At 40.5% G+C, this 144,179-nt stretch overlaps 2 protein-coding genes across 6 annotated transcripts in view; one reads left to right on the top strand and one right to left on the bottom strand.

Annotated features, from left to right (window-relative positions):
- LOC129173272 (NXPE family member 3-like) overlaps positions 1 to 2,179 on the top strand; it is a 5,198-nt gene extending 3,019 nt beyond the window's left edge. Inside the window, exons 2-5 of the mRNA XM_054764025.1 lie at positions 78 to 862; positions 993 to 1,063; positions 1,131 to 1,334; positions 1,410 to 2,179. Coding sequence (XP_054620000.1) covers positions 78 to 862; positions 993 to 1,063; positions 1,131 to 1,334; positions 1,410 to 1,969 — 1,620 coding nt within the window. The 3' untranslated portion in view covers positions 1,970 to 2,179. The remainder of the gene's footprint in view (positions 1 to 77; positions 863 to 992; positions 1,064 to 1,130; positions 1,335 to 1,409) is intronic.
- A 21,102-nt stretch (positions 2,180 to 23,281) lies between these two features.
- Positions 23,282 to 107,546, bottom strand: phf14 (PHD finger protein 14). Of its 5 annotated transcripts, none has more exons than XM_054763053.1 (18): positions 107,311 to 107,537; positions 105,479 to 105,589; positions 102,514 to 103,256; positions 99,429 to 99,561; positions 97,298 to 97,457; positions 95,210 to 95,321; positions 94,883 to 95,020; positions 93,987 to 94,133; positions 90,637 to 90,907; positions 90,237 to 90,343; positions 88,084 to 88,179; positions 85,570 to 85,676; positions 79,403 to 79,534; positions 75,736 to 75,898; positions 69,619 to 69,681; positions 66,197 to 66,318; positions 49,775 to 49,892; positions 23,282 to 23,317 (listed from the first exon to the last, which is right to left on the bottom strand). In XM_054763053.1, coding segments are annotated over exons 1-18 (2,745 nt in total). In that variant the 5' UTR covers positions 107,312 to 107,537; the 3' UTR covers positions 23,282 to 23,296. The 5 variants fall into 5 exon arrangements, with proteins under 5 accessions (XP_054619028.1, XP_054619027.1, XP_054619025.1 ...); XM_054763052.1 differs by lacking the exon at positions 23,282 to 23,317 and adding an exon at positions 31,475 to 32,697 and having other exon boundaries at positions 107,311 to 107,538; XM_054763050.1 differs by lacking the exon at positions 23,282 to 23,317 and adding an exon at positions 32,771 to 34,379 and having other exon boundaries at positions 75,748 to 75,898; positions 107,311 to 107,546.
- Positions 107,547 to 144,179: the final 36,633 nt, after the last annotated feature.

Raw genomic sequence — 144,179 nt, 5'->3', positions numbered from 1 at the left:
AAAAATATCCAATGAAAGAATAAATGATGTAAGTTGAAATGTTTTCTCCCATATCGCTTGTCATGGCATGTCTACAGAACTGGAACTGTCACTGTAATACAGTCACAGTGCCACCCCAACTCCAGAGCCACATCCATTCTACTTTGTCTGGACCCGTCCCAACGTTCCACACCAGTCGCACCTTCTATGCACATCAGGGCCACAAGGTCTCGCTGGAAGAAGAGCTCGAGGAGCGCGAGTTGTTGAATTCCATCGCCTGGCCCAGGCCGCCCTCTGGCTCGGCACCACTCGCCTTGCGCAATACAAGTGACCCGGTCCACAGCCTCTTCTCTGTCCCCCCCTCCAAGAATAAAGAACACTGGTACGTGGGCGACCAACTAGAAGTCAGCATCCAGATGTACGACTCCAAGGGCCAACCCAAGGGTTACGGTGGCGATTTTCTTCTGGCTCGGCTGCATTCTCCGAAGTACAGGGCGGGCGTTGCTGGGGTGGTGTTGGACCACAAGAATGGACTCTACTCCGCCCAATTTCCCCTTTTGTGGGAAGGCTCGGCTCAGGTGGAGGTGATCATGGTGCACTCAAGTGAGGCTGTTGCTGTGCTGCAACGGCTGAGGGAAGAGCGCCCTGATCGCTTGTACTACAAAAGCCTCTACAAGTTGGGCCTTCAATCTGAGACCACGACATGTAACATGTATCTGCCACCTGACCGGGGGTCATTGTGTGACTACACCGACCCTCTCACCGGGGAGCCGTGGTACTGCTACAAGCCTAAGACGCTCAACTGCAGTGCCAGAATCAACCACGACAATGGAGGCTTTGTCGAAGACATCATCACAAATGAGGAAGCGCTGCTCTTTCAGAGGTTTGCATATTCAATGACTAGCGACACCGACTGCTACTTTTATTTCTTCATTGAGACAGTGCACTGAATGTAATGTTTGTTAATTGGCTGACTCGCAGTTGTAATGCTGATCCTCCTTTTGTGGCATCAGTGGCATCAATGTCAAAGCTCCCATCCGGGCTTCTGGAAGTGATACAATCAGCGTGCTGCCTTCAAGGCCAGGTAGGTCCTCCAATGTAAGTAATCCAACTTGTTTTCAGATGGATTAAATTGAACTGTTTCCATGTAGAAAGAAACAGTGTGAAACCGGATGCTGTCAACCTAATGACGTCCGGGTACTACTACGAGGACTCGTGGAGACCCTTAGGCGCCGTTGCAATGCGACAGTTCAGCTCGTCTGCCATCACTCAGTGTTTGACCAATAAGGAGGTCCACATGTACGGCGACTCCACCATCCGCCAATGGTTTGAATACCTCATGAATGTGCTGCCAGGTCAGCGCTTTTGTCTTCTCAGCGTGACCGCTTCAGAGTCTCACCACCTGAAGCCTCATTCTTTTCCATCCACAGGCTTGAAGATACTCAACTTTCTCTCAGAAATGCCTAGAAAGAAAGGGCCCTTCATGGCGGTGGACAGCAAACACAATACTCTTGTGACTTTCCGCTGCCACGGACCACCCATCTCCTTCACCAGCATGATGGTCAGTCAGCTGCGCTACATCGCCAACGAGCTGGATGGCCTAAGCGGAGGTCCCAAGACGGTGGTGGCCATCAGCATCTGGGCTCACTTCACCACGTTCCCTGTGGAGGTGTACATCCGCCGCCTGCAGCACATCCGCAAGGCTGTGGTGCGACTTCTGAACCGGGCGCCAGGGACACTGGTTATAATCCGTTCTGCCAACCCCCGGGCCCTGAAAAACAGGATAAGCCTGTACCACAGTGACTGGTTCTCGCATCAGCTGGACGCCGTGCTGCGAGCCATGTTTAAAGGTTTAGACATTCTGCTGGTGGACGCCTGGCAGATGACCGTGGCTCACCGTCTCCCTCATGACATCCACCCGCCACCGGCCATCATCAAGAACACGGTAGACCTCATCTTGTCGTACGTTTGTCCAAGTCACATGCGGTGAGGTTCATGTGACTCCTTTATAGTTTGGTTTATGTTAATACGGGTTGCTCAGGATAACCAAAAGAGGAGAATAATTCACTTAAAATGTTGTTTTCAAGTACTTCTATGTCCATTTACTTTTTTTATTAACTGAAAAGCATTTATAGTCTTGCCTTTTATTTGAATATAAAGTACATGCGCCCTATCGTTCTTGAGGAAAAGCGCTGTTACATTGTTGTAAAAGTCGTCCTCATTTTCTTTTAGAATAAGTCTCTTAGCCAATTATTAGTTATTCCTTGGGATTTGATTTGCAGCACAAGAATGAGGCATCTTCTCCGCTTCGACTCTTGACACATCCAGTATGGCGGCGGTGAGCCACCCTGCTCACCATTAGCAGTGTTTTGACCACCCACCACGTCCTGCTACCCCTAAAAGAGTTAAGCAAAGCATCGATTCAAGTATATGGTGTGTGCTGACTGTTACGGCGACAGCAATGTTGCTTGTGTTTAACGGACCATATCGGTTTTCATCGTAGGGAAAAAAAACGATACCGATATTGACCGATATTACGTTTTTATGCCAATATCGGTGGGACGATATTATCGGACATCCCTGCTTGTTTGTGAAACATTAACACCTGCTTGGTAGAAGTTGTTTGTTCATGGGGTCCATTTTTGCAAGATAGTGTAAAAATAAATGTATTATGAATGAGATATATTATTAGATATGACACTAACGAGCTTTGTGGTGTATAACACAAAGCTAAGATGTTTTGTTCAGGTAGTTTAGCATCTCCTGGGTTGCTAAATGTACCAAACTGAATCATCCGAAAACGGGGGTGTAGGAAAACCAAGGTTTGATTGTACATACATTCACCTAAATCTTATAAGCGGTTCTGAAGGTTCCAGAATGTCTTTTAATCTGACAAGGCCAAGCGCTGTTCATTTCTCACTGGTAATCATGACTGACTGCAGCTGGTAGCTTCTCTTTGCTAGCAGAAAATCATGACTTTGGTGGACCAGCAGTCAGAAGAATGGGAAAGTCAAACGTCCTCAATGAAGGAGAATTATAGTTTGACACAAGTTGAGAGAGTCTTTTGGAAATATTCAGGATAATCATTTCCCACATTCCCCAAAATTCCCACTTTTCCCGTAATTCCACATTTTAGTTCTTCCACCAATCAAGACAACAGGAAAGTACAATATACTGTGTACTATGCATCAGCTAATAAATACTTCATGTTGCTGTTCCATATCCTTTTCCATGCACGAGTGTAAATGATGTACAACTTGAATAATCCATGTTGTGTTCATATCTTGTGTGCTTGCAATGCTTCTCCTATCATACTTTGGATATGGAATCTTGTATGACATTCCAGCACCTTATAAAGACTATATTTTACCCACACGTATGATTTGTAAAGGAACTTTGTGCAGTAAAAGGCCTGGGAGGAGTTGTGTTGATGTGTTATTCCAGTCATGGACACTACTTCAGTACAGTATAAACAACTACAGTAATAGTCTCAATTGACTTCACTGATTTCAGTCTGCAGTATGATCTGTTGCATCCATCCATCCATCCATTTTCTATACCGCTTCTCCTCTTTAGGGTGGCGGGGGCATGCTGGAGCCTATCCCAGCTGACTTCGGGCGACAGGCGGGGTACACCCTGGACTGGTCACCAGCCAATGATCAGTTGCATGTCTTATATTATTAAATAAACAAAAGAACAGATTTTTAATAGTAAATAATATAAATAAATATGATAGTAAACTATATTATTAATATGCAGTGGTGTTTGCCCCCTTCCTGATTTCATATTGTTTTGAATGTTTGTCACACTAGAATGTTTGAGATCATCAAACAAATGTAAATATTAGTCAATGACAACACAACTGAACACAAATTATTATTATGGGAGAAAATAATACTCTCAGAAAGTACTACTACTTTATAATACTATTACTATATAATAACACAAAAATGATGCACGTTCATAGTCATATTTCTAATAATAACCGTGTCCTGAATGCAATGTCTGCTGTAAATGACAAAAAAAAAAACAGTAATCAAAGATCCTCTATTCAACATGCATTATTTACTAAAAATGTAAGTTAGATTTACAAAAAAATGGACAAATGGATGCAAAAAGAAGACAAATGATGCAACAGACGTTTTTTTGTTTTATTTGTGGTTCACATCAATATTATCCAATGGGTTTATTTAATTTGTATGTTGTTTTGTATGTTTGCTCGAACACTGGAGCAGAAGCGCTACAGTAAGCTTGTTTAACCTTTCCAAAAGATCCAATAGTGTGCAGACTGGATTTGGACTTTTTTATTTCTTTTTCCAGACTGATGTCATCGCATGCGCTGTTCAGGTCAAATTGACACAAGTTTAGTGTCTTGGAAAACCTCAGAACAACATACTGTATTTGAGCTGCTGTTTGACACACGATTTATTGGTGCTATAAGAGACGTGTAAGAACATGTCCCTCCACAAGATGGCAGTATTTCACCACAATGCATCATCGCTGTATTGAGGGGCGCTTCTTCCGAGAACTGGATCTGGTTGTTTTTATTACTTTCAAGATGTTGCTGTCATCTCTTACAGTAAAAATTCATTTCAAATAATGTAACCATTGGACAGAACATACCGTTACGCTGATGTTGAGCTTTGTACACCCTCTGGCTAGAATTCACGTGCAAAAATGTGAACTCTTTTTAATCATAAAACACATTTGACACACGCTAACAATCGTGCAAAATCAAATCAAAACCACACGTCCATCATTATTGTAGAGTTCACCTCTGATTAGTGGTGGGGACATGATTCTGTGGTATCACACTCACAACTGCCGAATGAGTGTCAATTACTAATCGATACTAATTATGGTAATGGTTTAATTGATTTTTTAACATGCATACAAGTTACTTTGGAATATGTCACATAGTGAAGTTCACAGTTGCGCATGTCCAAAAAGGAGTAGGACGAAGCAGAGCTTATTTAATCCCCGTCCCTTTCATATCGATTGCAATACATTTGTTCACTTCCTGTATTCCAAATGCACTCTTGGCCAGATTCAAATACACAGGAAAATGATTAGGTAGCATACGTGATAAAATAGCGGTCAATGTTGAAGTCACTGTAAAGAAATTATATAACAGTCATGATGAATAACATATTATCGTGATAATGTTACAGGTCTCCGTGTGAGCTCCCATGAACGGATTATAGTTCAGGTAATTGTGGAGGGTGTCATGGCCTGTTAAAACGGGATTAAATAACTGACGGTGTCTTCTCCATTAAGCCGCCTCAGCAGAATTTATTTACATTCCATTGATAACCACTGACATGCAATACTATTACTTCTGAGTCATCACCACATATCAGATCAAATTACTCCAAAATAAACTCAATACTTCTCTTTTCAAAATTAGACAATTGCATGAATAAAGACATGTTCTTTCATAGTGCATATTCAACTATGTATTCAAGAGGCTAGCATATTGCAGCTAATGTATTGGCCACTGAGTGAATATCTATGTGCATGAAATGGTAGGCTTAGAAACAGACGTTTTTTTCCCCAAAGTGCACCTTAATGCATACAACAATTCACAAACATGTAATCATCAATGTCAGTTCAAAGTTATCTTATATACAAATACATATATGTGTGTGATCTGGAGCCAAAAGGATCATTCCTGTTCATTACCAACACCAATGAGCGGGATCCGCCATTTTACAAATAGAACAACAGACAGAAAAAAATGGTAATATTGGACTGTTCAAAGATGGCTACAAAACCACTTAACTCTTTCCCAAATGTCACAAAAATACACCTTAGTTGTCCCTAAGCATATTAATAATGTGTACATGTCGTTCGTAACACCCACCTGTTAAAACAGGGATAAATGAGACGTGCAAGTGGCGTCTTCCCCATTAAGCCTCCTCAGCGGAATGAGGAAGTCACGTCAGTCCTTCAGCGAGAGGGAATCGCCGCACTGCCCCCTAGTGGTGAAACTAGGAATGTCCCATTCATGATAAAGGTATTTGGCAAAAACAACTCGGTTCAATGAAAATGCAATTTTGCTTACAAGAACAATGTCCCAAAACAGTTACAATTTCTCTGTTGCATTCAGACAAAATAAAATACATCTCACAAAAGTGACCATACATTTTGTGTGCGTCACAATAACTAATGAAAGGGTTAATAGTTGACGGAAACATAGTTGGGTAGTGGGATTTTACACGACAACTTTTCATACACAAATCTTTTAATCAACTGCACTTTTTTTTAATCATAAATACCACGTATTTCATTGGTTTCACAATATTAACTGTTAAGATCAGGAATAACGTAGATCAAAACAGGTTGTAATTGGTATTGGTGTCGAAAAAAAAAAGATACACCAAAAGTAATTGGTATTGTAGCAGAAATAACAAACACAAAAAATGCTCAGGAAGTAATCGGTATTAAAAAATGACCAAAAATGTAATTGGTATCATTATGGGAACAAAATGTCCCAAAAGTAATTGGTATAATTATAAAAAAAAATACAAATCAGTATCAATGAGCATCAGTAATCTGCAGTAATTGATAACGGTAAAAAATTAACAAAGTAATCGGTATTGTTTTGGAAACAAAAAGCCCCAAAACATGACGGTATCGGTATTTCGAAAAAGCCAAAAAAGTCATCAATGTCGGTGTAGGAAAAAATGACACAAAAATGTTCAGTATTTACAGTATAAATGGATTTATTCCTTATTCATTTGTTTCAGTCCTTTTTTGTCAAATTTGGTCTTTTTGTGTAGTCCAACATACATATAGATGGCAAAAAACTACGATTAAATGACAAAAATACCAAAAAAGTAATCAGTATCGGTATAAATAAATGACCCAAACAATAATCAGTAAAAAAAACATGTTAATCGATAATTGGTATGCCTAAAAATTATTGATAAAAGTCATCATATGAATATATAACAAAAAGTAATCATTGTCGGTATGAAAAAAGAATGTAGCAGACAAAAAAGACAAAAAAGTCATCGGTATTAAAAAAAAAGATATAAATACTGAAAAAAATGCCCCCCCCAAAGAAGTAATATTGTATCGGTATCATCAAAAATGGCCAAAAAATGACCTGTATCAAGAAAAAGCCACAAAAAACAGTATTGGTACTGAAAATAATTGCCAAAAAAGTAATTGTGTCGAGGAAAACAATGCCCAAAAAGTAATCGGGATCTGTTTATAACATTTTTAAAAAGTAATTGGTATTGTCAAAAATGCCAAAAAGTTGTCGGTATCTGTATAAAAAAAAAAAGCCAAATAAAAAAATCAGTATTGGCATTGAAAAAAATTGTCAAACAAAGCAATTGGTATTTATAAAAAAAAAAAACATAGCCATTGCCAACTTAATCCATATTCTGTTTTGGAAAAAATGCCAAAAAAGTCATAAAGTCATCAGTATCATCAAAAATGCCAAAAAAAAATACAACTAATCGCTATCTGCATAAAAAAAAAAGCCCCCCAAAATATCAGCATTGGTATCAAAAAAAAGGCCCCAAAAAATTCAGTATTAGTTAGGGGTGACACGAGACACGACTGACAAAAGGGCTCACTCCATTCGTACCGTTACTCTATGGGACAAACACAGTAAGGTGCTGAAACCAACGCACGGACTTAAGAGTGTTCCCGACTGTTTGGAGGCGGGATACGAGGAAAACAGACACGCATGCACATGGCAATATATTGAGGCCGGCAAAATTGTTGAGTTCATTTTTATTTATGTCTGATGAATTTATTTATTTATTATCATCCTAGACGGTTTTTCCTGAATGAGAAATCTTGTCACGTTTTAATCTTGCAAGATCTTGTGACATCCCTCGTATTGGTATTGAAAAACAATGCCCAAAAGTAATTGGTATCGGTGTCGAAAGAAAAGATAGGTAATTGGTATTGTAGCAGTAAAAAATAGTCATTGATATCAGTTGGAATTACTATTACAAAAAATGCCCAAGAAGTAATCGGTATTAAAAAATGTAATTGGTATCGTTATGGAAAAAAAAAATGTCACCAGTCCCCAGTGTTCATAAAAAATGTTTTGGGCATTTTTTTAATGATACGGCACAAATTACCGGTATCTGTTTTGAAAATAAATGCAAAAAAAGTCGTCATTATCTAAAAAAACAATAACCCAAAAAACGACTAGTATAATGGCGTGTACACATTGCTGAATGACTGAACACCCCCCCGTTCCCCCCCAGAGTCATGCATCAAACATGTCAAACGCTGAAGGAGGCTTTTGTGGACGTGAAGGAGCCGCTGGCCAGCCCGCCGTCTCTGGAGATGTTGCCCCGTGGACTGGAGCGACTGTCAGCATCTTCGCTTTTGTCTCATCTCATGGGTCCTTTGTGGGGGGCTGGACAGGCTGAACTCACCTCCAGAATCCATCTGTCCTTCCTGCCTCGTATGCATGTCAAGCTTTCCCCGACTGCCTCCGAGGGATTTCATTGTCTTTTCACTACCAACCCCCCCATCCCCCCACCCCCATCCCCACCCCTCCACCTTCAATGCGACACTGATCAAGCGACCATAATCAACTGCCCTTTTGTTTTAGCAGCCGTTTGAATAGGAGGAAATCAACGTATGGAAATGAAGCCTTATCGTTGAGTTCAGACGGCGGGTGGGTTGTGATTTGCCTTCCAGTCATGTGTCACCGTCCAACTGGGGCTCCCTGCTGTGAGGCCTGCAGCCAGCTGACTGCGCTCCAGTACATTCTTCCGCTTAAGTGCTACTGCTGCTGCGCCTTCCGCTTTCCACCTGCTGACTATCAACAAGAAAACTGTCACAGAAAACAGCGTCTGGTGCAGTGAGGAAGTTCTATTCAGTCTCCTCCAATCTAAGGCCCTTCGGTCTACAGTACTTAGAGCCGCTCGGCCTTAACCTTTTTTTTTAAATTATTATTATTATAAGTTAACCTCAAACCCGAGGCTTGCTAAAAAAACCCAAAATACAGTGGAACCTCGGTTGCCAAAGACAGAATGGGGCAGCTTTCTGTTTTGCTATGAGTTATTTCTTGAAATTCAGCAGTGGTTCTCAAGACAAGTTTCTGCTTCTCTTTTGATCAGGGCTGCAAAATAAGCCAAAATGGAGCCAGATAAAGTTGCAAGTGCGAGCTTTTTGATAAAGAAGGTGAGAAACACTATTGAATTCAATCTCGCCAGGATGTTTAATCATTTATAATGATTTCACATTGTTTTCTGCATGTAAAACTTATTATTATTCCTCTTTTAATGTATTTTTTGTTCCTATTTTTAGACTTAGACTTTATTGATCCACAAGGGAAATTGCTTGGTTACAGTAGCTCACTCGCAGGAGAAAAAGATCCATCCATCCATCGCGGGGGCAGCAGTCTCAGTAGGGAAGCCCAGACTACCCAGTCCCCGACCAACTCCAAGGCGTTCCCAGGCCAGCTGTGGCACATAATCCCTCCAGCGTGTCCTAGGTCTGCCCCGGGGGCCTTCTCCCGGCTGGGCATGGCTGGAACACCTCACCAGGGGGCATTCGGACTAGATGCCCGAGCCACCTCAACTCAACAGAAGAAAAAGATAAATGAAATGTAGCGCAATATGAATAAAATATAATAAAATGAAAAGAATATATGATAAACAAGATATGCATATTTACAAATAGTGTGTAAAAATATAATTACAAGTAAATTTACACTTTAGGGCAGACAATACAGTGCAATAATGTCGTAAATGACCTTTTACAGGTGAGGTATCGTTGAGCTGGATGACGTGTGGAATGAATGAAGTCCTGCAGCGTTCACTGTGGGAACGGAACTGGAGCAGTCGGTTGGAAAATGAGCTCCGCTGCCCCTCCATTGTCCGATGGAGTAGGTGGGTGGGGTTGTCCATGATGGAGAGCAGTTTGTCTTCCTGGTTCTCACTGTTAAAAACGCCTGAAATTGTGTGTCTGGTGTCAGGATTGGTCTTAGCCAATGTGCTGGATCCCAATAAGCAGAGGAGAGACACAAGAAGGTAAAAGTACAACAGAAACTCCAGGCAAGCCACGGGAAAAAACACAGAAAAACGAAAAGCACTGCTTACACGGACTGGCAGGGAAAAATGGAAAACAAAAATGCACAGCGGTACTACCAAGCTGGCGGAACAAAAACGAAAAATCACTGTGACAACTAGCAGGACGTAGATAGCAAAAGGTACAACGGAAAACCACGCTGCTGAAATAGCCATGCAGGGAACAACACTGACAAATGACCAGAAAGTAGCACGAGCCGAGAACTAGACGAAGTTTTCATGTTTATTTTTTTGTCTGACCTAATGTTTTTTGCTTTTTTTCTGGACAGCGTACTTCCTGCAGTGGCTACTGTCTCATCTATGTAACAGTTACTGGTAGCACCTCAGTTAACATCCGCCCTGGTTAGCGTGTTTTTCGGTTGACATCCAACATTTCTGCTAAAATGCATGCCTTGGCTTGCGTTTGCCTGCTTGTTTTGCATCCAAAACACCGGTTGGTTTACACCGGAGTCAAACACAGCACAAGTCACCAGGCATCCTTACCGGAGCACTTCAGCGACATCACTGCCGCAAGCAGTTGTGTGTGTTTTTTGTTTTTTTTTTCCATTTTCAATATTAAAAGGCAAAGTACATGATTATATTTGATATATTTTTTACATTGTTGCAAATTGTGCTTGCAGCACAATCGTGTTTACTTTTTGTTATTTTATTAATTGATGGTTTTGTGAGTTTTTTTTCCCCAACAAAACCAGGTAAAAGTGATGTTAAATGTCGTCCATTCATTTGTCATTTGGAATTATTTTTGCATCATTTTCGGCATGTAAAACGTGTTAAACTGGAACGGACTTGCAGTATTTTCTATGGGAAATTTCTTTTGGTTAGTCTGTTTTGGTTTGAGTCGGACCTTTTGGAAGGCATTCATGTTAACCAAGGCACCACTGTGGTACATAGCTCGTCTTTGAATGCATCTTCTGAATGCCTTATATTTGCATTTTAGTTCATTTAGGCATTTTTATGCTTGAAAATGCTTCATTTAGACCACAGATATGTAAATTAGCTCAAATTTGCACATTTTTTACTAATAGGCCATAGGCATTTGAAAAAGCATGATAGCGTGAAGTCGTGAAATTCAAACCACAAATTGGCAAAGGACGACTGTAAATTCAGTTAAAGGTCATATCGCAGTCCCTCGCTGTTTCGCAGTTAACTGAGGTGTATTAGTAGTAAAAAAAAAAATGCATATTTAAGCAAACGTGACAGAATTTTGGCCTGAATTAAGGCTTAAACTGGCTTAAAACTGGCTTAATGGACTAAAATACAAAGACAAAGACAAGACATTCAAGACAAAGGTCTGGACACGTGTATTTGACGTAGTATCATCGTCATAAACAAGTTGCAGTATCGTCACAGGCTAGAGGTTGTGTGTTTCGAATGTACAAGTACAAAAGTATTAGTATATATAGGTGTGTAGTAAGCGCATCAAATGAAACAAACCATAGGATTTCAGTGTTGCTCCAACTATGAAAATATATCAGTTATAAATAAGGACTCCTACTTCGTGGAAATTCGCTTATCATGATCAGATCTGGAACCAATTAACTGTGATAAATGAGGGGTTACTGTATTACAAAATAGCGCATATAACCAAACACAAATGATACACATTTCAAAAATTTAAAAAAACGGTATGGAAAATATATTCCAAAAAGAGTTTTGGAATGTAAGCAATATTTCCGAAAATGTGTCCCCCAAAATTATGAGAACTTGAGAATTTGAATCACCGAATCACCTCTCTGTCGGCCTCGCTGCTCGCCTGAAGGTTCCAGAAGAGCTTGTGACTGCACCTGGATCAGAACCGGACTGTTACTCCTAATTCCGTGATGAATGGGAGCACTGGTGTATTTCCTGGAGGCTGGAATGAGCACTGAGGGAGGAACAAAAGACGGACAAGCCTTCTTTGACAGATCTGCAAATTCATGGTGGAAATGTGAAAATGCAAAACCACCAACGACCTTTAAGATATGTGCACCACAGGAGATATGGGCTCTGATTATCATATTTTCTCCTTTCAAGCGGCACATACTAGCCAGCACAAGTACGGTGAAAGTAGAGTATCGTCCTCCCTCGTTTATAGCGGAATTCTTTCCAAACACGCCCGCGACAAGTGAATTTCCGCGATATAGGATTCACTGTTTTTGTAGTTAGAGCATAGAAAGCCTTTTTATGACTTTCTAAAACGAAATAACACGCCTTTACACTCCTATTATTCTTTGTTTACATCACATTGCACAGCTCTAATGCTGCAGGGACTCAAGACAGCCGCTAGCTAGCAAGCTAGCAATCAAACAGGCTCGCCTCGAATGTATTTCTTCGAAACTTAAGAAGCCAAAAAAAACGTACCGCTTCCACATGGAATGGTAGGATAACCTTTTTTTTACTCTGTCATGTCGGACCTGCCACGGCTGTCTTCATGACTTCATGCGGTGTTAAGGTAATGTCAGGTAAGGTAATTGGTTCCAGACCTGTGAAGTCACAGTTTTGTGTCCTGCCGCCTCGTGACAAGAATACTAAATATCACTTGTATTTCAATATGTTTTGACTAATAACAGAGCATAGTCTACCATCAAACGGCGATCATTTGTTATCACTTTCGGAAAAACTGCGATAGAGTGAGGGCTTCAAATCGCGATATTGCAAGGAACGACTACAGTAATCCCCCGCGCTTCCATTTTCGTGGCGTCACTCTACCATCCATCCATCCATTTTCTCTACCGCTTCTCCTAATTAGGGTCGCATGGTTTTCATTAACATACTAATGAATGTCGTTGCTGTTTTGTGGTTGAACGCAGCCTATTAGTAAAACAAATATGCATATTTAAGCAAATTTTACATATTTTGTCGAAATAAACATTTTCAAGCCTAACAAATTAACTAAATGAACTGCTGCTGGAATGCTGACTAGAACTACAAACCTTTAGTAGGTTTGCCGCTAAAGTGCTGACTAGAACCACGACATTGTAGTAGTTTTGCTGTTCGAGTAACAACTAGAACTACAAACTTTTAGTAGCTCTGCTGCTAGAGTGCTGACTAGAATTATGACATTGTAGTAGTTTGGATGCTTAGAGCACTGACTACAACTACGGCATTGTAGTAGTTTTACGGATACAGTGCTGACTAGAACTGCATTCTTTTAGTAGTTTTGCTGCTACAGTGCTGACTAGAATTAGAAAACTCTAGTGGTTTTGCTCCTAGAGCGCAGACTAGAAGTACGGCATTGTAGTAGTTTTGCTGCTAGAGCACTGACTGAAACTTCAAACATTTAGTAGTTTTGCTGCCAAAGAGCTGACTAGAACTACGACACTGTAGTAGTTTTGCTGTGAGAGTACTGTCTACAACTACAAACTTTTGTAGTACTGCTGCTAGAGAGCTGACTAGAACTACGACATTGTGTAGTATGGCTGCTATAGTTCAGACTAGAACTACAAACTTTCAGTAGTTTTCCTGCTAGAATACTGACCGTAACCACAAACCTTTAGTAGTTTTGCAGCTGAAGTGCTGATGCTGACTACAACTACGGCATTGTTGTAGTTTTGTTGCTAGAGTACTGACTAGAACTACAAACTTTTAGCAGCTCTGCTGCTAGAGTGCTGACTAGAATTACGACATTATAGTATTTTTTTGTTAGAGTAATGCCTCGAACTACAAACTTTTAGTAGCTCTGCTGCTAGAATGGTGACTAGAATTATGACATTGTAGTAGTTTGGATGCTTAGAGCACTGACTACAACTACGGCATTGTAGTAGTTTTACGGATACAGTGCTGACTAGAACTGCATTCTTTTAGTAGTTTTGCTGCTACAGTGCTGACTAGAATTAGAAAACTCCAGTGGTTTTGCTCCTAGAGCACAGACTAGAAGTACGGCATTGTAGTAGTTTCGCTGCTAGAGCACTGACTGAAACTTCAAACATTTAGTAGTTTTGCTGCCAAAGAGCTGACTAGAACTACGACACTGTAGTAGTTTTGCTGTGAGAGTACTGTCTACAACTACAAACTTTTGTAGTACTGCTGCTAGAGAGCTGACTAGAACTACGACATTGTGTAGTATGGCTGCTATAGTTCAGACTAGAACTACAAACTTTCAGTAGTTTTCCTGCTAGAATACTGACCGTAACCACAAACCTTTAGTAGTTTTGCAGCTGAAGTGCTGATGCTGACTACAACTACGGCATTGTTGTAGTTTTGTTGCTAGAGTACTGACTAGAACTACAAACTTTTAGCAGCTCTGCTGCTAGAGTGCTGACTAGAATTACGACATTATAGTATTTTTTTGTTAGAGTAATGCCTCGAACTACAAACTTTTAGTAGCTCTGCTGCTAGAATGGTGACTAGAATTATGACATTGTAGTAGTTTGGATGCTTAGAGCACTGACTACAACTACGGCATTGTAGTAGTTTTACGGATACAGTGCTGACTAGAACTGCATTCTTTTAGTAGTTTTGCTGCTACAGTACTGACTAGAATTAGAAAACTCCAGTGGTTTTGCTCCTAGAGCACAGACTAGAAGTACGGCATTGTAGTAGTTTCGCTGCTAGAGCACTGACTGAAACTTCAAACATTTAGTAGTTTTGCTGCCAAAGAGCTGACTAGAACTACGACACTGTAGTAGTTTTGCTGTGAGAGTACTGTCTACAACTACAAACTTTTGTAGTACTGCTGCTAGAGAGCTGACTAGAACTACGACATTGTGTAGTATGGCTGCTATAGTTCAGACTAGAACTACAAACTTTCAGTAGTTTGCTGCTAGAATACTGACCGTAACCACAAACCTTTAGTAGTTTTGCAGCTAAAGTGCTGACTAGAACTACAGCATTGTTGTAGTTTTGTTGCTAGAGTACTGACTAGAACTACAAACTTTTAACAGCTCTGCTGCTAGAGTGCTGACTAGAATTACGATATTGTAGTAGTTTTTCTGTTAGAGTAATGCCTCGAACTACAAACTTTTAGTAGTTTTGCTGCTAGAATGCTGACTAGAATTATGACATTGTAGTAGTTTGGATGCTTAGAGTACTGACTACAACTATGGCATTGTAGTAGTTTTACGGATACAGTGCTGACTAGAACTGCATTCTTTTAGTAGTTTTGCTGCTACAGTGCTGACTAGAATTAGAAAACTCCAGTGGTTTTGCTCCTAGAGCACAGACTAGAAGTACGGCATTGTAGTAGTTTTGCTGCTAGAGTACTGACTGAAACTACAAACATTTAGTAGTTTTGCTGCCAAAGAGCTGACTAGAACTACGACACTGTAGTAGTTTTGCTGTGAGAGTACTGTCTACAACTACAAACTTTTGTAGTACTGCTGCTAGAGAGCTGACTAGAACTACGACATTGTGTAGTATGGCTGCTATAGTTCAGACTAGAACTACAAACTTTCAGTAGTTTGCTGCTAGAATACTGACCGTAACCACAAACCTTTAGTAGTTTTGCAGCTAAAGTGCTGACTAGAACTACAGCATTGTTGTAGTTTTGTTGCTAGAGTACTGACTAGAACTACAAACTTTTAACAGCTCTGCTGCTAGAGTGCTGACTAGAATTACGATATTGTAGTAGTTTTTCTGTTAGAGTAATGCCTCGAACTACAAACTTTTAGTAGTTTTGCTGCTAGAATGCTGACTAGAATTATGACATTGTAGTAGTTTGGATGCTTAGAGTACTGACTACAACTATGGCATTGTAGTAGTTTTACGGATACAGTGCTGACTAGAACTGCATTCTTTTAGTAGTTTTGCTGCTACAGTGCTGACTAGAATTAGAAAACTCCAGTGGTTTTGCTCCTAGAGCACAGACTAGAAGTACGGCATTGTAGTAGTTTTGCTGCTAGAGTACTGACTGAAACTACAAACATTTAGTAGTTTTGCTGCCAAAGAGCTGACTAGAACTACGACACTGTAGTAGTTTTGCTGTGAGAGTACTGTCTACAACTACAAACTTTTGTGGTATTGCTGCTAGAGAGCTGACTAGAACTACGACATTGTGTAGTATGGCTGCTATAGTTCAGACTAGAACTACAAACTTTCAGTAGTTTGCAGCTAGAATACTGACCGTAACCACAAACCTTTAGTAGTTTTGCAGCTGAAGTGCTGATGCTGACTACAACTACGGCATTGTTGTAGTTTTGTTGCTAGAGTACTGACTAGAACTACAAACTTTTAGCAGCTCTGCTGCTAGAGTGCTGACTAGAATTACGACATTATAGTATTTTTTTGTTAGAGTAATGCCTCGAACTACAAACTTTTAGTAGCTCTGCTGCTAGAATGGTGACTAGAATTATGACATTGTAGTAGTTTGGATGCTTAGAGCACTGACTACAACTACGGCATTGTAGTAGTTTTACGGCTACAGTGCTGACTAGAACTGCATTCTTTTAGTAGTTTTGCTGCTACAGTACTGACTAGAATTAGAAAACTCCAGTGGTTTTGCTCCTAGAGCGCAGACTAGAAGTACGGCATTGTAGTAGTTTTGCTGCTAGAGTACTGACTGAAACTACAAACATTTAGTAGTTTTGCTGCCAAAGAGCTGACTAGAACTACGACACTGTAGTAGTTTTGCTGCTAGAGTACTGAGTAGAAGGACACACTTTCAGGAGTTTTGCTCCTAGAGGGCTGACTAGAACTACGACATTGTAGTAGTTTTGCTGTGAGAGTACTGTCTACAACTACAAACTTTTGTAGTATTGCTGCTAGAGAGCTGACTAGAACTACGACATTGTAGTAGTTTTGCTGTGAGAGTACTGTCTACAACTACAAACTTTTGTGGTATTGCTGCTAGAGAGCTGACTAGAACTACGACATTGTAGTAGTTTTGCTGTGAGAGTACTGTCTACAACTACAAACTTTTGTAGTATTGCTGCTAGAGAGCTGACTAGAACTACAACATTGTGCAGTATGGCTGCTAGAGTGCTAACTAGAACTACAAACTTTCAGTAGTTTTCCTGCTAGAATACTGACCGTAACCACAAACCTTTAGTAGTTTTGCAGCTGAAGTGCTGACTAGAACTACGGCCTTGTCGTAGTTTTGTTGCTAGAGTACTGACTAGAACGACAAACTTTTTTAGTCCTTTTGCTGCTCGGGTACTGACTAGTAGTTTTGCTTCCAGGGTGGTGACTAGAACCACAAACTTTTAGTAGGTGTGCTGCTAGAGTGCTGACGAGAGTGCTGAGAGTTTCCACAAGGAATGACTTGTATTCATATTTTCTTGTAATACAAAGTCATTATGCATTTGAGAAAGTTGCCTACTGTGTAATATCTGTTTGCAGGAAATGAAAAGAGCAATAAGTCAAAAGCACGACCAGCAATGAGGCCTGTCAGGCTGATGCAGAATCCCGTCTCCTCAGGAGCCAATCAGGGGGAGGTCTATTTCCAGAGGTTGTGAGCACAGCACATTTGGGGCAGCAGATGGTATTTGAGAAGGAGTGGTGTGCAATTTACAGTAAACAGATTTTTTATTCATGGCAGGTCATGGAGACAAGAATACGGCAATTTAATAACAGCGCGCCAACAAAGTGGCAGCACACGACTAAAGTGAGACGGAGGAACCTCGGTGTGACTCTCTTAACAAGCCTGAAAGACATCAACTTGTTTGCTTGGGCGGAACGTGCGCGTCCCACTGCCATGAAATCAAAGGTACAAACACCAATGAAGTCAATCAGTCAACAAAACCACAAAAGCAGCTTTACTAAGAGTTCTATTGTGATACCACGAGCTTTAAACCATTTAAAATTGCTATGGAAAACCGGACGTGATGTGTTTTTCACCATAGCACAACCAAATGTCCTGTTTGCCCAGGCCTTGTTCTGTCCTGACCGTCCTGGGTTTTCTTTGTCTTGGTTTTGCATGGATTCGTGGAACAAGTAGCTGGGATAGGCTCCAGCATACCCGTGACCCTGGTGAGGATCAGCGACATAGAAAATGAATGGATGGAAATTGCTAGAAACGGTTGCTTAAAATGGGACTTTTTTACTTTCTTGTAATGTAGTTTTTCAGTGTACTACCTTATACTGGGGTAAAGTAATAAAGTAGTATTCTGAAACGAGTTAACAGATCTTGAAATGAGCCTGAATGCATCTGGAATGCAAAAAAGGGCTTGCCAAATATAAGCCAAACAGACTAGATAACAGGAAAAATACTACAAACTAGCGAAATGATCTGTCGATGCCGCTTGTCAATTGAAAATGAAACTAGCTGACAGATCTTGAAGCGAGCCTAAATCCATCTCAAATGCAAAAAAGGGCTTACCAAACATAAGATAAGCAGATGTATCAGATTTAATGTGAAATTATGTGAAGTTAATTTTACTTGCTAAAAAAATCCTAAATTAAGATTTCTATACCTAGAAATAAACAGAACCTTTAAGCTTAAAATGCTTATTTACAGAATAAAATACTTCATACAACCAATAAAAGGTGAAATATTCTTAAAATAAGTGAAAATGAAATGACATATTAGTGCAAAATGAATAAGCTGCATCCTGAAACTCGCCGATCTTGAAATAAGCCCAAATTAATCTTACAAGTAGGCCGAAAAGTCTTTTAACAAAAAGCCTACTTGTTCCACGGATATACAGTACATCTTAACTTCAACGTTAAAACGTTGTTGTTTAGCAGCTCTTAAATTAAACATCCTGTGGAGATTAAACCCGATTTGATTAGTTGGGAAAAGCAAAATAACTTATTTGAGAGTTATTTGCTCAATTTGAACATTTGTGAAACTGAACAAGACAAAAAGTAATCACTTATTCTAAAATTAAGTCAATGAGTAAATAGCCCTTAAAACTAGAGAAATGATCTAAGATGTCTAGAAATATGATACGTATAAATGATATATACAGGATAAATATAGATATATATGATATAGAAATATGATAAATCTTGGCAAGTGCCAAATAATTAGCCTCAGTACGGATTTGGGAGCACGCAGATACGCCGTAGAACAGGAGGAACTTCGGGCTGCGTCGGGCTACGGATTCACCTCCAGTACGGGTGACGCACGTTCCCTGCAGCCAATGAGCGCACAGCGCACTGACACAGTGAGCCAAAACTGTGCAATGAGCACGCAGAACTCACGTGGACCATACCGAGCAAGCACGTGATTCGCGCGCCGCACTGATCTCTGCAGTAAAGCCATGCTGACGGACAAGTGCCAACATTTGGTCTCCAAGATGCCGAAGACACAGAAGGGGTCAGCTGCGTCTGCAGCTCAAAAGGCAGCGGGCACGGCCAGAGAGGCCCAAAAGAAACGGGAGGAGAGGAGGAGCAAAGACCACTTGAAGCTGGTCTTGCAGCATCAAAACCCCGAGTCTCTGCGGTGGAATGGGTGGCATCTAGAAGCAGCAGCAGCAGGGACGTCTGGAGATCCGTCTTATATACCGTATCAATAACGTGGCTATCGCACCGACAACGTACGTGCGCAACGTACGATGCACGCAAACGCTCACGGCCAGGCGTGGGGGCCATGTACTTACACCTTGCGCAACCGTGCGTTGTGTGTCATTGCAGAATTATTGAGGATGTTTTGTTTTTTTGTCGTGTTTGTCGATTCCTAGCAACAACCTGGTGCCTTGGACGTGAGTCCATCAAGTGTGTCAGTGTCCTCCTGACTGGACTTGGAAGCTTTACAATACGAGAGAGAAAACATTCAGCGGAAAAGGGGGTAGGTGTCCTTGGTGGAGGTTGCCATGTTGTCTTTTGTGGGTGTTTTATGAGTGACTGGGACGTGGGTTTTCAACGAGATAGAACTCGCCACAAACAGCCCACACGGCAGCAGATAACAGGAGCTGCATTCACCTGTAATTCCCCGTCGTCATATCCACTCCTCTAAGAGCTCTTTTACTGGTTGAGATATTTCAGAGGGGCCGTGCATGATCATTTTCCAGAAGGGAGACAATTCCCGATTAGGGCCCAATAGTAGGTGATGTGTGTGTGAATGACATCTTCCATAAAGTTGTAATAGAAAGGACAATCAGCAGCTTGTATCTGTACAGCCTTTTTATGTGGGTGTAAATTTGACACCTGCCAAGGACAAGCATTTTTCCAGATATCTTTCCTTTTGGAATGAGCTCCGAGAAGCACTAGTGTCGCTACAAAACACAGTTTTTACAGTGTTTGCTTAGCAGTGTGAAAGGGGATACAGGAAGTCAGACCCAGCAATGTTTTACTCCACCAAAAGCACTGTAGTTATTACTATTTTAATATTACAGCGATCTCTCATTTGTTGTGGATAATTGGTTCCAGACCCGACAGTGATACGTTACTTTCCGTACAGTGGGATTCCTTATTTATAAATGTAATATTTGTAGTTGGAGCATAGAAAACCTGTTTATGACTTTCTAAATACGGTTTTTAACTTAATTAGAGCCCTCTAGACATGAAATAACACCCCTATAGTCACCTTTACACTACTATTACCCAATACATAGGCATAATAAGAGAAAATAAGACACATAAGACATGTTTGCATTGGGAGAGTGAAATGATCTTCCTGTAGTGGCTATTGTCTCAACAAAGTAACATTACTGACAGCCTATGGTTTGTTTCAGTTGATATGCTTACCGCATGCTTGCATAGTAATAATACTCGCATCCTCGTACATTAGAATTACGTACTCACACTCATTGACTGCCAGTCATGTTCAGAGCAGAGAGCTCCATACTGCCAGAGTTTTTGGGCATTTTTGCTGAACTTTTACGACCCACAGACTATTGAGTTTTAGGACTACATAAACATTGAAACTCAAAAAGAAACTTTAGACTCTCTTCTTTCATCAGAAAAAAAAGTTTGTTTCTAGCCTTTCTGGGTCTGTACATACTGGCGGTAGAACATAGGGTAGTTTCAGCAAAAACACCTGATTTTGACCAAAAAACAGAGAAAACTAGCTTTTTCTGCAGAGAAGCAAATTAAGCAGAGTGACGGTGGGGTCTGCTGGGTGTGGGGATGAATCCCTGCAGCTGACCGATCCAGACGGCAGCCACTCGCCAGACGAATCAGGACAGACGTCTTTGGCAGTCAACGTTACTTTTTGAAAAGACGTCAATAGACGCCTTTGGCAGTGAAAGAGTTAAAACTGGAGTCATGAACACTGACCTTAACTGAGGCAAGTGAGGCCTGCAGTTCTTTGGATGTTGTTGTGGGGTCTTTTGTGACCTCTCCGCTTTTGGGGTCATTTTGGTCGGCCGGCCACTCCTGGGAAGATTCGTCACTGTTCCATGTTTTCGCCATTTGTGGATAATGGCTCTCACTGTGGTTCGCTGGAGTCCCAAAGCTTCATGAATGGATTTCTAACCTTTTCCAGACTGGGGGGGGGGGTTACTGTTAAAAACCGTACTTAGAAGATCATAAACAGGTTTTCTGTGCTTTAACTAAGAAAATATTAAATTTATTGACATCAATCAGGAAGAAAAAAAAACCCATGATAGTTTCACAGAAGAGAGTTTGTGTGTGTGTGTGTGCTGATGATGATTATGCACGTGTGTCAAACAGCTCTGCCTTCAAGTGCGTTTGTCACATCTTCATATTTTCCATCAGCAGTCAGACCCAGGACGTCAACGCTCCCGCATTGTGACATTAAAGCATGGAGGGGTGTAATGACGATTTGTTTCAGAGGAACTATTAATTTGCCCATTTCAGGGCCAGGCAGGAGGGAAGCCCTGTAAGATTGTTGGACCATGAAAGACATTATCTAGATGCGTGTGTTTTGGCTGAGAAGACATGAAGGATTGATGGCGGGAGGGAGGCGTCTTCTTCCGCCTTCGTTCGAGGCTCCCTACAGTCGAGCTCCGAGCGCGCCATCTGAGAGCGATGTCATTAGGCGCGTGATAACAGCGACGGGCACGTTAATGACAAAGTGCCCCCGCTCTTCCACCCGGTGCCCCACCAGTCTCCCACTCACACCAGCAGAATATTAAAAAGCCCCGACTGATGATTCCGTGCAGTGCAAGAAGCAAGAACAATACGACTTACCATGCAGGAAATAAGTATTTGATCCCCCGCTGAGTTTGCAGCTTACAACGATATGAGCCGTCCGTCATTTTCATGACAGTTTTATTTGCACAGACGCACACAATGTAAGTAACAACATCAAATAAAGCTGAGCAATTCATTAAAATTAGACCAGGGGTGTCCAAAGTGCGGCCCGCAGACGTTTTTGATTGGCCCACAGCACATTCTAAAAATATCATTGAGCAATTTTTTTTTTTAATAAATAAATAAATAAAAATACCCAAGTTTACAAGAATTAAGTCAAAATATTAAGAGGAAAACGTTGGAATCTCATGAGAAAAACTCATAATTTTACAATGAGAACGAAGTCTAAAGATTAAGAGAAAAAAGGCACAGTTTTACTAGAATAAACTTTTAATATTATGAGGAAAAATAATGTCATTTTAGTAACGTAGCTTTGAAATGTTAAAGAAAAAAATTGTACTTTTTTAAAAGTCGCGATGTTATGACAAACAAACAAAACAAAACAAATTTTTGTAAAATTAGGTTGGGGAAAAAGACAAAAGTCATATTTCTAGAGGAACATTTACAAGACAAAATTGAACTATACAGAAAAGGTGAAAGAAAACCCAGCAAAAATGGGAAATCGAGCAAAGTTGACACTAATAATATGCTTTTTCACCGATATCACTATGATGCTTTTTTTTTTTTTTTTACTTCTTAGCATACCTACATTTCCTGCTTTACAAAATATCAACGTGGCAAAGTTGCATCCTTTCATTTTTCACTATGTCCCCTCGCTGGAAAAATGTTTGGACACCCCTGATTTAGATGACGCGGCATGAGGAAATGATGAATCTATAGTTTTCTGTTGTGACACAATTCTGACTGAATTTCCCAATTTTCATGAGCATTTTCGAGTTCCAAAAATATTTTTAACTTTTACATATTTCTTCTTGTTGTCAATCCAACTCCAGTGTGTTCATGCTCCACTTGACTTGTTCTCTGATGGACTGCCTTAATAACCATTTCCACACTAGTGTTTTAGCTCCGACATTCCCTGAAGGCACCGCCGTAGACTTCATTCATGATTCCACACGCCTCTCAGTTGATGACGCGCCCCCCCACGCAAAATCTGGGTCAAACGTCTGCAAGTGGAAAAATTAGAATCTAATAATGTAAAAGAAAAAAAATGTCACTGTAAAAAATAAGATTGCGATCTGAAAAAACCCCCAAAACAGAACGGTGAGCGCAGAGCGCTGGATACTTACCCACCATCTCGGCTGCGTAGCGGAAGGGGAGGGACTAACTTCAAATTATGACATCTGAGGAGCAACCTGTAGTGATGCAAAGTAGTGAACAGAGGAAGAAGAGTGAAATGCCGGATCCAAACAAATCGTACGATCCTTTGCCACGTCAGCAGTGAGTATGTGCAACTTCATACAGGCGTATGTCAGGGCTCCCTTTCGGCTTCTTTATAACCGCACAATCACCTTCATTCAAAAGTACTATATTGTGTTTAATACAGGAATCATGTGGCCAAAAGAATGTCGTGATTGTTTGTAGTTACGATTATATCGGCACTTGAAGCAGTGTTGCCAATCTCTTGGTGACATATTTTCTTGAAAGCGACTAGCGTCAAATCTACTGACTTTTTTGGCGTCGTTGGAGAGTTTTCTGGTATTTCTGGACTTAGGAGTGAAAGAATGCATTGATCTGCAGTTTCTGGTTGTCATTGAGCAGCAGGGGCTGCTGCTGAGAGGTCCGTCCCGGCTCAAAGCAGCCACAAGTGGTCAGTGCACTGTCAGCTTCCGCGGCATACTGAGAGCATAGTGGAGCTCTACACATCCATGAATCACGCATGCGAGAGGTGCGATGCAGCCGGGGTGGATCTCGCCCTGTTTTACAGAGTGGGATGTAAAACATAAATGTATATTAGTCTTCATTAAATGACCACTCATTACACTCACGCCTCATTCGGACTCGGTCACTTACCTGTCAGTGTGTCAGAGCGTGTGATGGGACAGCGTTGTGTGATAAATGAAACAAGTAGACCTAACTGTCAGGCGTGGTGGGAGCCACGACAGGAATCAGGATCCCAATGCAGACAACCAGAGTCAAAAATAGTAACAAAAATACTTTAATACGAAACAGAAAGAGTCCACAAGGTAAAAGTACAACTAAGGAAAATCCACTAACGGTTAACCAACGAAAAACACTGACAGCAAAAGGCTGTCAGGAACAAAAACCAAAGTACAAACAAAAAACACTGTAGGCAAACCTGACAGGAGATGTCTTGGATACAAGGCTGAATGAACAAGCAGGTAAGGGAGCCAGAATGCAGGGTAAGGAACAAGAAGCCGGGCTAAGCGGGAGCAAGGAACAGGAGGTCAGGGAGTCAAGGAGTACAATCTGGCACTGGTAGATTGTTTGGCTGCAGCTTAAGAAGGAAGGAGGTAATGAGCTGCAGGTGTGTGTGATTAGGTCTGGGTCATGTTCAGGGATGTGCTGCAACACAAAAACGGCAGAGGGCAGCAGAGCAGAATGCAGAACATGACAGTATGTCCCCCCCTCATAAGACGCCTCCTGGCGGCTTACCTGGCTTGTTAGGGTGGAGATGGTGGAAGTCGCTTATGAGTGACGGGTCCAAGATAAGGGAGCGGGAGACCCAAGAACGCTCCTCAGGGCCGTAACCCTCCCAGTCGACCAGGTACTGGAATCCTCTGCCCCTCCTTCGGGAGTCCAAGATAGCCTTCACCGTGTATGCTGGATGGCCATCGATCAGGCGCGGCGGAGGAGGCGACTCGGCCGGGGGGCACAGGTGACTGGAGGACACAGGTTTGAGGCAGGAGACGTGGAATACCGGGTGTACTTTGAGTGCTGGAGGTAGTTTAAGTCTGACGGCGGAGGGACTGATGATGGAGTCAATTAGGTATGGTCCCACAAATCTGGGTGCAAGCTTCCGACTGGTTCCGGCCAGTGGTAAGTCCCTGGATGACAACCAGACTTCCTGACCGACCTGGTAGACGAGTGCCGGAATTCTGATTCGTCGATTGCGCTCCGCCGTGCGGTTCAGTGCGGCTACCGTCTCTCGCCAAACTCTTCGGGCGCGGCAAAGGTGGATCTGGACCGATGGTACTGACACTTCCGCCTCCTGAGACGGAAAAAGAGGAGGCTGGTATCCATTGGCGACTTTAAAGGGTGACATACCTGTGGCCGAGCTGACAAGGGTGTTATGCGCATACTCCACCCAGGGGAGGTGGATGGACCAGGATGACGGGTGTCGGTGGCAGACGCAGCGTAAGGCGGCCTCGAGGTCCTGGTTGGCCCGCTCTGTCTGGCCGTTTGTCTGTGGATGGTGACCGGATGATAAGCTCACTGATGCCCCGAGCATCTTGCAGAAGGACTTCCAGACCTTGGAAGTGAATTGGGGCCCTCTGTCGGAAACAATGTTGATTGGAATTCCGTGGATGCGGAAGACATGTCTCACCAAGAGTCGCGCTGTGTCCAGTGAAGTAGGTAGTCCAGGTAACGCTATGAAATGTGCCATTTTGGAAAACCGGTCAACAATGTTCAGAATTGTGGTATTTCCTCTGGAAGCAGGTAGTCCAGTAACGAAGTCCAAAGCTATATGTGACCAGGGACGGGTCGGGATGGGCATCGGTTGTAACAGACCCGCCGGAGGTCGATTCGATGACTTATTTCTGGCGCAGACAGAGCAGGCTGCGACGAACTCCTTCACATCCGCCGCCATGGAAGGCCACCAAAACCTCTGCACCAATGCCAGTTGAGTTCGTCTGGTTCCTGGGTGACAGGTAACTCTGGAAGCGTGACCCCACTGCAATATGTCCGACCTCAGCGTCTCAGGAACAAACAATTTACCAGCAGGACAACCCTCTGGAGACTCCTCCCCTTTAGTTGCCTCCGACACCTTCTTCTCCACCTCCCACCGAAGAGCGCCCAACACTCGGGCCACAGGTATGATGGTTTCCGGCGCTGTTCCCTCCTCCGTGGGACTGAAGACTCTGGACAGGGCGTCAGGTTTAATATTGCGTGAACCGGGTCTGTAGGTGATGGAGAAATTGAAGCGTGTTAGGAACAGTGACCAACGGGCTTGTCTGGCATTGAGTCTCTGGGCGGTTCTGATGTAGGACAAGTTCTTGTGGTCGGTGATAACTATAAAAGGATGAACTGCGCCCTCCAGCCAATGCCGCCACTCCCGCAGCGCGAGAACGATGGCCAACAGCTCCCTGTTGCCCACATCGTAGTTCCCTTCAGCCTGTGTGAGGCGACGCGAGAAGAAGGCGCAGGGATGCAGCTTCTGGTTGACCGGGGACCGCTGGGACAGCACGGCTCCCACTCCCGTATCAGAAGCGTCAACCTCAACAGAAAATTGTAAATTAGGATCAGGATGTACCAGAACCGGAGCGGAAGTAAACAAGGTCTTGAGTGTGTTAAACGCAGAATTAGCCTCTGGGGTCCATACAAACGGAATTTTAGGTGATGTAAGCCTAGTCAGAGGTCCTGCTTTGCTGCTGAAATTACGTATGAATCGTCTGTAGAAGTTGGCGAACCCGAGAAACCTCTGCAAGTGCTTCCTTGATTTGGGAGTAGGCCACTCGACCACCGCCTGGATCTTGGCGGGATCGGCACGCAGTTGACCTTTCTCCACAATGTACCCCAGAAATGGCACCGAAGTGGCGTGAAAGTCGCACTTCTCTGCCTTAACGTAGAGCCTATTCTCCATTAAACGCTGGAGAACTAGTCGGACATGAGTGGTGTGGTCTTGAAGATTCCTGGAAAAGATAAGTATGTCATCCAAATATACAAAACAGAATTGATTTATCATATCGCTGAGAACATCGTTAATGAGGTTTTGGAACACCGCCGGGGCGTTCGTGAGACCGAAAGGCATCACCAGATATTCGAAATGCCCCAGCGGTGTGTTAAACGCGGTCTTCCACTCATCTCCATCCTTTATGCGTACCAGATGATAGGCGTTGCGGAGATCCAATTTTGAAAAAATGCGTGCAGAGTGTAAAGCGGAAAAGGCAGAATCCATAAGTGGCAAGGAGTAACTATTGCGGACCGTGATGCTATTGAGCCCCCGGTAATCGATACAGGGCCGTAGAGATTTGTCTTTCTTGGCAACAAAGAAAAAGCCCGCCCCAAGTAGCGAGGAAGAGGGTCGAATAAGACCGGCTGCTAGGGAAGAGGAAATGTACTCTTTGAGGGCTTTTTGTTCTGGAGCGGAGATGTTATACAATTTGGCGCTAGGAAATGTGGCGTTAGGGAGTAATTCTATGGCGCAGTCATACGGTCGATGAGGGGGAAGTGTTTGCGCACGGTCCTTGCTGAACACTTGCTTTAAGTCGTGGTATTCGCTAGGAATTCCTGTAAGATCTATAACTTCCTCTGGGGATATGGAAGAGGGAACATTGGATCGAGCCGAACGGAGACAGTTAGCGTGACAAAACGGGCTCCAACTGGAGACGTGCAATTTGTTCCAATCGAAGAGTGGGTTGTGAAGCTTAAGCCAGGTTAACCCCAGCACTAGTGGTGCGGACTGGGAGGGCATGACATAAAAACGGATGGTCTCGGAGTGGTTACCAGAGAGATGAAGGATAAGCGGTTCGGTTTGGTGTGTAATGGCCGCCAGGAAGCGCCTATCCAAAGACCAGACCTCCTTCTTAGCAGGTAACTTAATCATGCTGATATTATGTTTGAGAACAAACGTAGTGTCCAAGAAACAGTCATCGGCGCCCGAGTCAATAAGTGCGGTTATGTCAATACTTCTCTCTTTCTTTATAATTACTCCCTTAATTTGAAGTCTCTTGAAGGAAACCTCCTCCGCTGTAGTGGCTGAATCCTGGAGGTACTCACAGCTCCCCATGGCTGGATGGTCCTCCGTAGCCGGTTGGTTGCTCCTGGATCTTGGCTTTAACTCCGCTGCTGATCCAGAAGTCGATCCTTGGCGACGATGTGGTCGAATGGGGCATTGGAGGAGTCGATGCCCCGGATCTCCACAGTAGAGGCAGAGGTCCAGCTTGCGACGACGTGCTCTTTCCTCGGTGGCGAGGCGTCGTCCCCCAAGTTGCATGGGAACCTCTGGTAGTACGGCCACGGCGTCTCCGATCCCTGGTTCGAGCCTCTGTCCCTCAGGAGATGGTAATGGTATCCTGGTAGGAATCAACAACCTGCCGTCGTATCCCTCCTTGGTGTACTCTCTCACCCTCTCCCTTATGCGGTTCTCTAACTCTATGGCTAAATTGATAAGGCCGTTGAGGGAAGTAGTGTTGTCCTTAGCCACCAGCTCATCCTTAATGTGTACATCGAGTGCTTTGCGAAAAATACTTCGGAGAACGGTATCGGGATACCCACTCTCTACAGCAAGCACTCGGAAATCAATAGAAAAATCTGCCACAGAGCGTCCTTTCTGTTTCATGTCTAGTAGTCGGCTTGCTGCTTCCATTCCCCGAATGGGATGGTGAAAAACTCGTCTGATTTCTTCTAGGAACATAGGTAAGGAGGTGCGTATGGCAGGCATAGCTGTGCTCGCAACCATAGCCCACGTAGCGGCTCTACCCGAGAGTAAGCTCATTATGAATGCTACCTTGGATTGGTCCGATGTGTACGTGGTGGGCTGCTGGTCAAAAACGAGGGAACACTGGTGTAGAAACTGGTTGCAGGAGTCCGAATCTCCAGAGAAGCGAGCAGGGTGAGGGATATTAGGCTCTCGCAGCTGATGAGATACAGGTGCGTGTGCAGCTGCGCCATTAGGTGCGTCTAAGGCGTGTGGGGACGTACCGACCTCTGGTGGCGGGTGAGAGGAGGTGCTGGCGAGTCGTAGGTTTAGAGCATCCATGCCAGCAGATAGAACCGATATGGCCTCCATGATGCCTTGGAGGGTCTTCTCGTGGCCACCGACTAATTGGCCTTGATGTGCCAGGGCCGAGCGGAAGTGCTCCATGTCTGCGGGATCCATTTTGGCCAGATTGTTCTGTCAGGCGTGGTGGGAGCCACGACAGGAATCAGGATCCCAATGCAGACAACCAGAGTCAAAAATAGTAACAAAAATACTTTAATACGAAACAGAAAGAGTCCACAAGGTAAAAGTACAACTAAGGAAAATCCACTAACGGTTAACCAACGAAAAACACTGACAGCAAAAGGCTGTCAGGAACAAAAACCAAAGTACAAACAAAAAACACTGTAGGCAAACCTGACAGGAGATGTCTTGGATACAAGGCTGAATGAACAAGCAGGTAAGGGAGCCAGAATGCAGGGTAAGGAACAAGAAGCCGGGCTAAGCGGGAGCAAGGAACAGGAGGTCAGGGAGTCAAGGAGTACAATCTGGCACTGGTAGATTGTTTGGCTGCAGCTTAAGAAGGAAGGAGGTAATGAGCTGCAGGTGTGTGTGATTAGGTCTGGGTCATGTTCAGGGATGTGCTGCAACACAAAAACGGCAGAGGGCAGCAGAGCAGAATGCAGAACATGACACTAACTGCAAGATAAAAGATGGTGGCTGGATGTAATTATTGCACTGTCTAGACTTTGAGATACAAGGCCGAGATAAAATGTATATATAAAAAATTCTTTTGATGAAGTGATGCCCAATTTTGAAATTAACAAACTGAAAATCAAGTTTATTTGTAGTTCTAAACGTAATTAAGATGTTTTTACTCAGTTTTTGTCTCTCCGACGAGGTTGTACTTTTTTCCTACAGCATCTGTTACAACATTATATGCAAATGGCTCAATGACGTCATCTAGTGACTTCTAGGACCGCCATATCTACTTTTCTTACTGAGGAGTTGGCAACAGTGACTCGAAGGAATCATTAAATCATTCATTCTCTCTTGGTAAAACAACCTAGCTGTGGTAGAAACGAGGTCTGGAACACGCTATATTTGCTCTAAAACATTTATCCTTGGGAAACTTTCGTCTTTGTGACAAAACATTTAAACAGAGAACAAATGTTCCTGAAATATTACTTTGAAGACATTTGTAAACTAGATGGTGCGCTTTTATAAGTGTTTTGGCTAGCTACTTGTGTTTAGCGTATCGAATGTGTGTTTTTAGATCGCATCAAGACTGAGAACTATGGCATCGATACTATGAATGACAACACATGTAATGGCAGTATGCAAGGCACTATTGGAAGCACACATTAAGTGCTGAACGCAGAGTTGAACATCTGCTGCCTTGTTAATGTCCAAGTGGAAGCTGTAGTAATTCTACATTTGATCAAAGTTACTTAAGATTTGTCAGATCAAAACACGGACATTATCTGCACCCTTAATCACCAACCAGTTCCAACTCAACTTTACAAGCACCGGCGATCACCAGTTCCGCTTCAGAACACACCTCATACATAGAAGGCATCTGTGTTTTCAATTTAGCGGCATGGTTGCTATACTTAGAGAGTAGGGGTGAAGGTCAGGAAGAGTTTCTTGCATCATGCAATTTATTCAGTAATTAAATACAAGTGGTCAACAAAGGTGAAGTATCCGTCGCGCAGGCGAGCTGGAGTGGAGCTTCACCTCCAATTTTGCACAAGTATCGCCGTGCAATGCTGATCTGAAAGCTGCATAAAACCCTCCACAGTGCAAGCCAATTCATGACCAGTGAAGGAGCCACACCTCGCCTTGCTGGTGAAACACGATGGATGTCCAAAGTGTAGCCCAAGGTCCATCTGTGGAACGTGGCTCATTGGAGAAATAAAATAAACCCAGCGAAAGTGGAAAAATAGAGCAAAAAGGCACACTGTAACTAGAAAAAGCTCAAATATTAATTGATATAAATTGGTACGAGTAACTAATACAAACACAAGGATTTGTCTTTAAATTTATGTATTACAGTTTTTTTTTAATAAATTATTTTTTTAAATTATACATCAAAGGACAGCTAGACAGCCCTAAATAGCCACGTAGATAAGACAAAAACAAAAACAGTGAGCTGGCATTGTTCAACTACAAGCTGGAACTCTTAATACTGACACCCCTATTGAAAAGCCAGCATTTCAAGAAATGCTGCAAACGTTTGACAGTACAAATTGCCTGTCAGAAAATGCATCTCACAAACGCCAAATTTCACAACTTTACAGGGTGAAAGATGACAATTTGTGGGACAATAAACATTTTAAAAAGAGCCTGCATTGTCTTGTGACTAGGTTAAATAAAAGTTTGTTTGTCCACTCATATTTTTTTCATTGTACTTTTTCTTAAAATTAACGTAAAAATTTCATCTCGTCCTCGTGGACCCAGTCTCGTGCGTCGTCTCATCTCGTGAGCTAGGTGAGCTAGGCTTGCGACACCCCTAGCAATTGCATTTTTTTCTGCATGTTACGGTTACCGCACGCAAACAAGCATGTCTGAAGGAAGCTTCACAAGAAAAGTATTCAGTTTTCTTTATTGGTTCGCTGGCTGTCTAGCAACATACAGTCACAGAAACCTCCAGTCAAAGAGAAAAGCTTTTAAAAATCCTCCTACTTCACAAGGTACGTACCGTAAATATAATCTCTGCTTAGACATTTGTGGAAGGTGGCTTGTTTCATGACATATTCAATGAGAAAATATATTGTGTGTTAAGATACATACAATCAAAACAGGTCAAGTAGAATAGATATTTGAAATCGTAGCAGTGAGCTGATCAAATATGAAAATTTAGTCTTAAAAATCAAATAAAACCCAGGAAAATGCGAGTGTCCCTGATAGCTGAGGCGATGAACCCCCGATTCAGTAGCGGCCTTTTTAAATTTAGGAAAAAAATTTGCCCCCTGCCACCAGTTTCACAGATCATCACAAAAATTTGGTGGGGAGTTCTATCATTACAGGCCACATTAAAAAGTCTCAAGAACCCTTGCTGGCGCCATTTTGGGCTTGTCCTTTGACTCTTCTTAGGGACTTGGACCAAATGAGCCCAAATCAAAATCACTGATACTAAACAGATGGGTGATGATATATTGTGGTCGATTTTAGCCTACGCCATAGGATGTGGGCGGTGCCATAGGATGTGGGCGGTGCCATAGGATGTGGGCGGTGCGTGGCGACAAACTTTGAGGGTCAATCTGACGATTCCCCAAAAAAGAAACCCTAACTTGACTCCACAAGGTCAGATCGTCATCTTCACCCTGAAACTCACTGCAAAGGTCACTTTCTGATTTAGTCACAGCATCGAGTGATAACAGCAAATGATTACGAAAAAAAAAAGTTTGGCACATACATACATTAGCCTACTCTTCCTTGTGAGACAACATTCTCGCCTAAACTCCAATCATTCTCTGAAAAACTGGTGAATGAGACGCATTCCATTTGCGTGGATGTCATAATCTGTTGATCATTAGAATATGAAAATACATTGCATAAACCAAACACACATAAACCACACACAGGAAAGCTGTTCATTGTCATTGTGGCACCAATCTCAGCTGTGTGTGGTTGATGTGCTGTTTCAGAAAGAAACCTGAAATACAAACTTATCAATACTGGAGAGCCCAGTGGCTTCACTGCGATCCGATGTGAAAGCTACTGGTTCCAAGTCTGCAAACTTTGGGAGGCTAGTAAAATGTGCTTTGCTGTTGGCAAATAAAAGATGATCAAAATCAATCCAACCACTGGTGTTTTTTGTCCTACTTGTCATTTTCATTTGGGAATTTCCTGCTCTGTTATTCCCTCTTGAACCAAGTCTCCTTCTTCCAGTCCCTCCTCCTCTTCCTCCTGGAAACACATGGCGCATTTCCGTCATTGAAGGCGCTTTGAAACACATTAGCAGCACAGAGATGCCCCGCTGATGTCAGAGGTGTCCAAAGAGTGACCCGGGGCCATTTGCGGCCTGCGGCTATTTTTTCATTGGCCCGCAGCACATTCTAAAAATATAATTTAACAAGAAAACTTTAAAAAAATGGAAACGTCGGCAGTAATTTCACAAAAATAAAGTCAAAATATGAAGAGAAAAAAGCTGGAATCTAACAAGAAAAAGTAATAATGTTACGAACATAACGTGATATCATGAGGAAAAATAACGCCATTTTAGTAGCATAAATTTGAATAATTAAAAAAAACACGTTATTTAAGTCATACTATTATGACAAACAAAATAAAATTGGAATTTTTGAACGTTAGGTTGGGGAAAAAGTTCTAACATTATTGGAATAAAGTCAAGTTAAGTTTGGAGTACGGAGTCCCACCTGACTTTCTGCCTGGGCTGTCTATTTTTTTGGGGTTTTTTGATGGTAAAATAAATTGTCCTCTAAGCAAATCATGCTTTGTGTCTGCCTCTAATGGTATGCGTCTCTTTTCACCCTAGGCGACTGTAACTTGGACCGTAACACTGGGTCTTGAGGATAAGGGCTTGGTCTCTCTTGATATTGATATCTTGGGCTCATGTATCGCCTCCAGCCTCTCTTCCCAGGGTACAGGTACAGGTGCACCACCTGTTTGATACTTCTAGACCAGAGGACATGGTCCGTGTTAGCTCATTTTCCACATACCATGCAGTTGTATACCAGTGGTTGCCCTATTACTCCATGGATGCAGCCTTGACCAGCCGAATGCCCTCCTTTGCCTTGTGGACCTCCTCCTCCATCACGCCGTGCTGCATGTTTGGGTGAGGATCGTCGCAGCTCATTCTGATGTAGCCATCTTGCCCTGAGCTTCTGTCCTCATGTCATCTGCGTGATGCAGTCCAACCTCTTGTGGCCTGTCCTGACCGCTATGCCAGCCTGGCTGGGAAGTTCCTGCCGTCTCACATCACCGTGGCCTGATGTGTCTTTGTCGTTTTGTACTCCTTAGCTTCCTGGGACACCAAGATAGGGGTTTATCTTCTTTTCCATCCCCTTGACATGGATGCCTTATTGACTGGAGGAGGCCAGAGCATTTAGGAAGGCAGGCCCAGGGCTATTTCCTTGGCTGCTGTGATGATGGTAACCTATGTTTGATCTTGAAGGGGAACTGATTTTTTACATTTCCCTTCTGGATTTTACATGTGAGCTCAAACAAGTCCTCTAAAATGCATCTACCTTCAGGTACTGATCTGGCCGTGATGGTGATGTCACCCTTGAACGTGCTTCCAGGTATCTGAGGGATGCGGGCTGTCAGCACCGCAGCTGTTGTGCAGCCGTTCCAATTCCTATCTTCAGTCTCTGCCAATCAGTGGTGGTATAAAAACACCAGCTACTGTACTACTACAACAATTCAATATGGCGTCACCTCAAGTTTTACATCCAGCCACATTGCCATCATTGTTCACAATTTTTTTAACATCCTCTCCAGCAGCTTCGTCATTCAGTGTCGGGAATCCGTGTGCCTTAAAGTGCCAGACAGGATTTGCCATGCAACAGATGGGTCTGACATACCTGTATGACGACTGTTGCAGTTTGCATTGACATTGATTGGTGATGCTGCTGAACAGTCAGGCATTTAAAAGGGGACAAACAAAGAAAATGAAGAAATGGAGCGCAAAAAGCTACAATAAACAACCAAAGCAACAATAATGAGGATCATTCTTGGATTAAGGACTTGGTAGAAATGCATTAGCATTGCTAAAGTAACAAGTCTTATGTTACCCAAGAGCTTCGCATGATATGTCTAGTAGAAACAACAACAGCAACAAATGTAAAAGAATGACACTATTCAGAAATAGCAATGGTTAGAACACAAATGAGGTTTACAGACACTCATAATGGCAATGAATGTCATGCTCATTTGGGGCTTTTAATGGTATTTTAATGGTATGTGGAGGAGGAGGCCCCAGGGTGGAGCTAGGACACGCTGGAGGGATTATGTCTCACAGTTGGCCCGTGGATCCGGAGGATGTGGCTGGAGACCGAGCAGTTTGGACTTCGCCCCCGCGACCCGGACTCGGATGAGCGGAAGAAAATGTATGGATAGACTGAACTGTTGCTTTTCCAAGATGGAATGATTAACCTCGGTTTTCATCATTCATTCATTCCAAAAGGTCAGACGAAAGCTGGAACGTTCGAAAACCGAGTCAATTTTTTCCAATGGAAATATTGTAAATGCAATTACTCCATTCCAGACATCCAAAAATATGATCCAAAAATACATTTTACAGAGAATAATGATAGTTTAAACGCAGAAAATAAAGTGAAATACAGTTGTGCCTCGCCACTTCGCAGTTCCAATTCCATGGATTCACTCTATCATGGTTTTTCTAAATAAATTTAATAAAAATCAATAAATTATTTCTTTTTCGTTGTCTATGGACTATTGTTAGTCATGAAGTATGCACATTTAAGCAAATTTGACACATTCTTGGCCTAAATTAAGCATTTTCAAGCGCAAAAATGGCAAAATGAACGAAAATGCAAATCTGAGGCATTCAGAAGCTGCATTCAAAGACCTACTATTTAGTATTCTACGCTGGGCACTAGGTGTCAGTAGTGTTACACTGATGAAACAACAGCCACAGCAGGAATTACACTGTCCAGAATTATGAAGGAACTCTCCCAATGCTAACGTGTGAGTCTGTTATGTCTTATTTATTTCTAACGCCGTCCCTCGCTACATTGTGGTTCGAACATTGCGCCCTCACTCTATCACGTTTTTTTTCAAAAACTGATTAAATGTGTTTGAAAAACCACAATAGAGTGAGGGAGCGATTTTCAAACCGTGATGGAGTGAGAGACGACTGCACATTGATGAGACAGCCACCGCAGGAAGTACGATGTCCAGAAAAAAACACAGGGAACTGCTAACTTGTGAGTCTATGTTATCTTATTTAAGTCTAATATGTCTTATTTTCTGTTATTTTATCTACTATATTGGGTAATACGAGTGTAAAGGTGACTATAGGGATGTTATTGTATGTCTAGAGGGCTCTAATAATGTTAAAAAAAAGTGTATTTAGAAGGTCATAAACAGGTTTTCTATGCTGTAAGTACAAAAATATTTAATTTAGAATTTAGGAATCCTACTTCACGGAAATTCACTTATCATGGTCAGGTCTGGAACCCATTAACAGCGATAAACAAGGGGTTACCCTACAGTAATCATAAATGAGGATTGTATTAAATTTACTGGTGATGCACACTTCCTGTACATCCTGGCGAAATTGATACCTTCCTACTTAAATTGCGGGCACTTGCAAGTTTCATAGCAGCCGCGCTCAATAGAAAAAGCACGGTTAGTGAGACAGCCACGTGTAGCACTCCATTCTGCGATACCATACAGGACAAAAGGACTAGTTTTTTAACACAATGTCGTACAAAAAACGAAAGTGGACGGGAGAAAATTTGGGAAAAAATGTCCGCTTAAACCGAATCATACAAAAACCGGGGTTTGACTGCACAACAGGTAAATTACATACATTTTAAAGTCAACTCAATAGAACATCTAATCTAAGTGAGCCCAAAAAACAATTTTCCTGTTGTCACATCCTAAGGGGATGTGTAGAAATAGATTCCAGGCTTATTTTCGCTCAAGATGCAGCTCCCCTTGAAGCGTGTGCGGCAGCGTAAATTAAGTTTCGGAATAATGCAAAGAATCCAACATACATCATCTTTACTAACAGGATCCTTGAATGAGAGGCTGGCTTGATACGCAGCCTCCCCGGGAGGAAAACACATCCTCTACTTTCCTGATACTTTCTAACACTGTCCCTTATGGTGGCTATAAATCTATATAAAATGGAGTGACACCTCCTGAACTTTGTCCTCGCATACAGAAGTGCTATCCACCAAATCTCTCTGACAAGTCTGCCAATTTTCCAATTACCTGCGGTGCCATTTGTTATCAGAGGGCCAGGCAGCTCTTAAATGGGAAACAAGAAGAGAGGAAGAGCCAGTGAATGCAAACTATGTCATAAAGCCAGAGATGTGCTTCCCATGCCTCCCCGCTCACTGATTTAGTGTCTGTCCCTGGGGAGAGGGTGACGCCAGAACCTGGTGGACCCTTAAGCCTTCACACTATTTGGCAAGTGCTCTTTATCTTTCCCACTGCAACACTCAACACCCACCTATCACTCTTGCGTTTACCTGAAGTAAGGTAGATGACTGCGTTGTCCTGCTGTCTGCGGAGCACGGAAACAACATCTATTCTAATGTTACTGGGAATTTCAAACATCTTTTTCCGTACCGGCACAGACCTCGTTTCTACGCGCCGGTGGCGAGGCGTGTGGAATGAGTTAACGGGAACTGCATGTGCAGCGTTTCATGTCAGGTATCAGCGGGATGGGGTAAATGAATGAATGTTTGTCACTATCGAAATGCAAATATCAGCTGACTCATCTGTCAGGTTGTTAGGGGAGGGATGGAAATCACACATCAGACAAGCATGTGCCGATCAATTAATGTAGTTTGCGGTTTTTTGCGATTACACTTCAACATTGACGATGATAACGCATAACAATAACACCCAGAGCAGCGGTAATTACAGTTCTTTGACAGGAGATTTGATTGATTGGTTCTCCACTTTTCATTTGGCTTCACTTTTCACTTTCCTTTTCTTTGACGCACGACAGTCACGACAGAGCATGGCTCTCATTTGGGGGGGACATCATGTGGGGGGGGGAAAAAGACATGACGTTGTCCTTCCTCAGTGAGGTGACGCGCAACTACGTATTCTAGGAAACTAATTTCTTTTTCTGTTTGTACGGTATTAATCATTTATGGGAGTGCGTCGTAACCACGAAACACTGTAGCATGAAACACTGTAACGCAAAATACCATAACACAAAACGTTGTCAGACGAAACGTTAACACAAAATACCATAACATCATTAAAAACATAAAAATACAAGAATGACATGAAACGGTAATAGAAAGAAAACAATTCCCTGTGGTTGTCTTGCACACTGGAAGGGTCGCAAGGGAGGGGTAGGCAATAAAGAAAGCAGTACACTAACCAGTTATCACTGTCTGTTTCATAGGAGCAGATCGTTTCACATGTTCAAATGTAGAAGATCTTTATCCTTCATAACGGTCGCAACGTTTGAGCGGCTTGGACTGGGCGTGCAGCCAACGTCTCTACTTTCTGAACCTTTTACCGTGTCTAACCACACTTCACTTTTCACTTTCCTTTTCTTTGACGCACTGCCAGAAGAAGAGTCTGCTTCACTCTTGGGAGACATCATGGGGAGAAGTTTCTACAGTATTAATAATGATATCATGATTTGACGATATAATAATCATAATAACTATGAGAATGTGTCATAACCACATAACGTTGTAAGGCGAAACCTTGTAACACAAAATACCATAATGCCAATAAAATGATTAAAGACAAACACGAAATTAAACAGTAATACAAAGAGATCAATTCCCTGTGGTTGTCTTGCACACTGGAAAAGGCGTTACAAGGGAGGGAGAATCAATAATGAGCGCACTACAGTAACTAGTTATCACTGTCCATTTCATAGGAGGAGATCCTCTCACATGTTTAAAGGTATCATGTTTATCCTTGATGACGGTCGCCGTGTTTGAGCGCCTTGAACGGGCCATGCAGCCAACGTCTCTACTTTCTGAGGCCTTTTACCGTGTCTAACGACACGTCACCTTTTCTTTGACGCACTGCCAGAAGAAAAGTCTGCCTCACGGTGATGTTATAATAATAATGTCGTAACCCCGAAACATTGTAACATGAAACATTGTCACAAAAAACACCACGCCGCAACACAAAATGTTTGAAGACAAAAAGCCACAGCACGAAACGTACCGCGGAACACCGTAACACAAAAACAATGTAACAGGAAATACCAGAATGTGAATCATTGTGACAAAATGACATGACACCAAACATCGGAACGTGAGGACCACCTGTATTGGGATTAATGACAATACTGTATAGTGATGATCAGTTCTGCTACTAAACGTAAAACTGTCTTCTGTTGTGTATTTTCTTATGAAAGACTGGAAAAGTAGATTTTTGTACATTTTAGAAATCAGTGTGGCCCGCCAGTCAAAAAGGAAAACACCTCAGCCCCTCACACGGTCCAACTCTTTCAACTGAGCAGACTTTCAAGTTCCAACCTTCTCATCCCTCTGATAGCTGCGCATCATGCTATCTCTGAGCGTTCACGTATGATACAATCCTTGAGGGGATTGCAATCTGGAATATTTGGAAGCGATGTAAATGCATTTCTTAAAAAAAAAGACACCCCGACCCTTTGCTGTTCCTATGGGAGCTGATGGGTTTGGCCATTGTTGGGTATCACCATTGCGTCCCTCCGGGGAACGAGAGAGGGTAGAGAAAGGGTCAGGGTAGGCTTTTAAACAGGTCAGGAGCAGTGTGCTTCCTGCCATTTGACATACAAGTACATCAGACTAAATCCAAGGCAGCAAAAAGTCCAGCTTTAATGTCTGAAAAAATTCCAGTAAAATTTCTGCTTTGACTTGTCTTGACCTATTATTTTATTTAACTTTATGATTTTATTTATATACGTTATACATACATGTTTCTAAAATTTTGTTTATTTGTATTTCTATTATTTTATCATATATTTTAATCCATTTTTGCCAGTAATTTTTGCTTAAAAAAACAATTAAAACAACATTATTGTATATAATTATACAATGGAGCGCGCTGCAAAAGGCCTTGCCTATGCAGCTCAACAATTTGACCGCGTTCAAAGATAGAAAGCTTTTTTGCCTTTACCGTCAAGAGATCATGACGGTGTGAATACCTGATGGAAAATGACATTGAATCCACATTTTTGCTAAAAATTCCTCTTTTAATTGCTGTGGACTTAAACTTTTGATTAGCTGATGAACAGCCTAGTTCACGTTAATGATTGTTTTACAATAAATTGCTTACTCCAAAATGTTTTTGTCTCACTCCTATTTCTTCTTTTTGCATTTGGAAGCTCTACTTAGAACCTCAACAGTGGAACATGTAAATTCTTGCAATTTTTCACCTGCCCTTAACATTTTGATCAGGAAAATTGGAAAATTCATAATACATAATACATCCAGTGCCAGCGTATTGATATATTTCAATGTTCAGATTTACTTTCCAACATTTGAAATTCCACCGTTTTTTTTGTCAGCTCATTCAGGACATGCAGGCTATCAGCTTGGTGGTTGGTGGTCCGATTTCCAGTCGGTGAATTGATTTCAACATACTTCTTACATATTTCAACATTCTATATTTCGGCTCATACGCAATTTCCACTAAATTGTCTCCTCATCAGATTTTGTGGTGTCTGAAACGGATTCATTGGGTTTACATTATTTCCTATGGAAAAATGGTCTCGGTGTGCATACTTTCCGGGTTTTGTTGGACCTTTTGTATCAAATTAACAAAAACTGAGGTTCCATTGTATTTTCTAAATATATTCATGTATGCTGTCTGGTTAAGTTGTCATGGTAACATATTGACGCCCTAGTAAAAAGCTTTTAGGTGGTGCCCATGTTCTCTCCTAAATAGACGAGCAGCAGCAGGTAGCAGGTAGAAGTCAGAAACATTCTTGCGTATTTTGTGGATATTACGTGTCGCTGCTGCATGTGGTGCTTGTTCAGTGCGATGGCATCTTGTTACAATTCAATGGGTGACACAAACGCAGCGAGTCATAAACACGACGCTTCATTCATCCATTCAGGCGCTCCGTTACAGGCTACGTTTAGCCACCTTTTCTTACCGCAGCACCTCGGCAGCCACAAACCTGCCGTCACAGTGCATGTTACACTTCATAACTGCTCATATTTGCAATTCCCATTCATTTATGACTAAAGGCACTCGTTCGTGTTCATCTTCCACCCCGAGATGTGTATTTCCATTGTAGCGAGGCTTGGTGAGACCAAGGTGAACTGATCAGGCAGTAGGGTTGGGTATCGTTGACATTTTAACTGGCAAGAAGGTTTAAAAAGAGCGTTAGATTCTGTGTTCCTCATGTGGGGATGCTACATTACCTGCTGGTATAATATCACATCAAGCATTTGTTGCTGGTGGCTGATTCTGCATTCATTCAGCAACCAAAGTGTAAAGGCCATTGCTTTTCTTTAGCCTTTCTTAACGGTTCTGTGGACCACGATCGGAGAAGTAGTCAATGATCACACAACTTGAACACTTTCAATGCCAAGGACGTCTTTTGACGTCTTTTCGAAAAGTAACGTAGACTTTTTTCCGCGGGAGCTACAGATCAGTCTTATTCAGCTTGTGTGTGAATTTCTGACTTTGTAGGCAATGTATTTCTGTCCCAGTAGGGGGCAACAGTTCTCTTTTTCTCAAACCGGCAGCGATAGATTGTCCAGGAAGAAGACGGATTGTGGGTTGAGAGAGGAAAATAGCAAAACACATGCAGAAATCGAACGGAGACAAAAAATACAAGCAGCTAACACGGTCACGGAGCTTGTCTGGCGGTGGATCTGCCCTTCGTAGTGATGCGATTGCGAAAGATAGAGGTGACATAGGTGATGTAGGTGACGTGGACACAAACGCAGTTGACAATGGCAGCCAAAGCAACAAGCTAGTGGTTAGCGTTGCTGAGGCATGTGGCGCGACACCGGAGCCTGACACCGGAAGCAGTTCAGAGTCGGGTGACTCAGAACCCGACCCTGATTCTTCTGACCAGTAGCTGCCGTCTGGATCGGTCAGCAGCAGGGATTCATCCCCACACCCAGCAGACCCCACCGTCACTCTGCTTAATTTGCTTCTCTGCAGAAAAATCTTGTTTTTTCGTCAAAATCTGGTGTTTTTGCTGAAACTACCCTATGTTTTACCGCCAATATCTAAAGACCCAAAAAGGCTAGAAACAAACAATGAAGAGAGTCTAAAATTTCTTTAGATAGTTTAAATGTTAATGTAGTCTTAAAACTAAATATTATAGAATATAGAATAATCAGTAAGCGGCCAAAAAGTGGCCAATTTACGCAGAAGAAAATGCAGGTGATATGGTGTTTTTCTTAGAAATTAATCGAATTGTGAAAAGAAGAAATAAGTATTGGATGAATCAATAAGATTGCAACGGAAGTAGCATTGAAGCCCTACTCGAGGTGGCTACTCGCTAGCTTCGCTGCCGCATGCGAGCATACAGCATCAATCACTCGCTAGGTGTGCACCAACGTCAGGTTGAGCAATTACACTACACACCACAGAGAAATCGTGCACCAATTTTTTTTTTTTAGCAGAAGTACAAGGACGAGTATCACGGTGAATGGCCGTGTGTTGGTAAATCAATCCCAATTGAATATGATGCATTTTGTGCAATTTGCAGCGGCAATGTTTCTACTAAGTGCAGGGGCTGAAACCATCTTGTATGAATGTACAAATGTAATCGGCTAACATATCGTAATATATCGTTTATGGGAATTTTTTATTCCCAATTATCTGTATCGGTGTTGGCCTCATCGGTTGGGCCCTAGTACGGAACTGAGTTTCGGTACGTATCCCTATCAGGCAGTGGCTAATTAAATGACATTCCAACAAGCCGTGTAAAGGTACGCCATCATCACGGTTCCGTTCCTACCTCGGTTTGAAGGTCATGACTGGGTTCAGCGGTCCTTTCTATTAAGGGCGGGGGCCGAAACCATCTTGTATGCATGTAAAAATGTAACTGGCTGATATCGGTTATCGGAATTATTTATTCCCAATTATTGGTATCGGCCTCAAAAACTCCATCCCTATCAGGCAGTGTCTAATTAAATGACATTCCAACAAGCCGTGTAACGGTACGCCATCATCACGGTTCGGTTCGTACCTCAGTTTTAAGGTCATGGTAGGGTTCACTTTGGGTACACTAAGTGTACAAAATACAAAACATAAAACTTCTTAACTTTTATGTAAACAGCTTTAGTGATTTTTAAAATGAAAATGAGGGTACTGTTGAAGAAAATATGGGAATTTCCATTGGCTGACAGCAAACATGAGCACCTTGAATTATTGGAGCAAGTAGGTGTCGGTAAGAACCAATTACCATTCCACTTTAACTTAGAGGCAGCGCAACCAGAGATGATGTTTTCTTTTCAAGTTAAAAATGGTTAAAAATACGGGAAATTTACAAGAAACTATTTAAACAGGAGAGTAATGCAAAAATAGGGAGTTTCTGAGAGAAACGGGAGGTTTGAGGTATAAGTTAATGTTTTTATTTGACAGCAGTCATTACTCAACAAATTTGTTTTTTGGGGTATGTACATTGCCATCAGAATGAGGCATTGCTTTGTGCACATGCAGCTCCAAGCAGAGACCCATGGCTGTGATGAAGGCTGGTGCTCAGAGTTTATGCGCCCAAAATACGGGTGCGATCCCAAAAAAGGCTGGATGCACAGTTTCTGTTGAGAGGCTTATTAGACATGAGCTAGGACCAAAGAAATGGACCCTCAGAGGCAGCGGGGGACACCAACAGTAATCACAGACTCCTGTTTGCTCCACAAATTGGCTCCTGAGAGGCGAATGGGTGTCTGAAGCGCCTAGTTAAAGTGATTGAAGGGACTCCCAGCCATTGATTTTCCCTTCATCGTCAGCGTTGTGCCTGGCCACACTTGACCATGTTCCGCAGTCCCAGTGAGCTCGTTTAGCTGACCTTGCTGGCCGTTAAACCACATTAAACTGTGTTTAAACTTGGTTTAAAAGACAACCATCATTGATGAGGTCATCATGCTTAAAGGAGCTCATAGGGCTCCAGTCAAAGACGCACTGTTGAGAATATTGATCAAAAATCCTTCATGACATTGAAACACAGATAACAGTGTTGCAACCAACATATGTATCCTAATTCTAAATTAGACACTAACAGAGTAAGGCTATAAAGGTAAAAAAAACCTCAATCCAAAAACAAACCTCTCAATAGTAACGATGACCGCTTCAGCTTTTCAGCTATACAATAGTATAAAGAACATACCTGGGAGGCTGAATAGACTAAACTGACATAATAAGCCCGCGACTCCAACAAACAATCTACTTTTAAGCGAGTTCATCAAGCTCCCAATCTCATCCCACATCACTTAATGCACTGAATCAGTCTACAGCGCCCTCTCGTGGCTGTCGACGGTAAAGTTCACTCCTTGGTTCATGTCAGTCAGTGTGAATTAACATTTAAAAACATGCACAATTATGTTTAGATATATTTTCATGTATAAGTCGCACCTGACTATAAGTCTTTTTTCTTGCTGACTGTGCTCCCAACTCCCTTGACATCGTCAACCAGCTACTCCCTTGTCATTCTGGGCTGCTCCCGCATCTTTCTCGCAATCATTCGTGATGATTTGGACACCACGTGATTTTTAGATATCAAAACATAATTAATTGGAGAAGGTTTTCTTCACATGGAGTCATTTGGTCCCATATCTATAGCTTAGCTTCTTACTTTGCAGCTGGTGTGTGTTAGAAAACAACGTTCAAAGTGCTTCCCACGCTAATTACGCGCGTGATGGCGGTGGACACGACTGTTATTGGATTTCCTGTCTCTATTATCTGTGTCGCAGAAAATGTGTGTGTGTTTTGCAAACAGCAGATCAATAATGACTCCCGCTGCAAATCATTTTACTGGATGCAATTACACGTCATATCATAGCCGCGCAATAAAACCATGACATTCCTGTCAGGTTTTTGTGTCCTTTCCCCCCCGCCCCAAAATAACCAGGATTAAATAATCAAACAAGAAAACAACAAACATTTGAGATTCAGTTTATCATCACTGTACCTCCATACTGTAACAATGACAACCGTGGAACTTCCATTTCACCTTTCACTAACAACTTCTAAATATACACAGAATAGAACATCCTTGTAAATATCTCCGCAGATTCCGACAACGGATTATATACACAAACACTCGATCGGCTTCTGGCCTGGCCCCCGGGCCAAGTTGTAGAATCTACCACCATCTTAGCACTGTGCTCGAAAAGTAACAAACTAAATAAAGAAATACACTTTTTCTATGTAAACTGTGTTTGAAGTTTAGCAGTAAAGTATCCAACTCTAAGTGTTTACTTAGTAGAAGTGAGCCTATGGCTGTGAAGGACGGATGTTGTTTTTCCAGGACCAGCATTTCAGCAGCAATCCTTTTCATGATAACAAGCAGTGCATCCCACACAAGTTCACAGACGAACACTTTAAACATTGCCTGAACAACATTAAGAGCTTTTGGCAAATTCAAACCTTTTATCCACGTCTTCTGGTGTGATTCACCATGGCGCCCAGTGTGCCAGGCAGTGCAGCAAGAGTGTAAATAAAGCCTTAAACAAGCGCCCCTTTGGCACTGTAACAGCCGCAAATTAAAGGCCACCCGTATATTCCGGCAAGATTGTCACTTTATTACTGAAATCAATTCAGCAGGGGCCGGGGGCGACAGAGAAGGGATGTAGACTTGGACAGAGCAAGGTTTATCTTAGCCACGCAGGCAGAGAGAAACACTTTCTCTGTAATGAACTCAAGCATTTCTGATTAAAGCTTTTATTACCCCTATGCACACTAACAAACTCCTCCACAGTATGCAAAGCAACCACTTCTCTGTATTACCAAAGGCCTTACAACACCCCAACAATACAAGACAGGCACAGATTATCATCAAAAGTATATTTTGTTATCAATCAAGACCTGGCAGACAATTCAATTTGCTGTGACCTTTTGGCAAAAGAGAAATACCAACGGCTGCAAAAAGAGGCTCATCTTCTTTGACACGTGTGCAGTGTAGTACAGTCATCGTACTTCATCATTAGGGGTGCAACGCTATGTGTTTTTTTGGTATGGAATACTCGGTTCGGTACAGAGGCGTACCGATTTCCCAAACAGTATACACACACACACACACACACACACACACACACACACACACACACGCGGACACTTATCACAGTGATGATATTTAATTACAGTGGAATCTTGGTTTTCGTATGATTCGGTTTTCGTCAAAATTCCGGCAAAAATTTTGCCTCGGTTTCAACACTGTTTCGGTTATCGTACTGTACCGTACCGTTCTGTAAAATCGACATCCCAAACACTGCATTCGTTGTCCATTCATCCATCCATCTATCCATCAATTTTCTTCCATTTATCTGGGTCCAGGTTGCAGGGGCAGCAGTCTCAGAAGGGAATTGCAAACTTTGTACAGCTTTACATTTACTTTGGATCTGAATTTTTAGACATTTTAACCAAAAAAAAAAAACAAAACAGAATGTTGGGGGGGTTAATAAAAGATCAATGTTCTACGTGAAATTTACCCTTATATTACTTCTGTTGTCATCAGGCACTATATAGGAAATGCAATTAAATTACCTTCTTGTGGTGGTGCGGTGTGTGTGTGTGTGTGTGTGTGTGTGTGTGTGTGTGTGGGGGGGGGGGGGGGGGGGGGCGCACTTATAAAACGGTCGGGGAAACACTGGAATTGGTGCTCCAGCAATAAAATAGCAACATGTTATACATCATCTTATTCTGTAAGATCATCCATGCTGATTATTGCATAGCTCTTCTCCCTGATGCCAGTCATCCTTCTCCCAGATAAGAGCAGGGGCTGCAGGGAGGGCGCTTTGACAAATGACTTCCTATACAATTATTTGCAACCGGCTGTCAGGTGGAGCGTTTCACTGGCTGCTATCTTGGCCCGCAGCTGCATCTCTTTCCACAATGATCAGGCAATATTGTGCACTTAATGTTGGCATTTAAGAATCAGTCTCCCTTCCCAGGTAAAGGTGGCATACGGGTTGCCATTTAAGACGGATAATAAAAGTTTCCTTAAATACAGCTCTCCTCTCAGAGTGCTTTTTAGACACCCTTAGTGAAGTCCATTATCTCCCTCCACTTGCTATTATGGAGACACTCTGAAAACATTGTGTCTCAAAAAGGTCTTTACATCACGTGTTCTCAAAATGTCACATTCTTAACACACATCAAATACAGACCCCGCAACATCGGCAGTGACGTATACGCGTTGGCGTCTGCTCTAGTTTGGTACAAACAACGAGCTCGTAGAGTACTGTGTTGCTGCAGTATGCTGAGTTGCTACGACGGTCAGAGCCACTGCGACTGTTCTTCAGCTTCTTCTAATCTTGCTTTCTTCATTTTCATTCATTTTTGTATGTGCGTGCGTCCTAAATTGTTGGATATTCTTCCAAATCCTGCTGTTCCTCTGCAGATCCACTAAAGTAGAGTCGTGCGTCATTTCTCGTATCCATTTCCCAAATGGAAACATATATCTCGTAATCATTACAAAACATGTTACAAATTGTGTGTGTGTTTTCTACCAATCAGTGTTTTTCAAACGTTCCTAGGAAAGAATCCAACCACGCTACATCACACTTTTATCAAGGGAAGTTTGGGGTCATGGTGCAGTCAAACCTTGGTTTTTGTACGCCTCAGTTTTTGTCGAAAATGTTTGCTAAAATTTTACCATGGTTTTCGTACAATACATTCCCTTGTTTATCGCTGTTAATTGGTTCCAGACACGGCCGTGAAAAGGGAATTTCCGCGAAGTAGGATTTATAAATGGAATATTTTCGTAGTTCGAGCATACCTTCTAAATACAGTTTTTAACATTATAAGAGCCCTCTAGACATGAAATAACCCTATAGTCATCTTTACACTCCTATTACCCAATATAGTAGACATAATAAGAGAAAATAAGACATATAACACATAAATAAGACATAAGCTTCACATGCTAGCTTTGGGATAGTTACCTATTGTTGCTCCTTATTTACTTCCTGTTCTGTACAGGAAGTACAGTACTTTGTGCACTGGCTATTGTTTCATCAATGTAGCAATACCTAGTGACCAGTGTAGAATACTACAGACCATCACAACATCTCTGAATGCATTTTTAAAATGGATTATATTTTAGTTTATTTAGCCACTTTTATGATTACAAATGCTTAATTTTCACATTAAATACGTAAAATTAGCTTAATATGCATATTTTTGACTAATAGTAGACTGTATTAAACCACAAAACAGTGATGATTTATTAATCCATATATTTTTGAACAGCTGTAACAGAGTGAAGCCACAAAATTAGTCAGTCTGCCCTGTACTGTATCGTTCCGCGAAATCAAGTGTCCCAACAAAGCATCCTACGCAATGCTGAGTCACTGTCTGTGCAATCTTTTTATGAGTGCAACTGCTATTTGATGCAGAAAGTGAGAAACACTGTTGAATTCAATCTCGCCAGGATGACAGGGAAGTCCGCATCAACACTAAGTTCCTGCAATTCGTTATTTATAATTATTTCCCATTTTTTTCTGCATGTAAAACTATAAATAAAACTACAGCATAAAATCTTTTTTTTGTTCATATTTTTGGATGTATAGAACACATTAGTTGCCTCGGATTTCGTATGGTTCTAATTTCGTCTGACGTTTTGAAACGGATTAATGACAAAAACCCAGGTTCCACTGTAAGGCTACATGAGAGAAGTTTCTGCGGTGTTTAAGGGGGAGAAATGTAGTGTACAAGTTGGCTTTACCGTTAAAAAGGTTCTAAGATTGTTAAACGGCAGTTTGAACTTACCAATTCTTTTTCAAACCTTTTCTCTTAAAGGTTATCTTAGAAGACATCCAAACATACTTCATTACTTTATGGTCAAAGACTAGATAGGACAGCTCTACAGGTTCTCTGCAGGTTTCTACAAGTTAAATTTAAGACTTTTAAGAGCATAATGAAATCAATTTATGACCCATTTCACACACATACTGGCAAAAACAAGTACAAAAGACATGAAGGAAAATCAAATGCCCAGAATTACTTGCAAAGTACTTTCTTTCCGTTTTGTTGTTATGTTTTAGCATCCTCAAAAATCCCAACATTTTAAAGCGTGACTGAAGTTTATATATTTGTGCAAAAATAGAAGTGACTAATACATTTTTAAGACCTTTCAAAATCATATTTAAGACAGTTTATGAGATGCTCTCGTCAGATTTGGACAAGAAGGAGAGGCGAAGTGTCTCCGAAGACAATCTGAACAGTCCAGTTGCGATGGATTCAGTGCTCTTCAATGACAATATTCACAGGCATAAGAGAAAATTATTCCTAAATCCAAACAAATTGCCACTGACCAGCATCACATTGTATCTGAAGACATGGGTTTCGGTCTTTCACTTAGACAGTAATCCCTTGCAACTTTGTGCTTTGTCTTTTGCGGCTTCACTCGATCACAGCTTGTCAAAAAAATTTTTATTTATGCATCATCGCTGTTTCGTGGTTGAATATGGCCTATTATTAGTCAAAAAATGTGTAGATGATATGTGGTATTCTACATTGGTCACTTGGTGTCAGTAATGTTACGTTGATGAGTACTGTACAGTAAGTAAAAAAGGAACAAGAATGCTAACATGAGTCAATTTTTGTCTTATTTATGTCTCAAATGGCTTATTTTCCATCTTATATGTCTACTATATTGGGTAATAGGAGTGTAAAGGTGACTATGGGGTATTAAGTAAAAAAGAAACAAGGAACTCTCCCAATGCTAACATATGTGAGTCTACATTAGGTCGTATTTATGTCTTATTATGTCTAGTATATTGTGTAATAGAGTGTAAAGGTGCCTATAGGGGTGCTATTTTATGTCTAGAGGGCTCTAATAAAGGTAAAATTGTATTTAGAAGGTCATAAACAGGTTTTCTATGCTCTAACTGCAACAATATTCCATTTATAATTAGGAAATCCTACTTGGTGGAAATTCACTTGGTCTGAAACCAATTAACGAGGGATTACTGTATCACTGTCACCTCATTCACCAACTCGGCATCATGAGCGACATCAACGAGGGGCTGAGGATCAAAACCCACAAACGCTCCACCGCCAGGGCCGTGCAGCTGTACGAACTGTATGAAAGGCTGGGAGCCGGTCCAAGCCTCCAAAGGACTGTCTTTACAAACAGGCACACACGCATATTGTATTTACTGTCACACACCTTGGAGGAGGACGTGTCACATTCCTGGCAGATCCAGCCATAACCCGTCTGTTTGGGAGATTTCTTCAGTGGAGGGTCGAGGCACCCGAAGTGGTAGCAAAGCTGACACTCGTCACACCTGAGACACACACACACACACACACACACACACACACACACAGAGAAAGGCGGTGTTTTCAATCATGAGAGCAGTGATGATGGATGATGACAACAACGGAGGCAGCTGTCAGTCATGAGAATCTGCTTTCCATGAATCACCTCGTTGGCCTGACACAGCCACTGACTGGCCAATGCTTTGTCCAATTTGGACATTTTCACAAGGGGTTAGTATAAATTACTATCGTGTGGATAGTGTGGAACCCCTTGATGAGGGTGTTAACACGTTGCTTGTACATTTGCTTGTGACTTTGTCCAGAGACAAAGCAAAATTACAAATAAATGGGTGTACAGTCATCCCTCGTTTATCATGGTTAATTAGTTCCAGACGTGACCGTGATAAGTAGGATTCAATACTAATCAATGGAATATTTTCACCGTTTAACCTGTTTAGGACCTCATAGATATGGATAAGGGGTAGCAGTCTTCTGACTCATTTTCAGACATGTTTAATTGTCAGCTGGGGTAGACTATATAGAAAGAAATTAATGAAATTTTGCTAAGAATCCCTCACAACAGGCAAAGCAAACAGTGGTTTATGCGAGCTATGGGAGATACCAATGTCAAATTTAATTGGCACAAATACAAATTGGCACCTAGGTCCATAAACTGTCACATTAGTGTGAATATGCAGATGATTGTGTCTTTTTTATCACACAATTCTCACACTTACAACACACAAAGGAACAGTCAATCTTGATTGGGTGGAGAAGACATAACTGCCTCAGAAACTATAGGACTTGAAATTGCCCTCCGGCCACCCAGGGAATACATGACAAATGAGCAAAATGTGTGTGTATCACTAATGAGCACTCTTCTCCTATGGTTGCCCACAGCCCACCAATTGATTTCACTTGAACCTCTGACTCAGGGAAAAAAGAAAGAGAAAAGATTCAAGTTAGCTGCTTGAGGATACCCAGAAATCATATAAAGGCATCCCTCGATGGAGCACATGTATGTGTTTCATTTGCCTTTACAAACCAACACACACTATAATCACTTGTTCAAGCTAAAGGGAAGCATTTGAACGAATGTCCGATTCACCTCGCCTGTCGACAGAGCTCCTCACCCTATGTCGAAAGCCCCGTTTACACTTGCATGCACTTTGTCCCCGCAGTGGTATGCAATTTTGCGTGCCAATGAGTAAATTGGTCATTAACAGGAGTGAAGTATGTGTAAACTGTGCAACACATCATTTCCGTGAACTAGTCGTGAATGCAATGTGAATGCAACTTATATGCAAAAAATGCAGACGGTGCGTATCAACGCGTGCCTCTCAATTAACATGAATGGGTTAACTTTTCCACCACCTCTTGGAGCAATTTCGCGGGAATACTCAAGTAATTTCTGTATCGTCTTGGATCTTCCTTGTGAATTTCTGTTACTAATTAATCAAAATGACCAAAGCGATATCTTCTAGATAGCAGTTGCCTCTCCCACACTGTCTGTATCTCTTTTTTTTGTAGTTTATTCCCTCCTCCCTGCTCTTTGCACATTCTCTTCCTGCAGCTGTGAAAAAATCTAGCCGTACCTTTCTTCTTGCATGAGCTTCTTCTCTGGAGTTCAACATCTCGTAGGTCCCTTGCAAAAGGAATTAATCAGACTTGGGGTGATGCCTGCTATAGCGTGAAGTCACATGGAAGGAACGCAGTGGGACATAGCGGGACCAAATAATGCCACGACTGCTTCACAGATGTGGGAAGGGGTGGTGACAATACATATCCATGCAGGAACAATGCGTGTTGCTCGTCCTATTGTCGCGCACTAGATGTAAACAATACAATAATATTAATATTGAATCATACTTCACGGAAATTCACTCAATTAACCGTGATAAACGAGGGACAATTCTAACCCAATCCCCCTGTTGATCTAGTGGTCCGTCCTTCCCTCACTCGTGAACAAGACCCCAATGTACTTGAACTCCCCCACTTGGGGCAGGATCTCATCCCCGACCCAGAGATGGCATCCTTTTCCAAGCGAGAACCATGAACTTGGATTTGGAGGTGCTGATTCTCATTCCTGATTCTTAATCTCAGCTGCAAACCGATCCAGCAATAGCTGAAGATCACGGCCTGACGAAGCCAGCAGGACCACGTCATCTGCAAAAAGCAGAGACACGCCACGACAGTCCGGTACGGTGACTGCATTACTGCAGACGCTGCGTCAATCCGCCTGTCGAGCTCACACTCCAGCCAGCAACCCCTCGCTCGTGAACAAGATCCTGAGATACTGTAACTCCTCCACCTGAGAGAAGACCTCACTCCCAACCCGGTAGGTGCAATCCACCCTTTTCCAGGCGAGAACCATGGACTTGGATTTGGAGGTGCTGATTCTAATCCTTGATTCTCACACTTGGCTGCGAACCGATCCAGCAAGAGCTGAGGTTCACGGCCCGATAAAGCCAGCAGGACCACGTCATCCGCAAAAAGCAGAGACACACCACGACAGCCTGGTTCAATCCGCCTTGCGAGCTCACAGTTCCCTCGCTCGTTACCCAGGGCCCAAGATACTTCAACTCCTTGACCTGAGACAAGACCTCACACCCAAACCGGAAGGTGTAATCCACCGTTTATCGGACGGGAACCATGGACTCAGATTTGGAGGTGCTGATGCTCATCACAGCGGCTTCACACTCTGCTGCAAATCGATCATGGCCCATGAAGCCAGCAGGACCACGTCATCCGCAAACAGCAAAGACAGGCCACGAAAGTCCGGTGCAGCAACTGCATTACTGCACCCTTTCCCAGCTGAGAACCAGGGCCTCAGATTTGGAGGTGCTGAGTCCCATCCTAAAAGCTTCACATTCAGCTGAACCTTGTCCTTTACGTTACATTAATGCTTGTTCTGTAGTCTAGTGGAACCTCTGTTTTTGAAATGCCGCAGTTTTCCAGTCATTCGGTTTTTGACACATTTTGTGTCTCGGTTATTGCACAACAGCCGCCTCACAAACTAGTCCATTTGCCCTGTACTGTATCATTCCGAGGAATTGAGTCCCCAAACAAGATTCAAGAGAGTTTTATTGTCATGTGCGTAGTACAACAGCAGTTATACCATGCAATGAAAATCTTATTCTGTTCATTCTCCCAAGAAAAGAAAGAAAACAAATGAAAGAATAAGAACATAAGAAACATAAACACATAAACATATATACCAATAAATTAAGCAACAACAACAGAAGAGACATTAATAGAAACATAGAAACAAAGCACCCTATGCGTCGGCGACTCACGGTCTGTGCATTTTTTTTTTGAGTGAAACTGCTAAACAACCCACCACAGAGTGTCCAACTGAGAGGGCAGAGGACGCCAGAAAAATAGCGTTGGTTTTAGTATGTTGAGGAGTTTTGTCTGACCTTTCGGAACAAATTAACAACAAAAACTCAGGTACCACTGTATTGATGAATTTATAATAATAAAGGTATTTTTATGCCACCAAATCAACTGTGGTCAATTTTTTCAGGCTTCTTATTGACCAAACGAACATGACCAACCATGAATATGTTTTGTATGTTGAGAGACATTTATTCTGGTGTGGATGGACACCTATTTAACACAAGTGTTCCTTGTTGAGTTTGTGCTTTGTGTTTGCATGGCAACACGGCTTTATTCACCTACGAGCGCCAACCTCTATCTGCTCCAAACATTGCCCTTCCACACCGAGGCACAGCAAGGTCCTTGATGCTATCTAAGCAATTTGGCCTGCTTTAATCATTGGGAAAATTGAGCACCTCCCCCCTTCCCCCACGTCCCTTGTATACTGGAAGCAGACCAAATCCAATCACTCATAAGAGCGGTTATTGATTGATGTAATCTTATTAGAGTTAAGGTGGTTGAGGGGACATGATTGACTGCCTTTGTCAGCTACATGTGTTGCTCTTGGCTGATGATTCGTGTCTACTTTCATCTGCCATTTAATCTCTCTGTGAAGTTCTCAGATCACCCCCACCAGGGAGGTATATCCACTCAGCTGAAGGTTTATTGACTCACATCCAGCTCTTAAAAATTCCCGTCACATTTCTGACCCGGGGTCTGCTCCTCCTAGCATACAGTCAAACCTCGGCTTTCCAACGCCCCATTTTATCCGTATGATTTTGTTTTCAAATACACACTTTGGTTTCTGTACAATATTGCACGTTGCTGATTCCCAGTCTGTACATTTTTAAGCAGCTATGCGGCCAAAGAAAGTTGCCAATCCCAGCGCTTTGATAAATAAGGTGAGAAACACTACTGAATTCCAAAAAGAACCCATCGCAAAGGACGAAGATGGCTCCTTTATTGCGGTTAGTTGGTTACAATTGCTTTCTGCATGTAAAATTACAATCAATCTCTCCAAAATGTACGTTTTGTTTATATTTGTGAGTGTCTGAAACAGATTAATTGGATTTACATGATTTCTTATGGGAAAAATTGCCTTGTTTTTTTATACGTTTCGATTCTCAGCTGACTTCTTTGGAATTAACTAATGACAAAAACCGAGGTTCCAATGTATTCCAAGATAATAGTGATCCAAATATATAAAAAACCTGTTTATGACCCTCTAAATATGATTTTTAACATGATTGGAGCCCTCTAGACATGAAATAACACCCCTATAGTCACCTGTACCTAATATAGTAGACATAATAAGAGAAAATAAGACATAAATAACATAATATGGACTCACACATGTTAGCATTGGGAGAGTTCCTTCTTGTTGTTGTTTTTTTTTTTTTTTTACTTCCTGTTTCTGCAGTGGCTATTGCTATTGTCTCATCAATGTAACATTACTCATACCTAGTGGCCGACGTAGAATACTACATATCATCATAACATCTTTGAATGTGTCTTCTGAATGCCTTACATTTGTATTGTACTTCATTTAGCCCTTTTATGCTTGAAAATGCTTAATTTAGGCAAAAAATACTCAGAAATTGGCTTAAATATGAGTATTTTATGATGAATAATTGGCAGTAGTCAACCACAAAACAGTTTTATTAATTAATATATTTTTGGAAAAACCGTGATTGATACACAATTTGAAGAGGCAAGAGATTACTGTATCGCAGTTTTCTCCTTCAAGGCACTCAAAACGCTTCAATCAGGAGCAACTGGGTATTTAGCATCTTGCCGATGGACACTTCCACACGATTATGGGAGGATGGAGGATCAAACCAGCAACCTTTAGATTTAGAGACAACCACTCAACCACCTCTGCCAGAAAAATGTTACTCTCACTGTACTGCGGTTGAAAATGGCAATTCAGACTTTTCAGGATTTTCACTTCATTTGGAGCTGTTAATAAAACATACAGCAATCTGTCATGTATCTTTCTGTTTGTTTGTGAAATACAGTGAAAATGTTTTACACATTTCACACAGTTGCAAATGGAGTAATTGGTAAGTAATTGGTGAAGTTGAAAATGTTAATCATTTGATAGCCCTATTTATTTGTAATTGTGAATCACACAGATGAGAACTAATGCCCCTTTTAAGAGACAAAGAGCAGCAGTCTGTGAGGTCTCCAAGCCGCTGCTTTGTGTCGGCATTCATGAATCCATGTATTGACAGTGGGACTCGTGGCCTAAAAAACCTCTATCCTCTCCGTCAGCCCTGGTTTCTAAACCCAAAAGGCTGAAACAAGGCAGAGGATTTATCACAAGTGGGCAATGCAATTACCTGGGGAGTGCCCACATGACAGAAATCAATATGACACAAAGCGCTCAGCCGCTCAGTGGCGTCCATAACAAAGTGCACTGGTGTCTTTTCATTGTGAGAAGATCCTATTGAAGTTTGCAAAGCAGCTACTTTTTGATTTACTGTGGAATAGCGGGCTGCAAAGGAGCCATTGTTTTACAAGGGAAGGATGGAATGAATGGACTTTTCAAGTCACACCTATAGAGAAGAAGCCGAGTCAGAATCTTTATTAGCTCATCTGAATAAAAGTCATTCATTGCTGCCATAGAAACTACTCGCAATGAAGGTGGAGTACTCCAATGCTGTGACATTCAGCCATTTCATTTGTCCGTAAGGTGGCCCTGCTGGATAGGACAGGACGTTTTACTGCAGCAGAGCAACAGCGAGCTTGCTGAACAACACGTTTCACACTGTTAGACCTCTGAGGTCCAGGGTTGGATTTTTCCAGGTTTGCTTACTTTTTTGTTACCTTCATATTTCACCTTAAAAACTGTTTATCTTGCTTTGGTTGCTTTCCTTTTTCTCAGAACATTTTGACGTATTGGGCTTAAACTCACACACACACACAAAAAAAAAAATCTGAGTCTGTATTATGTCTTATATGTCTTATTAGGTCTACTTTATTGGGTAATAGGAGGGTAAAGGTGTAATGTGTAAAGACTGACTATAGTGTGCTATTTCATGTCTAGAGGGTTCTAATCATGTTAAAAACCATATTTAAAAGGTCATAAATAGGTTTTCTTTGCTCTATCTATGAAAATATTCCATTTATAAATAAGGAATTTCACTTATCACGGTTAGGTCTGGAACCAATTAACCGGGATAAACGAGGGATTACTCTACAGTGTGAGTGACTTGGGCGTTAATTTAGGTATAATTTAACTCTACTTCAGGTGTGTCCAAAGTGCAGGCATGGCTGTGCCTGCAGCACATTTTATATTGAATAAATAAATGATAAATAATAAATTAAATATTAAAATTATTATTTTACAAGAAAACAAAAAAAAACCCAACAACAACAGCAGCAACACCAGCAAAAATGGAAAAAATCTACAATAATTTGACAAGAATATAGTCAAAATATTTAAAAAAATAAGAAAATGTTGCCATTTTACGAGAATAATGTTTTAATATTATAAGGAAAAATTATGGTATTTTAGCAGTATAAAGTTTGAAATATTAAAGAAAGACATTATTTTTTTAAAGTCCCAATTTCATGAAAAACAAGCAAAAAAATTAAGAAAGTAACTTTTGGATAATTAGTTTGAGGAAAAACAAGAATAAAGTCAAAATATTATGGCCATAAAGTCATAATTACGAGAAGAACATTTACAAGAAGAAAGTTGAAATAGTTGGGAGGGGAAAAAGCAGAAATGGGGGAGGGGCAGCTGTAATTTTATGAGAATGAAATAAAAATTTTATCAGGAAAAAAAATCATTTTAGTAGCATAGAGATTATGAAATATTAAAGAAAATATCGTAATATTATGAGAAACAAAAAACAAAATAAAGTTGTAATTTTTGGAAAATTAGGTTGAGGAAAAAGTTACATTATGCGAATAAATTCCAAATATTATGGGAATAAAGTCATAATATTATGCAAAGAAAATGTGTGAAGATTATTTAAGAAAAATGTTGAAATATTTGGAAATAATACAACAACAGCAAAAATGAGAACAAAAAGAGTAGGAAGGTCATGCTAATAGTAAGTTTTTTTCACCGATATCACAAAGCTGAGATGTTTTTTTTTTCTTGAAATATACGTATATAACTTCTTATGTTGCTTTACAAAACATCTAAGAGGCCCATCCTTTCATTTTTCACTATGTGGCCCTCGCTGGAAAAAGTTTGGACACCCCTGCCCATACATGACACTCTAGGAACGGAACCCGTACATACAGTAAGTCGAGGACCTTCTGTACTTTACTTATTGAGATTGCAGCTCAGGCTGTAAAAAGTTCACCAGCAATATTGAGGATACTTCACAAGCATGAGCATAAATCATACTCCAATGCTGCAGACTTGCAATACGTATAGAACGGCGCCCTGATGCTGTTCGAGTGACCTTCTAGATTTGAAAAGATGTGTACTTTACACACTGATGGCGATCGCGGATAAGACGATCCAGCAGATGGTTTTTAGATGCGCGGTCTCTAGGGGCAACAGCTTGTCTCAGCTGGTCCCCCCCCTGCCCCCCAACAATGCCACTTCCCAGGTGATAAATCACAGATGACAGAGGGCATTACACGCACAAACGGACCGCCGCCGCTGCACCTTAAGAGCTATTAATTAGCTGGCTGACACTCATTTATCACCGCACCAATAAGATGAAAAAAAGTCAGGAGTTTATTAAAGGTCCACTTCATTTTCCACAGCTATAAGCTGACACACACACACACACACACACACAGTGATATGTACATTCTTACCTGAAACCCTACCGCAGTGATACAATAATGCGTATACAACAAATGCGAAATACAACCTTAGAGGCATGTCTATTTAAATAAGCAAATGGGCAAGAATTTTTTTGAATCAAGTGTACAGGTACACAAATAACAGTCAAGTATCACACTATAGAAATACAACACAAGTATACAAGATTTGAATTCTTTTCTGTTTAGCCCATGAGAAGCCAGAGCTATTTGTGCTGAAAATGAAGTCAAGGCTCTGCCCCATACTGCTGTTGCACCATTTTGTCAAAATATTTACCGCCGAGAGTGTCATACAGCGACAAATTCCCATTTTTGTGGTCATGGACAGTAGACAGCATGAGTAACATTTAAAAACATCTGCAAATTCAGTTCCTAAACGTGCTGATTACTACAGAACGGAAAAAGGTAGCAACAAACTTTTTTTTCTGATGAACGACGGGAGTCTTTCTTTTTGGTAGGTTCCATGTTTATAAAGCCATAGAACACAATATTCTGTGTGCCTTGAAAGATCAGTCAAAATCGTCTAAAATGGCTGGGATTCAATGAGTTAATAAATTATTGCTGTGTGATGGTAGACTGGTCAAAACATAGTGAAATTCAAATGAAAAGTAGTATTCTGGTCACTAGGCGGCAGTAATGACACAAAACATTGAGACATGATCTACGTTTCATTACCTTAACACTGCATGAAGTCAGCCAAGGCATGTCCGGCATGAGAAAATGAATAAAAGTTCTCCTCCCATTCCATGTGGAAGTGGTAAGTTTTTGGCTTCTTAAATTTAGAAGAAATACATTTGAGGATAACTGGTTAGCTCGTTAGCTAGCGGCCGTATCAAGCACCTGTAGAAAAAGTGTTGAGCAATGTGTTGTAAACAATGAATAGCAGTGTAAAGGTGACTTAGGGGTGTTATTTCATGTCTACAGGTCTATAATATTAAAAAACGTATTTAGAAAGTCATAAACATATATTCCATTTATTAACATTGACTCTTATGTGATACTCTTATATCACAGAAATTCATTTATCACGGTCGGGTCTGGAACCAATTAACCGCTATAAACGAGGGACGACTGTATGTCCAAAATTTGGAACGGCTAGCACCGTCTGTCAACATCTAGATATATGTCCGTAAAGCAGCTGAAAAACCAACTTCAAAAAGCAGAAAACACGCCTTCGCTTTTCAGAAGGAATCGTCAAATGGCACAGTGGGACAGAACATGTGTGACTTAATGAGTTCAAGGCAGGGAAAAGCTGTACACAGCGCCCTGCCCTCCAAGTATTTATAACGGTGTGGACAATTTCTTTATTTTTGTTGACTTGGGACTTTAGTCCGATGACTTGAAAATACTTTTCAGTGAATTTGTTGAGTAAAATGTGTCCCCGGTCAAAGTATTTCTAACGTGATCGTTATGAGACAACATATTTCCCCACATAATCTCATAACCTCATTGAATGCATCGATGAATGTCCAATCTGGTTTAAGAACAAACAACGAATGCATGGATTACATTTCTGTGCACTGACCAAATCCTGAATGCTATGTCAGTACTCTTTTCTGTGACTAAGTCTTGTCACAGGGGTCTTATTTTATGAAAAAAATCAAAATGGATTCATTGTATTTGTCAAACGTAATAGATTGTTACATTGTTAAAATGTCATTTTATTTGGGAGACACTAAGCAGTGCTTATGTCTTGTAAGAACTCAACTTTTCAAGCCTATGATTTAGGACTTGACTTGGACTAGTGCACCTTTACTTGAGACTTGAGATGAAAGACTTGAGACTTGCAAAACACTGACTTGTTCCCACCTCTGCAGTACACCCAGGCAAAACCCAGCGTAGACATTCAGTGCTATTTACTGACTGCATAAGCAATACAACAGGACACATCTGGGCAACAAAACACACTTGTCTTGGCGTCAGTGTTACAATACGTTTGTGGAGCACAGTAAATGAAGAATATTTCAAGTTTTTTCATGGATTCCAATGATGTGTGCAGTGTAGCTTGGTTCATTGATATGGCCATGCATGAAAATACAATCCAGCAGCTTTTAGACTGCAAGAATAACAAGAATGCGTTGGTCATGGTTCAACAGACTGCTGAGATCCAATATTTCATCTCCAAAGACCAATGGTGTTTGTTGTTGGCAACACAGTAAAGACCAAAGGTTTCTCGCTGCCCCCAAAAGCTTGTATCTGAGGGCCGACATAGGCCGCATGGTGACATTCCAGGGCACAATTTGACACGTGTCAGGAGACCCCGGCAGAGCAAAAGCAGCTGTTTTGACAGCCCTGACTGAGGACCACAAGGGGCATGGAAACAAAGCTGGGCTGCTTCTCAAGACAAGGGAGTCAAATGTCAACTTGTGGACATTGCGACTGAGGAAGACTTGCTAATGCTGAAAGACATCGACGTTTGTCTAAAAGTACAGTAAGACTCACAATCGAACAGCGATTCTACTTCAGTGCGTGGAATGTCGCATTAAATGTACACAGGATAAGCAAAAGAAACCGATACAGCAAAGCAAAGACACCAGAAAAATCCCTTTACACGGGATTAGGAAATTAACAAAATATGCAATATTCTCCTTTTCCATTGGACAATATCTTTATGATTGTGACTGACATGGTTCCATTGACGAAACAAGGTACTACAAGGAACTATTTCATACCTGATCAGAACGGGATGCAAGTGTGCCGAGCTGATACCTCTGAAAGGAACGATGATACAATGAATGATGAAAAAAACACAATACGAGCTCAAACTACTGTCGTGTTACTGCAGTATCCACTCCGCCTCAGCCAATAAGCACATCCCGAAAAGTGCCAATGGATAGATGAAACAAACATATGATCCCCTACCATCCAGCAAGCACTGTGACCCCCACAGAGTGTTCTTGTATCTATGAAAAACACAAACAAGTCCTGTTCCTTTTAAGACCGCACTCTTAAACCAGGGGTATCCAAAGTACGGCCCAGGGACCATTCCATTTGTGGTCTGCAGCTGTTTTTTTTTTTATTGGCCTGTGCCACATTCTAAAAATATAATTTAATCAGACAAATTAAAAAAAAAACAGCAAAAATGGAAAAATCAGAAGAATAAAGTCACAATAATAAGAGAAAAGAGTTGCGCGCTAACGAGAAAAAGTCGTACTTTTACGAGATTAACTTAAAATTATGATTGTAATTTTAATAACATAAAAGTTTAAAAAAAGTTTTAAAAAATTTAGGCCGTAATATAATAAACAAAATTATGAATAAAGCTGTCATTTTTGGAAAATTAGGTTGCTGAAAAATTATTACATATAATATAAAAATAATAAAATATTATATATAATAATATTACATATAATGTAAAAATTATAAAAATTGCTATTGTTTAAGTCGTAATATTATGAGAAACAAACAAAACAAAGTAGTAATTTTTGAATATTCGGCTGGGGAAATAATAATAATTATGGAAATGAGGTCGTAATTATGAGAAGAAAATTTAAAAGAAGAAAGTATCAATAGTTGAAAAAACAAAAGCAGAAATTGGAATAAATTTGTAATATGAGGAAAAATAATGTAATTGTATATATATATAGAGTATATATACATATGCGTATATATATGTAGATGTGTGCGTGTATGTATATATGTATATATATATATATATATATATATATGTGTGTGCGCACACACACACACACACAAACATATACATATATATATATATATATATATATATATATATATATATTAGGGGTGTCAGAAGATCTCGTGTCACAAGATCTCACGAAATTCCAATGTGACAACACTTCTCGTTCTGAAAAAAATGTCTCGTGTGCTGTAGGCCTGTAACGATAATATAATTAATCACATGCTAATGAAAATTAACCTGATAATTTTGCCGCCGTCAAATATATTGCCATGTGCATGCGTGTCTGTTTTCTTCATCCAAACACGCAGGACGACAGTTCACTCCGTGCATTTGTTTCAGCAACGTGTTTGTGGCATGAACAATGGCATGAACAGAGTGAGCCTTGTTGTCAATCATACAGTGTTTTTGTCTTTGTAGGGAGAGGCAGGGCCGGTTGCATACAGACAGTGTGCAGAAGAGTGTAACATAATAGAAATTATATTAGTAGATTGCAATATATTTTTAGATGTTTTCATTTTCTCATGAGCTCGTGTCTCGTGACACCGCTAACACACACACACGTGTATTCCTCATAATATTACGGTGTTTTTCCTTGTAAAATTGCAACTTTTTTATCGTTAGAATAAGACTTTGTCTTCGACATTAGATAGTCATAATATTACAAAAAAAATGAAGACTCTTCTTTCAGAAGATTTAAGAAGAAATTTGAAATATTTGGAAAATTAAAAAATTATAATGGCAGCAAAAGTGGGGAAAAACAATCAAAGAGCAAAATTGATAGTAATAATAGACTTTTTCACCTATATCACAAGGATGACATGCAGGTTTTTCTTGAAATATATACAACTTCTTAGCATACCTACAGTACATGTGTTGCTTTACAAAATATCCAAGTGGCAAAGTTGCATCCTTTCACTTTTTCAACAATGTGGTCCTCGCTGGAAATAGTTTGCTTTAATATTAATATTATTGTAGCGTCGCAATAAGAATGATGACGAGCTGATCGATCAACAATCGCTTTATTGGACAAAACATGTCAGCCGCAACCACGCCAAAAGAATATCAGCAAACGTAGCTAGAAGAATATCAGGAAACGTAGCTGTCTCCACACATTATGTTCGGCTGTTTTGTGTGGCCCTGAACTCATCAGGTGAAGTGCTTGTGTGAGTGAGGAGGGCGGCTGACGTGCATGTGTGGCGACACTCTTTTGGCTAAGTTGGCTTATATTCTTTCAGCTACGGTTGCTGACAACACTCAAGCACAGACGTGGCTCATGGATCGGAAATCTCTGCAGGTGGTGTCGGAAATTTCCCGTATGTGAATTATAGGGGTCGGCCCCTTCCCAAGTGCATAACAACAACAAAAATGGAGCATCATCAAGTAACTTACTTATCAGACTGACATGCTGCGTTTGCTCCAGTCGACATTGATAACCTATCAATGTCTTTCCCTGACGTCCCACTTGAAAAACAAAAACATCACATTTGGCTAATCACAATACAAACTAACACATCTCATAGACACTATTGTATTTTCAGCAATCGGTTCCCTCAGTAGTTCTACTTAGTGGCATTGACAGCATGCGAATAAAGAAGAAAACATTTCAGAGCCACAAAAACAGGCGCGAAGTCTCAACCATGATGGCGATCGCAGCAGTTGAGGAGTTCCATGTCAACCAAAAGAGTTTATCTCACAACAAATCTGACAGTTCCACAGTTTCGACTGACATCGGCTGTTGGTCCAGTTTGGATGAGACATTGTTGCGGGCGGTAGGTCGTGTTCTTCATCCTGACTCAACAGTCAGTCTTCAAATGTCTCAATTTCTGTCTCTCTCTAAGCCAACGATCATCGGTCCCCAAGTTTTTATGCCAGGTGAGGTGGCTGCCCCGGCTCTCACAACCTGTGCAATGCAAAGATAGAAAGAGTCAGGGCAGCACACCTCAAAGCCCGACCAGTACACCTCTCGACTTAAACGCCCACCAAATACTACTCTATAAGCACAACAAATACTTCACAAACAACACTTTGAATAAAGGGGGGGGAAGGTTGACATGTACAGTACATGTGTACACATTAAGTGAGAGACAGGAAGTGTCTACAAGTAGAGGCATGCCCAGACAAGAACGGCTTCGCTCTTTTGTGGAGCAAAACGACAGTCGTTAAATATAGAACGGAGTGAGGGGCCTCTGCCTGCCAACGACAGTCGTTTGCGCGGACTCCCCTGGTCATGAGGTGGTCATGGATGTTCCCAAAGCGACTGTTGCTGGCTGGCAGACGCCCCCCTCCACTGTATCTTAAGGACTGTCATTTTGGACCACAAAAGAGTGAAACCTAGAACTGTCCTGTCTAATCTTTGAGCACGAACTGATGAAGGCTGCACGAATGAGCGGCGAAACATTTTCAAAAACAACCTGAACACTCTGGTTCGATTGATTCAATGCCCTGAGAATACAATGACCTGGATGATAATATTCAGTCTGCATCCTTGCACTTTACTAAAAAAAGCTTGCAAACTAATAAAGTAATCCCTTGTTTATTTAGATTCCAGACCCGACCGTGATAAGCTAATTTCCGCGAAGTAGATCTCCTTATTTATAAATGGGATGTTTTTGTAGTTAGAGCATAGAAAACCTGTTTACAACCTTCTAAATATGTTTTTTTTTAACATGATCAGAGCCCTCTAGACATGGAATAACACCCCTACAGTCACATTTACACTCCTATTAGCCAGTATACTGTAGTAAACATAATAAGAAACAATAAAAACCAAAAATAAGACATAATATAGACTCAAAAGTTAGCACTGGGAGAGTTCCTGGTGCTTGTTCCTTTTTTAATGCAGGTTTTAGTACAGTACTTCCTTTGTCTCACCAATGGAACATTATTGACACCTAGTGACCAGCGTACAATATAACACATCAAAACATCTTTGAATGCGCCTTCTGAAGGACCTGTTTGCTTGCATGCTTGAAAATGCTTAATTTGGGCCAAAATACATAACATTTGTTTACAATATGCATATTCTTTGACTTAACTCATTCAATCCCAGCCATTTTTCAAAAGACAACCCCTTCAGTACCGGCCATTTTAGACGATTTGACTGATCTTCAAGGCACACAAAATATTGTGTTCTATGGCTATATAAACATGGAACCTACCAAAAGAAAGATTAGACTCCCGTATTTCATCAGAAAAAAACGTTTGTTTCTACCTTTTTGCGTTCTTTAGAAATCAGCAATACAATATAGGTAAGTTTTTGGAAAATATCAGTTCCCGACTAGAAAAACACCAGGTGTTTGTGAAAAAATACATTTCAAGCATAACTTTCACTGTGACACAAATATTTTTTGCTTTTGTGACAGCTCAAATATCTAAACTAAACGTAATGTAAACAACACAAAAAAAGTTTGTTTTTTTTCTTTCACCAAAATAACAATTTATTTACAAATATAACACCATAAACTATTTACAATTTTCACATTAGGAACTTGACTATGTGTGTGCACGTGTATGCATTACAATTTCCCTACAATGCATAACCTGCTGCACGCTACACTCCTCCACGCCCTCTCACTTCCTCCTTCCTGTCATGTGTGATTTTTCCGTTCACATGATCCTTGCAGCCTCTTATCAAATGCACTTCTGCCACCTTGTGGCCGTGTTTATGACTTAAAAATGCTCTGGAGTGAAACGCATGAGTGGAGAGTTGCATTATCACCATCGCCTCTCGCCCCAAAACACGTAAAAGACGTATAAATATGTTGTTGGGATTATAAAAACGTATAAGAGCTAATAATAGGCCGCATTCAATAGCGAAACAGCAATGATTTATTGATTTATATATATTTGAAAAACTGTGATAAGAGTGAAGCGGTGACATTTGAAGCGCTACTCATTTCTGGTGAATACTGACATTTCAGACATACCACAACACCGCTTTTTAGCCTGGTTTAAATGATTTATCAACGGAAAGGGTAGACAAGGAGACAAGAAGGAATGACATGAAATTGTTAACCATGCATTCGCATTGCAATATTATATTGTTAATGCATGCACACATTTCATGAGAATGAGGAATATTTGATGTAAAATGTGTGAAAATGTGCTGACAAGGTATTTGTCCAGTTGCCCTGCTTGTTAATTCCGCCCCGAGCTCCTCCAATGCCCGAGCGTAAAATTGCAATATCAAAGTACAATCCGGTTTATTATGTCTTGCACCTGGAATCCCAAGAAAGCAGCAGACTAAATTGCGCTATTCATTCTACCTTAATGAAGTGTGCAAATGTATGTGGCAGGTCAATACAGAGGACCTGTAGAAGAGATAGGGCCAGCCACGTATTTCTGTTGAGCCAAGGCGGTAGAAACCTAATGAAGATTGAACTTTAATCATCAGGACGATATGCCTGTGGCGCGCACGCGCGCAGACACACTTGTACACACGCACACATGCGCGCGCACACACACACACAAAGCACATGTCCAGCCTTACGCCATCTTTGACCCACATACACTCACCTCACAAGATTCTCATTGTCACCCGAACCTTTACAGGTTGTACACTCAGTCCTGGCGTCATCTGCTTTGGGTTTTTTCAGCACGGCAGACTGCCGCTGCCTGCGCTCCCTTGGCACTGGTTCCTATGGAAACACAGCTGATGATAATCAAGTGCTGGCTACTCCTAATTGGAATGTAAAAAAAAAAAACGACAGTGTCGGGTATGCCATAATCATGGTTCTGTACGTACCTCGGTTTTAAAGTGACAGTTTGGTTAATTTTGGGTACAGTTAGGGAACAAAATGCAAAATTTTAAATTGCTTAGCTTTAACGATTTTGAAAATGTGACCGTTTTAGAATACTCCAATCAAGCTCTCTCTCTCTTTTTATATATACACACATGTACTTACACTGTGTGTATATATATATATATATATATATATATATATATATATATATATATATATATATATATATATATGTGTGTGTGTGTGTGTGTGTGTGTGTGTGTGTGTGTGTGTGTATATACAATGTTCCCTCGTTTATCGCGGGGGATAAGTTCCCAAAATAGCCTGCAATAAGTGAAATCCGCGAAGTGGCCAACTTTATTTGTTTACAATTATATATGTTTAAGGCTGTAAAACCCCTCGCCATACACTTTATATACTTTTCTCAGACAGGCATTAACATTTTCTCATTTCTCTCTTGTTTAAACACTCTCAAAGTTCAAATTTTGTCTGAATTTTAATGATCTCTCTACTAGGTTGGACACAAGAAATTATTAAGTGACTCACACTTATTCACTCCTCTGAACGTGTCTCGTCCCGGCGTCGTTCGGCTGTAGTGTTTTTGTATCCTTGTTTACAAATATTGCTGCTGCCGTCGTATTTTCCTCCTCCTCGTTCTACTCCATGAACCGAAGATTCATTTATTCCGGAGTGGGTTAGCTTCTTCTTCTATTGTTTATTGCCGACAAAAACGTGCAAAACCTAATACAGTATAGTAGACATGATAAGAGATAATAAGGCATAATAACTCACATTGAAAGTTCCTTGTTGTTGTAGTATCTCAAACATAGCATGGCATTGACGTGAGCTGTCAAGGCCCGTCAAGGAGAACATTCTAGTTTTCACACAAGTTTTAGAGATCGTATTACAGCGCTTTAACATTGTATAAGTTGCTGTTAATTCACATGTCCACCATTATCTAAGACTGTACAGCGTTTTAAAGGTTTAGATATAAACAGTGTCCCACTTTATACTTCCATGCAGGATTTTCAGGGGCTCATACATTCACAAGTGAATGTCTTTATTCAAATCATTTTGAAAATGTTCCAAGTAATGTATTTAGTTGTCATTTGATATATTGCATGTTTTGAAAGCAGCTACATTGTAACATAAAATGTAGTTTAGTCCCTTGTATTACGTCTGTTAATGTGATGCATGCTTTGATTATTTCTTATGTTGTTTGTAGTCAAATGTTTTTTCACTTCTTAACCTTTGCTTCAGCATTTGTTTTCAGATGGAACTTCTCAATAGCTAATAAATATGACTAATTGACATCGGTAAGATGCTTTTGTGAATATCTATCCATCCATCCATCCATCTTCTATGTGCACACCTCACATTAGCCTATGTATTATCACTTTCAGCCCAATGCAGCCACTTGTTTTATTGGAGGTGTTACGTTAGATAAAACATCTGCAGTGTGCAAGTTAGCCAGGGCTACAGCACCAGCAAAGCAAAGAACATTACAAATTTGTGGCAACACCAAAAAGTAAATAAAGAGGCATGTCCTTATGTCTTACTAATTAACCTTCCTTATTTTCATTTGGTAGTCTTCTACTTCTTTGTGTTGAATCGTATTTTGGGTTTTATAAGAACTTATGTTCATGTACAATATATATCCTGTGTAGATCAATGCTCCTTTTTCATGTGTTGGCCATTTGGTATGTCGGTATCGGCCCCAAAAATCCCACATTGGGAGGGCTTCAGACTCCATAGTAAAAGTTAAGGTAATGTAATGCCTCTTCAGTGTAACTTTACTGACTGATGCCTTGTGACAACAATGCTACATATGACCTGTCTTTCAATATTTTTTTGACTAATAATAGGCCACATTCAACCACAAGATAGCGATCATTTATTAATTAATTTTTTAAAAACTAGAAGCAATACAGTGAGGGAGCAATGTTCGAACTGCGATGTAGCGAAGAATGACGGTATTTCGGAAAACATTACTAAGATATTCCATTAGAAACACATAAAAAAACGCAGAGAAGGGTGGCTGCTGAACGCGTCTCTCTCGAACGGAGTTGAGTATGGGCAAGCTCCAGTTTTCAGTGCGCAACAACAAGCAACATTTATACTAAAACTAAACTTAAAAGATTGGCGGCAGTCGAAAATGCTCATGAAAATGGGAAAAACAGAAAGAATTGCCTCTACAGAAAACTATGGATTCATTATTTCCTCATACCGCTTCATCTAAATACTCTGACTGTGTACGTGTCCAATATAGTATAAAAAGTATAAAAGTAGCACATAAAAGAGGGCAAAAATCAGCACCACATAATTAAAAAAAAAAATTGTGACGCGATCGCGTTGTTGACACAAGCCTGCATCCTCCGGGAGCTCCGCGCACCTCGGCCAGCCTCACTGTCCCTGCTGTCCTATGGTGGCTCAAATTTGGCAGACGTGTCGCTGGCCCCTCTCCACCGTGAACTTCCCAGTCTATGTTCCACCCGGAAGAATGACTAGCGATGCTCTACATGGCGGCGTCCTTGAAGAGTTTGAGAGGTAAACCATCCAACAGCTCAAGAGGGGGAGCACTGCCTTGTCTACAGTGTTTAACGTGCGGGCGGAAACCTGTCGACCTCAGTGTGGATTATAGTTGGATGATGGAAGGAATACTTCCATGACTTCATCAATCCCACCAACACCTTCCGTAGAGGAAACAGATCTTGAAGTTACAAACGCAGACATTCCGACCACCCAGACTAAGGATTCTGAGGTAGTCAGAAACTCCTCAGTGGACAGACCCAGGGGGTGAAGAAGAGTCACAGAGTAGTAAGAATTTTGGATGATGTGATACTTCTCAACATTGCATGGAAGTCAGGGATGGTTCCTCTGGGGTTCCTCCTGGATGGAAAACTGGGTGGTGTGGTCAATCAGTCCCCGAGCAATCGGAGCGGAGCTAGTTTCGCATTGTCGGGAGTAAGTCTAACCTGGTGAACTTTGGCCTCCACCAAGCTGCTTTGTTACTGGTTCTGTTCGTTATATTAATGGACAGAATTTGTAGGTGCAGGGTAGGGGATTTTTCCTTGCCCTGCCTTCTAAATACATTTGAGAGATATGGCTTATGACGTATCAATAAGTCATCCTATTTTCTATGCAACGTTTGGCTGAATGTCTATGTGTTTGTGTGTGCGTGTATGAGAGACAAACCTCAATTTTGTCTTCTCCGTCTTCACTGATAGGGATTATCTTTCTCTTCTGCCCTCTGGTTCTCTGTGAAACACAACAATTTTAACATTTAAACACTGCATGCAGACAAAAATAATCACCCCTCTGTAAAGTGTCCATATTGTGTTTAGTAATCTTCATCAGCAAGAACGTGCAGTTCTCAAGCCCCACTTCTTGCTATTGTTCTACTTTGTGTTAACAACAGGACTTTAAAAATCTACTTAATTATTTTTAGAAATTAAATGTGTTGTGTTTTTTCCACATTTGGAAATATCTTATTCCGTGCAAGGAACGGTTTGATGAAGGGTGATTTTACACTGAATATGTCCTCTTTGTGGGACATAAAAAAGTGTTCAGATGCATTCTATTCATCAGATGGACGGATGTGTTCAGATGGACACGCTACACGCTTTTTTTCTTTCACTTTTCTTACACTTCCCTATGGTTTAAATGGTTTAAATAAAAAATCTCTCTAGATACCGCCTTCTTGCATGGTCCTTGACACTTCATCATGTCACTGTGTCTATATTAGGTGATATGTCTCTCTTGATCATTTAGTCGATGCAAATCATTGCACGTCTCACCAAATATAAACTCTCACCACTTAACATGTTTACAGTAGCCCTTGTCACCTGTCAACTAAGTGTTCTTCTTTTAAAAAAAAAAAAAAAAAAACATCTTAAAGACATACTGTATGTTGAGTTGTAGTTTATGGGAAAGCACACCAAAAGGACTGAAAGTTGATTTGTTTTTTTTTTTAGTATTTGATTTATCTAAATCTGTGGCTGTAGAAATGTTATTAATAACAACTCAATGGTCTCAGACTATTATTACATTAGCTTCAACAACAACAAGCACACCAACCACCTGGACCCCTGCAACTCCGAGCTTCCCCCGTCCAAGCCCTCACCATCGATGAACAGCTGGTAATCTCCATCCTGCACAAAGTAAACCCTAACAAAGCTTTACAAAATATCTAAATTAATAAATCATCTGTGTTTCATGGTTGAATCAATTATAAGTAAAAAAAAAAAAGCATATTTAAGCAATTTTTTGAATGCATTTTTGGCCTAATTAAGTATTTTCAAGGAAAATGGCTAAATTCGGAAGATACGCTCAAAGATGCGTAAAAAAACGAAACATGTTTCACAAAAAAATGACTGTGTAGTAGCACTTGAAGAATAAAAATATTTTTGGGGGGTTGAAAAATGCAAAAAATAAAAAAAACCCAAAAACATGGTCTTCATGATGTGTAAATTTGCTAGTCAGTTTGGTTTTGGCTTGCTCCGAAACAACAATCTCTCTATTGAAGTAACAGCTTTGGAGCGTTGGATGATGGCTAGATATTACATATAAATAAATCAAGTCATGACACAAGGCTCATGACCATAGGTGAGGTTAAGAACACAGATCGACAGGTAAATCAAAAGCTTTGCTGCAGATGCTGCCCTGATCCACCTGTCGATCTCATGTTTCAGCCTTCCCTCACTCAAAACAAAACCCTGAGATACTTGAACTCCTACACCTGGGGCAACCCTTTTCATCAGAGAACCATGGCCTCTGATCTGGAATTGCCTGATGGGCAGCATGATCTGCAAATAACGGAAACAAGAGCCTAAGGCCCCCAAACTGGACACCCTCAACACCTTGGCTGTGCATAGAAATTCTGTCCATAAAAATTAAGAGCAGAATCACAGACAAAGAGCAGCCTTGGCGGAGGCCAACATTCACCGCAATGCCAACCAGTGTCAACCACTGAATGGCACGTAGTTGCGTGCCACCAAAACCGATGTTTTGGTGTTAAAATACGGCTGTTTGCTAAGTGTCGACACACCGTGATACGTCCAGGCGTCATGTTATGCATTAAGTGTCTTCTTTGGGAACATTTTGACATTTATTAAACAGGTTTTTATTGTATCCAGATGCTTAAAACATTTACTTGTTTCAGATCCTGTAGCTTTAGATTGTTGGTGTAAGCATTTGCCCCTCCATCTGGCTTTGTCTTTTTGTGAATTTAATGTTGTTAGAGGCGGTGCATAGACACCCCTAAACAAGAAAGCTCTACCTGATGATAGCTCAATCATAAATACAGCTAAATGCCACATATAGTCCAGTGCGACTTGTATGTTTTTTCCTCTTCATGACACATTTTTCAACTGGCTTATCGTTTGGAAAATTAGTTGCCTGCTTTTTAGCAAAAGTATGCCAAAACTATGACATTTTTAAGGACGAGGTGGAAAGCTTACAGGGGCAGAGCCGTAATTGCAGAGATTGGGCCGGTAAAAAACTGCACCCAATTCAATTGTGGACTTAACTTTATTGCTCCCCTAACTGTTGCAGGACAATCAATGATGGCAGACGGTGTTGATCGTAAAGAGCAGTTGGCACCACTTAGATTACAGATGCTTCCTGACTAACGCTGCGGTGCACCAACCTCACCTCCGCTTTTACACACCTCATCAGTCTGACGTCTCTACTTGTACGTGTCCACTGCCAAGAATACACGTTGCTGTGAGTGTGCCACAGTAACATTTAACAGTAGAAAAGTTTCCTCTCATCCCAGAGGAGTGGGAGAAGGTCAAATATTGACAGTCCCGGAAAAAAAAAAACAAAAGGAAGGTGAAAGATTACCCTGCCACTGCCACCAAGCTGTCAGATAGCAATCTTGAGTGTCTCTTGAGAAAGTGGGAGGGAAGCTCTATATCACTGAATCAAAGCATGGTTGGCTACGATAAGTAGGATCCAGGGAGGGAAGGGTAAGGGGTTTCTACTTTGCAGTAAATACAAAGTATAGCAGCATGGGCCAGACACAGTCCAGGAAAATAGGAGTTTTTTGGAAACAACCTGGACATATAGGACAAAACTGACTCAAAATCACACCGTCATGGCTTGCAAGCATGGCTTCTTCACCTTGCAATCCATAACATCAGTTTCAAGTGTTTCCCCTGCCGTTGCATATGAAGTATTTAAGAATACCTTTCACATAGAACATGGTTCTTTTATGAAACAAACTCGTTTGTAAATAGTCGTTTATGTTATTTACATGACAGAATGTCATTTCTCAATAGCTCGGTGAAATGAACAGGGGACGTCACGAGAAACAACACTAACTACCGTATTTTCACAACCATAAGGCCCACTTATGATGCGGCGGGCCGTATGTGTGCACCGAGTTCCAAAATCTGTTCATGTTGTTGTGTGACTTTGATGAGCACTCCGCTTGACGGACTGGAAGCATTTCCTGCAGACACGCTGCTTATATAGAGGAAAGGCGGACGTGACTGAGGACAGCAAAGCAAAGGCGGACGTGACTGAGGACAGCATGCGGATGTTAAAGGGGGAAGGGTGGGAGTGAAAGAAGACGCTAAAGGCTCCAGTAGGTACGTATATAGTGCCGGTATGTGCGTTGTGCAAAACAACATCGGTTTGGCTAAGGACTCCCGAAAATGGCACCTACAAAGAGACAGGCTTATGAAGCACAGTTTAAACTGTAAGCTATTAGTTACGTGGAGGAACATGGGAATATAGCAGCCGCGAGAGAATTCAAGATCAACGAAACGACGCCATCTATCCATCCGGGCAAGGACTACTGTGGCGCAGCAACTTCTGGCGGATTACAAGGAAAAGCTGGCCTACTGCAGTAAAAAGATTGCCAACAAAGACATCCAGCTCAACCACATCACCATCATGGACGAGGTGCAGCTCACTTTCGACATCCCGGTGAACCACAAAGTAGAGAAGAAGGGGACCAGCACGGTAGTGACACACACAACGGGGCACGAGAAGTCGGCTTTTACTGTTGTGCTTGGTTGCCATGGTAATGGACAGAAACTGCCACCTCTGGTGATTTTTAAGAGGAAGACGCTGCCTAAAGAAAAGTTTCCAGCCGGAGTCATCGTTAAGACCAATCAAAAGGGCTGGATGGATGGATTAGGAAAAAAGTGGCTGAGTGAGATGTACGTAAAGAGACCGGATGAGACTGACTCTCACTAAGAAGAGAGGGAACCTGCTGTGTTTGATGGAGAACTTGCCCGGCTGTTCACTATGGATACAGAAAATGAGGACTTTGATGGATTTGTGGATGAGAATTGATAAAAAAAATTACGTGAGTACATTGTTAAATACAGTACGTCAACAAAGTAGAACCAAACTCAGTGTTGCTCCCGCTGCCTTTTTAACAACATATGCTAGCGTGACATACGCTAGCATGCATGTTAGGGTATGTTTTAGCATGCATGCATGCTACCGTATTGTTTTAAGCTGATGTATGTTTTACCATGCCTGCACCCAAAAATACGGTGCGCCTTATGCATGTGTTAAATACAGAAATAGCACCAGTAACTGAGACTGCGCCTTTTAATACGGTGCGCCTTATGGTCGCGAAAATACGGTACAATTACAGTGCCAACACAAAAATGACAGTACAGCATCTAACAGGTAAGTAAATACACACAGGGCAACTACTACTACTACTATGGGGAGTGAGGCTCATGGCTGGTGAGGCACTGACTTTCTTACAGGTTGCTCATTAAGAGGATAACAATTTACCTTTTGTTAAACATGTTTTCAAATACCTTTTAGTCCCCTCTATTACTTTATTATTAACTGAAAAACATTTGCGGTCTTACCTTTTATTTGTATACAGTCATAGAAAAATATATTAGACCACCCTTGTTTCTTCAGGTTATTGATCCATCTCAATGCCTGCTATAACTAAAGGTACATTTGTTTGGACAAATATAATGATGATAACAAATATAGCTCATAAGAGTTTATTTTATGAGTTGATATCTAGCAACGTCCATGGTTTTCTTGATAATAACCAAAATCACTTAAGTTGGTTGAATAGCTATAGCATTGTACTGCCAAAAAATATAACACCTATGAGCTATTTTTGTTCTCACTGTAATATTTGTCCAAACAAAGGTACCTTTAGTTGTATCAGGCAAATGAACAAGAAACTGAAGAAACAAGGGTGGTCTAATATTTTTTTTCCATTACTGTGTATAGTACATGCACCCTATCCTTCACCTGGAAAAGTTATGATACTTTGTTGTAAAAGTATAATCACCTCCTGGTGAGCTTGCATATATAATCCTCCATATTTGCAGTCAAATTCATTCAGCAGAGTGTAAAAATATCTTGAACGCATTTGACTTGCTGCTCTCCAGCTGGTGCTGATGCTGTCAAAAAAAAAAAAAAAGTCCGTCTTTTCCTCTTTATGGAAAGAGTACATGCTCACAATGTCGACTGGCCTGGCTTAATTCACTGCCCAGCATCAAATTAGACTTGTGAATAATTATACTGATATAATAATTGTTCCTACACCTTCCTACACCTTTTGGACATGTGGAACTGTGAATTGAATTATGTGATGTATTCCATTGTAACTTGCATGCATGTTCAAGTAAAAAAATAAAAACCATAAACATTAAGCTACAGGAACCAGTTAAAATGGTGACCTGTTTTTTGGTGCCTATGGTGCCAGTGCTTTCAAGTGCTGACCTGGTGGTGCCAGTCACTAATAACCTTAACACTAACTTGAAACTGTGAATGACAATCAAAATAGGAATATTTCAAAATTGTGTCTGCCTTATACGGAAATGATGTAAGCAAAGACAACTTCCGGTTTCACATTCAAAATGGTGGCTCTGTCATGCGGATGTGGCGTCAGAAATAATGTCAGGAGGCCATGGCCCCTCCTTAATAGGTGGGGATATACTGTATACCACTTGCATGTCACCGGGAATAATACACAGCAACATGTAAGTTTAGCACCTTTTTACAAGACAAGTGCAGCAAAGCATGCTGGGAGCCATCATCACTTCTGTACATGTTTAGAGTTGAACGTAGTTGTTGTTTATTATCCTCCACGCGTAGTCATGGGTCAGACTGTTATGTCCAGTAATGACATCCTGCCGTTTCCCGGGTGTTGACAAGCTATTATGAAACGTGGTGGTTTAGAATGTAACTGTGTAAAAGCGACAGCAAAACAGTCATTGCCAGCACTGAAACTGGGCTGGAGAATAAGGGGAGTATATACTGTAAATATTTATATTTCTCTAACATATTTGAAGTTCACGGAGGGTAGGTACATACTGAGCCTCTCACTTGAGACTTCTTGGGCTCTGGTGACATCTCTTGCGGGATGAATTTGATTGGCCCTTTAATCTGCCTCCTGGACCTCTTGGTACCATCAGGTAGCGTCTCCATAGCAATGTCAGCCTCATCGCTGCTGGCCTGGTCACACTCTGAGCATTGCCTGATGACATAGAATGAATGTCAATATCAGCACGTGTCACTCAAACAGTCAAATATCGCAGAACCACTCGAGGACAAACCCGTTCCTGTGATTTGTTCATATTTTGATAAGATTTTTTCCGAAATGAAACAATGGAAATTGGAAAAAAAAATATGTTAAATGCCAACCTCAGTCATGATCTATTGCAGGGGTGTCCAAACATTTTCCAGTGAGGGCCACATAATGAAAAATGCAACTTTGCCACTTTGATATTTTGTAAAAAAAATTCCAAATATTTCAACATTCTTCTTAAATAATCTTCATAAATCTTGTTCTTGTTATATTATGGCTTTATTCCCATAACATTTCTGCTGGGTTTTTTTTCAAACTTATTGAAACCTTTTTCTTGTAAATTTTCTTCTCATAATATTACGACTTTTAACAAACAACATATTTTTTCTTTAATATTTCAACTCTATGCTACTAAAATGACCTTATTTTTCCTTTATCTCCGTAAAACTGCAACTTTTTTTCTCGTTAGATACAACTTTTTTCTCTTAATAGTTTGACTTAGTTCTTGTAAAATTACTGCTGATTTTTTCATTTTTGCTGTTGTTGTTTTTTTTTCTTTTTAAATTATATTTTTTAGAATGTGCCGTAGGCCAATTAAATAAAAACAGCCATGGGCTGCAAATGGCCCCCAGGCCAAACTTTGGACACCCCTGGTAGTTGCCAAAAACAAAATCGGGAACATTTCTCTCTCGTTTTGAAAGCCGTCCAAATGCAATGCATCTTATCTTGAAAATGATTGTCGATATGTAGGAATTTACATCCATTCACTCCAGTTATCCAAATGTTTTCACATCTTCTAAGTCGCTGGCACCCATCTTATATTAATGACTGAAAGCACAAAGCCACATTAGCATTTTTTCCTGACATCAAATTGAACAGCTGAATAATCATAAGAGGAAAAACCACAAATCACCTAGCAACAATTTGTCCAAACAAAAGACTCTTCCTGACATTTACAGCATCCATCATCTGTTATTCCTGCTCCCACTAAATGTCAGAGCTATTATTGAAAAACAAACTGTGGCTACAATCATACTTTTTCTTTGTATTATTCGAGAGGAAACTGAGCCCCACAGAACCAGAACTAATATAAATCATTCTAGCATACCTTATCCTAAACCCCAAAGCAGCAGCAAATAAAATGTTAAAACTCTTTAACCCTGGGAATAACAGGACAATTCTGCTACAAAATGACATACCCTAATAACTACTGTAACTACGTACATGAGGTGTCCAAAGATGGTTTTGGCCTGTTTAGGAAAATGTCAAATGTCAAAATGGCCGTAGCATTCTTTTCATTTTGCAGTCTGCGGTCCTCAGTGGAGCAGGTTAGGACTAGGACTAGGGTTAGGCATTGTTTAAATTTGAAACATTCCGTTCCGTTTCAGATTCCTCCTTTCGATTCCGATTTTGAACAATTCCGATGCTCTTTATAGGCAGGGTCATAAAAGTCTGCATGGTTTAAATGAGGGTGCTAACCATAGTTCTTTTTGGATGAAATGTCCGAACCTCTCCATGAATTGTTTAATGATATGAACTTTATCAACTTTACCATGAATTTCATAAATGGGCTATTTTCAACCAGTACATAAATATCAAACCATTCAACTTGAATATAAATGTTATGAAATTTATTTTCACATCAGTACAATTTTGAAACATACGGTAGTATAGTTTGTTTGTTGGATCAATGTTGATGTAAGCCATTTTTTATGACACCAAAGATCTCTTATTGTAAAGGCCGGAAGTGTGTCGTGTGTGTTGAGAAGGTCCCTTGACTGTTGCTAAAAGAGAGCTCCCATCCTTTATTTACACCGAACTTCCACATCAGCTAGCATCCTGAAACCCTGGCTTAACTTGGCATGAGACAGACAGTCATTAATTGTTTGACTTCCGTAATTCTAATTGCTTAGAGGAAGTCCGATGTAGCGCATCAAATATAAGGACCTCTTATTTCTAACATTAATAGCACATTAATCATGTTGATCGTGCACTCTCCTTTGCATGATATCACTGTGTTGCAAATGTTGCACTGAACCGACCGCTCTTATTTATCAAATTAAGCCAAACTTTTTAGCCGACTTCTTCTTCGTTGGTGTTCGCGGCTATTTTTTCTGGTCGTCGAAGTGGACATCGAAACTAGGAATCGAAATAGAAACATTTCAACGATCCCGGGAGAATCGGAATGTCAGTCCCGGTTCCCTTCGATGCTCAAGACTCCACCCCTGAACTATATGAATGATTTTGGTGTCAAGGTTAAGGGGAGAGTTTGCTGCTTGTGTTTTATTTGACATATCTTTGCTACTGGATGAGAGTAAATGATAATACTTGTTCAGTGACTTTTGGTGGTAGAAAAATTATGTGATAAGTGAATTTCTGTGAAACAGGATTACGTATTTATAAATGTAGTATTTTTGTAGTTAGAGCTGTTTATGACCTTCTAAATACAGTTTTTTAACATTAATAGAACCCTCTATACATGAAATAACACCCCTAAAGTCACCTCTACACTCCTATTACCCAATACAGTAGACATAAAGAGAAAATAAGACATAATATAGACTCACACATGTTCACACTGGGAGAGTAGTTTTAAACAATGGTAACTGAAGCCACATCCAGATGATTGTTGGAGCTGGAACTAATCTTTTTGAAAGAAAAGTGACTTTAATTGTACACTCCTCAATTTGCTCAATTGTTTCTTTCGTTTTGGCAGTTTTATAGGAAGGAAAAAACTGAAATGATGCACTCAAAAAAAAAAAGCCGACTGGTCATCGATCCTGTGAGTTTAGAATTGTTCAACATTGGCCGATATCGGCATAAAAATGTGTCCACTTCAAGAAAAAAAATGCATCTCAGCTCTGTGATATAGATGAAAAAGCCTGATATTAGTACAACTTTCTTCACAAATAATCTTCGTAAATTTTTTTTTGCATAATATCATGACTCTAGTCCCTTATTATTTTGACTTTATAATGGACCCTAAAACAGGTGTTTTAGGGTCTTTCTTTACAGCTCTCACAATGTTTCTGTCACCACCTGCTGATATTTTCTTTGGACTACCTTACTTAGCACACCAGTGGTTTCTTTCTTCTTCAGAACATTCCAAATGGTTGTACTGGCTATGACCAATTCCACCCATAGCTCTCTGGTTTTCATGTTGCATAACCTAAAATTAAAGATGCATCCATAATCGATCGCAATCGAATTGTGAGGTTCCCAAACATTCCCACCCGCAATCGTTCCTCTACCACTAAAACTCACTGAATAAGCATCTTTATGTACTCTTACCCAGTAGTACGGATATGTGCATTTTCACATCTACAATAATACCTATGTAGACCTTGTACATGCACATTAAAATATGGATGATTTTGGATTTATCTTTTTGAAGCCTCAGGTTTAAGAGGTTAAGTCAATGTTTGGCACCATGTTATTTTTCAGTGATCTCACCAGTAGCTGTTCTTGGTCTTCTTGGGCATGCGTGTCAGTGGAGGTTCCAGGCAACCTAAATGATAGTAGAGTTTGCAGGTGTCACACAGCACCAGCAGATGTTGGTCTTGGTTCTTTTTACAGATGCCGCAGCTGCCAAAAAATAATGCATCTATGGTGAACAGACTCCTTTGCACTCAAAATGATTCAATGTTCACTATAGTGGCAAATTTATAAGGTAAATCAACTTTTAGTAACATGGAGGGAAGTCCATCTAAATGGCACAACACAGCTAACAAACTATAAAAAAAAATTATATCAGACAGTAGCTAGCCCCTTTTCCACCAAAATTTCTAGGAAATTTCATTACCAAATGTAGTTGTATGATTCCTTCTAATTTGTGTGGTTTGCGTTTCAACCATATGTCATAACTTTGGGGTTTTGGGTGTGGGTTTGGATAAGGATAAAGATAAGGATAAGGATAAAGATAAAAAATTTTAATATCCAAAAAATAAATACAAAAATAAATTTAAAAAAATTACAAATAAAAAAATATATAATTTTCAATTATTGTTATTTTAATCATTAACAATAGTGATTAATAATGATTAACAACAATCAGAATCCTAATAGTGTAACTGAATATTAGCTGACTATTGAGGTGGCCAATCGAGCGAAGACCACCTTAACTTAAGATCAATCATCCCCGGTATGCAGCGGCTGCCGTTGTTGCAGGTGAGCAATAGTCCAAAATGATTGCAAAGTTCAAGTCTGGTGAAGTTCCCACAAGCAAATAACGCATCCAACGGTACATTGGAAACCTGGGAGGTCAGTTAGGCATATTACTAAGAGCTGGCCAAAGGAGGAAAGTTCCATCCCTGAGCAGCCAAAATCTTTACAGAGTGGCAGATGGGACCAGACCAGCTTGAGCAACTCATCCAAATCGTGAGGCTAAAGATTACAGCATGCGCACAGCGTCTAAGGACGGTTGAAAAAAGGAGCAGGCAGTACCACCAGAAGAAACTCTTCTTCGTGAACACCAAGCTCCTGTACCGACAAATGAACAGTGAGCAAACTAGTGTGTCTGAGCCCCCCGATAAGGAATGGTGGATGGACATCTCAACTGAAGAAGTTGTGACTATCCTCGAGGGCACCCAGAACTGGAAGGCACCAGGGGCCGACAAACTTCAAAACTTCTGGATCAAGATTGGATCAAGACACACCGCAGCACTGTCTGGTGCCTGACTGGATGACCAAAGGAACCACTTTTGTAATCTACAAAGAAACTGATGGCAAACAACATGCTGCCTGAAGGACAAAAAGGCTGTAGGAGTGCAAGCTGAATTAAGAGACTGAGCATGGATAAACTATAAGAAAGCTTTTGATAGCCTACCCCACTCATGGATCCTGCAAAGCCTGGAATGTTAAAAGTGAGCTCAAGGATCACCAACTTCCTGTCAAGTGCTATGCAAACCTGACGGACACAGATGAGCTTTTTCTGCAGTGAAGGCACCATTCAGATGGAGGAGATTGACATCAAGGGATTTTTCAAGGGGACTCGCTATCCCCATTCCTGTTTTATATTGCTCTCAATCCACTCAGCAGCATGCTTAACCCAGAACAACAGCTAGGATATGAGGTTAAAAAAGGACAGCAAGTCAATTGTCTGCTGTACATGGATGAGCTCAAACTGTTTGCTAGAGGAGATGCAGAACTCAGTGCTGAGTTGAATGAGATCAAAAGGTTCAGCAACAACACACAATTGGAATTTGGCCTGGACAAGTGCGCTAAAGTGACCTTTAACCGGTACAACCTGCATCTTGTCTTTGCTGGCTTGCAGACCAAATGGGAGTGTGAAAGACTAAGGGAGAAAACCCTGACATAAAATCGTGGGAGGGAAGGCCCCGAAGACAGTGAGCTATATGGCAAACAACTATGTTTAGTGGCAGACCCTGCAACTTGCTGACTTCCAAATGAACTGATTCTATCTCTCCTTTGGTGAAAAAGAGCAATATCGACAGGGAGTGAGAGGTACGTGGGCTCCACACTTTCTCCAGATCATCAGCCCAGGCAAGCAGCAAGAGATCAGGCAAGACATTGATATAGCAAACTCAGAAAAGGGCCAGAGCTCACCCACAGCAAAACAAATAACACGATAGGGAGGACACTCCTACTTGCTACTTAGTGGCAAGGAAACAATAGGGGAGATGGCGGCTACGGTTTATAAATCAAGTTACTGTATACTCCATTTGGCGATCGGATGAAGTGCTAAGGGTCATCTCTGAAGCTGGGCAGCCCCAGGCCAGTAAGGTGCTGATCCGCTACGTTGACTCTCTCCTATGCGTGTGTATAGATAAGACCAAAAATAGAAAAGTTCATGTAAAACCCCAGGAAAAAAAACAAAAGGCTTTCAACTATCATGGAACATCAGAACAATGACTCTAGGATATAAAGGAAAGGACCTCAACAAAATACCAGAACACAGGAAAAGCTTCATCATCGACAGAGAACTGACCAGACTGAAAGCAGACATAGCACTACAGGAAACTAGATTGGCGGACTCTGGATCTATGAGAGAGGAAAATTACACTTTCTTCTAGCAGGGTCTTGCTGAATCAGACAAACGCCAATATGGAGTAAGCTTTGCAGTAAATAACAGACTCCTGAATAAAATCACCACCCCTCATGGAAAGTCTGAACGCATCATCATCCATGCCCCAACTCTAGATGCAGACTGGGAGAAAAGTTGAATTTAATAAAATTTAAATAATTTAATAATTTAAATAAATAAATAATTAAAAAAATAATAAATAATTTAAAACCTACAAAAAGGCAGTGACCAGAGTACCTCCAACAGACCACATCTTTTTCCGAGGAGACTTCTATGCAAGAGCTGGAGCAGACCACAAGGCCTGTCCTACCTACATCGGAAAGTTTGGAATTGGAAATACAAACGATTAAGGGCAAAGACTGCTAGAACTTTGCACCACCAATAACCTCTGTATTACCAACACCTTCTACAACGAAAAAACGTGCCACGAACTCTCAGGTTCTCAGATCTGGACACTGGTATCAACTGGATTACATCATTGTCAGAGGACAGAAGCTGAATTATGGCAAGTCAGCAAGATCATATCCAAGTGCAGATTGCAATACTGACCACATTCTGATATTAGTGAATGCAAAAGTGACAACTAAGGCAATCTACAGAGCAAGGAAACCACAAATACCCAAAGATTAATGTAAGAAATGCAAAGTACAAAGACTAAAAGAAACTACTGAATTCCAAATATGGGATGTTCTCCGAAATGAAATATCTTTGTCAGCTACAGAAGCTTTTGGGACTGGCATGTCTTCAAAACACGACTGGCTCAAAGCCAATTTAGAGTGACTCAGTGAATAGAAGAAGCGTTGTGCTTGCATAGCCCACATCAGGAATCCAACTTAGAGCATGTTAAACCACCGACATGTGGCAAAATCAAACCTTCAAAGAGAATTAAGAAGATGTGCCAACAAACTACTGGAGATCTGTGCAGGAAAACTGAATTGGCATCCGATAAGGGAGATATTCGCAGGATATATGAGAACATCAGAATAGCGCTCGGCCCACAAGTTAGTAATGTTGCCCCACTGAAATCAACAACAGGACCGCTGATCACAGACAAGACCAAACAAATGGCAAGATGGGTACAACACCACTCAATTCTCTGCTGACAGGAAAGAAACATTAGTCCTGACTAGAGAAATTAGATTAGCAACTACCTATGACCGAAGTGGACCTGGAACCTCCAATTGAGGAACTCAAAGAGGCAATAAAAGGCCTCGTAACAGGAAAATCTCCAGGGAGCGACAATATACCAGTTGAAGTTCTGATAGAAAACAAGGACACCCTCCTACCTCACTTGTATCAGCTACTCCTGGCCTGTTGCGAACTTGGTATAATACCACACAATATGAGAGACGCAAACATCATTGCTCAATACAAGAAAAAAAATCTCACTCCTGAGCATCACTGCAATGGTATTCGCTAGACTCATCTTGAAGCACTTGCAGAAATTGTCCGGTCAAGTGTTTCTGGAAAGTTTCAATTTCAGATCAGGCCGCTCCACCATCGACATGATCTTTGCCCTTTGGCAAGTGCAGAAAAATGCTAGGAACAGAACCGCTGTCTTCATGTTGTGTTTGATCTGACAAAAGCATGTGACATTGTCAGCAGATCTGGACACTTTACATGGTCTTCGAAAAGATGCCCACCAACTCTCCTCAAGCTGATCTTCTCTTTCGATGAGAACATGAAAGACACAGTTCAGTTATATGGTTCCACCTCAGGCTCATTCAACATCAAAAGCGGAGTCAAGCAAAGCTATGTCCTGGCACCGACCCTTTTCAGTCTACACTTTGCAGCTCTCTTTGAGTATGCCTTAAAGGAATCCTCTGGATACATCTACCTGAGATGGAGAACAGATGGATCCCTTTGCAACCTTGCACGACTCAAGGCAAAGACCACAACGTAGCAGATTGCGGATGACACAGGGTTTGTGTTTGTTCATGATGAAACAACCTTACAAACCATGACGAATCAGCTCTCAGTTGCATGTAAAAAGTTCTCTCTTATCAGTGCGAAGAAAACCGTTACCTTATCAAGGGAAGGAAGTTCCCTATCCGGGGTCATGCTCAACAACAACCCACCAAAGCTGGTAAAGAAGTTCTGCTACTTCGGATCAACAGTCATCTCATCCCAATTACTAGAAGAAGAGGTCAACTCTATTGTAGAATTGGAAAGGCTGTAACAACCATTGGAAACTCATGCAACATGTATGGAAGAACAAGGTTCTCTCCTCTACGGCTCCAAGACCTGGACAACATATACCACACAAGCACAGTGTCTGAATGTCTTTCATCTGAAGAACCTAAGCATACAGTGGCAAAACAAGGTAACCAACATCAAAGTCCTGAAACCAGCAAACAGTAACAATATAGCCTCGATCATCTGTCAGAGACTGAGGTGGCTGAGTCATGTGGAGCACATGGAAGACAGCCGCCTACCGAAACTGCTATTATATGGTGAACTGACCACCGCAGGCAAAAGATAAGATACAAGGACATCTGCAAAAGAGATCTGACAAACTGCAACATCAACTACAGGAATTTGGACCAGTTGGCAAAGGACAGAACAAGATGGGAATCATCAGTTGCGACAGAACAGGTATGTCACAGCTCAAGGAAGCCATTGCTACAAAATCAAATGCAAAGAGGCAGAGGAAAAAAGGAGAGGAGTGCCGCATTGTCAAATCACCAATCAACAGTGACCAACATATGCAAATTTTGCAAGAGGATATGTAAATCAAACATCGCCAGAATCAGGCAACAGAAGCTGTTGTGGAATGACGCTCCAAGACAAAATGTTGCTGGACCGTCTGTCGAGATGATAAGAGCCACAGTATTATTATTATTAGTCAGCATCTGGTGTGACCACCATTTGCCTCAAATATAATATATATCAATTTTCGGATTCGGCTCCCTCCCCCAACCTCCCGACCATGCCTGCGCTGTTGCAAGTGGTCAGGGGTCGAAGGTGGGCTCCTGCCCCCTACACCTCAACCGCTCAGATAATTGCATAGTGACACAACCCCCCCATGCCGTTACATGCTAACGGTCATCAGCAAACGGTAAAGAAGATTTTGGATATATTTGGATAAATACTGGTGAATCCACCGTGGAAATGTGCTTTGTTCATCAAACAGCTGTCCTGAAGTGGCAAGAGCAGAGGAGCAGTGACCGTGAGGTAGGTCTTTAGCTCCCCTGAAAACCAAAAATCTTCCCATTGCTGCGTTACTCTGGTTTAAATACACAATTCTTCGATGGGAACACAGTTTTTAAAAATCCCATGTATGTGTGGTGGCAAAGGGGCTAGTAATCTTCTCTACATTGTGTCTGAAGCAAACAATCAAACTCCCTTTTAACAACATCGGTGTGTAAAATATATACGGCATATGCACTTTAAGAAGTACTTTATATCTACAGCCTAATTTTGCATGAACAAATGATGCTTTCTTTACAGTTACTGTACATAAAATTAGCATTCACAGAAGGGAAATGGCAAGACCTCCTGCTGTTTCTGCCCCTGGTATTTGATATTTACAAAGTCAGATTTCATGGCGTGCCATTTCCCAATGAGTGCTATCTACCTGTAGAGAATTGCTGGCAGACTGGATGGCTTCCCTTGAGTCCCCCCCTCTTTCTTGCTGGACTTCCTTTCTTTGGGGGCTTTTAAAACAGCTGGCGTGTTCAGTTTCTATGAAAATAGGGAGGAAATCACGCTTGATGATCATGTTGCATAAGTATGGTATGTAATCTTCTTATGGAAAACCCAGAATGACCAAATAAATCAGGACGTAGTTTCTTGCCTTGTGTTGGGAAGGTTCAAGTTTAGTCATTGTTGGCTCTCAAGTGAATTGATGACATACAGGTTAATTAGAAAACTTCAGTCCTAAGTTGTTTTTAAAAGAAGATGTCAGCTCGCATGTTGTGCTGTCTGCAGAGCAGAGGGAGTTACCCCAAAGGGAGGCCTGATAGGAGGGGGCGGTATTTCTACTGGGAGGCTGGTCATGGTGGTCACAGCACATGAGGCTGTTGGGGATATCTTCTCATTTTTGTAAAGTCTGTCTGCTTGCATCTGGCTGTAATGCATAGTTATGTCACAAACAAGTGCTTCATTTAGGAGGTACAGTCATCCCTCGCTACATTACGGTTTGACCATTGCTCTCTCAATCGCGGTTTTTCAAAATTGTTATAATTGCTCGCTGTTCATGGTTGACTACGACCTATTACTAGTCACAAATATGCATGTTTAAGCAAACTGCATATATTTTCTGTCCAAATAAAAACTGCTAAATGAAGTAAAATACAAATACAGCATGGGCCATTAAAGGGTCCCTGACATGATTTATCAACTTTGCTTAAATATGTTAGATATTGTTTGTAATTGTGTTCCATATTGTTTGATTTTTGAAACTCTCTTCAATGCAATAATAATTTATTGACGGTCTCTAGTATAAACAACTAGTGGTTACAGTGGCACTTCCCGTGCGAGCTCCCCGCACCATGACACAGCAGTCACACAGTGAGGGGGAACTACCGCTGTAGCTACAGAGCCGTACATCTTCACCACAGTACACCACGGACATGAAGATCGGATCGGGACAGCCCTAGTGCGGAGCATTATACATGTTAAATAAACATCTTTTGACAGCAATATGTTTACTGTGGGGAGCGGGGTCGGCGACAGCAACAAATTCATCCTTCACGGGAGGCCACATGTACAGTGAAACAGGCTAGAAAAACCACTTTACGCTCATTAAGAAGCCGATTTAAAACAATAATTTAAGGTTAAGCAACTCCAGAGTACTTTACACTTAGCAAGGTGGCTAAATGAACTACAATACAAATATAAGGTATTCAGAAGATGCACTCAAAGACGTTTTGATGATATGTTGTATTCTACACAAGTCAGTAGGTGTCAGTCATGTTACACTGAGGAGACACTTGCTACGGCAGGAAATACAGTACAGAAAAGGAAGTTAAAAAAGAACAAGGAACCTTCCCAATGATAACATTTGAGTCTATATTATGTCTTATATGTCTTTGTTTATTATGTCTACTATGTTGGGTAATGGGGAGTGTAAAAGTGACTATGGGGTGTTATTTCATGTCTAGAGTGCTCTAATAATGTTAAAAAACGTATCTAGAAGGTAGTAAACACGTTTTGTACGCCATAACTACGGAAATATTCCATTCATAAATAAGGAATCCTACTTTGTGAAAATTCACTGATCACGGTCAGGTCTGGAACCAATTAATCGCCATAAGCAAGGGATTACTGAATACTATAAATAGCACAGAAATTGGTTGGAACGGTACCCTGCTTGGCAAATGGCATGCCCTATGTAGAGATCGCGTGAATGTTAAGTTTTATGGATGGGTGAATGTTTTGAGGCTCAGCCCTGTACTTTTTGGCAAATTCCAGCCCGACCTTCTTGTTCTTCCTGCGAATGAGTGGGTTGCATCTTCAGGCGTAGCCACTGTACTTTTGTTCATGAAGTCTTCTATGAACAGGAGATAGTGATACCTTCACTCCTGTCTTCTGCAAATTGTTGCTGAATTCACCGGCAGCTGTTTGTGTCTTTCTTTACATCTCTCACAATGTTTCTCTCATCACTTGCTGATGTTTTCCTTTTAGTACCTGTTCCATGTTTGTTCGCAGTGGTTTCTTCCTTCCTCTCCTTCAGGGCATTCCAAATGGCTGTACTGGCTATGAACAATATTTCTGTAATGGTTCTGATTGATTTTCCATTTTCTCTTTGATTCACAATTTCCTGTTTTTCACCCATAGACAGCTATGTGGTTTTCATGTTGTTTTCACCTCTAAATGCAGTCTACACTGGCAAAATCTATCCTAACCAATCTGAAACTGAGTTTAGACATTCAGTGCTATTTATTCATTGGATAAGCTACAGTATGTGATAGGGCACACCTGGGCAAAAAAAACATGCTGTACATGTCTGGATGGCACTGAAAGTATTACTATTCAATAATTGTATTTATTTGACAGTGTTCCTGTGGTTTCTCTGCTACAGGATGTAAGGTGGAATGGATGAAGATGACAACAGAAGATATCATGTGTGAAAAGGTGGCAGTGGTACCTGGCCCAAGATGTCCCCAAGCAGACTCCACATAGCCTGGCCTTCACCGCGCAGATCACCGTTGACATTTAGCAGCTCCTCTAGAGACTCACACAACTTCAGCATGACAAGGGACAAAATATTACACAATACAGCTCATTGTATACATTCAATCATTATTATACTGGCTGTTATTCTCCATTGTTGATCAGTAGTTTCCATAAAGCGCTCTCATCTGTGCTATACCCATCAACAGTGAATGGCACCCACCGCGCCCCCAACTATTATCCCGTTGGTCAACTCTGTCTGCTAAATTAGAAGTCATTTGATCCACTTCATGAAGTATTTTTAGTCACTGCTTAATATTACTTGTTACAAAATTTAAAATAAATAAGAATATGGTGCAAAACGTATTGGATTTCAGGAGTACAATTAAAAAAAGACCAGAGTAATTAAAAGCTAAAGAGGTTTTTGCACCGAATCAATACAGTAATCCCTCCTCACCCTATAACGGTTTTTCAAAAATATATAAATTAATAAATCATTGCTCTTTTGTAGTTTGTTAGTCGATTATTAGACAAAAATATGCATATTTAAGCAAATGTTACATATTTTGTTGCCTAAATTAAGCATTTTCAAGCTTAAAAATGGCAAAATGAACAAAAGTACAAATATAAGGTATTCAGAAGACGCATTCAAAGACATTATGATGACATGTCGTATTCTACACTGGTCAGTAGGTGTCAGCAGGAAGTACTGTGTCGAAAAGGAAATAAAAACAAGAACAAGAAACCTTCCCAATGCTAACATGTGAGTCTATTTTATGTCTTATATGTCTTTGTTTTCTCTTACTACATCTACTATATTGCATAACAATGTAAGTGACTATTGGGGTGTTATTTCCTGTCTAAAAAAATGTATTTAGAAGGTCGTAAACAGGTTTTCTATGGCTTAACTACAAAAATATCCCTTTTACAAATAAGGAATCCTACTTTGAGAAAATTCACTTATCACTGTCAGGTCTGGAACCAATTAACAGCAATAAACAAGGGATTACTGTACAGTAGTTTATAACAGGGGTGTTCAAACTTTTTCCAGTGAGGGCCACATAGTGAAAAATGTAAGCATGCAACCACTACGATATTTTGTAAAGCAACACATGTAGACATGCTGAGAAGTTATATATATTTCAAGAAAAAAATTTCATCTCGACTTTGTGACGCAGGTGAAAAAACCTTTTGTTATTATCTACTTCTATGTTTTCTGTTTTCTTCCCGTTTTTGCTGGGGCTTTTTTTTCCAAATAATTAAACTTTCTTCTTGAATAATCCTTGTAAATGTTCCTGTCTATAAATGTAATATTACGACTTTATTCCCGTAATATTAAAACCTTTTCCCCAACCTAATTTTCCAAAAATGACAACTTTATTTTGTTTTGTTTGTTTCTCATATTACAGATTTTTAAAAATAACATATTTCTTTAAGATATCAACTTTACGCTACTAAAATGTCATTATTTGTTCTCATAATATTACGAGTTTACAGATGTAAAACTGTGACTTTTTTGTCTTTATATTTTTACTTTATCTTGTAAAATTACACCTGTCATTTCTACGGTTGTTGCTGTTTTCTTCTTCTGCTGTTTTTATTTTTCAACTCTTTCAACTTTCTTCTTGCAAATTTTCTTCTCATAATTATAACTTTATTCCCATAATATTTCAACTTTATTCTTGTAACATTACAATTTTTTCTGCAACCTAATAAAAAAAAAAACTTGTTGTTTTGTTTTTCATAATATTACGACTTAAGAAAAATGTTTCTTTGATATTTCAACTTTGTGCAACTAAAATGGCATAATATCACAGCCTCATTCTTGTAAAATTGCAACGTTTTCTTGCTAGCTTACAACTTTTTTTCAGTTTTTTTTTCTTGTTAAATTATATTCTTAGAATGTGCCATGGGTCAATAAGGAAATAGCCATAGGCCGCAAATGGCCCCCGGGCCACACTTTGGACACTGCAAGTATAGTTAATATATAGATCTGAACTCCTGAAATCAATTAGCTTTGAAAAATATCCTCATTCATTGAGATGTGTCGGAGACTTCACAGACTTTGATTGTGATTCATTGAAATGAAATGTTTATATTACATACAGAATTTATTGTTTCACACACCGTGTTGTACTCCACGTGCAGCTTGTCTTGCTCGCTCTCCAGCTTGTCTTTTAAACACTTCTGCTCTGAGATGTTGTCCTGGATTTGGATCATGCGCATGTTCCGTTCTGCATATCAATGGGAGAAAAATCAATAGCACCATCACAATCTATACAAAGGAAACTCACATATGAGTGTACTGATGGCAGATATGCCGTCTGATGCAGGCCAACGATGGACGCCTTCAAGGTCACTGGCGTCTCATCTGGCACCATCAACGTTCACGCAATTGGAAATACTTTTATGCAAGTCCGGCACATGCTTTTTAGCAGCCAAAATAGCACAGTATTGAAATACAAAAGCATGAGCCAACCAAGCAGAAAATAAATGACATTGTTGAGGGAGGAAGAGGCCTCCTTACCTAAGTAGTAGTTGACAAAGTCTGCTGTCAGGGCAGGCTGCTTGTGTTTCCGACGTCCATCCATGGTGGCGTTGGTGTCGGACGGGTCCACGGGAAAAATATCTGTGCTGATGCCCATTAGCTCCGCCTTTCTCATCAACTTCCTGATTGCTGAGGCACTAGAGGTAAGAGGTCGCGGCAGCTTCTCCCGTGGCACCCACGCTTGAGGCCGGGTGTTTCTGGACAGTTCTGCTTTTGTGCGGTATTGTTGCAGGCGGGTTGTGATTCGGGCCTAGAGGTATAAAAATATGCTTTATGCAGAAAGTGATGCAGAAAACACAATAACGAATTGAGTGAAATAAATACTGAATCATGTTAGAGCGAGGGTGTCCAAAGTGCGGTCCAGGGGCCCATTCGTGGCCACGGCTGTTTTTTTATTGGCCCAAGGCACATTACATAAATATAATTTAACAAGAAAATTTAAAAAAACAACAACAAAAGCAAAAATGTAAAAAATCAGCAGTAATTTTACAAGAATAAAGTCAAAATATTAAAGACAAAAAAGTTGTACTCTAACAACAAAATATTTCGATTAAATGCCATGAGGAAAAATAATGTCATTTTAGTGGCATCGATTTGAAATATTAAAGAAAAAAGATGTGTTTTTTTACAAATTTGTGAAATGAAAAACTAAGAGTTTAGAAAATTAGGTGAAGGAAAAAGTTTGAATGTTATCAGAATGAAGTGAAAATATTATGGGAATAAAGCCAAAATTACAAGAAGAAAATTTATAAGAATTACATAAGGGCATTTAGATCAAATATACTATTATACTATTTGCCATAAAAAGTTGCCCTAGAAAGTTGAAATAGTGGGAAAAAACAGCAGTCACTTCACAAGAATAAAGTCAAAATATTAAGAGAAAAAAAGTTGTATTCTAACAAGAAAAATAGTCGCAATTTTACAAGAATAAACTTGTAATATGAGGAACAATTATGTCCTTTCAGTAGAAAAGAGTTGAAATATTAAAGAAAAAAATGGTATTTTTTAAAGTCGGAATATGAGAAACAAACAAAACAAAATGAAGTTGTAATTTTTGTAAGTTAGAACATTATGGGAAGAAAGTCACAATATTGCGAGAAGAAAATGTTAGAAAATTATTGTAGAAGAAAGTTGAAATATGTGGTGAAAAAAAAGAAAAAATGGGGGAAAAAGAGCTCAGAGCAAAGTTGATTGTAATAATAGGCTTTTTCACCTATATCACAGAGCTGAGATGCAGTTTTTTTTTTTTTAATATACAGCATGTTACTTCTTAGCATATCTATATGTGTTGCTTTACAAAATATCAAAGTTGGGTCCTTTCATTTTTCACTATGTGGCCCTTGCTGGTTGACATTCCTGTTGTCAGCATGCAAATTGCACGCGCCCTCAAACCTTGCGACATCTGTGACATTGTGCTGTGTGATAAAACTGCACATTTCAGAGTGGCCTTTTATTGTGGGCAGTCTAAGGCACGCCTGTGCACTAATCATGGTGTCTAATCATATCTCAGCAAAGGAGAAGTGCTCACTATCAGAGATTAAGACAGATTTGTGAACAATATTTGAGAGAATTGCTGATATTGTGTATGTGGAAAAAGTTTTAGATCTTTGAGTTCATCTCATAAAAACTGGGAGAAAAAACAAAAGTGTTGAGTTTATATTTTTGTTGAGTGTCGGAAAATGTATAATGTATATTTTTTATGCTTCAGATACCCTTATCTGAAGGCAATGGCACTTGAAGGCCATGGTGTATCAGGTGAAGATACAAACCATAAATCATCTCAAGGAACGTACAGTATCAGCAACTCCATTTCAATCTACTGCGCTAATGCAAGTCCATCAACAGTGGAAAACACGTACTGCATGTGTTTTCAAAGCAATGATTATCATAAAAATATAATATAGTGTAGCATCGCTGGGATTGCTTCTGTCTTCCCAGCACGCCTTGTGGCACTTCTTTTGTAAAAAGTTGCTAAAGTCACGTGTTTTGAGTTAAGTTGTTTTTAGTAGTAGTAGTTACCCTGTGTGTGTTTCGCGTTGTCATTTTTGTGTTGGCACAAGTGATTATAGTAAGTGTTCTGTCTAGTGACCCAGCCTCCTTGTTCATTTCACTGTGTGACAAGCTCACTTCCAATTCCATGTTGGCTATTGCTCGCCCAATTAAAGAGCTTCTCTGTCTTAGCTTAGCTATTCCTCTTCTTCCTGATACTAAGAAATGAAGTTCATTTGCCGCCATGGAAGCGAGGATTAGTAACTTAAGAGGAGCGACTCTGCACTTGGCAGGACATACTTCAGCCGTGTTAGCTGCAGCACTAAATTACACTAACCGCCCGCAACGTCAATTTGATCATTGTGATAGGGTAATATAATTAAAATCTGTAATTTAGGCCAAATTTATATCACTTACATTGCACAAGACTAGCCTGTGCATGTGCCTTGTACTCACAATGCTTGCTCGTGGGTACAGAATCAGATAACTACTCGAATTTTTGGATTAAAGTTTTTCCACATTCTGTCTCTGTAAAAATCTAACTACAATAACGTTGCATTTTCGAATTTTGCAGTTTCACTCTACAGTTTTTCAAAAATATATTAATAAATCATCGCTGTTTCGTGGTTGAAAACGGCCTCTTCTTCGTCAATAAATTTATATTTAAGACAATGTTATGCATTTGTTTTTCCAAGCATAAAAATGGCATAATGAAGTAAAATACAGATGTAAGGCATTCAAAAAACATATTCAAAGACAGTGTCGTAGTATTCTACACTAGTCATCGGGTGCCAGTAATGTTACTGAAACACACGAGCACCAGACTTGATCGCCTGAACAACAGGCTTTTATTGCAGGTTTAAATGATCTCACAACAGGCACAATAATCCCTAATAAAAGGATGGGCTACTGTTGCAGCCGCCGAGCTAAAATTTAACTCTGAACCCCCGACGTCACTTCCTGACCACTATTCACTCTGCTCTCCTAGGGAGCACATTTACAACACACATGAGCAAGAGTCGTATTTGTCTGAAATGGCTTATTTACTCTTACTCTGTCTACTATATTGGGTAATAGGAGTGTAAAGGTGACTACAGGTGTGTTATTCAATTTCTAGAGGAATTGTGTTAACAACCAAATTTAGCAGGTCATAAACAGGGTTTTTATGGACTGACTATGAAAATATTCCATTTATAAATAAGAAATCCTACTTGGCGGAAATTCACTTATCATGGTCAGGTCTGGAACTAATTAGTGTACTATGAAAATGATGTACTGTTCGTGATGTAAGGATGTAAACTTACAAAATACTTTCTACTTGCAAACATGTGGCACCTTACCTGAGCTTCGGGAGTGAGTTGTTTCTCTCTCTCCTGCAGAGAGACCTTACAGTACGACTGTAAAGCCAAGTAGTTTTTTCGTTTCCACTTCCTATCAAAGCGGTCGGCGTGCTGCTTGCAGTAGGCAAAAAATGGATCTGCAATATCCTGCAGAATGATAGTCAATCTCATGAACAGATCAGATACACATGATGCTACATATTGAGACGCCGTTTTTACATTTTACCACCCAGTAAAGCATCCATCAAGCCCTTTGCTGCAGAAGAATAAGAAAATAAACAGGTACAAAAGCAAGAAACGAGCAGGTTCAACTGTACCAATGTCATCAAGCGAGGGTGTACTTTACAGTCTTCTCACATCGGGGCGCAAAGATAGAAATATTTTTGTTTGTTTTGGGGGTTTAGGGACCCACATAACGGCAGAATTATTAGGGGTGTCCCAATACAACTTTTTCACTTCCGCTCCAATACCGATATTGCACCCTTGAATAACGTCCGATAACAATTTCGAGCCAATATCAGCACGAACATGCTACCAGCTACACATTATGATTCTCCTTCCTTGGCGTGATCCTGTTCTCCACCTTTCATGGTGAGTTTACGCCAGCCACAGCAGAGTCCCCTAGACATTCCTCGATATTTTGCTACTTTTTGTAAGTCATGCTGCGCCATGTCAGCTCATCCTTTGTTTAATAAAATACCTTATTGTTTACACCAGCTACCATGTCTTCGCATTGTGGGGTAACGCTACACAAATTAATAACAGAATGTGACAACTGCTCCAGAAAGAAAAACAATTCACAAGTCCATTGAGCCACTCCACAAATGTGCACTTAAGTGGTTTGACCAACAAACTTCAAATCCATATATTTTGAGTATCAGTGCTGTTTATCCCACCTCCTCTGCAGCAGCTTCGGACAGGAGCCCCTCTCTCTGTGCACACGTGACATGGAAGTAGGAGCGGCACATTCCTGCATCACAGCTGATGCATACACCGGTCCTGGCAAAGCGGTTATCCTCACAGAAACTGCACTCCTACAAACAAATGAATACATTCAAAAAAGTCCAGCCGGGTCTACTGTGTTGTGTGGATAAACATTTGAATAAACAAGATCATACAAACTAAGATTCTACTTTTACATCTTAACTTGACTTTGCATCGTCATGAAGTAGTTCACATATGGCGTACATATAGTACATGAGAAAGAAAAACGGAGTACTTGCCTTGGCCCCATATTTGGAATAATTCATCTCGGTGAGTGTCACTGGTCGTAGTTTATCGATGTCTCCAAAAGCTACCCCAGGAACATAAAGTGCGCATACCACATGCACCCATCTGAAAAAAATTGAAGAAATAACAAAATCAAGAAGACGCAAGAAACGCAAGAAATTACAGATAGATGTACACAGGCTAAAATATAGAGTGGTGTAAAAAAGTGTTTTCGCCCTTCCTGATTTCATTTTTTTTGCGTATTTGTCACACTTAAATGTTTAAAATTATCAAACAAATGTAGTATTAGTCAATGACTACACAACTGAACATAAAATGAAGGTTTTAAAATAAACTTTATATCATTTATCGAGAAAAAAAATTAAAACCTACATGGCCCTGTGTGAAAAAGTAATTGTGCCCCCCTTAAAACATAATTTAACTGAGATTAAAGTAATTCCCGCTGTCTAAGACGCACCGGTGTTTAAGCCACACCCACTAAATTTAGAGAGAAAAACTGTTTTATACATATATAAACTGCACTGGACTATAAGAAGATTGAAAGGAGTCAATCATGAGCTCTGAGAAAACTCACAATGAGCTTCTGAACCCATCGGAAATCGCAGGTCATTACTCAATGTAGCAGTCTGACTCACAGTGCCATCTTACAAAGAATGCTAAAATCGTCACACAGCAACTTAATTCTCAAATATACAAGACAAGTACCAATACACGCTTAACATCTAAAAAACAGCCATTTTAACTTTTTCCCATAATGCATTGTTCCCAGCAGAGCGGTTCATTTACCAACGGCTGCCATGGGCAGCTCTGGGAGTTGATGAGCTCAACCATATTGATCAAATATTATTTAACCCTTTGGTGAGCTACTCAAAATAAGATGGTGAGATAGGAGACCCCTGTGATGGTATCACCATCGTAAGGCTGGACACACTATGTGTTTATGTTCGTTAAACAATCACACACACACAAGACGGAATATATAATGACAACAAGCTAGTAAAGTTGTTCAGTGACACTTGAAAAAGTTAGTACGTACCCCAGGAAGGTGATTTCCATTTGTAGCTATCCAATGGGACAAAAACGAGCTCTGAACTAACCGCATTGCTAGTTTGTTTTAAAAACAAAATGACACTGTAGTAAAAAGTCACATTTGGAGTCCGAATACCAGAAGCTAAGAGGATAACTCTAGCTAACAAGCCAACCGCTGCCAAAGTAAACAGGCAAACAGACAGGCAAAGCGTGTAAACAAAGATGCAAGAATAGGCAATCAGCAATAGGTTTGGTAAGGAAGTGATCAAACATGCTGGCAATGAATGGCGTAGCCTGTGTCAAGCTCAATACAAGAAGTGTAATTTTGTTGGCAACCCGAAGTGACACAGCAGACAGCCGCCGCACGGCAATCGGTTTTTGTGATTGGCTTTGAAAGCCGTTTAACGGCATACGTCGATCACGTGTTTTTTGCGGAAATCGTCCGATATTGATCGGTGGCCGATTGATCAGAGCATCCCGACTGCAAACTCTATTGCCAACTCCAGCTTAATAGGCCAGATGTGGCCCGTGGGTAGAGGGTACTTGGCTGAAACTAATCTTGAGGACCACTGGGAGAGAGAAGGCTAAACTTATATGATGAAACTTGCCGCATTGAATAAAAATAAAAAATAAAAAAAAAGATTCATAGATTTCGGTTGCCCCAGACAGGCGGCGGTTTGGTGTGACACAATTTCAAATGCAGGCTGAAGGGAAGAGAATCCGAAGTCCAATATAGAGATATCCATCTCCAGCAAGCAAGCGCTTCACTGTTTAATTTGCTGTGTTTTTCATGCTCTAGTGAAGTAGTAAATTCGGGTGCAGCCTGGCTAAGGAGCATTATCAGCGATAACGTGGTTGAAGTCTCCACGCTTCACATAACACACTCTTTTCTCCTACTATCTCTCCTCTTCCTTCTCTCAGTCATCCACCAGCTTGCTCTCCGAGTCCACGTTTTCTCCTCCAACTACTCAACGGAAGCACAGATAACCTTTTGGCGGACTGTACTATTAGTATTTGTTTCTGCATGTGTTTCATTTCACTGTGTGTCCTACCTCCCTGCATCCGTCTCTTTGAAGATACCATCCTGGTTGGGGCAAAGCTCGCAGTTTGGCATCACTCCATTCTTACAGGCGTCACAAAACCAAGGCTCGGTTGAGTTCTCCGATGCAGAGCTCATGATGGAGTCGCTCTCTCCATCGACGCCATAACATCCTGAAAACACGGGAAAGATTTTAGCAGAACATATTTATATGAGTATTTCCCTACTATTATATTACTCCTATTACCCAATATAGCTGACATTATAAGAGAAAATAAGACATATAAGACATAATATAGACTCACACGTTATTGTTGTTGTTCCTTCTTTACGTCCTGTTCTGTACAGTACTTCCTGCGGTGGCTATTGTCTCATCAGTGTAACATTACTGGCACCTAGTGACCAGTGTAGAATACTACATATCATCACAACATCTTTGAATGCGTCTTCTGAATGCCTTATATTTGTATTTGACCTCATTTAGCCATTTTCATGCTTGAAAATTAGTATAAAAATCTGTACAATTTACTTGAATATGCATATTTTCTTACTTCAACCATGAAACAGCATAATTTATTAATATATTTTGGAAAAACCATGATAGAGTGAAGCCGCGAAATTCAAAGCGTGAAGTCACGAGGGCCGACTATAAATGTTATTTGCTTTATAATGCTTGGTCACAACAGAAGTAATTTATGTTTCCATTTACATTGTTCTTTTATTAATAAAGAATGTTCTGCTATGGACTGTTGTTTATACTTTTTTGGTAAATATAAGCAGCTCAATGGTTAAGCAGGCTGCAAATGTTTTGACAATGATATGGAATGTTCATATTCGCACTTTTATTCATTTAGGTCAAGGGTGTCAAGACTTTCTCCGGCGAGGGCCACTTGGTGAAAAATGAGATGATTCAAGGGCCACTTTGATATTCTGTAAAGAAACATGCTAAGAAGTTATATACCATGTATATGTTAAGAAAAAACAGCATCTTAGCTTTGTGACATACTGTAGGTGTAAAACCCTATGAATTAGTGTCAACTTTGCTCTTTTTTCCCATTTTGCATTTTTTTTTTTTTTTTTTTACATTTTCCAAATATTTCAAATTTCTTCATAAATAATCTTTGGAAATGTTGTCACAATATTCTGACGTTATTCACATAACGGTTTGACTTTATTCACACAATATTATGACTTTTTCACCCAACCTTATATTACAACTTTATTATGTTTCTTGTCATTTTACGACTTAAAAAAAAGCAAAACATAACTGTCCTTAATATTCTAATTCTTACTACTAAAATTACATTTTTCCTCATAATATTACGAGTTTGTTCTCATAAAATTACAGCTGTTTTTTTTTCATTTCTGCTGTTGTTTATTTTTCAACTGTTTCAACTTTCCTCATAAATTCCTTGTAAATTTTCTTGTCCTAATAATGACTTTATTCCCATGATATTTTGATTAACATTGTAACTCTTTTGCCAACCTAATTTTCTAAAAATGCCAACTTCATTTGTTTTCTTTGGTTCTCATAATACTATGACTTTAAAAAAATATTATTTACTACAGCTCTATTGTGCATTTATATAACATTTGTATTTCTCCTAAGATACACATTAATATCACACTCTTCCCTCCACACGTCCTCCACATGCTTATCACCTGATTCAAATACACTTGGGTGTCTGAACATGTGAGTCTGCCCTCTGTCGTCTCTGTCCCTCCACTCGCATATGTGGTTTCCTATATTAACTATAGTCAGACATTATCTCCACAAGGTGTCTGTTCAGGTTGTGTTTGTCTCCTTGCATGGAAGTTTTATTAAATTGTACCCTCTCATTATTCTCAAATAACTTATCTTGTCTATTTTGCTGGCAACAGCAGATGGACCCAAATATGTACAGCAGATCAAAAAGAAACAATCGCTTGACTAGTTGGTTAACTGGAAAAAAAAAAAACACTGACCAGTCGACTATTAAAATAATCGTAAGTTGCCATGATTTAAGACCACACTTCATGTTATTTTCCTCTGTGGTTGGCTCAGTCACAATATTTTCTCGACTTTTTCAGTGGTATTTTAGCACTGAAGCGCTCACATTTTCATATGTCAGCGTCGCAACAAGGCGGAATTAACTGCAGCGTACCTTCATGCACAGTAACGCCACAGTTGTCGCACTGAATGATCTCATCTGCATCCTCGCTGCTGTCTCCCAGGCAAACACAGCAGATGAGGATATGCCGAGTGCTCCACGTCTGGGATCGATCCAGCAAGGCATCCTGGGGAATAAAAAGACAGAGGGGATCTGTGGAGCAAGGGTGTCATTTTCATCCATGGGCCGGTTATAAATGTCAAACCTGTACAAAGTCTGGAAAATATGTATTTGACCCCTCCAAGACTCATTTGTGCAACAGTCTGAGACCAGTTCTTTTTCTTATTGGATTATGTCGTTCAATATTTCTTCAAACAACAAATGTCTATTTAGTAGAACTGTGTTCATCGGATGTGCAAAGAGACAACTGATAAAGTCACTGGCTAAATGAAATGATTGATGGGCACCTCAACGACAGGAATTCTGACATGCCCACAAGTGCATGCGCTTCATCACTCAATAGCCACCACATTTCTCAAAAACAATATTATTGGCAAAAAAGGAGATATCATATCAGTGTTTTTTTCTGCCGATGATGATGATATCGGCGCAAGAGTGATGACGTCCTGCTACACACAGCAACAAGCTTACTAGTTCAGTATGTCCGCCTTCTGGCATTATTTCCCTGTGTGTTCTTTGGATTGTAAATATGCACTTTGCAATGCATGCACTGGTTATGTGAGGGGGGGAGTCAAGCATCTTCCTTTAATAATTCTATGTTTCTTTCGTGCTGTGTTTATGTGTGACGTGCTGAATGAGCCCAGCTTATCATTTAGTCCAGTTTGATACTTTGCCAGACATTTTTTGACACCCTTATTTTGTTCACACAATTAAGACAATATTGACAAACAGTACTCTTATTTTGAAGACCGGAAGTGAATGTCTGTTGATGGTTAAAAGGAGCTGGGAGCAAGAATAAATGTCCCTCTCGTTCCTTATTTCACGCAGAACTTGCACGCTGTCAACGGGCATCGTAAAATGCTTGTTTTCATTAATAAAGCGGTAAAACACAACACGGTGAAAACACTTAAACACCCTGAGTCTCACACACACACACACACACACACACACAGCCGCGCTAGCATACTGTGCTAAACTAAGCAAACCCGGCAAGCTTCCATTTGCTCTCCATAAAAGAGGTGTTTCAATGTTTTTTTTGCCAACTTTTGACGGTGTTTCAGGTCGGCGTTTAGATATGTTTAGTTCGGGACGGTGCGGCTTAGTGTTTGTGATGAGATTCCGCCACAATTGGGCAGCCTGCCAGGGAAATACTTCCTCATACAAACATTCCTTCTCCTCACAGTGACAGCCTTTCCTGCACAATATGTCAATTGCCGCGAGATTCCGCGTGTAACAGTACTTTCCGTTTTTATTGGCCAATTGCAGGGCCCTAATAGTACATAAAATACAGTAATAAAACACAAGAATGAAATGAAACTGTAATAAAAAAATAAAAGTAAGAGCACTAGCATCCTTTCCACTGCTTAGTTATTACTGTCGCTTTATGAGGACCAGGTATGTGTGGCATTAAAGAGTTTTGTGATTTCTGAACTTCAGTGAACGTGACATGAGCCCTGACTCACTGTAATGAGCGTGTGTGTGTGTGTGTGTGTGTGTGTGTGTGTGTGTGTATGCAGGCAGAGAGGACCGTTGAGTTGGCTGATGTTGTTTTAGCTGTTTTTGTTTTTGCAATAGTAAGATTGTTGATGGCCCACCTCTTCGTCATCCTTGTGACATCCTTCCGGGTAGACGTTTGAATGCCATCTGTATCCTCATTGATGGTCGCCAGGGTGCAGTGCTGAGATTAGTGCAGCCGCACATGTAGTGTATTCTTCTGCTCTAACTCGTTCTCCAGCGAGTCTTGTGATCATGACCGAAAATTACTTTTTAAAATAATTTTATGGGCACGTGTACACAACCACGGAACGCCATAAACCAAGGACCACGTGTCTACAGTCGTTCCTCGTTATATCGTGGTTTGACTATTGCTCCCTCAATATATCGCAGGTTTTCAAAAAACAATTAATGATCCCTGTTTCGTGGTCAACTATGGCCTATTATTAGTCAAAAAGTATTTAAAGACAAGTTATATGTAGCATTCTGGTCACCAGGCATCAGTAATGTTATGATAGATTACGTTAAATTACATTACCTTTCACACTGCGTGGAGACTGGCTACTGAGCCAGCAAAGCCGAGCCGGCATGCCATGGCGGAGACGGACATGAAAAAAAGGTTCTATCATTTCGTGTGGAAGTGGTAAGTTTTTGTCTTCTTTGTCCTTCTTCCCTACTCCGTTTGAAACACTTTTTAGAAACACAACTTGAAACACAAGTTTAGAATAACTAAATTGGACAGGCTAAATAGTTTGTTTGGCAGCTTGCTGTTATGTCCCTGCAGTGATCCAGTAGCCTGCCCAATGTGATGTAAACAAAAAATAATAGGAGTGTAAAAGTGACTATAGGGGTGTTATTTCATGTCTACAGGGCTATAATAATGTTAAAACCTGTATTTCCGTTTATTAATATTGAATCCTACTTCGAACTATCGTGGTCGGGTATGGAAACAATTAACAGAAATTGACGAGGAACGACTATGTTGATGAACACAGGTGCTATAATGCCACCAAGTCAGCTGTGGTTGCTTTTTCAGGCTTCAGATTGGACAAAATGAACATGACAGGTGAATGCGTTTTTCATGAGGACAGGCATTTTTTCACCCTTGTCCGTGCCGTTCGCTTGCTATGTTTGCCACGTTTATGGGCAACCTTGTCAAGGTTTAGCAGGAGGGGAAAATACATCGAGTGGGGAATTTCACTGAATTTCACTGCTGGAATTTCATATCTGCTTTAAATTTAAGATATGAGAAGTTTGAGTTGAAGCATTTCCGCAATTTGAGGGGTGATGGTGGGTCCTGCAGTGAAACCAGCTGAGAACCACCACTCTAGAAAATTTCGGTGTTGGCGTGGACATAAATGCGGCCTCTACTGTGATGTGCCAATCTCTATGTCTAACGCTCATCTCTGACAACACCGTTTGAAAACGTAACTTGAACTTTACGCCGTGGCAAAAACTGACTTACCTCATGACCTTTCCCCTGGGACATGCTGTCATTTGTCAGTTCTTCATCGAAAGCGTGCGTGCTCTTTGCCTTTTTCCTTGGCTTCTTCACCTCCTTGTCACTCTCACTGCTGCTGTTGTTTTCATCTTCCCCATCTTCCTTGTCATCATCCTTGTCGTCATCGTCCTCCTCCTCCTCCTCGTCATTATCATCATCATCATCATCGTCGTCATCATCGTCACTTGCGCTACCACCGCCCTCCTCCTCTCCGCCCGCTTTCTGGGCACCTGCCTTGCCCTTCTTCTTGCCCGCTGTAGGTCTCCAGTCGTTGTCATCTTCACTGTCGTAGTCATCCATCTCGTTCAGCTCTTCCATGCTCGTAAAGTCAAGCAGTGGGCGGTTCCTGCGAAAGTTCCATTTCTTGGGCTCGGCCTGCAATTCCTCCGCATTATCGCTGCCGGGCCCGGATGCTGAGGCGCAGCCGGCGAGCGCTGAATGGGACTCGGGCTCCGAGATCTTCTTGCTCTTCCGTCTACCTTTGGGTGGACTGACGGCAGGAGCGTCTTTGGTGGAGCTGTCTGAGGAATTCTGCTGTTTGGACTTCTCTTCATCTTCTGTAAAGTTGTCCTCAGCAGCCAAGTCTTTGGACTCCTCTTCATCAATACCATCATCTGCAGAAGCCGCCTGGTCGGAGTCACTTTCAGAACCCGCATCGCTGGCTTTAGAACCTTCTTCATCACTGCCGTTGCCCGTGCCGTCTGATCCTATCAGAACACACAACAATGGCAACAATGTATTATTTTGATTTATATTTGGGGATGTCCGATAACATCGGCTGATAATGGCATAGAAATGACATATCGTGTCATATCGATATTGATTTTCCTGCCAGTAATGATATCGCCGCATGAGTGATGACATGCTGCACAGCGACAAGCTTGCTAACTGAGTATGTCCAAGGTCTGGTATTTTCACACTATTACAAGTTTATGATTTCACTGCTTGTATTTGTCCAGAATTTCATACTTTGCACTTTACTCTGTTCTTATAGGATACATACTGTATCTTAATATGCTTCTTTGTTGCCTTGGCAGTATGTTTTTGGACACTGTCATGCTGGAAGACCCATCCTCAGTGTTCTGGCTGAAGCCTGAAGGTTCTCTAGATCTTATAATACAGACCCTTTCCAAAAAATTAGAATGTCATGGAAAAGTTGTTTAATTTCCATAATTCCATTCAAAAAGTTAAACTTTCATAGATTATAGATTCAGGACCCACAATTTAAACGATTTCAAGTATTTATTTGTTTATTTTTACGTAATTTGGGCTTCCATCTCATAAAATCCACGAAAACAGGAATTCAAAAAATTAGAATGCTGTGAAGAAATCACCATTTACTTCTGAGTTTTTGCAGGAAAAAAAGAAAGAAATTAGGATCACATCAAATCAATCAAAATATGGTACTTTCAAAACAATCTGTCAATCTTCAATACTTGGTTGGGAATCCCTTTGCCTTAATCACTGCCTCGATGCCACGTGGCATTGAAGCAATCAGCCTGTGGCATTGCCTGGGAGTTATGGAAGCCCAGATTTCCTTGATGCTTGCTGTCAGCTCTTCTTTGTTGTTGGGTCTGGTGCCCCTCATTTTCCTCTTGAGAATACCCCATAGATTCTCAATGGGGTTTAGGTCCGGTGAGTTGGCTGGCCAGTCAAGCACTGTGATGGCATGGGCATCAAACCAGGTTTTGGTGCTTCTGGCGGTATGGGCAGGGGCCAGGTCCTGCTGGAAGATGAAATCTGCATCTCCATACTTCATGAAGGAATCATGAAGACCTCTAAAACATTCTGGTAGACTGTTGCGGTGACCTTGGATTTAAGAAAGCAGAGTTTACCAACACCTGCACTGGACACTGCACCCCAAATCATGACGGACTGTGGATATTTCACACTGGACCTCAGGCAGCTTGGGTTCTGTTCCTCACCCGTCTTCCTCCAAACCCTTGGACCTTGATTCCCAAATGAAAGGCACACTTTACTTTCATGGGAAAAGAGGACCTTGGACCACTGGCCAACAGTCCAGTCCTTCTTCTCCTTGGCCCAGTGGAGACGCTTCCTACGTTGGCTCAGGTTCAGAAGTGGCTTGACCTGAGGGACCCGACAGTTGTAGCCCATCTCCCGGATGCGTCTGAATGTGGTGTTTTTTGAAGCTGTGACTCCCGCCTCATTCCACTCTTTCTGGATCTCTGCCAGATTCTTGAATCTTCCCTGTTTGATAATCCGCGGAAGCCCACGGTCATCTCTTTTGCTGGTGCATCTTCTCCTGCCACGTTTTGCCCTTCCTCTAGACTTTCCATTGATATGCTTGGACACAGCACTCTGAACAAGCAGCCTCCTTAGCTATGAACTTTTGTGGCTTACCCATCCTATGGAGGGTATCAATGATGGTCTTCTGGTCAGTTGTCATATCTGCAGTCTTCCCCATATTGAACCCAACTGAGACAATTGAACCAAACTGAAGCAATTTAATGACACCTGGGGAAGCCTGTGCAGGTGATTTGAGTTTAGTAGATGATTCGTGTGTGACACTCAGTTTAAAACATTCATCCCCTGCAACATTTGGGCTGATTTCTTCACAGTATTCTAATTTTTTGAATTCCTGTTTTTGTGGGTTTAATGAGCTGGAAGCCCAAATTATGTAAAAATAAACAAATAAATACTTGAAATCGTTTAAATTGTGGGCCCTGAATCTATAATCTATGAAAGTTTAACTTTTTGAATGGAATTATGGAAATTAAACAACTTTTCCATAACATTCTAATTTTTTGGAAAGGGTTTGTAGATGCACCAAAATAAACACAGCGTAGGTGACTGAGTCGTAATCTCTCTTCCACAATTACATTTCACAAACATTCATAATAGAAAGCAAGAGAACGACTCCAAAATGGGATGACCACCTAAATTATAGTAGGGGAACCACTGTGCGTACCTGAGGCATCTCCAACTTCAAAGTCACTGTCATCGGAGCTGTCGTAATCCAAGGCATCGAGGAGAGAAGCAGCAAGAGGCTTCACCTGCCTGCGTTTTAATCCACGGTCCACTGGTCACACAAAAACGAAAGGTTAACAACATTAGTCCATAAACTGATCTTGCACTGGTACATCTCAAAACTACGTTGGCCGAGAAACGCAAAACACTTTTACTTTTTATGTAAAGCAGGGGTGTCCAAAGTTTTTCCACAAAGGGCCACATAGTGACAAATGAAAGGATGCAACTTTGCCACTTTGATATTTTGTAAAGCAACACATGTAGATATGCTAACAACTTATATATATTTCAAGACAAACCTGCATCTCATCTTTGTGACATCTTTGTGACACAAAGCCTATTATTAGTATCGACTTCTTTGCTCTTTGTTTCCCATTTTTGCTGTTGTTGGGTTTTTTTTGTTGTTTTTTTACAATAGTTCACCTTTCTTCTTAAATAATCTTTTATAAAATTTTCTTCTCGCAATATTATGACTTTACTAACATAATATTTTTACTCTACTCCGAAATTAACTTTTCCCCAACCTAATTTTACAAAAATTACAACTTTAATTGCTTCTCATATTACAAGGTTTAAAAAAAAAAGGATTTTTTTATTTAATATTTCAACTCTATGCAACTAAAACGACACTTTCCTCATGTTATTACAAGTTTATTCTCGTAAAATTACATCATTCCCCCCCCATACTTCAACTCTCTTCTTGTAAATGTTCTTTTTGTTATTATGACTTTATTCCCATATTTTCACATTATTCTTGTAAAAATTTCCACAACCTAATTTTCCAGAATGTACAACTTTATTTGTTGTTTTGTTTGTTTTTCATAATATTACAACTTTTTTTAAAAAAATGCCTTTATTTAATGTTTCAACTTTATGCGACTAAAATTACGTTGTTTTTTCTCATAAGCTATCCTCGCAAAATTACAACTTTTTCTCTTAATATTTTGACTTTATTCTTGTAAAATTACTACCCGTGTTTTCATTTTGTTGTTGTTGTTGTTGTTAATAGTTTTATTGTTAAATTATATTCTTAGAATGTGCCACGGGATAATTAAAGAAAAACAGCCGTGGGCTAAAAATGGCCCCCGGGCTGCACTTTGGACACCCCTGATATGACGTCACATAACGACAATAATGAGCACTAACGTCCACATGTATCGTGTCTGTATTAATAAGAGTGAACAGAGCAAATAACCCAATTTATTATGGTCGGTATTACAGTCACGTATATTCACCATGACCCATGTAAGTATACGTTTTTAAAAAAGTAGTTTCTATTTAGGTAGCCTTTATGTAAAATGCGTCATGAACTGCAGTGAACAGCTTGTAGCATCATAACATTGAGCTCACGTAGCACTTTTTCTTTTGTTATCTAAATTTACAAAGAATGTACACCTTAGTCCATCAATAATATTTATAGTGATAATACAATCTATGATGTATGCTACACAAGCTAACCACATCGTAGCTAACATTAGCAATGCTCGTTCATTCTTAGTACATACTCGCGCATGTTTGCACGTGTATGTGGTAGCGTAATATACACGTGTATGTGTAATGTATGTGATTTACATACTAGCGAACATATAGAAGGGAAGACGATGCTAATGCTAATCACAGTTGATAGCTGTGCTGCCTTAGCCTGCTAGCTGCTAACTGAAGCCGATGGCGTTCGATGCTGATAATGACGTCTTTAAAAGGCGCGCTGCTGCGTTGAACTCAGCAGAAGACCAATAAGTACAGACAGTAACGTTGGAGGAGTGCAGGACTCACTTTGTAGCTGGTATTTCTACATGGGCGAAAGGCAGGTCTCCGGGTAGCAGCAAGAGGCATGGGGACAATGGCGAGCACGGCGGTGGTGACGTAGTCGCAACGTGATGTTGTTGCCATGGAGATGGAGAACCAGCATCTTTCTCAAGTAACCGCAAACAACGTAAGTAACCACTAGTAACAGCACATGTTCAAATGCGGTAGTATAAATAATCAAGGATGACACAAGTCAACATGTATGTGCTGGTGAGCCCATTTCCTCCAACATTGTTCTCAAGAAGAAGCAAGAGATCAAGGCCACATTAACAACAGGGAGGCAAACATTCATAAGAGCCATTCATAACACACACGCACAATATCCCATTAAAAGATTTGCGTAATGTACAGAAATACAAGCAATGACTTCATCTTGTTCCATTTATGTACGTAGTATGAAGTGTGATGTCTTTAGCATTTCCACATTCACTTTTGTAAGATCCGCCTCACCATATCTAACAACTGACAGTGAAAGATTTAAGGCTTTACATCCAAAGGCTGAAAATGAGCACATGAATGTTCTGCTTGCATAAATAAATCAATACTTACTTATAAATCCATCCATCCATGTTCGACGCCGCTTATCCTCATTAGGGTCGCCGGGGTATGCTGGAGCCTATCCCAGCTGACTTCAGGCAAGAGGCGGGGTACACCCTGGACTGGCCGCCAGCCAATCTGGAGTCATTCTGATGATTTATTCTGCAGAAGATGCTGTCATTAATTACTCGCAAAAGGGACGATGGCATTAATTCAATGATACGTCCTATTCTGCTGTACGACTACAATTTCTATTAATATGCAGACTATTTTAACTCTTATTTGGAGTCGTTCTGATGATTTATTTTGTATAAGGTTGCCACCGTCATTAATTACTTACGAGAGAAGCGCATGTATTAAATGGCACAGTTTTACTTTCAGATCATTTTGAGTCTTTGTATATTATTTATATTATCAAATGTGTTGATTATCATTACATAATCTGCATGGAGATATCACATTCTTATCATTGTCATTGACTCCACTATGAGCACTGCACACATGGAATGGTTCTTGATGACCTCATCCATCCACTGTTGCCAACTCCTCAGTGGCAAAAGTAGCTATTGGCTGTCCTAGAAGTCTCTAGATGACGCATTGGCTACTTTGCATATTATTTGCATAGAATGTAAGAAATGCTGTAGGAAAAAAGCATAACCTCGTACATTTAGAACTACAAATAAACTTGATTCTTGGTTTGTTCATTTAAAATTGGCCATCGCTACATCAAAATAAAATAATTGTAATATTTTATCTTGGTCAGCGCCTCTCAAAGTCAGGGTAATAATTACTTTCGGACTCACCTGGGTCAGCATCTCTGGGCACTTCGCCCTTTTCCAGGGCAAGAACTATTCGAACTTGGAGGTACTGATTACCTCTGCCAGTTATGCTAGAAGAGCAGAATCGTGGTACACTGCGCTCACTTTCGTGCTTTAAGGTTCTGTCTAATTTTAACCATTCCACTTGCCTCCGTCTAAATTTTTATGTCAGGCGGTGTCATTCGGCAGACAATTTAAATTTTTGGCCATGATGGTAGTTAGAACAGCATGAGTAACGTCCAAATACGTCTTAGAAACGTCTGCCTAAGCATGAGTAATGATAAAACTGCTGAAAAATGTTTGAATAACAATAAGAAGTCCAATAACAAAGCACCACTCGGGTTCAGATCTAAAACAGCTAAAATTTTCTAAAATAGTCTATCTTACGTCTAATAAAACTACATTACAGTGAAAAGACTGTACGTAAGGCCATGAATACATCCTGACTGAGTTCTGAGTTATGATTTGGAGCAAAAAGAGTTAGCAAAATGGCTTTTTGGATAGTAAAGGCTGCCGACCCCTGACCTAGCCATTTCCTGAGCCACACGTTAAATCCATCACCTTCCGCTAAAGTCGCCCATGGCACGCACCTCATGGCGCCGCCGCAAGCGAATAGCGTGCAAGAACGCGAGGCGCATTCAAGGACATCGGATTATTTTCGTGATCTACTGAAAATGGATCCCTTGTGACGCACCATTTGAGAATCACTGTGTTAAGTAAATGTTTCTTTGACATTATTAAGCTGTATTTTGCCGGTTTCACCAGTCCATAGACGTATGGCTGGAGGAGGACAACCTCTCTGCCTGCCCAACAGCACATAAAAGTCCAGAGTAACAGTGACAATCGCAAAAAACCCTGCTAGAGTAACATATGATAACAGTCAATCATTATCAAAAGCTTGGACATTTTGAACATGTCCCATGTCTGGAACGTTTAGATTTGTCTGTAAACTAGCTGAAAAAGTCCAAAAACTGTACACGCTTGCTTTTCAGGCAGAATCGTTAAACGCCAGTAGGACAGGGCCTTGAGGTGTTTAGTTGGCCTAGGCAAGGAACGATTCAGAAAACGAACAAAAAACTGCAAGACCCTTGCGAACCTACCTCGATCTAACTATGAAACAACCACAGTGGAAAAGGGGTCTGAGCGTCGTAGTGTTTTCATTGCTAAACACACCCCGAGGGGCTAAAATCCTCCCTATCTTTCAATCCTAGTGATGTCCCTGCTTCCTCCCTCTATCACTGATTGTCATCTCTCCTTTTGACTTTTATAAGCTACACAAAATGGGCTTTAGTCTCCCAACAGAGAGAGTGTGCTGCACAAACCAACCATCTGGTATAGGGCAGAAATAAGGCGCTCATACTTACACACATACAGTGTACTTCAGAAGCAGATAGACAGAAAGAGAAAAAGAAACTGCGTGCGGGGGGCTAAGATTGGGAGCATGCATCCCACCACAGGTATCAGTCAGCGCTGGAATAACATAAGGGTCTAAAATAAAAACATTAAGGATGAACCATGGCGAGTGTGGTTTAAAAGCTCAGGTGTAATTGAATTCCATGTTATTTATGAGTCCTGACTGAAAATATACTGAAATATTTCTGTTGACATATGGCCCCCAAACAGCTCAGGATTTAGCATTTAAATTGGAATATTTATCAGTTCGTATGGTGTTATTCATGTGGCAATGTGTTCTGTATTAATCTTTCGCAAGACTGCCTCTACTTTATGTTTCATTCCAGAGGTGGAAAAAACTGATCGACTTTGCTGGCAGTGCCGAAACATGTCTTCATGCAATGCCAATTACATTAGAGGTACGCTACAAAAATCCAAACAAGGTGCTTATTTTTTGTTTGGTAAGATCATTTATCTCAGCAGGTTGGGGCTTTTTTGCGACTGTGTTTTATGTGTTGTGTCTGCTTAATTATCTCGACAAAATACTTAAACTTGTTGCCCTGATTATGCTTCAATCAATCAATCAATCAATCAATCAATATTTATTTGTCTAGCGCCTTACCAACAGCCGAACAGTTTACAAAGCGCTTTACACAATGCAACAAATCACACAAATAAGATACTTATACACAATTGCACAGACAACATAATTCTAAACCTAAACTATGTGTCAAAAGCCAGTTTGAATAGGTGTGTCTTTAGTTCAGTTATAGAGCGTAGACCAGGTGGAAGAGTGTTGCAGAGCCTAGGAGCAGACACAGCAAATAAGCAATCACTAGAGTTTTGAGGAGCGCAGTGCCCTGACTGGCTGGTTAACGGTCAGCAGCTCGGATAGGTAGTATGGAGCGAGACCATTAATGGCCTCAACCACAAACAGAATGCTAATTTTCCAAACTTGTTGAAGGAAAATACAGGAGGTCCTCAGTCTATATGAGTTCCATCCCTAGACTGTGATGTAAGTGGTGCTTTAATGTAAGTCGGGCTTATTCCAAAATTATACCTAAATGAACTCCTACATTAAAAAAAACAAACGTCTTCAATAAAGGTAAAAGTAACCTTAAATGTTCATTTGTCCCTCTCATTCATCATTTAAATGCATTTCAAATTGTTTTTTGCATCTAAAACCGAGGTACGGACTCAACCAAGATGATGGTGTGCCGTTCCAGGCCTAGTTATATGTGGTTATCGTCATGTGAGCCATATCTAAGTTGTTCCTTCAAGTGTACACTTCATCATCTTATCTTCTTCTTATGTGAACCCGACCCTGCTTGAAAGCTAATTGAAAATGATTTAATGATGCCCTTGCAGTCGTTTTATTGTTTGCCGTTCTCCTGCAAGCGTGACATCATTAAGTCTTATGATTGCAACGGAGGACAACTGTCACTCATTCACTGTTTAAAACAGCCTTTTCCTCTCCAAGCACGTATTCCTGGCAGGTACGCAATATTTGTATCAAACACCTTTAGACGCAAATGTGAATGTCAAGTTGTGCCCGGGCGATGCTCAGATTCATTTCCTTGTGATTATGTCTTTGTCGTGTCTGTGATTACTCCAAGATGGAGCTCCCACACCACTCATTTCACAAGACATCAACAATTTACACGCCATTAGTTTTGTTTGGGTCATATTTGCTTGAAATGTCTCCCGGTGTGGTAAGAAGCCACGGGCGCACCATACACGTGCGTTGTGTTGCATCGTGTGTGCCGTGCTACATCAAAACAACAAAATGTGTAAAGTGATCCCTCGTTTATCACGGTTAAGTGGTTTCAGACCTGACCGGGAAAAGCGAATTTCCACAAAGTATGATTCCTTATATGGAATATCCATCCATCCATCCATTTTCTATACCGCTTCTCCTCTTTAGGGTTGCGGGGGCATGCTGGAGCCCATCCCAGCTGTACACCCAAGGCAGGGCACATATAGACAAACATTCATACCTATGGACAATTTAGAGTCGCAATGAAGCTAACATGCATGTTTTTGGAATGTGGGTGGAAACCGGAATACCCGGAGAAAACCCACGCACACACGGGGAGAACATACAAATTCCACACAGAAATGGCCAAGGGAGAATCAAACCCACGTCTTCCCAATCACCAGGCTGTTATTGTGTTGGCCAACATGCTAACCATAGACCACCGTGCGGCCCTCCTTATATGGAATATATTTGTAGTTAAAGCATAGAAAAACCTGTTTACAATCTTCTAAATACGGTTTTTAACATTATTAAAGCTCTCCAGAATTGAAATACGAATTGAAATAACCTTTACAGTCATGTCAACCAATATAGTAGACATAATAACAGAAAATAAGACATAAATAAGACACAATATAGACTCACACATGTATGACATGCACATGCATTGTGAGAACTCGGGCCGACCCAAGAGAATGCCACTTTCATATAATTGGCATCTTTATTTTATGATGTAAGGGTAATGTCTACATCAACAAACAACAACCGTAGAATCGAATCGAATCATACTGAATCATATCAAATTGTTCTTTTTTTAAAATAAATCATTTTTTAATCGTATCATAACTTGTGTATCTAGATTCGAATCGAATCGTCGATCACAAAGACATTTACATCCCTAGTAACTATCACAGCATTTTGACTTTACAAGTTACTCCTTCTTTAATTCTGTGAGCATTTTCTGCCACAATCTCAGACTTGCTGAGTGTAAGCAGGGCCTGTGCACTGTTTACACTCATAAAATCCCAGATTTATCTATCGGGGTTAGACTGATCTAATAGAGGCCGTGTGTCGACATGGTATCCACCACGTCCTGCGCTTATGTTCGCTAAATGCCAGCTCTGCACTGTCCTTTTTTGCTGAAATAAGCAGCATCGGGGCTCCTCTGGGTGGGACAACCTTCACTGCATTGTGTCGGGATCATCCATAACTGCAGCACTGTGGTGCTGATAAACGCTCCCAGTGTCGTGCAGGAAACATTCATTCAATCAGCCTTGTCAGAAGCGCTGCCGCTCCAAGATGGTCGTCTATTTGATTTGTCAACTGGCCTTAAACGTGAAAGGGGAATGGCACCACTGAGATTCAAAAACAAGTCATGCAATGACTCCACCTATCGCCATTTTATCTCATATCTACAGTATGTCAGGGGTGTCCATACTCCACCAAGAGCCACATAGTGAAAAATGAAAAGATGCAAGGGCCACTTTGATATTTTATAAAGCAACACATGTCGATATGCCAAGAAGTTATATATATTTCAAGAATAAACTGCATAGATGCAGCATATTATTAGTATGAACGTCTGTCTTTTTTGCCCCAATTTTTTGTTTTTCTTTTTCACCTTTGTAAACTTTGTTTTGTAATATTGTGGCTGCATTCCCATAATAGTTGCATATTCCAATAATATTATAATGTTTTCCCAACCTAATTTTCTAAAAATTACAGCTTTATTTAGTTTTGTTTGTTCTCATAATATTATGACTTAATTTTTTTTTTTATATTTCAACTGTATGGTAATAAAATGACATTATTTTTCTTCACAATATTACGAGTTAATTCTTCTAAAGTTACAGATCTCCATGTCTGGTGTATTACGTTTGTTTTGTTTTTTTTTCCAGCGATTTTATCTTTCTTCTTTCATCTTGTAAATTTTCTTCTCATAATTATGACTTTATTGTCATTTGAATACTTGAATTTATTTTCGTACCATAACTTTTTTGTCAACCTAAAAAAAAAAGACAACTTTATTTGTTATTTTTGTTTTTCATAATATTACGACAAACAAACATGTTTCTTTAACATTTCACCTCTATGTGACTAAAATTAAGTTACTTTTTCTCAGAATACATGTAACTTCTTGGCATATCTTCATTTTTTGGTTTCCAAAATATCAAATGGGCAAAGTTGCATCCTTTGATTTTTCACCGTTGGAATAAGTTTGGACACCACTGGTCTATATTCCATCTTAATTATGTTTTACATGTCTTATTTACTCTTATTATGTCTACTATATTGGGTAATAGGAGTGTGGAGAAGGTGACTATAGGGGTGTTATTTCATGCCAGAGGGCACTAATCTTGTTAAACAACATATGTAAGTCTTAAACAGGTATTCTATGCTGTAACTATGAAAATATTACATTTATAAATAAAGAATCCTACTTCGGAAGACATGAAGTATGTCTTTTGCTCAATGTGACAATTTCTCTTCTAAAAATATCTTTCATGCATTTGACTTGCTGCTCTCCAGCTGGTGCTGCTGCTGTCAGAAAAAAATAATGGCTGTAGTGTTTTCAACAACGATGTTGGTGACCCTGGAGTTTAGATGCAGCATGAATACTGTATGTGGTAAAAACTATAAGAAAAGCCATCTCAACACATTGAGCCATTACAACACAAAGGGCATCGAGCTTTTTCAATCACATTTTGGCAAAGTAAGCGCAAATATGCAAACTATATATAATTAAACATGGACGGCATCTAATTATGTCTCATATTGTCTTTTGCCAGTGGCGGAGCCAGAAATTTTTATATGTGCCCTGCGATTGGCTGGCAACAAGTCCAGGGTGTACCCTGCCTCTCACCCGAAGTCAGCTGGGATAGGCTCCAGCATACCCCCGCGACCGTAATGAGGATAAGCGGCATAGAAGATGGATGGATGGACATCTTCTAACCACTTTTAGTGACGTAGACATATTTTAAGCACGATTAGAAATATGCATTTAAGGCAAAGGCGTCCAACTCAAGGCCGGATTAAGTCCGTCATGTCATTTAATGTGGCCTGTGAAAGATTGGAAATAATGGACGCCAAAAAGACACTTATTTTATGTTTGTATTTTATTAAATATTATTATTATTATTTTATCATGTATTATCCATCCATCCATTTTCTATACCGCTTCTCCTCAATAGGGTCGCAGGGGCATGCTGGAGCCTATTCCAGCTGACTTCGGGCGACAGGTGGGGTACACCCTGGACTGGTCGCCAGCCAATCGCAGGTGACCATTATCATTGTTATAATATATTCTAGCATGATCATTATTAATTTCTTATTAAATAATAATTATTATTATTTGTTACTTATTATTATTTTTACTTTTTTAATATACTTACAGTATAGCTTTTATTATTTTATTTATTATTTTTAATACTGTAAACATATTTTTATATACTTTTATTTACGTTTTTGAATATATTCATATTAAGTAAAAATAAACAAAATTAAATTAAAATGTTTTTATTAAAAAAACATCTTGCTAAATTCTCAAATCCAATTAAAAATCATAATGAATAATTTGTTTGTTACAATATTTTATTTCCAATGTACGCTTGGCACCTTGACTTCTTTCAGTAAGTACGTTTGTTGGTAAAACAATAGAAAGTGAAAATGATAATAATCAAATGTGTCATAATTTCATGAGGCCATTATACGAATTATATGATTTAATTATATGATTATATGATTTCACAGTTGCAGATGGTCCTCTGCAGGTAACCATACCTACGATGTGCCACAGTGAAAACGAGTTTGACACCCCTGCGTAAAGGCAACACACTAGCTTTTAATTTCATCATTCATTCAAATAAATTTAGCCTTTGACATTATTAAAGCATTTTTGATTGTTCTTTTAGTGTACTCGCAATTCATAATCTTAGATCCCCCCGAGTCTTCCCTCACATATCACATTTCCAAATCAATTAAAAGCATTGACAAATTTCTCAGGTGTGAAGTCAAGACATGTTCCAATTTAGCTGGCAGTGAATTGTGCATGCGGCTTGTCAAGAGGCGACTTTTAATTAAGATTCCAACTCCAAATTCAGCCCAGTTAGAAAGCGGACGCAAGCGTACAATGCTACGCTGATAGCTTGCAGGACGGACCAGATCGGTGGGAAAGATTGTCCTGCAGCGGCAGCCCAAATGGAAGGCATTTGAAGGGAGGGAAGAGGAAGTTATCATCGCGTTGCCATATCTACAAAGCTCTCCCTGCACGCCACAGATTTCCCTCTTTAATCTGACACATACAGCCTCATGCCTGCTAAAAGCCTGCGAGGCGCTGTGGAGCTCAGCATCCTGAAAGAACACTGCAGCCAAGAGGCGAGTCGCAGGGATAGGCAGACGAGAGGAAAAAGCCAAGATAACGCGTGAGAGAGCACAGCGGAGGAAGAAAGTGGAAAAATAACCGTTTTATTTGTTCCTTATGAAGGCACTTCATTTGTGGAGGTTAATTGAAAAATGGGTGAAACAAAGCAAAGATGTGAGCTGGCAGGCCACGCTGTGCAACCATGATAAAAAAAAAAAAACACACTCTTATTGTCTGTCATTTCTACTACAACTCGCTTCAATGAGATAGCAAATCAAGGAAATTGTATCGACATACTGTCACTCTATAGAAACATGCCTAAAATGAGCTCTGATTTGGATTGTCATTCTTTTACTTTGTCATGAAACCATGTTCAGAAAAATGTATTTGCGTCTCAGTCAGGCAGGGGGAGGTCAAGTCAATTTAATTTTGTTAAAATTTTTGTTAAAATGTAGCGACTGGAGCTGGCTGATGCGTTACAACACTCAGCCTGAACAATCTGTGATCAGCTCAAGGATTTTTTTGGAGGTGCACGTCACGTGCGCTGGCACCTCTGGGTTTGGGAGAATGGGCTCAGGGCTGGTCCCGGCGGGGTGCGTGCCTGGAGACTGGCGTACGTGCGTGTTCTGGGGTCAAAATGTGTTCTTGTTGGTCACTCTGCGGGAAGGGAGGGCACCCATTTCGATCCATCCATTTTCTTATGCTTATCCAGGTTCAGGTATGGAGCATGTCAAGACTTCACAGTCTCCTGTTTCCTCTTCCAGGTCAACCGGGAGGACACCAAACGATGTCCAGGCCAGCTGTAAGACATGATCCCTCCAGTCCCTCATCCCACCTGGGTACGACTGCAACACCTCACCAGGGAGGCGTCCAGGAGGCATCCGGACTTGATGCCCAAGCCACCTCAACTGGCTCCTCTCGATGTGAAGCAGCATTGGCTGTACTCTGAGCTCCTCCTCCGATGACGAAGCTCCTCACCCAAAGCTCATGACCATAGGTGATGGTGAGAATGCAGATCAACCGGTATATTAAGAGTTTTGCCTTCCGGCTCAGCTTTCTCTTCACCACAACGGTCCGGTACAGCGATGCCATTACAGCAGACACTGCACTGATCCGCCTGTCGATTTCACACTCCAGCCGTCCCTCAAACGTAACCGAGATCCCGAGATACTTGATGTGATAATGAATTTATTTTTCCTATTATTTTGGTCCAGGTAGTCCTGGTAGATCGACGGGTTGGCGACCCCTTTTATATAGCATACCAGTGGTCACGTACCCTTTCAGACATTTAACCTGAAGTCATGAGCAAGCAATAAAACATCTTAGTCCGATATAATGACGATATAATTGATTTTAATGTAAAAATAAATATTTACGGACGAGCATGTCCCTTCATGAATGTACACTCGGACATGTGGCAGGCCGGTGTAAAATTCACTGGCTCCATATGCTGTAGTAGCTGTTTTAAACATCCCCCGCTGTGTCATTAGTGCACCGAGAATCAGTGTCTGAGTAAGTTATGGTCTGTATTAGGGCCCGCCTGATATGGGATTCAAATTACAACCAAATACTTGACTTGGAACACTGTCAAAATGATTTTAATGAAGACATTAACTTGTGAACGTGTGAGCCCCTGTAAATCCCGCATGGAAGTATGAAGTGAAGTGGGACGCTGTGTCGTGTATCTTTATTTCACTTTAAAACGCTGCATAATAGTCTTAGATAACGGTGGACGTGTGAATTAATAGTTGCGTCTGTCTTTGTTTATCTCACAGAGATGCAACTTACAGTGCAACTTACTTGTAATATGCTCTCTAAAACTTGCGTGAAAAAAAATATAGAATGTTCTCCTTGATGGGCCCTGACAGCGTGGCACTAAAGTGTAGTGTTATATTGTTTTCACAAAGTCACAGCTTACCATGGTGTAAAAAAATGTAGCCTGTTTGGCCGTTCCTCTGCCGCTGAGTGAGTGAGGCTGGAAGAGCAGCAGCAGCCCGCTGATCTGTCTGTGTGTGAGGGGGGGCGGGGCCAGGTACTCGGGCAGGGAGCAGCACAGAGAGACACACAGGAACAGAGTGACAGAATCCCTGTTCAGCAAAAAAAAGTTAATATATCGGTTACATATCCACCGATTGATTAATCAGTAATACCTGCCGGTAAATGAGTCGGACTCTAGTTTGTATAGTTTTTCTGGCCTTAATCATTGCTCAAAAAAATCCTGTGTCTTATTTTACAACTGCACACATCCATCCATCCATCCATCCATCCATCTTTTTTCACTTGGCAGGGAAGCCTAGACTTCCCTGGCCCCGCCTACGTCATCCAGCGGATCCCAAGGCGTTCCCAGGTCAAATGAGAGACATAGTCTCTCCAACGTAACCCGGGTCTTCTCCAAGGCCTCCTACTTACCTGCCGGAACACCTCCTCAGGGAGGCGTCAGGGAGGCATCCTGACCAGATGCCCACGCCACCTCATGTGGCTCCTCTCAATGGAGGAGCAGCGGTTCCATCCGTGTTTCTCCAGGATGACAGTGGTTCTCACCTTATCTCTACGGGAGAGCCCAGCCACCCTACAGAGGAAAATCATTTTTGCTGGTTGTAGATCACTGCAGACATAGAGTACTAGTCTAAAACGGAGAGGGTCTCAGAATGGAGATGTTTCCTGGGATTTACTGGTTTAGAGTGGCCAAAGGTGGGACATATGAAACATATGGACATATGAGAAATAGAATGAGATTATCCCCCAAAACAAAAATGTTCAGTAGCACTCAGCACAGAGCTAACAACATGATTAAACCTTACCTGTGTGCATTTACGCAGAGCATTAACATTTGTGAACAAGGGCGAGGCTCAGTCTGCTATGGTGCGTTGAAGGACCACTGAACAAAGTGGCCGCAAGACACACATTAGGCACATCCAAACAAGACACATTACTAGTGAAGCCTAAAGAAGATAAACACGCAAAACTGCGGGCTGTCTAACATAGCCAGTGTATCCAGTCAAAGAACAAATGGCAGGCCCATAGCTCAGAAAACACACTTATTAGTCACAGCACCACGTAAGAAGACCATCTCTCAGTTAGCATATATATTTCAAGAAAAAACGGCATCTCAGCTTTGTGATATACGTACGTGAAAAAGCCTAATTATTGGACCAACTTCACTCTTTGCTCTTTTTTTCCAATTTTTGCTGTTTTTAAAAATTTTCCAAATATTTAAACTTTCTTCTTAAGTAATCTTCACAAATTTTTCTTCTTGTAATATTATGACTTTGTTCCCATAATATAATAAACTTTTTCCCCAAGCTAATTTTCCAAAAATTACAACTTTATTTTGTTTTGTTGGCTTCTCAACAACAACAAAAAAACATTTCTTCCTTAAATATTTCATCTCTATGCTACTCAGATGACATTATTTTTTGTTATAATGACTTTATTCTCATAAAATTGAGACTTTTTTGTTGTTAGATACTTTTTTGTCATGCCTTGCGTGTCTGCCTGCGTGACAGTTCACTCAGTTCTCATTTTATCTTTAGTTCTGGTTTTCATGCCCTTATTTTGTACTATTTCCTGGTTAGTTCCGCCTTGTTTTCTGCCACTTTTATGTTCCTCCTTATGCGCACCAGGTGCTAATTTGTGTGCGGATTATTTAGTTCAGCTGTTGGCGCGTGTCCTTGCTTTATGTTTGTGTCATGCTTGCTTCGTGTTCGGGTTTGCTTGCTGTACGTGTGTTTGTTATACGTGTCCTGCAAGCCACCCTTCTTCCTGCTCAATGTTTGGAGTAATATTAGAGGAATTTTTACCTGCACTTGGGTCCCCGTCTCTGCATCCTGGGGTCGTGACCAACTCAACACTATGCCGCGCCGTAACAGAATGCTCTTACCAGATGATGACCTCACGGAATACATTTTATGGACCTTCAAGATCTTCAAGGCGATGGAGGGTGAGACGGTTCGGTATGCGCCGGATGAACGGGAGACAATGGCGTGGGGGCCTGATGGCAAGCTGGTCCCCATGGACTTGGTGTATCCCTGCGCCACCAATCGCACACCTGCCTGTTTGCAACGCAAGCACACACCTTGCCTCACTCCGGCGAGGTCTTCACGCCGCTCCGAGGTGCAGTTACTCCCTCTCTTCTCGCCACGCCATGTCGAGGTACAGCAGCCACACGCTGTCCATGAGCACCGGCCCATGGCTCAGCCCATGCTCAACGTCAGCACGCCTTCCAGCTGCCCTCCTCGTCCATTCCCGCTTTGCCTCACCTCAGTGCAACGCCAAGAGGAGATCACTCCTGCACCTTGGCTCTCCAAGCTCCAGACCCTCCCGGTGCCTGCTCCACGCCGTCACCAGCCTTCGACGCTCCAGGAGCCCGCACCACGTCAGTTCCAGAACCCCCCCGGTGCCCGTGCCACCACGTCTCAAGCCACCAGTAGTTCCGGCTGGGGGATCAGAGCGGGAGGAACCTGCATTTTGACTTTATTCTCATAACATAACTTTTTACGCAACCTAGCTTTCCAAAAATGACAACTCTATTTGTTGTTTGGTTTCTTTTTCTTTAATATTACAAGTTTATGTTCCTAAAATTGTGTTTTTTTTCTCATAATATTGCAATGTTTTTGTAAAATTACAACATTTTCTAGTTAGTTTACAACTTTTTTCCCTTAATTTTTTCACTTTATTCTTGTAAAATTGTGCCACAGGCCAATAAGAAAAACAACCGTGGGCCGGAATTGGCCCCTGGGCAACACTTTGAACACCCCTTCCCTACCGTCATTGGCGTACCGCCAGGAGTACGCGTATAGTCATCCTTCGCAATATCGCAGTTTGATTATCACTCCCTTGCTAAATCGTGTTTTTTTAGAAATTCATTAATAAATAATCACTGTATCGTGGTAGAGTATGGTCTATTATTCGTCAAAACATACTGAAATACAAGTGATGTGTAGTATTCTGGTCACTAAGCGGCAGTAATGAGACAAAACATTGCGACATGACCTTACCTGACATTACCTTAACACTGCATGAAGTCATGAAGTCAGCCATGACATGTCTGACATGATAGAGTGAAAAAAGTTCTCCTCCCATTCCATGTGGAAGTAGTAAATTTTTGGCTCCTTAAGTTTAGAAGAAATACATGTGAGGCTAACTGCTTAGCTGTCCGGCTTGCTAGCTAGCGGCCGAATCGAGTCGCTGCAGCATAAGAGTTGCGCAATGTGATGCAAACAATGAATAATCAGAGTGTAAAGATGACTATGGAGTGTTATTTCATGCCTACACGGCTCTAACCATCGTTAGAAAGTAAAAAACAGGTCATCGATGCTCTAACTACAAAAATATTACATTTATTAACATCAGCAACAACATTAGCGGAAATTAATTTATCGCATTTGGGTCTGGAACCAACTAAATGCGATAAACGAGGGACAACTGTTCCCCACTTTGGGAACCTAGGCTCAATACTATTCTGTGTATGCTGTACATTTTACCTGCATTATCACGTATTCGTAATGATTACCGACTTGAATGAGATGTGCTGTATGCAAAAAAAAAAACAAACCTAGCCTATTTTTGTAGAAAAAAATACAAATAAAAACGCTAATTTTAAAATAAAAAATCCGCAAATTTGTATGCTGAATGTGCATATCAAACATGTAATAACACCAGCATGTTTTGATCCTATTGCACTTAAGCACTTTAGCACTAATGTACTTTAACCCAAACACTTAAGCACTCCCCAAATTCACGGTTTTGTCAAGTGCAAATATATTTTCTGCAAATTGTTTGACTGTTTTTCTTTCTTGTTTGATATCAAATATTATTATTATTATTATAACCTATCCTTAGAGACTAAAGATGTCATATTGGCTATTTTGGCTGTTGGCTATTAACTATTTTCCTTTGGGTTTTCCATTTTTTCAGCATGGTTAGCGCTGGATGTCAGAGGGAAAATGTGAATGCTCTTCAACTCCTTTGGTGATTGATAATTCCTTCCAGAATAAAAGAGACTACGGCATGGCAGCGACACCGTTCTTACATCAATCTTTACGGTAGAACATGGAAAATGAAGCCGTCCGTTGGCTCAAAGACCTCTTTTTGAGATAAGGAGCAAATTGAAATGTCACAGCACTTTAAGATAAGTGAGTATGACCTGTGAGATCACGCAACGGAATTTTCTGCATGGATTATCACTAAGCAAATCTCTCTACGGCATGTGTACAGAAGGAAAAACGTTTTTTTCAATCCTCATAATGTTTCATTTGAATTCATAAATGATCGTTCTGATGTGCCGAGAAATGCGTACCGGTTGGCCGGCGTTCAGTCGCTCCTCTACAGTTCCATTTCACAACGTCCCATAATAGAAGGGAATAAAAGGCTTTGGGTTTACTTGAAAATTTTGCCAAAAATGTGTTTTTTGTACAATATTTCATGTTACAAACTGGTCCATTTGCCCTGTATGGTATCATTCTGTGAATTCTAGTGCCCAAACAAAGCAGCACACCAGCTTAAACAGACTGGATGAATAGAAACTCTCCAAGTGTGTTCCACCAATCGGCGTTTTTCAGCACACAGTCTGCCCTCATAAAGTTCCTTCTGGTTAACGACCCTTATGGCAGCAAAGACTGCTTTGAGGGAAAGTGTTGGTTGTGGGTATAGTTTTTTACATGTGTAGTTTTGGAGTTATATAACCTAGGTTAACGCCTCACTTTTTCAATGATTCAGTTTCGACTAATTTTTTGGGCAAAATTTTTGGCCTTGGTTATCCACAAGAGAGCCAACGAAAGTTGCAAGTGGCCGTACTTTGATAAAGAAGGTGAAGAACACTATTGAATGCAAGAAATAACTCTTAGCAAAACACCAAAGTGGTGTTTGTGTTGATCTTTGCTGCCCTCCTCTATCTCCATCTTTGTCAACAGGAGTCTTCGGTGAAGGTAAAAGAGTAAATGTTCATTTATCCCTTTCATTCCTCATTTATATGCCTTTCCCATTGTTTTTTTCCATGTAAAACTATGATTGTTCTATATTAAAAGTGCTTTGTGTTAATATATTTAGGAGTCTGGAACGGATTCATTGGTTTTACGTCGTTTCCTATGGGAAAAACCTTCAGTTTTTGCACAATTCGCTTTTGGAACGGATTAATCATGAAAACCGAGGCTCCACTGTACAGTAATCCCTCATTTATCGCATCTGACTGGTTGATAAGTGAATTTCCACAGAGTTCTTCTGCATAAATGGAATATTTTCATAGTTAGAGCATAGGTATCCTGTTTAAGACCTTCTAAATACAGTTTTTAGAATTATTAGAACCCTCTAGACATGAAATAACACCCCTATAGTCACCTTTACACTCCATTACCCAATATAGTACACATAATGACGGAAAATAAGCCATATAAAAGATAAATAAGACATAAAATTGACACTTTTTTTTCAGGACAGCGCCACCTGTGGCTATTGTCTCATCAATGTAACATTATTGACACCTGGTGACCGGTGTAGAATACTACATTAAGATCCAAATGTGCAAAATGCAAATTCTAGCAATTTTTCAACTGGTCTTAAAATTTCGATCAGGAGTGCATTTGTAGAAATGTGCAAAGTCAGAGATTATTACCAAAGAAAATGTAAAAATCAATGGGAACCATACAGTTCAATGGACAAATATGAATTAATAATTTATTTTACTTTATCATTATTCCGGAGCCTGACTGCGCGTCGCTGATTACACTCATTTGCTTTGTCAGCTTTATCACAAAGCTAAGTTATGGATGATTTGTTCAGTATAGAAGAAGAAAATATCTTCATTATTTATGGTAGCTGTGGCTGACTTTAAAGAGGAAAGTGTCTTGGACACTGAGACGTGATTAGCATATGTTTCTAGCATAGCGAATAAATGAGGTGGGGGAGGGGGGCGGTATCCATACATTAGCAGAAGTCCCATTAGTGGGACGACAGAATGGCTGATTTATGTTTTCTCTTGGCGTCAAACGACAGGGACATTAGTGTTACAGATGGGGACAGGTGACGTTGTCAGGACCATCAGTCTCCAGGTGATGCAGTGCCAAAACCATCTGAGAGGAGCAGGCATGAAGATTAGGAGGTAGAGGAGAGAGCTCCACTCGCTTTTAGACCGCCTTCTGGAAGATTACCTCGACGACGTGACAGCAAAAGCAGGGCAAATTACGACTCAACAGGCTTTCAACGCGTTTCCAGCACAATCAAAATAATCAAATGAACTAGAGGCGGCAATTTTCGTACAAAAAAATACAAATAAAAAATTGTGTGTGAATGCTAACATCAAAATGTGGGATTACAGGAAACGTTGAAATGTTTTGGATGTAGGAAATTATTATACTTATACTTATACATATACTTATTAACACAGAACCTACAATATATTCACTTCACAAGAAGTCCCTGGTTGAATCTTCGTCACCTTGCGATGCATGCACATAAAGTGTAAGGAGACATATCACATTGTGTATTACTCCCTATATGTTACTATGTAATAAAGAACCTTGCACATCTAATAGCTAATAAGATTTTTTTGATGGTCATATTTTTCTTCAGCAGCCCAAAATTGACCAAGGGTGATGTTTTATCTCCAAAGCAGACATTTTTGGAAAATTTGTAGACCGGTGTTATTGATAATCAGCCCAATATTTATGTGTGTTTGCATCAGGGAGTAAATGAGGCCATTCAATGAGGCTATTGGTTAAAAGTGTCTTATTTGCACCCTTGGTAGGCGAAGAGAGGTATGTGGCGTTTTATTAGGGGTGTGGTATTGTATTGTATTGTATTGTTGTGTTGAATGGCTACTGGGGGTGTGTGTGTTTTAATAAATGTTGTTTTGGTATGTTTTAGTTTCACGGTACCCATGAAGAAATAAAAACTGCAGGGGGCGCTACAGTAAGGGTGTTACAAGACACTCTACGGATCTACGAGAACTTGACGAGATGAGATTTTAACATTATTTTTAAGAAAGGTACAATGGAAAAATATATTTTTTTAAATATATGACAATATATTGCAATCTACTAATTGAATTTCTACGAGGTTACACTCTTCTGCACTCTGTGCGTACGCTCGCGGCCCCGCCTCCACCCACCGAGACAAAGAGACTGTACGAGTGACAAAAAGGTTCACTCCATTCATGACATTGTTGTATGGAACAAATGTGCACAATGCACAGAGTGATCTCTCTTCCTGCCTGTTTGGAGGCTGGAGATGAGGAAAACAGACACGCCAGGCACATGGCAATTTATTGAGGCCGGCAAAATGATCCAGTTCATTATCATTTACTATGTGATTAGTTCATTCATTTACTGGCGTCCCAGGCCTCGTGCCAATGAGACTTTATTTTCTGAAGAACGTTTTAATCTCGCGAGATCTTGTGACACCCCTGGTAAAAAAAAAAAAATCCACTTATATGACAAAGCTGAGATGCAGTTTTTTCTGGCAATATACTGTATATACCCTGTAGCTTCTTAGCATGCTGGTTTACAAAATATCATAGTGGCCTTTGCATCCTTTCATTTTCCAGTATGTTACCCTTGGTGGAAAAAGTTTGGACACCCCTGACTTAGTAAATAGTTCAAATGCTAACAGTTAGCATACTAGCACAGAGTACCAAAAATGCCAAGGCAGTATAGTGTCCTTTCATCATGCCATGTACCTGTTTGTATTTACATTTTGACATGAGTAAAACAGTTCAAATGCTAACATGACAACGGTTAGCTTGTCTCGTTACAGGCATGCCCATAATTAATAATGATGAGGAATAATAGGACCGGCTGTCCATAATAATTATGATGCAGAATGACAAATAACATCATAATAACATCTTAATAACTAGTGTGTCAATGATCTTCAACATTCGCACATGACTAAAATGCAACTAAAAATTGACGGCGGACTAAAGAAAGAAGTGGACAATAAAGGCTTTGAGAGAATCCGTGAGGAGTTGTTTGTTTTGTCTGCTCATACATGTAAGAGCAAAGAGAATGCGGCGTGTGTGCAGACAATGTGTGCAAGTGAAGGGTGGGGAGGGAGAGACAGAAAGGGAGAATCAAACGGCTCAATTGGGTCCAAATATCCAAGGTTAATTTTGTGAGAAAGCTGCAGTGGCCAGATAAGAGCATCCCTGCAAATGAGTTCTGCCTGCCTGGATTACAGCTAAATTTATGCAGCTTTCCTTATCCTTTCACAAGCTCCTCTGAAGTGGCATAATTAACTTGCACACATAAAATGTGCATATTTTCTGCTTGCTGGTAACATTTCTTATTTTAATGCTTTGATTTTTTTTTTCTTTGCCCTGTTCATTAAAATACTTTTTAGCTGGAAGATTTGCCATTGTAACGTCCAAGGATGAGTCCTCCACTGCTTCATCATTCCAATTATGCAATTTGTTGTATTTTTCATAGATATGGCAAATAAACAAACACACTTTCCAATTACCCGCACGTGTACATTGTGTTAAAACTAATAGGATGACTTAAATACTGAGTCATCATCCATGATTCGCGCTAGACTTCAGTACATGCTGTTGAAAAGTTCATACGAAACTGAAGCACGAATACACCGGAAGCTAACCATGAGGAAAGGAGGCTATTCCCCATCATGCTCCAAGCCAGTGTGTTTATCTGCCCAGCTTCCAAACCTCATATTCCATAGTATTCCCTTCCTCTCCCATGACACGCTCCCACTTTCTGGGACGGCTTTTGGACCGTGATGCAGAAAAATCGAGAAACTGATGGAACCTCGGTTTTTGAACGGCCGAGATTTTGTGTGAAATGTTGCCTCAGTTCTCATACACTCTTGCACGTAACAAACTTTAGTACGGTAATCAATTGGTTGATTGGTTCCAGACCCGACCGTCGTGAAATTAATTTCCGTGAAGTAGGATTCCAGTAGTTAGAGCATAGACACCCTGTTTACGGCTATCTAAATACAGTTTTTAACATTATTAGAGCCCTCTGGACATGAAATAACACCCCTATAATCACCTTTACAGCCCTACTACTCAATAAAGTAGATGTAATAAGAACAAATAAGATATACAGTATAAGACATAATATAGGCTCACACGTTAGCATTGGGGGAGTTCATTGCTGTTCCTTTCTTGACTTTAATAAGATTTCAAAAATAAGACATTTAAGACACAGAAAGTGTTCTTTATCATCTTTATTAGTGTTTCCAACCATAACATAGTGAGGGTAGTCTGCTGTCTTAGTGCTGTTCCTTATAATACTATTTAAGATGCCCCTCTCATGTTATTTTTATTCTTATCTAGTAATTGACTGTAATATTCCCTCTTGCAATATCTCAAAATTTTTATGTCTTATATTTGTTTCTGCTTCTTTAGTTTGTTGAATGATGAATGTCCTTTATAATGTGTTCTTCTTCTTACAGGCGTTTTTTAGTCCTTTTGTCATCCATGGCTGGTTGTTTTTCTTTTGCTTCTTGAACTTTTCTTATCGTAGGGCTCCATAGAAGTGCCTAGAAAGTGATCATATGCTTCATCCACATCTTTTGCTCTGTAGACACTCTCCCATCTTTGTTCTTCTAGATCTTTCCTGAAAGCGCTGACGCTATCCTCTGTGCGTCGTCTTTGAAAAGTCTTTTTAGCCGCCACCTGTCTTTTATTATAATGTTCATTGTAAATTGTAGACTGATGTCACTGATTAACAGGCCACTAGTTGTGTTATTATCGAAGTCATTGGTGATTGTGTTATCAATAAGGGCGGCACAGTGGTCTGTTATTCTGCTTGGTCTAATGATTTTAGGATATAGACTCAATCTATACATTGCGTCTATGAAGTCATCTATTTCCTTGTACTTGTGGATTCAAAAGATCAATATTGAAGTCTCCACATATAAAAATTGTTTTATGACCGATGTCATTTTCTCATATTATATCTACTATATTGGGTAATAGGAGTATAAAGGTGACTATAGGGGTTTTATTTCATGTCTACAGGGATTTAATAATGTAAAGAACTGTATTTAGAAGGTCATAAACACAGGTTTTCTATGCTCTAACTGCAAAGATATTCCATTTATACAGTAAAGATGGAATCCTATTAGGTGGAAATTCACTTATCACGATCGGGTCTGGAATAGGAGTGTGACAATATCTCGATATGGCGATATATCGCGCTATTTTTTATCCCGATCGATTATCGCTATGCGCGATATGCGGGAAGTCGGCAAGCGAAGTAAACACACAACAGGAGAGAACATGGCGGACGAGAGCGGAAAACAGAAGTTGAAAGATGCACCGGCGAGCCTGCAAGTCAAAAGCGTGGATGCATTTGGGGTTTTACAGTACTGATGGTGGAACGAAGCTGGAGAAGGACTTTGCTACAGGCAAGAACTGTTTCACAAAAGTTACGTATACTGGAACAACGAATATGCGCAGACACTTGCAGCGCCATCACCCAGAGCTAGTAAGCCAAAAAGCCGTGGTCAGACCACCGTGGGGGCTCTACTTCAAGCAAAAAGTCCCTTTCAACTCCCCCAGGTCAAAGTCGATCACTCACGGCATATCCGTGTATATTTGCGAGGATCTGCGGCCGTACAGTGTTGTCGAGAATGATGGGTTTCGCTTTATGATGCGCACTTTGGAACCACGCTACGAAATACCAATTCCACCAAAAGCTTGTTTGATAATCGACCAATATATTGATTATCGCTGTATCGCCATATCGTGAGAAAATCGTTATCGTCCCCTAGTCTGGAACCAATTAACCGTGATAAACGAGGGATTACTGTTTCACTGTATATTTGTGCTGCACAGAAAGTGTCAAGTTAAGAATACATTTAGCATGATATGGAACATAATTTATTAGCATTTATCTGCTATGTGCTATACACCATGATTTGACTTTAAATGGAATTGTTATCATGGTACAAATGAATGCTTAAATACAGAAGCAGATATCAAAGATGGAGGTGAACAGAAAAAAAAAAAACAGCATACGTGCCATCAAGCTTTGTCCGGGATGATCTCCATGGCAACAAAGTCATTACGACACGTCTCTCGTCGCTGACAGGAAGATCGGACAGAAATTAATTTCTAACATTTCACAAAACGAGTTGATGAGCTTGCGATGGAGTGAATGAGTTTGGTTTAAGGAGATAAAAGAAGCACTGATAACAGATGATTTGGCTTCAGAATTGCCGCTTCCGTCCTTGGCGATATGGCAAGAATGTCCAACATGTCTCGTAAGCAAAAGTCAGTGTTCTTCATGTGGAAACACGCGACGGTTTTCATCAAATCGTTCCCTCCTAAATCACTTCCATCACACTAACCTTGCACGAGTTTTACAGAAGCTCATACAATGGAATTATTGAAAATTCCCAAAAGCCCGATTTACATGTCCCATATCTGATTAGATGATCTGTGCGTGCTTTGTTCTAATTGTTGGGATTTTAGCAATTGTTCACATTTGCGTGATCATCTCTTTCTTATAAACACAAAGGCGAGATTTCGTTTAGGAATAACCACTTCTCCAACCTAGAGAAGAAGTCAAAATAAAAAAAACTAATAATAATAATACATAATAAATATTAATATGTGTCCATTTCACTGGATTACACAGGTAAATGTATTTTCAGTATAATTCCAATAAGTTTTAAGATTTTCTTAAATAAAATGGCTGAATTTGAACATTTCTTGATCAAAAACAGTGCAGAAACCTAAGATGAGGCCACCAGCGTCTCTTCTCCGCTTAGTGCGAAGGCCCTGCCTACCGTCTGAGTAGAAAGACTCACCGAGTCCATCTACTGAGTTGGATCACGGTGCCTGCCAGTTTCTTTTTCTCAGCATGTCGCCATGTGTGACATCATTATTCTCGCTAATACAGAGACTTGTCATACGTGGAGGTGCTGCAGTGCTCGCTTCATCTGGCACGCATAAGCTGGAAGGTGCTTGTCACTGCCGTCCTTTCATAGACGGGAAAAACCAGCGTGTTTTTGTTTGGTTTTCTTTTGACAGCAGCAGCAGCAGATGGAGCACAAAGTGAAATGCATTGAATATATATTCATATATTCTGCTGAATGGGAACATGAAAGATTATATATCCACGCTCACCAGAAGGTGATCAGACTTTTACAACAAAGTATCAGAACTTTTCCTGCAGAAGGATAGGGTGCATGTACTTCATATGCAAATAAAAGTTAAGACCACAAATGTTTTTAAGTTAATAAAAAAATAAATAAGTAGCTATATAGTATATAGTTTGACCATTTTTTTTACTCCACACGTTTTATATATCGACTCTTCCTACTCATCTAGAAGAGCATTGGTTTGAATCTGTGGTTTGGGTGGTCCCAAAGGGCCTTGATAGGGTTGAGGTAATGGTGGCAGCTCCATCCCTAATTGGAACAAATTGGTTTTCCGAAACTTATACCCCAATATCCCCCACCACCACTTGACAGTTCGGCAAATACGCTTTCACACAAATCCTTACAGCTTTAGCATTGCAATGTGGTAGTTGTGACTGTGATCATCAAGAGATTACAGCCTTGAGGGATTGCAAGGTTTTAAGATCCCCTTGATGAATAGTGCTTCATTATCAAAGCCCCGGTCTCTGGGCTGCAATCAAGGCATTGATTGGAGGACAATTGATGTGTTTGAGACATAATCAAACTTTGCTTTGTCATTTGCGTTCAAAAGGAAATCAGCACGTCTCTGAAATTGTTGTCCAAGACAACTTTTCAAAGAGGACAAACCTTGTATTAAGTTTTTTATTAGCCCGCTATTGTTCCCTCCTGCATATATAAGTATTATAATAAGTATTATTCCTCCGTCATCATCACCTTTTTATCCATTCGCCTGCCTTTACACGCATATGAACTCAAGTGGCATCCGATTCATAATCCATAGGGTTTAACACTCCTGATCAAAATTTTAGCACCAGTTGAAAAATGTACATTTTGCACTGTTGAATCTTAAGCGGCTTCTAAGTAGAGCTTCCAAATGCAAAAAGTAGAAATGGGACTAAGCCAAACAATTGTTTGGGTAAACAATTCATTGCAAGCAAGCTTTAAAGTGAAATAAGCGTTTGATCAGCTGATCAGAAGAGACCGTAGCCTTTAAAAGCCCAAATCTTGGCAAAATTGTGGATTGAATGTCAATTTCTGTCAGGTGTTCACACTGTCATCTCTTGACGGCAAAGGCAAATAAGGTTTCTCTCTTTGATTGTTGAGCTGCGTAAGCAAAGCCGCCCGCAGTGCGCCATTGCTGCTAAGGTTGGATGCAGCTAGACAGTCATTTGAAACTTCGTCAAAGATGCTGAGGGTTATGGAACAAAAAAGTCAAGTGGTAGAAATGTCACCGGATCCAACTGGCCATCCGTCAAGACACGGGACTATCCTCGGCCCAAATGAAGGTTGTTGCTGGTGCTAAGTGCAGTCCAATAAACCGTCAGACGTCATCTCTGAGAGAAAAGGTCTTCAGCGGCCTTGTCCCCTTCGGCGGCACCAAACATGGGACATTGAAAGATGGAAGAAAGTTTGATTCTCTGATGAGAAAAAATGATGGCTTCCAACGTTACTGGCAAACACATGGAGGGCATCATGATCTGGGCTGCTTTTTCCTTCAATGGAACAATGGAGCTTCAGGTTGTGCAGGGGCGTCAGACGGCAGATGGCTATGCGGCCATCGGAAGACCCTCATCTGTGTGGTAATGACTGGATTTTTCAACAGGACAACACTGCAGTTCACAATGCCCGCCTGACTAAGGACATCAGTAAGGACTTAAGGAAGTGGAAAGGAAATGGATATCAGTTCCAGACAGTGGATGCCCTCCGTGAAGCCATCTTCACCACCTGAAGCAACATTCACAGTAGCCCCATGGAAACGCTGGCATCGAGTGATTTGAGATGATTAACATGAATGGCGCAGCTACTCATTACTGAGCCCTTTTTTGACCATTTTATTTCTATTTTCAGCGGGTTTAGGGTTTTTTTGAGGTATGGTCTTAAACTTATGATCAGCTGATGAACTTATTTCACTTTATTGCTTGTTTGTAACAAATTGCTTACTCAATTTTTTTTTTATTCTTCATTTTTTTGTTCATATGTTGGGAGGTCTGGAATGGATTCATTGGAATTACATCACAGTCGATTCTAGACTTCGCCCCAGCAGCGACTGGATAGAGCCCCATGTGATCATAGCAACAGTGTGCGCTAGCGTGCTAACAAAGTAGCAAGAAGGAGGAGCGATGTCAGCCGTGTGGCAGTAAAAAGACGTTGTGGCTGCGTGCAAAACTTGTCATGCACAAGTTTCCCGTGGTGACACAGAAGCAGGGAGGTTTAATACGACCAAACTCATCATGCATATGAAGTGGCATCACACGAGAAAAAACACTCGGTCCCCAACTTACGAACATCCGACTAGCGAAGATTCGCGGATACGAACACAAGCCGACTGGTCTATATTTTATTTTATTTTGCCTTGTAGTCGCTCAATCAGTATTTATACTGCTACTGTACATGCTTGACCAGTAGAGGGCACTGTGACACTGCTAATGGGACCAACAGAGGTAGAGTTAGCGTGGGAGATAAAGCTAAATGGAAAGCTAAATTATACAACCCGGACAGAGCGTTTGATTAAAGTTTATGAAGAGTTAATAGGCCTGCTTAATTCTACACCACCCACAGAACACTACCTCTTTTAGAAGAGTCTAACGATGACGACCATTTGTCCTTTTTTTCAATAATTCCTCCTCCAACTCCACCACAACGACGTATGCTCGACCACTCCTCTTCAAAGGTAAATAACATTTATCATTACGTATTATTATTATTATCATTTTTATTACTGTTTTTTTCATTAATTATCCTCGTTTAATATTACTACTGCATCCAAACTCCTATTTACATACATACACATATACTGTATATGTATACACGTACATGTAGTACCTATATCATTGGTAATATTACCTTTTCCCCTACTTAAGAACAATTCGACATAAGAACGGTCGTCTGGAACCAATTGTGTTCGTAAGTTGGGGACCTAGCGTACACTGCGTGAGTCCAACTGTGCTCGTAATGTGTTTTTATCACAAAACATTCTTCTTAGCATCCTATTAGCTTGCTAATACGTGGAAACAGGAAGTGGAAGTCAGCTCCGTCACCCGTCTATGATGTCATCATTCTGACTCTGTCGTTCTTTGCTACACAACACAGTTACGCCACAAGTCTCAAGAATGTTAACACGAAACACGTTTCACGTGCAGAAAACAATTCTAAATGATACATGAACATTTCAGGTTACTTTTACCTTCATTGAAGACCTGAAAGAAAGACACGACGTGGCAGCGAGATCAACACGGACAACACCCTGGTGTTTCCCGATGAGTTATTTCTTGAATTCAGTAGTGGAGTATCTGATGAGGGAAGGTCACATTGCAGGTATTGTGTTTTGGCATGAGAAGACTCCCTATGGACTTTTCTATCACTTCCCCCCCAAGCGCTCTCTCTGACCAACAAAATCCAGCAACGGCTTGTAGGTAATTGATCAGGCAAGTCAAGTGTAAAATATTCATTTCTACTTGAAGATAAATCTCCGGGGAGGGTTTGAGGAGGATGTTGGTGGAAATATTGCTTATGCACCAGGAGGTAGCTGCACAGCGTGATGCTGATAGATAAGAAGAGGTCGCAACAGCCACTCATGCAATTCCCTGCTTGGCTTTGGACCAACAAGCCAAATCCGTCTCTGCAGCCCTGGATTTTATTGTGCTTGGCTGAGGGGGGCTTGGTGGACAACGTCCATGGCTGGCGGGCTAAACAGCTGATCCTGCCTCAGCCTGCCTTGTTTGGTGTATCGTAGCATCAAACACATGTACATAAAAAGAAATAAAGACCGTTTATTTTCAAGACACTTACACATGCTAGTTTACTTCAAATCATCACTCAACTTGACAAATATTAAGTAGAAAGTAATTGCGTAGTTTCTTAATAAATATCCTGCATTTTTACTGACAACCGGTGACCAGTGTAGAATGCTACATATCATCACGAGGTCTTTGAATGCGTCTTCTGAATGCCGTATTTTTGTTGTTTTTTTTTCATTTAGACATTTTTATGCTTGATAATGCTTCATTTAGGGGAAAAAAAATACATAAAATCCGCTTAAATATGCATATTTGTTGATTAATAATAGTACGCATTCAACCACGAAACAGTGATGATTTCTTAATGAATCTATTTTTGAAAAATCGTGATAGCGTGAAGCTGCGAAATTCGAAGCGAGGGACTACTGTATGCGTTTTTTCCCTCTTCATGATGCATTTTTTGACTGATGCGAGTTATTCTCCGGAGCACCTTATAGTCCTGAAAATACGTGACATGACTTTTTGATTGACGTTCTTTAGTTTATTGATTATTAGTCAACGAGTCATAAGGCCGATGTGGGGACAGTGTCTGAGCCCGGTCTTTGGTAAAGGCTTGGCGGAGGTCATGGTATTCTGCGGGCATGCCGGACAATTCTATTGCCTCTGCCACATTCTTATTTCCAGTACCGCAAAGTGTAAACAAGTACCGTGGCAAAAGGCGCTCCAATTGCTAATCGTAGTCTTGCCCCAATCAATGGAGGGATTGTGCAGTTTAAGCCAGGTGAGACCCGGCACCACAGGGGCAGACTGGGACAGAATAATAAAGAAACAGATGGTCTCATGATGATTACCTGAAAGTAACTCTGTCTGGTGCGTAACCACCGCCAGGAGGCGCCCATCGAATGAGTGGACCTCTTTAGGTGACTGAAGCTTAAAGGAAAACTGCACTTTTTTTGAATTTTGCCCATCATCCACAATCCTTTTGTGAAACATGAACACATATTTCCCTTTTCTGTGCGTTCTAATGAGAGAAAATGAGTTATGTATGAAGCAGCTAACAATGCAGGTCATGGGAGGTACCTATTTCGACTATAAAGCCCTCTAAAAAAACATTTTGTATACATGCTGTCATCATGCAATAACAAGTACATTGATGATAACATGTAATACTTACAGTATCTTGCCGTATTTTGATGATATATTTAACGATATTTCCATCAAGAACAGCGGCATAGAAACAGCGACGACACTTACAATGTCCGCTCTCGTTGGGATGGCTGTGTCTTCCAGCACAAGGCTTCAGTCCTCAAGTAAAAAATGCTCACAGCAAACGAGCATCTTGTTGAGTCTTCGTAGTGAAGTTGAGAGCCAGTAGTATCCACTTTTCTGTCTGTCCTGTTGCAGCAGCTTGAGGCGTTCTGAGTGATGCTGAGCCTATCATCTGCCCCAGAGTCAATCAAAGCCGAGATATTGATATCAATTCAGGAAGACAGCTGACCGTGTCAATTACCGTTGACGCCGATACCGCCTGACAGCAGTGGTGTGTTGCTACTCCTCGGCATGCTCTCGGCCCCGCTCCCATAGACGAATGGCTAAATGTATGAGTTCATCGCACAGCCAGCTCGTCCTTGACGTGAGTATTGAGCCCTTATGAAAAACAACCTCGTCCTATCTGCTTTCGGCGACCAAAACTCTAAAGCCAATGGAATATGCCGCCACCGAACATCGACTATCTGCCTCCCTCCCCCTTACTGAGCAGTCAAACACCTTTTGGCTTAGGGACAGGGGTAGTGAGGTGCAAGTGGCAGGGCAAGCCTTGCGAACAGCCAAGGCCCATGCGGCCGCCTTGTCGCAGAGTAAGCTCATAATGACTGCCACTCTAGCTTGGTCACAAGACTAGGTACAGGGCTGCTGGTCAAAAATGAGTTAGCACTGGTGGAGCAATCGCAAGCAGGACACAGACTCACCGGAAAAACGCTGTGGGTGAGGTATGTTTGGCTCCCGATGGGAGGCTGCAGCAACGGCTGGCGCCACCGACGTGCTACTGGCAACCACACTGGGGGATGGAGTAGAGCTCCCTGGGGTGAAGTGAGCACAAGCCATGTCCAGGCGTTGGTCAAGAGCCCCCTCCGTCAAGGTGGTAATGGCCTCCATGGGCTCCCGCAATGACTTATCATGACTGCCAACTAATTGCCCCTGGTGTGATAACGCCAAGCGGAAGTGTTCTGCCTCTGCGGGGTCCATGTTTGACCAGATTGTTTGGCAGAACATGACAGTAAAAGTGGCCCCCACATCCTTTGATTATTCAATATGTGCCCTCGCTGGTAAAAGTTTGGACACCCCTGGATTTCTGGATACAAAGTTGGGAATAACGCCGTGTAATTCCTATTTCGTTCATTTGAAAATGTAAACATTTGTGCTACGTAGGAATATATGGAGTCATATCGCATGTGTGCCCGGCGTGTGTTGCATGCATCTGCTGTGCTTTAGTGGCCTGCATAATATAACATATAATAATCCGCAATCATTTTGTGCTCGTCAAATCCAGCCTGTCTCATCTGAGGACGGCACAGCAAACAATGACAAGATTATATTCCAGATATAATCCTGGGATTAATAAAGACTTTACATGAAAGACTACATTTTTACAGGAGCAAAATACATTGATAAAGGGTTATCATTGTGATGGGAGGGTACTTTCTATCCAAGTAAAGTGAGTTCATGAGTATTTTGTTAATGTGGTATAATCGATTCTAAACCGCTCCTGAGATTATTAAAGACAAAAAAGTCCTGGGTTGGTTGTTGCGACGCTTAATTATGTTTTTAAATGCTTCAGTGAAGTCTTCAAGAGCAGCAATCTAATGTGTAATATTTCATATTTATGAAGCATCTGCATTGAAAAGATAAGCTTTTCAATTAAATGGCCTATAAAAAAGTCCGTAGTATGAAATATTAATCATTCAGCATATTGCTTAGAATTGAGCTAGTATGATTCAAAGACTGTTACTGCTGCGTGTGTGTGTGTGTGTGTGTGTGTGTGTGTGTGTGTGTGTGTGTGATTTCTTGTTTTAGACGACTGGGAACCACAGCACCCACTCACACATGTGGATCAATTGTACTTCTTTTACGTCAGGGCTTCTCAAATCACAAATGTTCTCAACCCGGGACCCACTTTTCCCACTGGTCATTAAGTTGCGACCCAGTTTTATTGAAGTCAAACTAAGCACTTTTTTTCTTTTTAACCGACTAGGTCGTGTTTTTAAACGTGAATACACATAGTTACACGTCCAGGGTGCATTTTAGAGGCAATTTATGTAGGAAATGACGAACATGATTACCGCATGCATATAAAAAACATCAATTTAAATAAAAATCTCAAAATTGCAGTAAATTGCAGTAAATATTAACAAAAAACATCACATATTTTACTTAAATGTGTAATGGTTGTATACGAAGAAGGAAGACGACTAAAATATTACTCAATTTGACCTAAAACCCCCCCAAAAAAGTCAGACATTGGGTGTGTATTACATATTTAATGTTACCGTTCACAAGCCGTCTGCGAGCCACCTAGAATGGATCTGCAATCCAGTTTGAGAACCACAGTTTTATATGTTATAGTATACGTTTGGTGTAAAAGTATTAACTCTCTCTCGCAACACAACACTTATTGAAGTTTAGTTGATTAGTTAATTTTCATTTGACTTAATTGAATTAATGAATTTATCATTTTTATTTAAAAAATATATGTATATTAGGGGTGTAACAGTTCATGTAGATGTATTGAACCGTTTCGGTTCTGCATGTTCGGTTAGGTCCACTTGCGTACCGATTCGGTTATATTTTATGATATTTTTCCTCATTAAATGTATTACTAGAGTATTGTAAGCGCTTCACGTGGATCGGAAGTCCTGTGGCGGGTTTCCGCACGGACGCCTCTGAGTGTCGGACACCACTGTCTGAGGGGGAGGAACGCTAGTAGCTCGTCGGCGTGACAAATGGCGTCATGGCAGATGCAAGCGAGAAGCCTGAGCTGGAAGACCCTCCAATCTCACTACGGTCTCCTGTTTCGGAACACTTTTGCTTCCTTGCTAAAATTACGGATGGACAAAGGCAAGTGGATAAATCCAAAGTTGTGTGCCGACATTGTTCCACGGATATCGATTATGCTGCGGGAAACACGTCTAGCATGTTAGCACACGTAGAGCGGCATCATCCGGCAGTGAACTTCAGCATATAAACAACCTCTAGCAAGAAACTCTGACCATGGAAGTTGCTACTGTAGATATCAGCTCTTAGATTAAACTCTTATGAGCTGTATTTGTTATCATGATTATATTTGTCCAAACAAAAGTACCTTTAGTTGTACCAGGCATTAAAATGGATCAATAAACTGAAGAAACAAGGGTGGTCTATAACCAAGTCCTTGAACCTCTCTACGAAATACCATCACATCCTCACTTTAGCCAGAAACTTATACCAGCACTTTATGAAAAAGCTAAAAGTGATGTCATCGACGAGCTATCACATGTGTCTGCTATTTAACTTGACAGATGGTTGGACTTGGACGCGCAACAGATGTTTAAATAATGTAAAACAATGTTTAAATAATTGTTGAAATACAATTGTTTGTTTTGTTATTATTTTTCTATTTAAAAAAACTCAATCTAATTTATTTGAAATATCACCCAAATGGGTCACTTTTATTTATTTAAAATAAAAGCATTTAAGTAATTTTTTTCTTCCTTTTTTAGTACCAAAAATTAACCGAACTGAGCACTTCAAGAAACTGAACCGAAACTACATTTTAGTGTACCCACCCCTAATGTACAGTATATTATACTATATATACAGTATATATATATATATATATATATATATATATATATATATATATATATATCAATATATATATATCACTAAGTAACCCTTACAAGTGGAAACCGTTTCAGGTGACTACATCATTAAGGGCTGTATATATATATAGGGACTATATATATATATATATATATATATATATATATATATATATATATATATATATATATATATACTGTATATATAGTATTATTTTTATTATTTTAGAAATTTAGAAATTCATGTACTATTAATTAAATTAATTATACTTTTACATTTTTAAGCATAGGTGTCAAATTCAAGGCCAGGGGGGCCAGATTTGGCCCACCTTCTCGTTTTATGTGTCCATGTCAAAAAGGCACTTAAAAATGTTATATTTATCTATTGATCTATTTTAGTTTTATTAATTATTATTGTTTCTTTCATTTTTAAATTGTTTTATATATTTATATTATATTAGATAAAAGTAATAACAAAAAAAAATAAAACAATCTTTCTTGCTGAACGTATTTGTTCCGTCAGTTTTGGCAGAAAATTTGTCCTGCATGCAATTTGATTTCGGGGAAATCTCAATGCTTGAGAAAAAACAACAACATAAAAGGACATTTAAAAAACATATAAAACACTGCAAAAGCTAAAAGCTATATTTGTTTAGCCTTTCTTCCCGTGCCCATGCCTGTCTAGAAAGTGAAAGTTAAGTTTGTGTAGAAGTGAGAGCTACTGTAAGCTTGTGTGATTGAGAACAATGGATCTCCCATATGCGTCTCCCAGTATTTTTCCATGGGTTATCTGTCAGTGTTGTGCCCCTCTAATTGTGCTAATGAGTGTGTGTGTCAAGAAGGCTGTTAGACTGAATCTATAGGCGTAATAATAACATTTTATAACATAAACATGTGGATGAGATGCTATCTGTGGTTTGGGATTTTTGGAGGTTTACGCTCGAATGACAAAACAATAATGCGAGCCTCCGTGACGCGCCGTTATCTGTCCGCTGCCAGCCATCTCTCGATAATAAATTCAAGCCCTCTTCAAAAAGGCTCTCCGTCAAGTTCCATGATGACCTCTGCGCAAGAGGCAGTGACAGACAGCCGTTTTTACCTCCGCGTTGCTCCTCTCTCCCATAAAGCGCCGAGTGCCTCTCCCAGGAGAGCTGTGTCATAATGTGACATGATGGTCGACATTAACCTGGAATTAAATCTTCAAGAAAGACGGCAAACGGGGATTTGCAGCTGTCAAAGATGCTTAGAAGCAAGGTGGTGCTTTTTTTTTTTCTCCCCTTATTTATTTTGCAGTAAGACGGGAGGGGGGGGAGAGGAAGAGAAAGAATGTAATTAACCTCCTCGCTGAGAGAAATTCTATTACAAGCTCCTATTCTGCCATGCAAAGTGTGGTTCAGAAAGATGTCACAGGCCGTCAAGCAGAAAGCCTGGGCTGTCTGCATTTTAAACCAAACTTCCAATTTTCTCCCCCTATCTTTCTTCATTCTCACTGAAGCTGGAAATTGAGTATGGTGCACTTATGTGAAGAGGGAGGGGAATAAAAGGCTCACCTCTGAGGTTTAACTCATTATTTATTCAATCAACATTTCCTTTTGATGCTATACAGCAGGGGTCCTCAATTAAAAGTTGAAGTTCAGGACATTTCCTGCATCAATATCGAGATAAAAACACGCATTATAATCAGTTCTGGGTGTATACTGTTTTCCAGTAATGGGTAACCTAATTGATTACTATTTCAAACGGGGTCAGTCACGGGAGGCAAATGAAAAAACATAAATAAATATTAATATTTGTCCATTGAACTGCATTGTAATGTAATTTCTGCACGATTCCAATCGTTTTGAACTTTTTCTGAAGGAGAAATGGCTGGATTTTCACATTTCCTGATCAAATGCGGGGCAGAAACCTAAGATGAGGCTGCCACCAGCGTCTCCTCTCGCTTAGTGCACAAGCCCCGCCTACCAAGTTGGATCAGGGCGCCTGCCAGTGTTTGTCAGCTTGTGGCGAATGATATAACGTTTATTACACACAACCTGTGCAACGTCTTTAATGTAAGTGTGACCTCATTGCCGTATTCGCTTCATCCTGCTTGAACTGGAAGGTGCTTCTCACTGCCGTCCTTCCATAGAGAGGAAAAGACAGGAGCTGTGGGCAGCCACCGTGTGGCACCTATGGACCGTGGTAGATATTATTATGACACCTATTAGCTCATTGAATTTTCAGGCTAATACAGCGGTGTCTACGGTGCGGCTGTTTTTTAATGGGCCCGTGGCGCATTCTAAAAATATAATTTAACAAACTAAAAAAAATTAAAAAATAAACAGCAAAAATGGAAAGATCTGAAGAGTAAAGTCAAAACATTAACACAAAAAGTTGTAATCTTCCGAGAATAAAATTGTCATACTATGTGGAAAAATATTATATTTTTAGCAGCATGAAGTTGAAATGATCAATATATATTTTTTAATTATCATAATATTATGAGAAACAAACAAAATTAGAAAATCAGGTTGTAATGTTACAAGAATAAAGTCAAACTATTATGACAATTAAGTCAAAATCACAAAAGAGAATTTACAAGAAGAAACTGTTGGAAAATTTCACCTAGAACAAAAAAAAAACAGCTGTAATTTTAAAAGAATAAAGTCAAAATATGAAAAAAAGTCGTATTCTAACAACAAAAAAAGTCACCATTTTCAGAGAATTAACTAATAATATGATGAAGAAAAAAAATGTCCTTTTCGTAGCTCAGAGTTGAAATATTAAGGAAAAAATGTTTTTAAAAGTCTTAATATTGTGAGAAATGAATAGAACAAAATAAAGTTGTAATTTTTGGAAAATTAGGTTATGGAAAAAGTTATAGTTAAGTTAATATATCCAGTATACATAAATCAAATATTATGGGAATTAAGTCATCATAATTGGAATAAAGACATAATATTACAAAAAAATCCTGAAAATTATTTAAGAATAATTTGAAATATTTAGAACATTTAAAAAAATCGCAGCAAAAATGAAAAAAAAAGAGCCAAGACCAACGTTCGTACTAATAATACGGTTTTTCACGTATATCACAAAGGTGAGATGCAGCTTTTTGTTGAAATGTATATAATGTCTTTGCTTCTACAGAATATCAAAGTGACCCTTGCATCATTTCCTTTTTCAGTATGTGGCCCTCGGTGGAAAAAGTTTGGACACCCCCGATCTAATAGATTCTCTAAAAGGCCTTCTTGATATGCACACTCGCATAGCACAATCAGAGTTGCGCAACAGTTACCATATGACTGATGGTTAAACACTGGAAGAGGCCGACACAAAATAGATGCATTGTTCTCACTCACACAAGCTTAAGATTCACTTCTGTACAAGCTTAACTTTCACTTTCTACTGTATATATACAGTATATACTGTGTGTACTCTCATTCCGAGTGTTTTGTCCATCTTCCTTGACAATGTAGAGTAACCAAATACATTGTGGTTATTTTTCTTTGAAATTGTGTGATCATAGGACTGCTTCTCTGATAGCAACACGGTCCAAAGAACCAGGAAGAACTGCTAAAGAGAAGAAGCAGATAAACCATATCCTGGTTGTAGGTCGGCATTTTGGGCGACTCTGGGGGCAAGGTAGAGAACTGTCTTGCCTGAGGACACAACAGCAATGACTTGGATGGTGGAGGCAAGATTCCAACCGCCAGGCCTCCGGTTACTGGACGACGCCGTGTTATTCATTTATCCGACCTATCAGCCCCCAACGATACAACACCCGCGAGTTTTACCTGGTCATACAACACAAGCAGTCAACAGTCCACCTATACTCAACCCACTCCAGGGATACCCTCTGAACCTGTGTCTGTACCCGAGCTCCCGAGACTTGAACATGACAGTGAGATAACCCCTTCACTGTCAGCGCACTAGATGAAGCACGTCATGGAGATGCTACCCACAGCCTTACACCTTATGGATGTCGGTTCTGCAAAGGCTGTATGGGTAACGAGAACCTTGCAGCCCTTAATGTGGTTGTTGGCAGGGGCGGCATTACGACAGAAGGAGATTCTGGTCTTAACACCTAAAATTTAAACAAAAGTAATTATTTTTTCCTGTGCGCATCTCGGTGAAGTGACATTTCTGAGATGGGTAGCATCTGCATGTCTGTCTAGCCTTTATTTATAGCGTTATAAGACTAGGATATTCAATAAAAACACATTAGCAGAAAATATCAGCAGTGTCAGCCTGCATCTTGTCAGTGACAGAATGCGGTCCTCCATTTCATGATGCTAAATGCACAGTAAGGAGTGTGTTATCGGGAGGATGGGCCAGGGTATGCAGGGAGCATCTGAGCATGCCGACCGCAAACACGGTGTTCTATGCCAGCCGCTTATGGTGAGCAGGTTCTTAAAAGCTTGTGACAGGGTGAACTGCAACCGCAGACAAGCGCATCATCCTCAATTCCCTTCCTGTGATTCTAGTGGTTCAACAAGGCTAAAGACAAACCCCCTGAGATCACCTTGGCAAAGGCTTGCTGAGCATATTTGCATTGCAAACCTACTGTGGGAAATCCCCCCATGGCGAGCTTAAACTGCACAATAAAACACAGAAGGGAAGGCAGTAAATGTGTGCCATCATCCATTACTGCAGCCATAATAGTATTATTAAATGTGCAAAATAGGCCAAGTCGTACATGCATTGGAACTGTTAGATATAAAACAGTTATTGAGTCAAGCAAAACAAACAAGAGAGTCAAATTTCAAGAAAAAGCATGTGTCATGACGAATGTCACACTACCAACACGGCAAGATGCTTTAATGCAGCAGATGTAATTTTGTTATCCAAGGGAGACAGCAAGACGTCCTCTTGCATGTGCTTGTCAGCCCTGTTTTAAAAACTAAAGAATGTCATTTGTGGAGAAATTGCGTGTCAATGCTGAAAAGTTGGAGCCAAAATGTGGGAATTTTTGGGATGGGGAACATTTTTGAACGAGCTAAATGTTTCACGCCCGAATGTTTTGAATGGGTTGAGAAATGTGGGCGTCGTTGAGGGTCAAAAAATGGGGCGGAATAGGTATTATAATAATAATAATATCTACATTTTCTCGCATCATAATTTGGAATGAATCTGCCAATACAGTAATCCTTCACGCTTTGAATTTCGTGGCTTTTTTTCAAAATATCCTACAATTGTCCCTCGTTACTCAAACATCGCGTCTTCACTCTATCACCTATTTCAAACAATAATTAATAAACAAATAATTGCTCTTTTGTGGTTGAATTACTAGTAAAA

This window comes from Dunckerocampus dactyliophorus, chromosome 20 (assembly GCF_027744805.1).
Source record: "Dunckerocampus dactyliophorus isolate RoL2022-P2 chromosome 20, RoL_Ddac_1.1, whole genome shotgun sequence".
Classification (NCBI taxonomy): domain Eukaryota; kingdom Metazoa; phylum Chordata; class Actinopteri; order Syngnathiformes; family Syngnathidae; genus Dunckerocampus; species Dunckerocampus dactyliophorus.
This window is presented reverse-complemented; position numbering and strand designations above follow the sequence as displayed.

Bases quoted from the DNA above. Each gene is read 5' to 3' on its own strand.
- phf14 (XM_054763049.1), bottom strand. The intron at 99,562-102,513 runs GTAAGTCAGTTT...TTTATTCCCCAG, and splicing joins CCCAGGGGAAAGGTCATGAG to GATGCCTTGCTGGATCGATC. The intron at 66,319-69,618 runs GTTTGTCTCTCA...GTGTTTCCATAG, and splicing joins ACGGAGAAGACAAAATTGAG to GAACCAGTGCCAAGGGAGCG.